The 130,610-nt window shown below is 61.5% G+C and overlaps 12 protein-coding genes, 2 long non-coding RNA genes and 2 other non-coding genes across 26 annotated transcripts; 8 read left to right on the forward strand and 8 right to left on the reverse strand.

The window, feature by feature from the left end:
* Positions 1-2,862: 2,862 nt before the first annotated feature.
* Positions 2,863-10,292, reverse strand: LOC135175821 (hemoglobin subunit epsilon). 8 transcript variants are annotated; one of them, XM_064144149.1, is made up of 4 exons: positions 10,269-10,292; positions 4,819-4,960; positions 4,048-4,270; positions 2,863-3,079 (listed from the first exon to the last, which is right to left on the reverse strand). In XM_064144149.1, exons 2-4 carry the CDS (start codon positions 4,908-4,910, stop codon positions 2,951-2,953), a joined length of 444 nt encoding a protein of 147 aa, XP_064000219.1. In that variant the 5' UTR covers positions 4,911-4,960; positions 10,269-10,292; the 3' UTR covers positions 2,863-2,950. The 8 variants fall into 8 exon arrangements, with proteins under 8 accessions (XP_064000219.1, XP_064000215.1, XP_064000218.1 ...); XM_064144145.1 differs by lacking the exon at positions 10,269-10,292 and adding an exon at positions 9,168-9,385; XM_064144148.1 differs by lacking the exon at positions 10,269-10,292 and adding an exon at positions 8,982-9,143.
* Positions 10,293-12,062: 1,770 nt separating this feature from the next.
* LOC135175819 (hemoglobin subunit beta) lies at positions 12,063-14,110 on the reverse strand. Its single transcript, XM_064144140.1, has 3 exons — positions 13,942-14,110; positions 13,550-13,772; positions 12,063-12,287 (listed from the first exon to the last, which is right to left on the reverse strand). The coding sequence occupies exons 1-3, from the start codon at positions 14,031-14,033 to the stop codon at positions 12,159-12,161; spliced, it is 444 nt and encodes a 147-aa protein (XP_064000210.1). The 5' UTR covers positions 14,034-14,110; the 3' UTR covers positions 12,063-12,158.
* Positions 14,111-16,398: 2,288 nt separating this feature from the next.
* Positions 16,399-23,690, reverse strand: LOC135175820 (hemoglobin subunit epsilon-like). 3 transcript variants are annotated; one of them, XM_064144144.1, is made up of 4 exons: positions 23,673-23,690; positions 18,728-18,869; positions 17,951-18,173; positions 16,399-16,583 (listed from the first exon to the last, which is right to left on the reverse strand). In XM_064144144.1, exons 2-4 carry the CDS (start codon positions 18,817-18,819, stop codon positions 16,455-16,457), a joined length of 444 nt encoding a protein of 147 aa, XP_064000214.1. In that variant the 5' UTR covers positions 18,820-18,869; positions 23,673-23,690; the 3' UTR covers positions 16,399-16,454. The 3 variants fall into 3 exon arrangements, with proteins under 3 accessions (XP_064000214.1, XP_064000213.1, XP_064000212.1); XM_064144143.1 differs by lacking the exon at positions 23,673-23,690 and adding an exon at positions 23,247-23,619; XM_064144142.1 differs by lacking the exon at positions 23,673-23,690 and adding an exon at positions 20,719-20,795.
* On the forward strand, positions 16,521-20,844 carry LOC135175822 (uncharacterized). Its single transcript, XR_010302474.1, has 3 exons — positions 16,521-16,604; positions 17,240-17,454; positions 20,759-20,844. It is a non-coding gene; the product is annotated as an uncharacterized LOC135175822 (long non-coding RNA).
* Positions 23,691-28,737: 5,047 nt separating the features above from the next.
* LOC135175814 (folate receptor gamma-like) lies at positions 28,738-34,317 on the forward strand. The gene is made up of 5 exons (XM_064144131.1): positions 28,738-28,882; positions 30,007-30,161; positions 31,348-31,536; positions 32,294-32,429; positions 33,504-34,317. The coding sequence occupies exons 2-5, from the start codon at positions 30,024-30,026 to the stop codon at positions 33,842-33,844; spliced, it is 804 nt and encodes a 267-aa protein (XP_064000201.1). The 5' UTR covers positions 28,738-28,882; positions 30,007-30,023; the 3' UTR covers positions 33,845-34,317.
* Positions 34,318-37,013: 2,696 nt separating this feature from the next.
* CCKBR (cholecystokinin B receptor) lies at positions 37,014-43,693 on the reverse strand. 2 transcript variants are annotated; one of them, XM_064144155.1, is made up of 5 exons: positions 43,083-43,689; positions 41,647-41,898; positions 40,212-40,461; positions 39,287-39,414; positions 37,014-38,496 (listed from the first exon to the last, which is right to left on the reverse strand). In XM_064144155.1, exons 1-5 carry the CDS (start codon positions 43,231-43,233, stop codon positions 37,994-37,996), a joined length of 1,284 nt encoding a protein of 427 aa, XP_064000225.1. In that variant the 5' UTR covers positions 43,234-43,689; the 3' UTR covers positions 37,014-37,993. The 2 variants fall into 2 exon arrangements, with proteins under 2 accessions (XP_064000225.1, XP_064000226.1); XM_064144156.1 differs by lacking the exon at positions 41,647-41,898 and having other exon boundaries at positions 43,083-43,693.
* LOC135175769 (cyclic nucleotide-gated cation channel alpha-4-like) lies at positions 43,256-49,579 on the reverse strand. Its single transcript, XM_064144061.1, has 6 exons — positions 49,413-49,579; positions 49,197-49,304; positions 49,005-49,111; positions 47,570-48,535; positions 46,486-46,839; positions 43,256-43,437 (listed from the first exon to the last, which is right to left on the reverse strand). The coding sequence occupies exons 1-6, from the start codon at positions 49,577-49,579 to the stop codon at positions 43,256-43,258; spliced, it is 1,884 nt and encodes a 627-aa protein (XP_064000131.1).
* A 2,013-nt stretch (positions 49,580-51,592) lies between these two features.
* FHIP1B (FHF complex subunit HOOK interacting protein 1B) lies at positions 51,593-64,300 on the forward strand. The gene is given in 14 exon segments (XM_064144154.1): positions 51,593-51,634; positions 53,636-53,881; positions 54,693-55,042; positions 55,631-55,928; positions 56,493-56,651; positions 57,214-57,300; positions 58,315-58,482; positions 58,871-58,950; positions 59,166-59,344; positions 59,825-60,916; positions 61,491-61,669; positions 62,123-62,282; positions 63,910-64,205; positions 64,207-64,300. Coding segments are annotated over 14 exon segments (3,366 nt in total). The 5' UTR covers positions 51,593-51,595; the 3' UTR covers positions 64,240-64,300.
* Positions 64,301-65,599: 1,299 nt separating this feature from the next.
* On the forward strand, positions 65,600-69,909 carry RPS11 (ribosomal protein S11). Its single transcript, XM_064144157.1, has 5 exons — positions 65,600-65,690; positions 66,490-66,621; positions 67,031-67,106; positions 68,528-68,657; positions 69,698-69,909. Exons 1-5 carry the CDS (start codon positions 65,676-65,678, stop codon positions 69,819-69,821), a joined length of 477 nt encoding a protein of 158 aa, XP_064000227.1. The 5' UTR covers positions 65,600-65,675; the 3' UTR covers positions 69,822-69,909.
* Positions 67,178-67,272, forward strand: LOC135176580 (small nucleolar RNA SNORD35). The gene has a single exon (XR_010302739.1). It is a non-coding gene; the product is annotated as a small nucleolar RNA SNORD35 (small nucleolar RNA).
* LOC135176579 (small nucleolar RNA SNORD35) lies at positions 68,800-68,887 on the forward strand. The gene has a single exon (XR_010302738.1). It is a non-coding gene; the product is annotated as a small nucleolar RNA SNORD35 (small nucleolar RNA).
* Positions 69,910-74,514: 4,605 nt separating the features above from the next.
* LOC135175770 (olfactory receptor 52D1-like) lies at positions 74,515-75,532 on the forward strand. Its single transcript, XM_064144062.1, has one exon. The coding sequence runs from the start codon at positions 74,555-74,557 to the stop codon at positions 75,530-75,532; it is 978 nt and encodes a 325-aa protein (XP_064000132.1). The 5' UTR covers positions 74,515-74,554.
* A 7,722-nt stretch (positions 75,533-83,254) lies between these two features.
* On the forward strand, positions 83,255-94,541 carry RNF169 (ring finger protein 169). The gene is made up of 6 exons (XM_064144158.1): positions 83,255-83,627; positions 85,561-85,637; positions 87,154-87,300; positions 88,724-88,842; positions 89,485-89,584; positions 90,588-94,541. Exons 1-6 carry the CDS (start codon positions 83,255-83,257, stop codon positions 91,821-91,823), a joined length of 2,052 nt encoding a protein of 683 aa, XP_064000228.1. The 3' UTR covers positions 91,824-94,541.
* LOC135175827 (uncharacterized) lies at positions 94,542-95,141 on the reverse strand. Its single transcript, XR_010302475.1, has 2 exons — positions 95,064-95,141; positions 94,542-94,667 (listed from the first exon to the last, which is right to left on the reverse strand). It is a non-coding gene; the product is annotated as an uncharacterized LOC135175827 (long non-coding RNA).
* Positions 95,142-99,244: 4,103 nt separating this feature from the next.
* Positions 99,245-114,660, reverse strand: XRRA1 (X-ray radiation resistance associated 1). Its single transcript, XM_064144159.1, has 17 exons — positions 114,581-114,660; positions 113,348-113,502; positions 111,925-111,996; positions 110,701-110,773; positions 109,523-109,620; positions 108,791-108,924; positions 107,537-107,635; positions 106,401-106,639; positions 105,634-105,674; positions 104,273-104,356; positions 104,089-104,182; positions 102,402-102,520; positions 101,931-102,167; positions 101,370-101,535; positions 100,406-100,512; positions 100,237-100,324; positions 99,245-99,520 (listed from the first exon to the last, which is right to left on the reverse strand). The coding sequence occupies exons 2-17, from the start codon at positions 113,447-113,449 to the stop codon at positions 99,261-99,263; spliced, it is 2,013 nt and encodes a 670-aa protein (XP_064000229.1). The 5' UTR covers positions 113,450-113,502; positions 114,581-114,660; the 3' UTR covers positions 99,245-99,260.
* A 2,624-nt stretch (positions 114,661-117,284) lies between these two features.
* On the reverse strand, positions 117,285-119,298 carry LOC135175771 (uncharacterized). The gene is made up of 4 exons (XM_064144063.1): positions 119,287-119,298; positions 119,077-119,206; positions 118,916-118,973; positions 117,285-118,765 (listed from the first exon to the last, which is right to left on the reverse strand). Exons 1-4 carry the CDS (start codon positions 119,296-119,298, stop codon positions 118,312-118,314), a joined length of 654 nt encoding a protein of 217 aa, XP_064000133.1. The 3' UTR covers positions 117,285-118,311.
* Positions 119,299-130,610: the final 11,312 nt, after the last annotated feature.

A 130,610-nucleotide genomic window follows, 5' to 3' on the forward strand; every position in this document is an offset into this window, starting at 1 on the left:
GCCAGGGCTGCCCACTGACCCCTGCTGCCCTCCTGCCCTGCCAGGGCTGCCCACTGACCCCTGCTGCCCACCCACCCTGCCAGGGCTGCCCACTGACCCCTGCCGGGCCAGCCCCTCCTGGCTCCTCTCACCACCTCCTCTGCTCTGACTTCTGGGCCCTTTGGTGCTTTGGGCTCCCTTTGGATGGCATCTCCAACGTGGCAGGAGGCTCTTGAGGTGCTACCGTGAAAAGCAAAGCAGTTGGAAGCTCCCTCTGAGAGTGTCCACCCTCAGCAGCCCTCAGGGGAACCTTCTGCAATGAGCTAAAGCCAGCCCTGGTCCATCAGACCTGAAGCCAGCCCAGAGGCAGAAGGCAGCACCAGAGGAGCTGGAGCTGTGCAGAAGGCAGCACCAGAGGAGCTGAAGCCAGCCCAGAGGCAGAAGGCAGCACCAGAGGAGCTGGAGCCAGCACCAGAGACAGAAGACAGCACCAGAGGAGCTGGAGCCAGCACCAGAGGCAGAAGGCAGCACCAGAGGAGCTGTAGCTGTGCAGAAGGCAGCACCAGAGGAGCTGGAGCCAGCCTAGAGGCAGAAGGCAGCACCAGAGGAGCTGTAGCTGTGCAGAAGGCAGCACTACAGGAGCTGGAGCCAGCCCTTGGGTGGTTGTCCTGTGAGGCTGGAGCCAGCAGGACCCTGGGCTGGCTGCACAGAGCTCTGGCAGTGGAGCCTGCAGCAGGTCAGGCAGGAGGAGACTCTCCCTGGAGCCCAACCAGAAGCTGCCTTTGGCCTCTCCTTGCCCACGCTGGTGGCCCTGGGGAGCTTGGGTGCTGCTGCTGGGGTCCTGCTGGTGAGTCCTGCCTGCTTCACCCTCCCCATCCTCCTCCTCCCTCTCCTCCTTCACCTTCTCTGGATCCAGCCCCTGGTCCCCTCGGACTCCTCTGCTGTCCCTCTCCCTCAGGAGCCTGCAGGCTGCTCACCCCCTGGCTCCTGTCCCCAGCAGCGCCGCTGAGGATGAGGCCACCTGCAGGTGAGCACCAGGAGCTCCTGTGCCCATCACGACCCCAGGGGAGAGGTCACCAACACCTGAAGTCCAACTCCTCCCCTTCCCAGCTCCGTCCCCACCAGAGCCCCCCAGCTCTGCTGATTAAAGCCTTCCCACCCTGAGCTCCAGTGTCTCCAGGAGGGCTTCTGCAGCAGCCGCCCCCAGCGGAGGAGACCTCCCCGGGGCTGCCCGGGGGGCTGCCGGGCTCGGGCTGCTGCTGCCTGGGCTCGCCGCGGGGCTGGGCTCGGCTCTGCCGTTCCCAAGCTGGGCAGGGCTGGTGCTGGGGGATGCGCTCTGCTGCTGGGGGATGCGCTCTGCTGCTGGGGGGTGCGCTCTGCTGCTGGGGGATGCGCTCTGCTGCTGGGGGGTGCGCTCTGCTGCTGGGGGGTGCGCTCTGCTGCTGGGGGATGCGCTCTGCTGCTGGGGGATGCGCTCTGCTGCTGGGGGATGCGCTCTGCTGCTGGGGGGTGCGCTCTGCTGCTGGGGGATGCGCTCTGCTGCTGGGGGATGCGCTCTGCTGCTGGGGGATGCGCTCTGCTGCTGGGGGATGCGCTCTGCTGCTGGGGGATGCGCTCTGCTGCTGGGGGGTGCGCTCTGCTGCTGGGGGGTGCGCTCTGCTGCTGGGGGGTGCGCTCTGCTGCTGGGGGATGCGCTCTGCTGCTGGGGGATGCGCTCTGCTGCTGACCTCCAGGGGTGGCGGAGGGCTGCGCTTGACGCCCTCCGAGGTCTCTTCCAGCCCAATGATCCTACGGGAAGCTGTCACCTCCTTTGCTCCCTGCTCCCCCTCCCCTCTTTCCTCTCTCCCCTGCTCCCCCTCCCCTCTTTCCTCTCTCCCCTGCTCCCCCTCCCCTCTTTCCTCTCTCCCCTGCTCCCCCTCCCCTCTTTCCTCTCTCCCCTGCTCCCCCTCCCCTCTTTCCTCTCTCCCCTGCTCCCCCTCCTCTTTCCTCTTTCCCCCTCTTTCCTCTCTCCCCTCCTCCCCCTCCCTCTTTCCTCTTTCCCCTCCTCCCCCTCCCTCTTTCCTCTCTCCCCTCCTCCCCCTCCCTCTTTCCTCTCTCCCCTCCTCCCCCTCCCTCTTTCCTCTCTCCCCTCCTCCCCCTCCCTCTTTCCTCTCTCCCCTCCTCCCCCTCCCTCTTTCCTCTCTCCCCTCCTCCCCCTCCCTCTTTCTTCTCTCCCCTGGAGGCAGCAGCAGCAGGGCAGGGCTTGTGCCCCTGGGCTGGGCACTGGGGAGGCCACAGCTGGCAGGCTGGGGGCAGGGCTGGGCACAGCAGTGTCTGGGGGGGCTGGGGCAGGGCACAGGGCCTGGAGCCAGCTGGGGCCAAGCTCTGTGCTGAGGGCTGTGCCCAGAGGAGATGGGCTCAGGCTGTGCCAGGGCAGGTGGAGGCTGTGCCTGAGGAGCACTTTGTGCCCCTGGAGGCTTGCCCAGGCCTGTGCCAGGCTGCCCAGGGCAGTGGTGCAGTGGGCATGGCTGGAGGGGCTGGCAAGGGGCAGAGCTGTGGTGCTGAGGCCATGGGTGGGTGGTGCTGGGGCAGGGCTGGGGCCGTGCTTGGCCTCCATCCCCTCCATCCTCCAGGCCAAAGGCTTCTGTGACTCTCAGCAACCCCTCGGGGGCTGAGAACCCTCAGAAGGTTTCCTCTTCTCTTGGTGCTCCCCCAGGGCTGCCCTGGCCAGGAGAGGACATGCAGGAGCCTCCCCCCTAGGCTTGAGGAAGCTTTTGAGAGCCACCAAGGCCACCCCCAGGGTGCTCATGGCCACGATGCCCTCCCGCAGTGCCAGCCCCAAACCCTCCATCCCCATCACCTCCCACCCCCTTCTCCAGCCCAGAGACAAGCCAAGGGCAGGGGTGGTGCTGGGAGCCCTTTATTGGCTGGACCCGAAGGAGCTCTCCCTGAGCCCCCAGGGGCTGTGCAGCAGGAGCAGCTCCTCTGGTGCTCAGTGGTACTTGCGTGCCAGGGCGTGTGCCACCACGCTGGCCAGCTTCTGCCAGGCAGCCTGGCAGGCAGGGCTGAAATCCTTGGTGAAGTGGGCAGCCAGGACAACGATCAGGATGTCCCCAAGGAGCTGGAGGAGGAGGAGGAGGAGAGGAGGAGAGAGGAGTTGGTGCTGCCTGAGTCTCTGAGCTGCACCAGACCCGAGGGTGGCCTGAGGGGGGGCTGAGCTGCTGCAAATCCTCCCGGAGCAGGATTTGGGCTCTTCCTGCACACAGCCTCCCCGGCCCCTCCACCCCCTCCAGCCTCCCCAGACCCTTCCACCCCCTCCAGCCTCCCCGACCCTTCCACCCCCTCCAGCCTCCCCACCCCCTCCAGCCTCCCCGACCCTTCCACCCCCTCCAGCCTCCCCACCCCCTCCAGCCTCCCCAGACCCTTCCACCCCCTCCAGCCTCCCCAGACCCTTCCATCCCCTCCAGCCTCCCCAACTCCTCCACCCCCTCCTCCCTCACCAAACCTCCCCCCCCAGCCTCCCCACCCTTGCCCCCCCTCCAACCTCCCCAGACCCTTCCACCTCCCTCTCCAGCCCCTCCACCCTCACCAATCCTTCCAGCCTCACCACCCTCACCGACCCTTTCACTCTCACCAACTCCTCCTCCTCCTCCTTCTCCCCCATTCCACCCACAGGCTGAGTTTCCCTGACCCTGACTTGTGCCCTCCTGGAGGGGCTTCATCCTTCCTCCTCCTTGTCATCCTCCCCCCTCCTCAAGTGGCTTCAGAGCTCCAGACCCCACTCCCTGGAGCTGCCTCCAAGGTGCTTCTCTGGCTGGAGGCTCCATGGTCCCCTCCACACCTCCCTCCCCACCCCTCTGCCTCCTCCAGCTCACAAAGGACCTTCCCCTGGGCTCCTTCCTTCTGTCCCCAGCCACATCTCCTCCCACCTCCTTCTCCCCTCCCTGCTGCACCCCTGAAGATGAGACCTTTCCCCTCCTCCAAACCATCCTCCCTCCACCCCCCACCAGCAGGCATCAGTGGAGGCGATGCCAGCAGTGCCAGGAGCTGCCCCCGAGGCAGGAGCTGAGCCTCCAGGCAGGGACTCACCCTGAAGTTCTCGGGGTCCACGTGGAGGTTGTCACAGTGCAGCTCAGACAGCTTGGAGTAGGTGGCCTTGATGTTGTCCAGGTTCTTGATGGCCTCCCCGAAGGAGGTCAGCACCTTCTTGCCATGGGCTCGCACCTTGGGGTTGCCAAGGATGGCAGTGGGGCTGGAGAGGTTGCCAAAGGAGGAGAAGAACCTCTGGGTCCAGGGGTAGACAATCAGCAGCCTGCAAGGAGGGGGAGAGGTGGTTGGAGGTGGAGGACAGAGGTGGAGATGGTCAAGGTCTCGGAGGTGATGGAGGCCAAGCACAGCACCAGCCCTGCCCCAGCACCACAGCTCCTAACCCCTCCTCCAGCCATGGCCACTGCACCACTGCCCTGGACAGCCTGGCACAGGCCTGGGCAAGCCTCCAGGGGCACAAAGTGCTCCTCAGGCACAAGCTCCACCTGCCCTGGCACAGCCTGAGCCCATCTCCTCTGGGCACAGCCCTCAGCACAGAGCTTGGCCCCAGCTGGCTCCAGGCTGCTGCCAGGCAGCAGAAGGCTGAGGCTGGTGCTGAGGAGCAGCAGAGGCAGCAGCAGGGCACTGCTTGGCCACAGCCAGGGGTGCCAGGGAGCTGCAGAGCCCCACAAGGGCTGCCCTCAGCCTCCTCTGCTGCAGCCTCAGCCCTGCCCCAGCTCCCTCAGCCGCTCCTGCTCAGGGCTGCCAAGCAGTGCTCCTGCCAAGCCCTGGCCGGGCTGGAGCTGAGGAGGTCCCCAGCAGCTTGGCACCCACCTGGCCAGGGCCTCAGCACCACATTCCTCCACGTTGACCTTGGCCCAGACGCTGCTGATGAGCTGCTTCTCCTCTGCTGTCCAATGCACCATGGTGCTGGCGGCGCTGGGGGGTGCTGGGGGCTGGAGCTGTGCTCAGGAGCCTGAGGGGGACCCAAAGCCTGGAGCTGAGCTGCAGCCCCTCAGGGGCTGGAGGCTTTTTATCCTCTGCTGCCAGCTCCTCCCCGCGCCCCAGGGGCACTGCCGAGGTGGGGGCCCTGGTGGAGGGTCCCCAGCAGAGGCGGATGGGGCTGGGGGAGGGGGAGCAGGAGGCGGTGGTCAGGGTGTGGCAGTTTGAGATGAGGCCTCTGGGTCCTCCTGAGGTCAGTAGATTGGTGCCAGCCCCTCCTGGGCAGGGTCACTTCTGCAGCTGACCCAGCAGATAGGGCAGCTCTGAGGGGACAGGCTTGCAGGAGGCACCAGGGGATGATCCCCAGCATGGCATGATCCCCACCATGGGATGGTCATCACCCAGGGGTCATCACCTCCACCACCATGGGATGGTCATCACCCAGGGGTCATCACCTCCACCACCATGGGATGGTCATCACCCAGGGGTCATCACCTCCACCACCGTGGGATGGTCCCCACCACTGTGGGATGGTCCCCACCAGAGGATGGTGTCCATGGAACGGTCCCCACCAGGGGATGGTCTCCACCACTGTGCCTCAAGCTGTGCCAGGGCAGGTCTGGGCTGGATGTTGTTAGGAAGTTGTTGGCAGAGAGTGATTGGCATTGGAATGGGCTGCCCAGGGAGGTGGTGGAGTGGCCGTGGCTGGAGGTGTTGCAGCCAAGCCTGGCTGGGGCACTTAGTGCCATGGTCTGGTTGGTTGGGCAGGGCTGGGTGCCAGGTTGGGCTGGCTGAGCCTGGAGCTCTCTGCCAGCCTGCTTGGTTCTGTGAGTGACTCTCTGCCATTGGCTCTGCTGCCCACCTGGGCACGCTGCTGCCTCAGCTTCAGCTCCTCTCTACCAGCACCCCCAGCCCTCAGCTCAGACCTTCCCCCCCAGGGCTGGCTCCAGGCTGCTCTCAGCACAGACCTTGCCCCCAGGGCTGGCTCCAGGCTGCTCTCAGCACAGACCTTCCCCCCAGAGCTGGCTCCAGGCTGCTCTCAGCACAGACCTTCCCCCCAGGGCTGGCTCCAGGCTGCTCTCAGCACAGACCTTTCCCCCAGGGCTGGCTCCAGGCTGCTCTCAGCACAGACCTTTCCCCCAGAGCTGGCTCCAGGCTGCTCTCAGCACAGACCTTTCCCCCAGGGCTGGCTCCAGGCTGCTCTCAGGGAGCTGCAGAGCCCCACAAGTTCTCCCTTCAGCCTCCTCTGCTCCAGCCTCAGCCCTCCCAGCTGCTGCTCTCCAGATGTGGGCTCTGGAGGCTCTGGGTCTGGTGGGAGCAGTGCTGAGGTAGAGCTGGAGGGTTGGGTTGAGCAGAGGTGATGGAGCTCCTGGCCCAGCAGCAGCTTGGATCCTTCCCCCACAGACCATGAGAGCAGGGAATGCAGCCTGGGGGAGGGCAGAACCAAGCAGCTGCCCTCCTGCCTGCTCCTGCCAGCCTGACCCTCGCCGCCTCCAGGGGCAGGGGGTTGGTGCCCATGGGCACACCTGACCGAGCCACCACCCTCCAGCCCTGCCCAGGCCTCCTGCAAACCACTCTGGGATCATCTAGGAGCCACCTTCTCAGGTGCCCACCTTGACATGGGACTCAAGAAGCCTCCTGGAGGACCATGGGTGAGAGCTGCTGGCTCATGGTGGAGGGTTGGTGACCACGGTGGAGGTTGGTGACCACGGTGGAGGTTGGTGACCATGGTGGGGGGGTTGGTGACCATGGTGGGGGGGTTGGTGACCATGGTGGGGGGTTGGTGACCGTGGGCACAACAGACCAAGCTCTTCCTCCAGTGCCCACCACCATGAGCCATCAACTCTCACCCCTGGTCCTCCAGCAGGAGGCTTCTTGAGCCCCTTGGACCTCCAGCAGGGGTGAGTGTGGAGGTGCCAGGGGTGGATGAGGCAGGGGTAGGACCCCCATGGGTGGTGGCATCTCAAATGAGGTCCTGCTCTTGGGCTCTTCCCAGCCAACCCTTGCCAGAAGGTGCCCAAGGTCCACCCTGCAGACCTGCTGGGAGACCCCCAGGTGGCCAAAGGACCATTGGTGGTCACCACCAGCAGCCACAGGCCAGGGTGTGGAGGAGGAGACCTTCAAAGAGCCCCTTCCAACCCAACCCATTCCATGGCTCCATGGCTTTTGCCACTGACACTAATTATTAGCATGATTATTAGCCCTAATCCTGATTATCAGCTCTATTATTTGCCTTATTCTTAGTTATTAGCAGGGTTATTATCCCTAATATTAATTATTCCCTCCATTATTGGCCCTAGTATTAATTATTAGCATGATTATTTGCCCTGTTATTAATTACCAGCTCTATTGCTGGCCCTGTTTTAATTATTAGCAGGATTATTGACCCTAATATTGATGATTAGCTCTGTTATTAACGCTAGTATTAATTATTACCATGATTATTGGCACTAATATTAATTATCAGCACGATTATTTGCCCTATTATTAATTACCAGCTCTATTGCTGGCCCTGTTCTTAATTATTAGCAGGATTATTAACCCTAATATTGATGATTAGCTCTGTTATTAACGCTAGTATTAATTATAACCATGATTATTAGCACTAATATTAATTATCAGCATGATTATTAGCACTAATATTAATGACCAGCTCTATTTCTAGCCCTGCTCTTAGTTATTAGTAGGATGATTGACCCTAATATTGATTATTAGCTCTATTGTTAGCTCTAGTATTAATTATTAGCAGGATTATTGGCCCTAATATCAATCACTATCAGGATTATTAACCCTATTATTAATTCTTAGCCCCAATAGTAATTATTACCATGATTATTGGCACTAATGGTAATCATTAGCTCTATTATTGGCCCCATTCTTAGTTATTAGCAGGACTGTCAGCCCTAATATTAATTATTAGCATGATTATTGGCACTGATATTGATTACTAGCTCTAGTATTCATTATTACCAGGATAATTAGCCCTAATATTAATTATTAGCATGATTAGTAGCCCTGTTATTAATTATTGTCCTCAATAGTAATTATTAGCCCTAATATCAATCACTGTCAGGATGATTAGCCTCAATATTAATTATTACCGCAGTTATTACCCCTAATATCAATCACTGTCAGGGTTATTAGCCCTGTTATTAATTACTAGCCTCGATATTAATTATTACCATGATTATTAGCCCTAATACAAATTATTAGTCCTATTATTTGCCTTATTCTTAGTTACTAGCAGGATTATTCATGCTATTATTAATTATTATCAGGATTATTAACCCAAATGTTAATTGATCGCTTTATTATTAGCTTTATTAATTACTATTGGCAGGAATATTGACCCTGATATTAATTGATAGCTCTATTATTTACTATTAAGAGCATTCTTAGCTACATCATTAATTATCAGGAGACTTATTAGCTCTATTATTTATTATTAAGAGCAGTTTTAGCTACCTCATTAATTATCAGGAGGCTTATTGGCCTTATTAATGATTATTAGCAGCACTATCAGTCCTATCATTTATCATTAGGAGGGCTCCTTAATCACCATCAGCTTCATTGGCCCCGTTATTAATTAGCATCAGCTTCATTGGCCCCGTTATTAATCAGCAGCAGCGTTATTAGCCCGGTTATTAATTGCCATCAGCGTTATTGGCCCCGTTATTAATTACCATCAGCTTTATTGGCCCCGTTATTAATTACCGGCAGTGTTATTGGCCCCGTTATTAATCAGCAGCAGCGTTATTAGCCTGGTTATTAATTGCCATCAGCTTCATTGGCCCCGTTATTAATTACCAGCAGCATTATTGGCCTCGTTATTAATTGCCATCAGCTTCATTGGCCCCGTTATTAATTACCGGCAGCGTTATTAGCCTGGTTATTAATTACCATCAGCTTTATTGGCCCCGTTATTAATCACCATCAGCTTTATTGGCCCCGTTATTAATCACCGGGAGCATTATTGGCCCCGTTATTAATCACCATCAGCTTTATTGGCCCCGTCATTAATCACTGGGAGCATTATTGGCCCCGTTATTAATTACCATCAGCTTTATTGGCCCCGTTATTAATCGCCGGGAGCATTATTGGCCCCGTTATTAATCACCATCAGCTTTATTGGCCCCGTCATTAATCACTGGGAGCATTATTGGCCCCGTTATTAATTACCATCAGCTTTATTGGCCCCGTTATTAATCGCCGGGAGCATTATTGGCCCCGTTATTAATTACCATCAGCTTTATTGGCCCCGTTATTAATCGCCGGCAGCGTTATTAGGCTCATTATTAGTGATTAGCTCCCTCCCTTATCGGGAAGCAGGACTCGTCCTGGCCGCGAGGAGCAGGTTGGGTCCTGGCAGGGTGCAGCAGGCGCTGACAAACAAGGTCTGGCCCGCGGCTGATAACCAAAGGTCCTTATCTGCAGCCTCCTCCGCCCCGCACCTGCTGGGGCACCGTGACTCAGCTGCTGCCGCCGGGGGCCAGCGCTTGGCTGCTCCCCCCCAGCACCCCGGAACCATCCCAAGCCTCCCCCAGACCCAGCTCAGTCCTCCCCAGAACCTCCCAAGTCAGCTCAATTCTCCCCCAAAACCTCCCCAAACCATCCCAATTCTCCCCCAAACCTCAAAATCACCTCAAGCCTCCCCCAAAACCTCCCCAAATCGGCTCAAGCCTCCCCCAAAATCATCTCAGTCCTCCCCCAAACCCCCAAACCATCCCAATTCTCCCCCAAAACCATCTCAGTCCTGCCCTAAACCCCCAAACCATCCCAATTCTCCCCCAAAACCATCCCAGTCCTCCCCAAAACCCCCAAACCATCTCAATTCTCCCCCAAAACCATCTCAGTCCTGCCCTAAACCCCCAAACCATCTCAATTCTCCCCCAAAACCATCTCAGTCCTCCCCAAAACCCCCAAACCATCTCAATTCTCCCCCAAAACCATCTCAGTCCTCCCCAAAACCCCCAAACCATCTCAATTCTCCCCCAAAACCATCTCAGTCCTCCCCCAAACCTCAAAATCACCTCAAGCCTCCCCCAAAACCCTCCCCAAATTGGCTCAAGCCTCCCCCAAAACCATCTCAGTCCTCCCCAAAACCCCCAAACCATCTCAATTCTCCCCCAAAACTGCCTCAGTTCTCCCCAAAACCATCTCAGTCCTCCCCCAAACCTCAAAATCACCTCAAGCCTCCCCCAAAATCTCCCCAAACCATCTCAATTCTCCCCCAAAACCATCTCAGTCCTCCCCCAAACCTCCCAAGTCAGCTCAGTTCTCCCCCCAAACCTCCAAATCATCTCAGTCCTCCCCCAAAACCCCAACATCATCTCAAGCCTCACCCCAAACCATCTCAGTCCTCCCCAAAAACCATCTTCATTCCCACCAAAGCCTCCTCAAACCATCTCAATGCTGCCCTAAAACCATCTCAGTCCTTCCTCCAAACTCCAACAGCATCTTGAATGTCCCCCAAAACCATCTCAGTCCTCCCCAAAACCTCCCAAGTCAGCTCAATTCTCCCCCCCAAACCACCTCAGCCCTCCCCTAAAACCCCCAAATCACCTCAAGCCTTACCTAAAACCATCTCAGTCCTCCCCCAAACCATCTTAATTCCCACCAAACGCTCCCCAAATCATCCCAGTCCCCCCTAAAACCTCCCCAAATCATCTCAGTTCTCCCCCAAAACCCCAAAATCACCTCAAGCCTCCCTCAAAACCCCCAAACCATCTCAAAGCCTCCCCCAAAACCACCTCAGTCTTCTCCCAAAACCCCAAACCCATCTCAGTCCTCCCCAAAACCTCCCAAGTCAGCTCAATTCTCCCCCAAAACCATTTCAGTCCTCCCTCAAAAACCCCAAACCATCCCAAGCCTCCCTCAAACCCATCTCAGTCCTCCCAGAAACCCCAAAATCATCTCAATTCTCCCCCAAAACCATCTCAGTCCTCCCCAAAACCTCCCCAAACCATCTCAGTTCTCCCCTAAAACCATCTCAGTCCTGCCCCAAATCATCTTAATTCCCACCTAAAGCTCCTCAAATCATCCCAGTCCTCCCCAAACCCTGAAAATCATCTCAGTTCTCCCCCAAAACCATCTCAGTCCTCCCCAAAACCTCCCCAAACCATCCCAATTCTCCCCCAAAACCATTTCAGTCCTCCCCAAAACCATCTCAGTTCTCCCCCAAACCCCAAAACCATCTCAAGCCTCCCCCAAAATCATCTCAGTCCTCCCCAAAACCTCCCAAGTCAGCTCAATTCTCCCCCAAACCCATCTCAGTCCTCCCCCAAACCTCAAAATCACCTCAAGCCTCCCCCAAAACCTCCCCAAACCATCTCAAGCCTCCCCCAAAACCACCTCAGTCCTCCCCAAAACCTTCCCAAATCAGCTCAATTCTCCCCCAAAACCTCCTCCAGCTTGAGGCCACCTCCAAAGGCAGATCCCACCCAAAAGGACCCCACAGGAGGACCCCAAAGGAGCTGCTGCTGGAGGGAAACCTCCTCCAGCTTGAGGCCACCTCCAGCCCTGCTTGAGGTGACCTCCAAAGGCAGATCCCACCCAAAAGGACCCCACAGGAGGGACCCCAAAGGAGCCTCTGCTGGAGGGAAACCTCCTCCAGCTTGAGGCCACCTCCAGCCCTCTCATGCTGACTACCCAAAGGCAGACCCCACCCAAAATGACCCCACAGGAGGACCCCAAAGGAGCCTCTGCTGGAAGGAAACCTCCTCCAGCTTGAGGCCACCTCCAAAAGCAGATCCCACCCAAAAGGACCCCACAGGAGGGACCCCAAAGGAGCTGCAAAAGCAGATCCCACCCAAAATGACCCCACAGGAGGACCCCAAAGGAGCTGCTACTGGAGGGAAACCTCCTCCAGCTTGAGGCCACCTCCAGCCCTCTCCTGCTGACCACCCAAAGGCAGACCCCACCCAAAAGGACCCCACAGGAGGACCCCAAAGGAGCCTCTGCTGGAGGGAAACCTCCTCCAGCTTGAGGCCACCTCCAGCCTGCTTGAGATGACCTCCAAAGGCAGAGCCCACCCAAAGCAACCTCCCCAGGAGGACCTCAGATGAGGCTGAGACCTTCCCACCCTTCACTCCCCCTCCCACTCCCACCCCTCCCCTGAAGGACACAGAGGCCTCGGCGGTGGTTCAGAGGCTGAGCTTTATTGGGCTGTTAGAGGCTGTTGGCTCCATCTGGAGGCAGCCTGCAGGAGCTCTGCCAGCTGCTCGGCTTGGCACTTAGTGGTATTTGCGGGCCAGGGAGTGGGCCACGGCGCGGACCAGCTTCTGCCAGGCAGCCTGGACGTCGGGGGTGAAGTCCTTGCCGAAGTGGGCAGCCAGGACGATGATGAGGATGTCACCCAGGAGCTGGAGGGGGGGAGGAAGAAGATGTGGGTGAGCAAGCAGGAGAAAGCTGTGGAGCTTGGCAGTGCCAGGCTGAGGGGTGCCCAGGCAGGAGGGGACTGTGATGCAGGTCCCTCTGAGTGCTGCCGTGGAGCTCAGCAGTGCCAGGCTGAGGGGTGCCCAGGCAGGAGGGAGCTGTAGTGGAGCTCGGCAGTGCCAGACTGAGGGGTGCCCAGGCAGGAGGGGACTGTGATGCAGGTCCCTCTGAGTGCTGCTGTGGAGCTCAGCAGTGCCAGGGTGAGGGATGCCCAGGCAGGAGGGAGCTGCTCTGCACCCCTAAAGCATCTCCTGTGCCACCTCTCCTGCCGCCTGGCCGCTGCCCTCCAGGTGCCCTCTCCCTCACCACCTCCCGGGAGCTCCCTTCCCCGGCTCCGTCGCCGCCTCCCCTCCAGCCTGGCTCTGTCCTCTCCCTCATCCCTCCGCCCTCTTTGGTGCTTCCCTCCCCCAGCTGCAGGTTGGGTTCTTTGGACCTCCTGAGCCTTCCTCTGTGTCCCAGCCATCAGCTCCTCTTCCTCTCCCAGACCTCTCCCTCACCTGCTCAGCTCCCAACCCCTCACTCTCCTTCTCCTTCGGCTCCTCTCCCACCCCTCTCCTTCACCTCCTCAGCTCCCCAAGCCCTCTTCCTCTCCTTCCTCCCGCACCACCACGTCCAAGCTGTGCCCCTCCCGCGGTGGCACACGGCGAGGGGTGAGGGGCAGTGGCTGCCCACCCGGCCCCTGGCAAAGGGCAGAGCTGCCCCTGGGCTCTTTCCTTCTGCCCCAACCACATCTCCCAACTCCTTCTCCCCTCCCTGCTGCTCCCCTAAAGGTGAGACCTTTCCCCTGCTCCAAACTATCCTCCCTCCACCCCCTGCCAGCTGGCATCAGCGGAGGCGATGCCAGCGGTGCCAGGAGCCGCTCCCCAAGGCAGCAGCGGAGCCTCCAGGCAGGGACTCCCCCTGAACTGCTCAGGCTCCACATGGAGCTTCCCGCAGCGCCTCCAAGGTGCTTCTCTGGCTGGAGCCGCCAAGGTCCCCTCCACACTTCCCTCCCTGCCAGACCCTCCCCTGGGCTCCTTCCTTCTGTCCCCAGCCACATCTCCTCCCACCTCCTTCTCCCTCCCTGCTGCCCCCTTAAAGATGAGACCTTTCCCCTCCACCCCCCACCAGCTGGCGTCGGTGGAGGCGATGCCAGCGGTGCCAGGAGCTGTCCCCGAGGCAGCAGCGCAGCCTCCAGGCGGGGACTCACCCTGAAGTTCTCGGGGTCCACGTGGAGCTTGTCGCAGTGCAGCTCCGAGAGCTGGGCGAAGGTACCCTTGATGTTGTCCAGGTTCTTGACAGCCTCCCCGAAGGAGGTCAGCACCTTCTTGCCGTGAGCCTGCACCTTGGGGTTGCCGCAGACGGCAGCGGCATTGGAGAGGTTGCCGAAGGAGGAGAAGAACCTCTGGGTCCAGGGGTAGACGATCAGCAGCCTGCAAGGAGGGGAGGAGAAGGTGGTTGGGAGAGGGGCAGAGGGAGGCGCGGGGCTGGGCGCTGCCGTCGGTGCCTGCCCCTGCCCGCGGCTGCCCTGCCCGCGGCTGCCCTGCCCGCGGCCGAAGGCTCGGCGGGAGCTGGCTCCTCCTCGGCAGCTGGGCGCTTTACCTGGCCAGGGCCTCGCCGCCGCATTCGGCCACGTTGACCTTGCCCCAGAGGCCGGTGATGGCCGCCTTCTCCTCGTTCGTCCAGTGCACCATGGTGGCAGGAGGGTGGTGGTGGCGGTGGGCAGAAGGAAGACTCTGAGCTGTTACTCCCCAGGAGATGGCAGCCAGGGCCCCCAGGGTCCTCCCTTTTTATCCTCTCCCTTGGGCTCCTCCTCTTCTTCATCCACCCCACCATTGGCTGGGACAACCCAAAGAAGGGGGGTGAGGGTGGAGGGGGGGGGGAAGGGTGGATGTGGCATCAGGGTGGGGCTGCAGGGCAAGGTGCCCAGAGCCTCCAGCTGCAGCAGCTGGACAGCTGCCCCCCCCCCACCCCCCTTCCTCATCCACCTCCTCCACCTCCTCGTCCTCCCTTACCTCCTCCACCTCCTCTTCCACCACCTCGTCCTCTTCCACCACCTAATCCTCCTCTTCCACCTCCTTCTCCTCCTCATTCTCCTCTTCCGCCTCCTTGTCCTCCTCTTCCACCTCCTTCACCTCCTTGTCCTCTTTTTCCACCTCCTTGTCCTCCTCTTCCACCTCCTTCACCTCCTTGTCCTCTTTTTCCACCTCCTTGTCCTCCTCTTCCACCTCCTTCACCTCCTTGTCCTCTTTTTCCACCTCCTTGACCTCCTCCACCACTTTGTCCTCCTTGACCTCCTCCACCTCCTCATCCTCCTCTTCCACCTCCTTCTCCTCCTCCACCTTCTTCACATCCTCGTCCCCCTCCACCTCTTCATCCTCCTCTGTCTTCATTCTCCTCGACCTCCTCAGCCTCCTCGACCTCCTCCTCCTGCCTGCACTTCTCAGCTGAAGGGTGCATTGATCTCCACCATGCTGCCCTCAGAGGAGGGTTTGGTGGCCCTGAGGTGGCTGCTGCCCAGTTGGTGGCTTGGACTTGGCAAGAAGGGGGTCTGGGAGGGGCAGAGCCCTGTTAGCTGTCTCCATGGGCGAGCTGGCAGTGGGCCCTGAGCCCAGCACCACCAAATCTGCAGGTGACACCAAGCTGGCAGCAAAGGTTGGAGCTGTCAGAGGGCAAGAGGGACCTGGGCAAGCTGGACAGGTGGGCACAGTCCAGTGCCAGGAGCCTGAAGCAAGTCCAAGTGGCCAGGTGCTGCCCTTTGGCCACAACAGCTGCAGGCTGTGGCCAGAGGGGCTGGAGAGCAGCCAGGCAGAGGCACCTGGGCTGGGTGCTGCTTGGCAGCAGCTGAGCACGACCCAGAAGTGTGTGCCCAGGTGTGCCCCAAGAAGGCCAATGGCATCCTGACCTGGACCTGGGACCTTCTGCCCCTGTGCTGGCACTGCTGAGGCCACATCTTGAGGGCTGTGCCCAGTGGGGGGGTCCCCTCCGTTGAAGAAGAGTGCTGAGGTGCTTGAAGGTGCCCAGAGGAGGGCACCAAAGCTGGCAAGGGGGCTGGCAGGAGAAGCTGAGGGGTGTGCAGCCTGCAGGGGAGGAGGCTCAGGGCAGACTTCGTTGCTCTCTACAGCTCCCTGAAGGGGAGGATGTGGCCAGGTAGGGGTTGGGTACCTCTGCCAGGCACCCAGGGGCACCACGGTCCCCTTGGGAGGTCACCCAAGCTGCTGCAGCTGCTGGCAGGAGGCATCTGAGGGAGGATCCCAGCAGCAGCAGAGCTTCTTGGCCACTCTGATTGCAGCTGTGGCCTCTGCCAAGCTTGAGTAGAGCCTTATCAGCAGAGCAGGCATCTGTGCCCAGCTCTGTGCCCAGCTCTGTGCCCTGCCCCAGCCTGCTGCTTCTCTCCTCCTGCACATCCCTGCTGCACTGGAGAGAGATGGAGCTGGTGGGGTCCCATCTGCAGTGCTGGGGGGGACATGGAGCTGGTGGGGTCCCATCTGCAGTGCTGGGGGGGACATGGAGCTGGTGGGGTCCCATCTGCAGTGCTGGGGGGGACATGGAGCTGGTGGGGTCCCATCTGCAGTGCTGGGGGGGACATGGAGCTCAGCATCTCTTCTCCCTGCCCACTGCCTTCCTCCTTCCACATGGCTCTGCCAGCCCTAGGGTGGATGCAGCCCAAAGGAGCAGGCTGAAGCTCATCAGTGCTTACTGCTCCATGCCAGGCTGCTGCTGCCCTTCCTTGCCCTCAGAGCACCCCCACGGTGCCATCTGAAGCTCAGAGGCTCTGGCTGTGCCCAGCACTGCTTTAGGAGCCACCACCCCCAAGGCTGTCCCAGGCTCTACTCCTGAGGACCAACCCCAGCAGCACTTCGTGCACGGAGGTCCAGGACCAACCCAACAGCTTGAAGCTCCTCTTGCCCCTTCCATGCCCTTTGGTCACACAAGCCCAGAACCCTTAGAGGCTGGAAGGGACCTCCAGAGGTCCTCAAGCCCAAGCAGGACCACGTTAGGGTCCCTCCTTCCCTCCACCCCACCGCTCGTGATGGGACAAAGAGGCAGACCAAGGAGTGGAGGAGATGTTTGGTTTATTGAGGGCTTCAGACCCTTGTGTGTCTCCAGGAGCTTCAGTGGTACCTGTGGGCCAGGGCATGTGCCACCACCCCTACCAGCTTCTGCCAGGTGGCCTGGCTGGCAGGGCCAAAGTCCTTGGGGAAGTGAGCAGCCAGGACGATGATGAGGATATCTCCCAGGATCTGGAGGGGGGAAGGAACCAGGTCAGTGTGGTGCTGAGGACAACTCCCTGCACAGGACCCCGGGGGACCAAGGGTTGGGTGGGAGCCCAGGGAGCTCTGCTGGCTGCTGGAGGATGAGAGCCAAGGGCAGGGGATGGAGGGAACCCAGAGCCAGGGAGGATGAGAGCCAAGGGCAGGGGATGGAGGGAACCTAGAGCCAGGGAGGATGAGAGCCAAGGGCAGGGGATGGAGGGAACCCAGAGCCAGGGAGGATGAGAGCCAAGGGCAGGGGATGGAGGGGACCCAGAGCCAGGGAGGATGAGAGCCAAAGGCAGGGGATGGAGGGGACCCAGAACCAGGGAGGATGAGAGCCAAAGGCAGGGGATGGAGGGGACCCAGAGCCAGGGAGGATGAGAGCCAAAGGCAGGGGATGGAGGGGACCCAGAACCAGGGAGGATGAGAGCCAAGGGGCAGGGGATGGAGGGGACCCAGAACCAGGGAGGATGAGAGCCAAGGGGCAGGGGATGGAGGGGACCCAGAGCCAGGGAGGGTGAGATCTAAGGGACAAAGGATGGAGGGGACCCAGAGCCAGGGAGGATGAGATCTAAGGGACAAAGGATGGAGGGAACCTCAACCCCAGCCACCACCTCAGCCTCCTCCTCCCACTTCTCTCCAAGCCTGCAGGAACCTCCAGGATCTCAGAAGCCTCTCCCTAGACGTTGGCCCTGACCCCTTCAGAACCTGAAGCTTGGCATCCCCTTGGTGCCACCAGAGGACCAAACCTCCTCCTCCTCTGCCCTAGCTTCCACCCAAGCCACCTCCTCTCTTGTCTGCTGCATTGATGCTGCTCATCTGGAACCCTCCAGGCACCAAGATGCACCTCAGGATGCAGGTAGAGGTCAAACCCCCACCCTGGAGCTCAGGGCTCCACGTGGAGCTTCTCACAGTGCCTCCAAGGTTCTCCTCTTGTTGGAGGCCCCAAAGGTCCCCTCAGCACCTCCCTCCCTACCCTTCTGCCTCTTCCAGCTCATGCAGGACCTTCCTCTGGGCTCCTTCCTTCTCTCCCCCACCAGATCTCCTCCCAACACCTTCCCCTCCCTGCTGCTCTCCTCAAGCTGAGACCTTTCCCCTCAGCAGTGCCCCCCCAAAGACTCCTCCAAACTCTTCTCGCTCCAGCACCCAAAAGGAGGACTCCACAACCTCCCTGGGCAGCTTGGGCCAGGCTTTGGGCACCCTCAAAGCCATGAAGTTCTTGCTCAGCTTCAGCTGGAAGCAATTCTGGTGCCATCATAAGGCCCCAGGAAGAGCCCAGGAGGTGTAGGTGCCCAGCTGGTGCTGGTGGTGCCAGGAGCACCCCCCCAGGGCTGAGCCTCCAGGCAGGGACTCACCCTGAAGTTCTCAGGGTCCACGTGGAGCTTGTCACAGTGCAGCTCAGACAGCTTGGAGTAGGTGGCCTTGATGTTGTCCAGGTTCTTGATGGCCTCCCCGAAGGAGGTCAGCACCTTCTTGCCATGGGCTCGCACCTTGGGGTTGCCAAGGATGGCAGTGGGGCTGGAGAGGTTGCCAAAGGAGGAGAAGAACCTCTGGGTCCAGGGGTAGACAATCAGCAGCCTGCAAGGAGGGGGAGAGGTGGTTGGAGATGGAGATGGTCAAAGTCTTGGAGGTGATGGAGGCCAAGCACGGCCCCAGCCCTGCCCCAGCACCACCCACCCACGGCCCCAGCACCACAGCTCCCAACCCCTCCAGCCATGGCCACTGCACCACTGCCCTGGGCAGCCTGGCACAGGCCTGGGCAAGCCTCCAGGGGCACAGAGTGCTCCTCAGGCACAAGCTCCACCTGCCCTGGCACAGCCTGAGCCCATCTCCTCTGGGCACAGCCCTCAGCACAGAGCTTGGCCCCAGCTGGCTCCAGGCTGCTGCCAGGCAGCAGAAGGCTGAGGCTGGTGCTGAGGAGCAGCAGAGGCAGCAGCAGGGCACTGCTTGGCCACAGCCAGGGGTGCCAGGGAGCTGCAGAGCCCCACAAGGGCTGCCCTCAGCCTCCTCTGCTGCAGCCTCAGCCCTGCCCCAGCTCCCTCAGCCGCTCCTGCTCAGGGCTGCCAAGCAGTGCTCCTGCCAAGCCCTGGCCGGGCTGGAGCTGAGGAGGTCCCCAGCAGCTTGGCACCCACCTGGCCAGGGCCTCAGCACCACATTCCTCCACGTTGACCTTGGCCCAGACGCTGCTGATGAGCTGCTTCTCCTCTGCTGTCCAATGCACCATGGTGCTGGCGGCGCTGGGGGGTGCTGGGGGCTGGAGCTGTGCTCAGGAGCCTGAGGGGGACCCAAAGCCTGGAGCTGAGCTGCAGCCCCTCAGGGGCTGGAGGCTTTTTATCCTCTGCTGCCAGCTCCTCCCCGCGCCCCAGGGGCACTGCCGAGGTGGGCAGGGGTCCCAGCAGCGGGGGGGGGTTGGTGTCTGCAGGCAGTGGTCAGCCTGCAGAGGTGTGGTCTGGCCAGAGAAGGTCCTTGCCAGGCAGGCTCAGGACACAATCAGCTTCTTATCTCCTGCTCCATCCCTGCCTTGAGGCCTCCTGCTTCAGGGGACAGCCTTGGGTGTCCCCCCCCAGCAGACACCCCCCGGGGGGGAGGCTCCTCCACACCAGCATCAGCCCAAGTGTGGAGCCCTCAGCCAGGGCCTCAAGGGATGCTCCTCTGGCTTAGGAGGGCTCCAGTGGGGACCTCCTGAGGGGGTTCAATGGAGACCTCCTGGAGGGGTTCAGTGGAGACCTCTTGGAGGGGTTCAATGATGACCTCCTGAAGGTGCTCAGTGGAGACCTCCTGGAGGGGTTCAGTGGAGACCTCCTGGAGGGGTTCAGTGGAGACCTCCTGAAGGTGCTCAGTGGAGACCTCCTGGAGGGGTTCAATTGTGATCTCCTGAAGGTGCTGAATGGAGACCTCCTGGAGTTCTTCATCCCTTTTTGAGGATCTCTGCCTGGCTTAGGAACTTCTCAGACCCTTCCCAGGATCCCCCCAACATGGTTGGGACCCAGGAGAGAGCTGGGGACAGAGTTTGGAGCAGCAGCTGCTGGGGCAGAGCAGAGCAGGGAGGGTTTGGACCTCAAAGAGGAGAGTTTGAGGGGCAGGATCCCCTTTGCCCCCCTCCAAGGCACCTCCAAGGTGAGGATGGCAGAGCCCAGAACCAGGCAGTGGGCAGAGGTGGTCCTCAGGTGGTGCCCACTGGGAGCCTCTCCTGTCTCACAGCAGTGGCACAGGGCTTGAACAGAGGCAACCTCTCGACCAGCTGGGAGCCTCCACGAGCTGAGAGCCCTCCAGGCCTGCAGCAGAGCCCAGGTGCCCAGGGGTCATTGTTCCACCCAGAGAAGGTCTCTCAGGGCCCTGGCAGCAGCATCAGGCTGGGCCCTGATAAGGAAATGTGGAGCAGAAGCTGCCTGGTGGAGATAAAAGCTTCATGGTGGTGGCCAAGCCCCAGCCCCAGCTCCTCATCATGGTCTACCTCCCTCCTCTCTCAAGGGATGAAGGACTTCAGGTGGTCTCCACTAAGCACCTTCAGGAGGTCTCCACTGAGCACCTCCAGGAGGTCTCCACTGAACCCCTCCAGGAGATCTCCACTGAGCACCTCCAGGAGGTCTCCACTGAGCACCTCCAGGAGGTCTCCATTGAACCCCTCCAGGAGGTCCTCACTGAGCACCTTCAGAGATGAGGTCCATGAGGAGGAACCTCAGCTCCAGGTCCCTCCACAGAGCCACCACAGATGAGGTCCACCAAGAGGAGGAACTTCAGCTCCTGGCACCAAGCTTTGACCCCCTTCAAGATCTGCACCTCAGCCTCAGCACCAGCCTCAGCCTTCTGCTGCCTGGCAGCAGCCTGGAGCCAGCTGGGGCCAAGCTCTGTGCTGAGGGCTGTGCCCAGAGGAGATGGGCTCAGGCTGTGCCAGGGCAGGTGGAGCTTGTGCCTGAGGAGCACTTTGTGCCCCTGGAGGCTTGCCCAGGCCTGTGCCAGGCTGCCCAGGGCAGTGGTGCAGTGGCCATGGCTGGAGGGGCTGGCAAGGGGCAGAGCTGTGGTGCTGAGGCCATGGGTGGGTGGTGCTGGGCAGGGCTGGGGCCATGTTTGACCTTCATCCCCTCCAAGCTCTCTTCCCACCCAGCCCATCCCATGCCCTCACCAGGTTGGCCAAGGTGAGTTTGGGATTTGTTTCTCTTCAGGAGGAAGAGGAAGGATGAGAGAGGCCACAGAGCATGGAGGAGCTGCAGAGCAGAGCTGGATGCTCCCAGCAGCAGCAGGAGGAGGAGGAGGAGGAGGAGGACCTCATTGTCCTGGGGCTCATCTCCCATGGCAACACCAAGGACGTTCTGAGCTGTTCCTCCTGCTCCAACAAACAGCCCAAAATAGCTCAGAGCTGCAGGGCAGGTGGAGGTCTCCTTGCCCCTGGGGCTGGACCTCTGCTTTCAAAGGCCATCTTTAACCCTTGGTAGCCTTCAGGCCTCACCCCCACCCACCCCCACCCACCCCCAGGAGGTGTGGAGAGGGCCTGGGAGCCTGCCCTGGGCTTTGCCTGCTGCCTTGGTTGGCTTTGGTTGGTCTTGAGGCTTTGGCTCTTGAGGCTTTGATGCTGCTGCCAGAGGTCTCCTGGGGGGGTCAGATTGGGGTCTTGAGTGGCATCAGCTGGGGGGGGCTGAGGGCAACAGAGGTGCCCAGAGGACCTCCAGGGCAGGGCAGGAGATGTGAGCTGAGCCTCCTGGAGCCCTGGGAGCACAGTTGGAGATGATCTTGGAGGGGTGATCGAGGCTAAACATGGACCTCAGCACCACCCACCCATGGCCTCAGCACCACAGCTCCCAACCCCTCCAGCCATGGCCACTGCACCACTGCCCTGGGCAGCCTGAGCCCATCTCCTCTGGGCACAGCCCTCAGCACAGAGCTTGGCCCCAGCTGGCTCCAGGCTGCTGCCAGGCAGCAGAAGGCTGAGGCTGGTGCTGAGGAGCAGCAGAGGCAGCAGCAGGGCACTGCTTGGCCACAGCCAGGGGTGCCAGGGAGCTGCAGAGCCCCACAAGGGCTGCCCTCAGCCTCCTCTGCTGCAGCCTCAGCCCTGCCCCAGCTCCCTCAGCTGCTCCTCACAGCTCCTGCACAGCCTCCTCCTGCTCCTCCACACCCTTGCCCAGCTCTGCTGCCCTGCTCTGTGCCCTGCCCCAGCCCCTCCAGCTGCTCCTGCCACTGCTGTGCCCAGCTCTGCTGCCAGCCTTTGAGATGCCTCCAAGTCTGCACCAGCTCTAGAGCAGGCTCAGCCTTGAGAGACCTTTCTGGGGCTCCCCAGCTGTGTCCTGAGTCTCCAGCACGTTGGAGCAGCTCCTCCAGGGCAGAAGTTGCCCATGGGGAAGGAGAAGGCTTCAGGAGCATCCCCAGGCCTCAGCACCCCAGACCCACACCCAACTATCAAACAGCTGAGGGGCTTGGTGGGACCTCAGCACCACCTGTATCAGCCCTGGGCAGGCTGTGCTGGCTCCACGCCCTGGCAGCCCAGCAGCAGATTAGCTCCACACCGCCCTGGCTGCAAGCAGAGATAAGCCCCACACCTCCACACCCCCTCCAGGCTGCCACAAGGGCTTTGCTGCCCGTGGGGTGAGGAGAAATAGGGCTGGGGATGGGGAGGGGGGGTCTGGTTCTGCTGCCTCCTGCTCCGTGGGCAGCTGCACCTCCATCCACTCCTCCATCCCTACCTCCATCCAACTCTCCATCCTCAACTCCATGCACACCTCCATCCTCTCCTCCATCCACACCTCCACCTACTCCTTCATTCATGCCTCCATGCCCACCTCCATCCACACCTTCACCTACTCCTTCATCCACACCTCCATCTACTCCTTCATCCACACCTCCATGCACACCTTCACCTACTCCTTCATCCACACCTCCAACTACTCCTTCATCCACACCTCCTTCCACACCTTCACCTTCTCCTCCTTCCACACCTTCACCTTCTCCTCCTTCCACACCTTCACCTTCTCCTCCTTCCACACCTTCACCTACTCCTCCTTCCACACCTTCACCTTCTCCTCCTTCCACACCTTCACCTTCTCCTCCTTCCACACCTTCACCTACTCCTCCTTCCACACCTTCACCTTCTCCTCCATCCACTCCTTCATCCACACCTCCATCTACTCCTCCATCCACACCTTCACCTGCTCCTCCATTCACCCCTTCATCCACACCTCCACCTACTCCTCCATCCCCACCTACAGCCATTCTTGTACCCAGCCTGAGATCAGGACTGGTTTGGGCTGGAGACACCTTCCATCCTCAGAGGCCATGGAAGGGGTTAGGTTGGGTTGAGTTGGGTTGGAGGCACCTTCCAAGGTGATGGAGTCATGGAATGGGTTGGAGGCAACCTCAGAGGTCATGGGATGGGTTGGGCTGAATGAACCTTCCAAGGTGATGGAGTCATGGAAGGGGTTGGGCTGAAGGCAGCTTCAGAGGTCATAGAAGGGGTTGAGTTGGGCTGTGTTGGAGACATCTTCTAAGGCCATGGCATGGGTTGGGCTGAAGGCACCTTCCAAGGTCATCTACTCCAACCCCCTGCAGCCCAAACCCCCTGCCCTGGGCTGCTGCCAGCCAGAGGGCAGCTGCCAACCTCTCTGGCTGCCCTGGCACAGGCTCTGCCCAGCCTTATACTGAAGAACTTCTCCCTTCACCTACCAAACCTCTCCATGTTGACTTCCAAAGCCTCCCCCTTGGCCTGCCCCAGCAGCTCCTGCTCCAACCTCTGTGCCCAGCTCTCTCCTGGGCCCCTTCCAGCCCTGCCAGGCCCCCACAAGGTGTCCCTGGAGCCTGCTCCGGGCTGGGCACCCCCAGCTGTGCCAGCCTGGCCTGCCAGCAGAGGGCTGCCAGCCCTGCCAGCATGGCTGTGGCCTGCTCTGGCCCTGCCCCAGCAGCTCCCTGCCTGTGCTGAGCCCCCAGAGCTACCCCAGCCCTGCAGCTGCCATCTCCTCCAGCCTGGCTGGACCCCAGAGGCTGTCCCTACCCTTAGCCTTGCTGCCCCTCCTGAGCCTGCCCTGCTCCCCCTCCTTGGGATGCTTCCTGCCCCTCAGCTGCCCCCAGCCCAGCACTCAGCCTTGGTGCCACCTCCCAGCTGGTCAAGAGGTTGCCTCTGTCCAAGCCCTGTGCCACTGCTGTGAGACAGGAGAGGCTCCCAGTGGGCACCACCTGAGGACCACCTCTGCCCACTGCCTGGTTCTGGGCTCTGCCACCCTCACCTTGGAGGTGCCTTGGAGGGGGGCAAAGCTGCTGAGTCACCCTGGGCTGTGCCAGCTCAGCTGCAGCAGGGGGGGCTGTGGTGGGCAGATAAGTTGAGGCAGGCAAACAGGAGCCTGCCTGGGCACAGATAAGGCCTCGGGGCCAAGGAGATGACTCCCAGCACTTTCTGCTGAGTCAGAGTCATGACGAGGCAAAAATAAAGGTCTTCAGCTGGAGCATGGCTTTGGGGGGGGGGGGGAGAGTGGGGGAGGTTAATTCTTGCTCAGCAGAACTTGTTTGCTGCTGCTGCTGCTGCTTCCTCCTCCACCCCCCAGGAGTCCACAGCTCCCAGCTCCTCCTCTCCATCCTCCTTCCTAGAGGAAGGTGCTCAGAGGACCAAAGTCTTCCTCAGCTCCCATACAGCAGGATCCACATGGGGGGCTTGGGTGCTGAGCAGCAGATGTGGTGCTGAGGGACATGGAGCAGGCTCCTCAGGGGGTGGTTGGATGCTGAGCAGCAGCTGTGGAGCTGAGGGACATGGAGCAGGCTCCTCGGGGGGTGGTTGGATGCTGAGCAGCAGATGTGGAGCTGAGGGACATGGAGCAGGCTCCTGGGGGGTGGTTGGATGCTGAGCAGCAGATGTGGTGCTGAGGGACATGGAGCAGGCTCCTGGGGGGTGGTTGGATGCTGAGCAGCAGATGTGGTGCTGAGGGACATGGAGCAGGCTCCTCAGGGGGTGGTTGGATGCTGAGCAGCAGCTGTGGAGCTGAGGGACATGGAGCAGGCTCCTCGGGGGGTGGTTGGATGCTGAGCAGCAGATGTGGTGCTGAGGGACATGGTTCAGCACCAGGCAAGCAGAACTGCAGGCAGGGAGCAAGGTGCTGGCAGCCAAAGTGGCAGCAGAGGATATGTGCCCCTGTGCCTGAGGGGTGATGGAGGCCAAGCACGGCCCCAGCCCTGCCCCAGCACCACCACCCATGGCCTCAGCACCACAGCTCAGCCCCTTGCCAGCCCCTCCAGCCATGGCCACTGCACCACTGCCCTGGGCAACCTGGCACAGGCCTGGGCAAGCCTCCAGGGGCACAAACAGCTTCTCCACAGCCTTCTCCTGCTCCTCCACACCCTTGCCCAGCTCTGCTGCCCTGCTCTGTGCCCTGCCCCAGCCCCTCCAGCTGCTCCTGCCACTGCTGTGCCCAGCCCTGCCCCCAGCCTGCCAGCTGTGGCCTCCCCAGTGCCCAGCCCAGGGGCACCATCCCTGCCCTGCTCCTGCTGCCCACACCACTGCTGCTCCATGCCAGGCTGCTGCTGCCCTCCTTGCCCACCTGGGCACCCCCTGGCTCCTCTCCAGCTGCTGCCACCAACCCCCCCAGAGTCATGGAAGGCTTTGGGCTGAAGGCATCTTCAGAGATGATGGAGCCATGGGATGGGTTGGGCTGAAGGCACCTTCCAAGGCGATGGAGCCATGGGATGGGTTGGGCTGAAGGCACCTTCCAAGGTGATGGAGCCATGGGATGGGTTGGGTTGGAAGCCACTTCCACGCAGCACTGCAGGTGTGCTTCTCCCTCCAGCTGCTGCTCCCCCTCCGGAGATGCCACCCGGGAGTTGCCTGCTCCTGGCCCGGTGGTCCTGGCAGCCCGGCAGGTCCAGCAGGGCGAGCCCCAGGCAGCCTCTCCCCCATCCCGCAGCACCCAAGGTCCTTGCAGCTCTGCCCCACTCCTGCCAGGTGCCCCGCGGGGGCTGCGGAGCGCGGCTGGAGCCTGCCCCCTGCTGGGCGCTGCCGGTGCCAGCTGCTGCAGCCTCTGCCCCCCGCGGGCGGCGTGGGCAGCTCCTGCTCCACGCCAGGAGGTGCTGCGCCTTGGGGGGGCTCTTTGGAGGCCACGAAGCGAATCCGTGCGGGCTGCGCAGGTTGCTCCCCGCCCGCTGCAACCTGCTGCGCAGGGGCTGCGTGGGGAGGTTGCTGCTCCTTTGCTCCTCCTTCTCCCCTTCTCCTCTCCTCCTCTTCTTCACCTTCTCCTTCTTCTCCTCCTCTTCTCCTTCTCCTTCTTCTCCTCCTCTTCTCCTTCTCCCCTTCTGCCTCTCCTTCTGCCTCTCCTCTGCTTCTTCTCCTTCTCCCCTTCTCCATATCCTCCTCTTCTCCTCCTCTCCTCCTTCTCCCCTTCTGCTCCTCCTTCTGCTTCTTCTCCTCTTCTTCTTCTGCTTCTTCTCTTCTCCTTCTCCATCTCCTCCCCTCCTCCTTCTCCTCTCCCCTTCTCCTCTTCTTCTTCTCTTTTTCTCCTCTTCTTCTCCTTCTCCCCTTCTCCTTCTGCCCCTCCCCTTCTCTTCTTCTCTTCTTTGTCTCCTCATTTCCTCCTCCTCTTTTCCTTCTCTTTCTCCTCTTCTCCTCCTCCTCCAGGAGTCCAGGAGCAAAGTCTCCATGAGAAGGTCCTCACCTCAGTGCCTTACAGGCAGGTGGCTGTGGTTGGAGTTGGAGGCTTGAGGAGCTTCAGCTCCATGTCTGCTCCTCAGGGCTGAGCTGTGGGACAGCAGAGAGGCAGCCATGGGAGATGTCCATCCTTAGGGGGCTTTAGAGGTGCCACCAGGGTGGGACAGCAGAGAGGCAGCCATGGGAGATGTCCATCCTTGGGGGCCTGTACAGGTCCTGGGGCCAGGTTGGGAGGCAGAATGGGGGTGAGAGAAGTCATCCAGCTTGAGACCTCTTGGGGATTTGGGTACCACCAACTGATGCACAGGGAGGGGCACCTGAGGTGTGGGATGTGGTTGTTGATGTGTGCAGAATGGAGAGGACATGGCCAGGATGGAGAGCACCTGGCCAGGATGGAGAGGAGACCTGGATAGGATGGAGAGAACCAGGCCAGGATGGATAGGACCTGGAGAGGACAGAGAAGATCTGGAGCCCAGATCAACCCAACCCACTCCATGACCATGGAAGCTGCCTCCAACCCATTCCATGCTTCCTCCCTGGGTCTCCATCAGCAGCCACTGGGGAGGTGCTCCTGAGCCTTCTTCTTCCCCTGGGTCTCCATCAGCAGCTGCTGGGGAGGTGCTCCTGAGCCTTCTTCTTCCCCTGGGTCTCCATCAGCAGCTGCTGGGGAGGTGCTCCTGAGCCTTCTACTTCCCTGGGCCAGGTTCTCACCACCCTCGACCCCAGATCTAGTCCAAATCCATCCCATTCCCACCCAGCCCCACCCCTGGGCCTGCCCCTCCAGGCCCTGCTCTGAGTCCTTCCCCAGCTTTCCTCTCAGCCCCTTGAAGTCCCCCAAGGCCACCAGAAGGTCTCTCTGCAGTCTCCTCCAGGTTGGACAACCTCAAACTCTCTCAGCCTGGCCTCACCCCAGAGGTGAAGTCTCCACCTGAGGATGACTCCTCCAACATGTAGCCCACGGGGAGGGGTTGGTGGCAGCAGCTGGAGAGGAGCCAGGGGGTGCCCAGGTGGGCAAGGAGGGCAGCAGCAGCCTGGCAGGGAGCAGCAGTGGTGTGGGCAGCAGGAGCAGGGCAGGGATGGTGCCCCTGGGCTGGGCACTGGGGAGGCCACAGCTGGCAGGCTGGGGGCAGGACTGGGCACAGCAGTGGCAGGAGGCGCTGGAGGGGCTGGGGCAGGGCACAGAGCCTGGAGCCAGCTGGGGCCAAGCTCTGTGCTGAGGGCTGTGCCCAGAGGAGATGGGCTCAGGCTGTGCCAGGGCAGGTGGAGCTTGTGCCTGAGGAGCACTTTGTGCCCCTGGAGGCTTGCCCAGGCCTGTGCCAGGCTGCCCAGGGCAGTGGTGCAGTGGCCATGGCTGGAGGGGCTGGCAAGGGGCAGAGCTGTGGTGCTGAGGCCATGGGTGGGTGGTGCTGGGGCAGGGCTGGGGCCATGCTTGGCCTCCACCTCCATGGAGGTCTTCTCCAGCCCAGCCCCAGAGCATCCCAAAGGTCTCCACAGCTGCCCAGCAAGGTCCTCTCCTGGGCTCCTGCTCCTCAACCATTGCTGCCTGGGAGCAGAGGGAGGCAGCCAAGGTGCTGCTGATGCCTCCAGGCCCTGCTGTGCCAAGCAGCAGAAGACCTCACCCCAGAGCTGAGTCACTTGAGCAGCACAACCCAACTTGAGGGACACCCAAGAGCTGAGACCAACCTCCCCAGGAGGTGCTCCTGAGGGGCAGCAAAAGCCCCAGCAGGTGGCAAGTGCCAGGCTGGGTGGTGCCTGAGGACCCAGCCCAGCTGTGCCCACCAGGGGTGGTGCCACCACCCAGCAGCTCCAGAGACCCAACTGGGAGGGCAGAGATCCCTCAGCAAGGTTCTTCTCCTTGGCTTTGAGGTTGGGCTGGAAGTGATGGAGAGATGTGAGGTGGACAAGGCTGGAGGGGGAGCAGGAGAAGGTCTGGACAAGGCTTTGGGGGTGAGCAAGAGCAGGTCTGGACAAGGCTTTGGGGGTGAGCAGGAGCAGATCTGGAGAAGGCTTTGGGGGTGAGCAGGAGAAGGTCTGGACAAGGCTTTGGGGGTGAGCAGGAGAAGGTCTGGACAAGGCTTTGGGGGTGAGCAGGAGCAGGTCTGGACAAGGCTTTGGGGGTGAGCAGGAGCAGATCTGGACAAGGCTCTGAGGGGGAGCAGGAGAAGGTCTGGAGAAGGCTTTGGGGGGTGAGCAGGAGAAGGTCTGGAGAAGGCTTTGGGGGGTGAGCAGGAGAAGGTCTGGACAAGGCTTTAGGGGGTGAGCAGGAGCAGGTCTGGAGAAGGCTCTGAGGGGGAGCAGGAGAAGGTCTGGACCTTGGCACCTCCAAGCAGAATCCTGTTCAGAAGCAACCTCCAGAGGGGCTTTGGTGCCCCCAGTGTGCTATCAGAGCATGGATGCCACCAAAGAAAGCTCTTCTGGACCTCACCTGGACTTCTCCTGAAGGTCTATGTCCAACCAGAGACCTCCCTGGAGGAGACCACCCCCAGGTGCTGCTCGTGGAGGACCTGGTTGCAAGGCTGGCAGAAGTTCAACCTCGTTAGAGACCCCAGGGAAGGGCTCTCAAGTGGCTCCACCTGCTCCAGAAGCTTCTCCTTATAAGGCTGAGCCCAGGAAACTGCTTCCAGGAGTGGTCCTGAGGTCCTGGAGAAGGTCTGGAGCTGCTCTTTTTGGAGGCCTGGTAAGGGACATCTCTGGAGGGAGGTTTGGTGTGGGCCTTGGGGGGCTTCTGCTCAGCCCTCAGGTTGAGATGTCCTCTCCAGCTCCTCAACTGCTGCTTTGGGGGCTTGGTTTGGAGGCTGGGGAGAGCTTCTCCTGCTCCTGGGTGGCTGTGGTGGACCTCAGTGGGTGTTGGGAGGAAGGAGCTCATGGTTAGGTTGGGGGCTTAGGGGCTGCTCTTGGCTGATAGGACCTCCAAAGCACCTCTTGGTGGCCAGAAGAGGCTGAGCTGTGACCATGGGAAGGGTTCCTCAGGTGGGACCTTTGAGGGAGACCTCAGCTGTAGGCTGAGATGTCCTCTCCAGCTCCTCAACTGCTTTTGGAGCTTGGCTTGGGTGGTTTGGAGGCTGGGGAGAGCTTCTCCTGCTCCTGGGTGGCTGTGGTGGACCTCAGTGGGTGTTGATAGGAAGGAACTTGTGGTTGGGTTGGGGGCTTGGAGGCTCTTGTTGGTGTTTTGGGGTTGTGGCTTTGGGAGTAGACCCCTCCTGAGGTCCTGTCAGCCAGAAGAGGTTGAGATGTGACCATGGGAAGGGTTCCTCAGGTGAGACCTTCAAAGGAGACCTCAGCTGTAGGTTGAGATGTCCTCTCCAGCTCTAAGAAGAGGCTTCCATGTACAAGTAGATGACCTCAGAAGGTCCCTTCCAGCTAAGGAGACCTCCAAGCAGAGGTCCTGCTCAGAAACACCCTCCAGGGGGGCTTTGGTGCCCCCAGGGTGCCATCAGACCATGGATGCCACCAAAGAAAGCTCTCCTGGACCTCACCATGAGGGTGTTGAGACCCTGGCTGAGGTTGCTCCATCCCTGGAACCCTTCCTGCTCAGCTTGGTGGAGGCTTTGAGATGGTCCCTGGAGGAGATGACCTCAGAAGGTCCTTTCCAACCCATTCCAGAGGCTGGGAAGGTCCTCAGGAGACATTTGGCTCCTGCTGCTGCCCAACCACCTCCATCCTCTTCCAACCTGGGCTTTGGGAAGTGACCTCCAGACCTCAGCAAGGGCTTGGCCAACCTCAGCTCTTGCCCATCCTGCTTGTGACCTCCCCCAGACCTCCCCCACCCAGCTCCCTGCCCTCCTGGCGCTGTCTCCACAGCTCCTCCAGCCCTGCCCATGGCGCTGCTGCAGCTGCTGCTGGTGCTGGCTGCTGCCAGCCTGGCAGTGCCCACCAGGGACTCCCTGCTCAACGTCTGCATGGATGCCAAGCACCACAAAACCCAGCCCGGCCCCGAGGGGGAGCTCCATCGCCAGGTAGGGCTCTGGGGGCACTGCCTGGGCGGGTCCTGTCCCTCTCCCCCATGGCTCCTCCTGCTCCCTCCTCTTGGTCCCCTTCCCTCCCTCCCTCCTCTTGATGGTCTCCACCGGGGACCTCCCTGGGTCTCCTCCTCCCCCCTCCCGTCGGGGGACCCCTCCATATCTCCTGCCTGCCATCGGGACCCCCCCATCGGGGACCCTCCTCCCATATCTCCTCCTCCTGCCCGGCCCTCTCCCTCCCCCACCCGGGACCTCTCCCACATCTCCTCCTGGCCCGACCCCCCCCTCATATCTCCTGGCACCCCCCTCGAGGGACACCCCCCCCCCCCATATTTCCTCCTCCTCCTGTCCTCCTTTCAGGACCTCTCCATATCTCCTTCTCTTGCTTCCCCCACCCAGGGACCCCCTCCCATATAGTCTCCTCCTCCTGGCTTCTCCCACCCCGCGAGGGAGGAGATGGATCCCAGCCTGGCCTCGGGGCGGGTGGGAGCGGGAATGGATCCCTGCTGCTGGTCCTGGCTGATGCTCCCGGGGGGGTGGGAATGGATCCCTGCTGCTGGTCCTGGCTGATGCTCCCGGGGGGGTGGGAATGGATCCCTGCTGCTGGTCCTGGCTGATGCTCCCGGGGGGGTGGGAATGGATCCCTGCTGCTGGTCCTGGCTGATGCTCCCGGGGGGGTGGGAATGGATCCCTGCTGCTGGTCCTGGCTGATGCTCCCGGGGGGGTGGGAATGGATCCCTGCTGCTGGTCCTGGCTGATGCTCCCGGGGGGGTGGGAATGGATCCCTGCTGCTGGTCCTGGCTGATGCTCCCGGGGGGGTGGGAATGGATCCCTGCTGCTGGTCCTGGCTGATGCTCCCGGGGGGGTGGGAATGGATCCCTGCTGCTGGTCCTGGCTGATGCTCCCGGGGGGGTGGGAATGGATCCCTGCTGCTGGTCCTGGCTGCCTCCTGCCCTCGGGGTGAGAGCATCCAACCACTGCTCCTCTCCACCCTCCCAGGGGGGTCTCTGACCTCCTCCTGCTGCCCTCAACTTTTTGACCCCCCAAGAGTTTGCTGGGGGAGGGGGGGATCAAACCACCTCCTTGCCCCTCGAGGGTCCACCTTAGGCTGGTGGCATCCACAGCACCGTGTCCTGCTGCGTGCCCCCCCTGAGCCGGTCCCTGCCTGCCCTCCCTGCTGCAGTGCTCCCCGTGGAAGGACAATGCCTGCTGCACTGCCAACACCACTGCAGAGGCTCACAAGGACCAGTCCAACCTCTACCACTTCAACTGGAACCACTGTGGGGTGATGCCCCCCAAGTGCAAGCGCCACTTCATCCAGGACACCTGCCTCTATGAGTGCTCCCCCAACCTGGGGCCCTGGATTGACCAGGTAGGACCTGAGGGAGACCCCCCCCCGGGGTGATGTGGGGCACCAGGACCCCCCATTTATAGCTTGGTCCTCCAGGTGGGAGACCTGGGATGAGCTTTCCCTGCGTGGGAATGGGTCCAGGGGCTGGCAACTTGAGGAGCTCTGAGGTCTAAGCTACGACTCTGGGTCGGGAGGGAGAGTTTGGGGGTGGGGAAGCTCCTGAAGGGCAAGGAGAGAGCAAAGGGGGGAGGGGATCCTGACCCCGGGGGGAGGGACAAGCTCCTGCAGCAGCACAGCTGATACTGGGGAGCAGCTGCCAGCAGAAGGTGCTGGGGGGGCACAAGGAGGTGCCCAAGAGCCAGCAAGGTGGCCCTAGGGGGCATGGAGGAGCTCCTCCTGGCACTGCTGTGCCCAGCCCTGCCCTCAGCCTACCAGCTGTGGCCTGCCCAGGGGCACAAGCCCTGCCCTGCTCCTGCTGCCCTCCTTGCCCACCTGGGCATCCCCTGGCTCCTCTCCAGCTGGCAGAGAGGCCTGGCACAGGCTGCTCAGAAGTTGTGGCATCTCCTTCTGTGCAGAGCTTCCACCCCCCTTGGCCATAGTGCCCCTGGGCAAAGCTGCTGTGGGTACCCCAGGACTGGCTGAGCTCCAGAGCTCCCTTCCCACCAGCACCACCAGGCTGGCACCCTATGGTGCCCCCATGGAAGGCACCAAGAGAGGCTTCTTGGCCAAGGAGGTCGGAGTTTGCTCCTCATGGGTCCTGGTCCCTGTTGCTTGCCAGGCTGACAGCAGCTGGCGCCGGGAGAGGATCCTCCATGTGCCACTCTGCCAGGAGGACTGCCACGAGTGGTGGGAGGACTGCAAGGACTTTGTCACCTGCAAGGAGGACTGGCACAAGGGCTGGAACTGGGCCACAGGTAGGTGGCACAGCGTGGGGCATCTCCTCAGCCTGCCTGGAGAGGCTGCTGCCAGGGTGGTGGCTCTGCCAGGGCGGCCAAGCCACCAGCCCAGCAGCTGGTGGGTGCCAGGGCATGGGTGAGATGCCCCAGAGCCAGCACCCAGCAGTGGTGGTGAGCAGTGGGCTGGTGGCTGTGGCCCTGGTGGGTGCCCAGCTCCAGGTGGGTGCTTTTGTGTGGGGGTGGTGCCAGGCTCCAAGTGGGTGCTTCTAAGGGGCGGGAGTGCCCAGCTCCAGGTTGGCTCTTCTGGCAGGGGGGAGGGGGCCCTAGCTCTGAGTGGGTGCTTCTGGTTGGGGGTGAGAGGATGCCCGACTCTGGGTTGGCACTTCTGGGCATGGAGGGTGTCCTGCTCTGAGTTGGCATCCTGGGGGGAGTGGTGCCTGGCTCCAAGTGGTGCCCAGCCCCTGGTTGGGAGTGCCTCTGGTTGGGGGTGCCTGGCTCCCAGAGGTGCCCATTCCTTGGTTGGGGTGCTCCTGGTTAGGGATGCCTGGCTCTGGGTTGGTGCCCCTGGTTAGGGATGCCTGGCTCTGGGTTGGTGCCCCTGGTTAGGGATGCCTGGCTCTGGGTTGTGCCCGGCTCTGGGTTGGTGCCCCTGGTTAGGGATGCCTGGCTCTGGGTTGTGCCCAGCTCTGGGTTGCTGCCCCTGGTTAGGGATGCCTGGCTCTGGGTTGCTGCCCCTGGTGAGGGAGGGGTGCCTGGCTCTGGGTTGTGCCCAGCTCTGGGTTGGTGCCCCTGGTTAGGGATGCCTGGCTCTGGGTTGTGCCCAGCTCTGGGTTGCTGCCCCTGGTTAGGGATGCCTGGCTCTGGGTTGCTGCCCCTGGTGAGGGAGGGGTGCCCGGTTCTGGGTTGTGCCCAGCTCTGGGTTGGTGCCCCTGGCTGTGGATGCCTGGCTCTAGGTTGTGCCCAGCTCCGGGTGGGCACTCCTGGGGCGGGGAGTTGCCAGCTCTGAGCGGTGCTTGGGTGCCACAAGCATTCAGCTGTAGGTGAGCCTATGGGTGCGGTGCTCCCGGCTGACGATGCCCTTCCCCGTGCCAGGCACCAACCGCTGCCCCTGGGGCACCACCTGCAGACCCTTCAGCGTGGTGTTCCCGCGGCCGCAGGACCTGTGCGAGAAGATCTGGTCCCACTCGTACCGCTACAGCCGTGCCCGCAGGGGCAGCGGGCGCTGCATCCAGCTCTGGTTCGACCCTGCCCGGGGCAACCCCAACGCCCTGGTGGCCAAGTACTACGCCTGGCAGCGCAGGGGCAGCGGGGGGAGGGCAGCTCCTGCCCCCGGCGGGGACGAGCAGCCGCCGCAGCCGGGCAGTGCCAGCGCTGCCCTCCCGCAGCCTTGGCTGCTCCTCTGGCAGCTCCTGCGCCTCGTGGGCAGCTTTTGAGAGCGGGGGGAGGGTCTGGGGGGGCAGAGATGCTCCCCCTGAAGGGATGCTGGGCTCGGGTTGAGCACTTTGGGGTCTCCCCTTCCCCCCCTCTAGTCGGGGCTCCTCTTCTTCCTCCCTCCTCTGGCCACGGCTTATGTTTGGGGTCTCTCTCCCTCCCTTCTCTGCTGGGGGCTCCCTCCCCTCCCTCTCCCCCTCCTCGTTCTGTTGGGGGTGTCCCTCCCTTCCCCCTCCCCCCCGTTCTGTTGGGGGTCTCCCTCCCCTCCCTTCCCCCTGTGGTTCCCCTTTAGACTTTCCCCCCTCTGGCCATGGCTCACTTCAGGTCTCCCTCCCTGCCTGTGACTCCCCCGTTTGGGGGTCTCCTCCTCCCCCTTCTGGCCATGGCTGCCCCTTTTGGGGGTGTCCCCCTCCCTCCCAGCAGCTTTTGAGGCCCCGAAGGGTGCAGGTGACAATAAAATCCTCTTCTGAGCCAACCCTGCCCTGGTGGAGGTCAATGGAGGAGGCAAAGCTCCTCCAAGGGCGGGGCTGGGCTAGGTGGGGTTGGGGTCCCCAGGGATGGCTCCTGGAGGGGGTGGTCCTCATTGTTGGGGGGTGGGGAGTGGCTCCTGGAGGTGGCAGTGGTCTTTTGGGGGTGGAAGGGTGGATGTTGGTGGGGGTGGTCCTAGTTTGGGAGTGGGAGAGTGGTGTCCCCCCCTTTTCCCCTCCTCTGATGGGGACCTTCCCCCCCCTTCTTTTTCTGGGGACCTCCTTCCCCTTTTTCTCCTCTGCTGGGGACCTGACCCTCCCCTTCCTCCTCCTCTTCCTCCTCCCTGCCCATGACTCTGCATCTTCTCCCCCCCCCCCTCATTTCCTGATGACCCAAACCCAATTAGCAGCGATTTGGCTTCTTCCCCCACCCCTGGGCCCCCTCCCCCCACCGGCTGGAGGCTCCACCTCAGCCTCCAACCCATCTCCTCCTGCTGCCCTTCAGGGGCTGGGCAGGTGCCCATGGAGAGCAACCACAGGGGCTGAGATCTTCCACCCCCCAGCCCCGAGGCTTAATTAGGTCATTAATTAAGGCCCTGCTCTCTCTGCAGGGTTATGGATCAGGTCTCAGGTTGCCAGAGCTGATGGGCTGGGCTGGAGCTGCTGATGGCAGCTCTGGAGCTGGGCTCAAGTTTCTGCCTCAAATCTCATTTCCAGCTCCAACCTTGACCAGAAATGGTCCTTTGGTGGAGGCCCAGAGGAGCCTCCTCTGGGCTTTGGGGGTTTCTTCCAAGCAGGAATGGGTTGGAAGCATCTTCCAAGGTCATGGAATGGTGGAAAGGGTTGGGTTGGGGACACCTTCAGAGGGCATGGAATAAGGGTTGGGTAGAAGGCACCTTCCAAGGTCATGGAATGGTGGAAAGGGTTGGGTTGGAGGCACCTTCAGAGGGCATGGAATGGTGGAAAGGGTTGGGTTGGAGACACCTTCAGAGGGCATGGAATCAGGGTTGGGTGGAAGGCATCTTCCAAGGTCATGGAATGGTGGAAAGGGTTGGGTTGGAGGCAGCTCCCAATGTCATGGAAGGGGTTGGAGGCAGCTCCAGAGGTCATAGGGTTATGGTTTGGGTTGGAGACACCTTCCAAGGTCATGGAATTATGGAGGGCATTGGGTTGGAGGCACCTTCTGAGGTCGTGGAAGGGGTTGGGTTGGAGGCACCTTCAGGGGCATGGAAGGGGTTGGGTGGGAGGCACCTTCAGGGGGCATGGAAGGGGTTGGGTGGGAGGCACCTTCAGGGGGCATGGAAGGGGTTGGGTGGGAGGCACCTTCAGGGGGCATGGAAGGGGTTGGGTGGGAGGCACCTTCAGAGGTCATGGAAGGGGTTGGGTGGGAGGCACCTTCAGGGGGCATGGAAGGGGTTGGGTGGGAGGCACCTTCAGGGGGCATGGAAGGGGTTGGGTGGGAGGCACCTTCAGGGGGCATGGAAGGGGTTGGGTGGGAGGCACCTTCAGGGGGCATGGAAGGGGTTGGGTGGGAGGCACCTTCAGGGGGCATGGAAGGGGTTGGGTGGGAGGCACCTTCAGGGGGCATGGAAGGAGTTGGGGCTGTGGGACCCTGAGCAGGTGGTGCCCTCCTGTCCCTCTGTGTGCCCATCTCTGTGCCCTCCTGTCCCTGTGTCCCCATGTCCTTGTCCCACTGAGTCTTCATCTCCTCACCTCTGTGTGTCTGTGTGCTGGTGCCAGGTTGGTGCCATGCAGTGCCCTGCGCCCATCCCTCTTCTGCTCTGGTGCCCACTGCTTCCCTCCCCCCCTCCCCGACCCTGGGCACATGGCACCCACTGCCCTGGTTGGCACCAGCCACTGCCCAGCGTCTGGAGCCACCCAAACCTCCTTGTACCCACTGATGCCCATGTGGGGTGAGCAGGGTGCCACTGGCACAGGGTGGCAGTGTTGCCACTGGTGGGCACTGGGCCAGTTTGTTGTGGTTTGAGCTGGGCAGTGGCACAAGGAGGGTAAACACTCCTACAGTGGTGCCCATGCCCAGATGGGCACCCTCTGTCCTCTGAGCCCCCAGCATGGGTGTGGCAAGCAGTACTGAGGGTGCCAGGGCTGTGAGGTGGTGGTGTGGGGCACAGGGTGGGCAAAAAGTAGGCACAGCAGGGGCCTGGGGCGGACATAGGTTGGGCATATTTAGGGCACAGGATGAGCTCAGGGTGGGCACATTTGGGGCATGAGGTTGGCAGAGGAGGGACAAGTCTTGGGCACACTCTGGGTATGAGGTGGGCACATTTGGGCACAAAATGTGCTTAGGTTTGTCATGGGGTGGGCAAAGTCTGGGCATGTTTTGACATGTGGGCACAAAGTGGGCAATTCTGGGCACACTTGGGGCATGGTTTCCATAGGATGGGCAAGAAATGGGCACAGGGCAGGTACACTTTGGGCACAGAATGGGCTCAGGGTTGTCATTGCATAGGTAAATAAAGGGCACAAGGTGGGCATATTCTGGGCATATTTTGGGGCACAGTCTGGGCACAGAATAGGCTCATGGTAGTCATAGGGTAGGCCAAGGATGGGCACATGGTAAGTACATCTTGGGGCACAAAGTGGGCACTTTGAGGCAGATGGTAGGCAGAAAGTGGGCACATTCTGGGCACAGGAGATGCATCTCGGGGCACAAAGTGAGCAGATTCTGGGCTCAAGGTGGGCACAGGATTAGTACATTGTTGGTATATTCTGGGCACGTGGTTGGTAAGTTTTGGGCACAGGCTAGGCCCAGAGTGGGCACATTCTGAGCACAGGGCAGGCACAGTGGGTACAGGGTAGACAAACTCTGGACACAAGGTGGGCACATTCTGGATGTGAAGTGGGCACAGGGCAGGCACATCCTGGACACAAGGTGAGCATGTTCTGGATGCCAGCTGGGCAGAGGGTGAGTATAGAGCAGATAACTTCTGGCTACAAGGTGGGCACATCCTGGGCACATTCTGGCTGCCAGCTGGGCAGAGGGTGAGTACAGAGCAGATAACTTCTGACCACGCGGTGGGCACATCCTGGCTATGGAGCGGGCACAGGGCAGGTGCATCCTGGGCGCATTCTGGGTGCCAGCTGGGCAGAGGGTGGGTACAGAGCAGGCAACTTCTGGCCACATCCTGGCTATGAAATGGGCACAGGGCAGGCGCATCCTGGGCACATTCTGGGTGCCAGCTGGGCAGAGGGTGGGTACAGAGCAGACAAATTCTGGCCACATCCTGGCTATGAAATGGGCACAGGGCAGGTGCATCCTGGGCATGTTCTGGATGCCAACTGGGCAGAGGGTGAGCATAGAGCAGACAACTTCTGGCCACAAGGTCGGCACATCCGGGGCACACTCTGGCTGCCAGCTGGGCAGAGGATGAGTACAGAGCAGACAACTTCTGGCCACGAGGTGGGCACATCCTGGGCACACTCTGGCTGCCAGCTGGGCAGAGGGTGAATATAGAGCAGACAACTTCCGACCACGAGGTGGGCACATCCTGGGCACACTCTGGCTGCCAGCTGGGCAGAGGGTGAGTACAGAGCAGACAACTTCTGGCCGCATCCTGGCTATGGAGTGGGCAGAGGGCAGGCGCGTCCCGGGCACAGAGCGGGCACAGGGCAGCCGAGCTCCGGGGGCTGGCGCTGGCTGTGCCCGGGGCGTGCCCGGCGCCCTCAGGGCGCAGCGAGGCTGCTGACCGTGGCGCAGCTGCCCCTGGAGAGCGAGGCGCTGGCGGTTGGCAGCTCCGCGGCGGGCGGCAGCGCTGGGCGCGGGCGGGCGCGGGGCTGGCAGGGGCTGGCACAGGCGGTGGCCAGGAGCGCCTGGCGGAAGCGGCGGTTCATGAAGCAGTAGATGAGGGGGTTGGCACAGGCCGAGGTGTAGGAGAGCAGGTGGATGAAGGAGATGGGGGTGCCAGCCAGCGCCCGCTGCGCCGCCCGCGGCGAGAAGGCTCGCCAGGTGTTGGCGGCGAAGACTGGCAGCCAGCAGAGGAAGAAGAGCGCCACGATGACGGCCAGCATGCGGATCACCCTGCGCTTGGCAGCCAGCTTGGCATCCGAGCTGTTCGCCCGCGCCCGCCCCGGGCCGGCCCCCGCCAGCGCCCGCAGCTCCAGCGTGCTGCCAGCCCCTGCCAGCTGCACGTAGCAGCCGTCGCCGTCGTCGCCAGGGGGCGCTGGAGCTGCGGGGACAGGAGCGAGGGGTGGGGGTGGTGCCATGGGGAGGGGAGCATGGGTGGGGGAGGGGGTGTGGGCATAGGGGAGGGGTAGTGCCATGGGTAGGTTGGCACTGATAGGGGCCTGGGTATGTCTGGGAAGGGCTATGGTGGCACTGTGGGAAGGTGGGCACGGATAGGGAGCTGGGTGTGGGCATGGGGTGGTGCCCTGGGTGGGTGGGCACGGGTAGGGAGCTGGGTGTGAGTATGGGGGTGGATGGGCATGGGCAGGGAGCTGGGTGTAGGCATGGGGTGGTGCCCTGGGTGGGTGGGCACGGGTAGGGAGCTGGGTGTGGGTATGGGGGAGGGTGGTGCCATGGGTGGGCACAGACAGGCAGTTGGGTGTGGGTATAGGGGAGGGTGGTACCCTGGGTGGGTGGGCATGGATAGAGTGCTCGGTGATGGTTGTGGCACACAGCTGGTGGCACCACAGGGATGTGATTATAGTCATGGCACCTTCAGGAGCAGCCAGGGATGGATGTGGCACTACAGGGGCATGGGTGTGGACATGGCACCCTGAGAAACTGGATCATGGCTGGTGGCACCACGGGGATATGGGCATGGCTGGTGGCACTATAGGAGTATGATCGTGAGTGGTGGCAGCACAAGGAGCAGCCAGTGCTGCATGTGGCTCTTTGGGGGCATGCCCATGGTTGGTGGCACCATGGGAGCATGGCCATGGCTGATGGCAACAGGGGGGCACGGCGCTGGGTGGTGGCACCTTGGTGCCACAGGTGCCAGGCGGCGATATGCTCACCTGGCATCTGCCCCTTGAGGTGCAGCTGGAAGCGCAGCCCCCGGCAGAGCTCCCTGGAGATGAGGCTGTAGGACACTGCCAGCACCAGGCCTGGCACGAAGAACAGCAGCAGCAGCAGCAGCAGGTACCTGGCACAGTGTGGGCACAGCTGGCACCGGGGAAGGGGGCAATGGTGGAAGGGTGGAGCCATGGTGGAGCCAAGGTGGAACCATGGAGGAATGGTGGAGCCATGGAATGGTGAAGCCAAGGTGGAGCTATGGAGGAATGGTGGAGCAATAATGGAGCCATGGAATGATGGAACCAAGGAATGGTGGAGCTGTGGAATAGTGGAGCCAAAGTGGAACCATGGAGGAATGGTGAGGGAATGGTGGAGCCAAGGAACGGTGGAACAATGATGGAGCCATGGTGGAATGATGGAGCTGTGGTGGGACCAAGGAACCGTAGAGGAATGATGGGACCAGAGTGGAACCAAGGAACCATGGAATGCTGGAACCATGGAATGCTGGAACTGTGGTGGGATCAAGGAACTGTGGAATGATGAAACCATGGTGGAGTGATGGAACTGCGGAATGGTGGAGCCATGGAATGGTAGAACAGTGATGGAACAGTGGAATGATAGAGCTGTGGTGGGAACAAGGAACCATGGAATGCTGGAACCAGAGTGGAACCATGGAGGAATGATGGATTGATGCTGGAACCATGGAATGCTGGAACCAGAGTGGACCCAAGGAGGAATGATGGATTGATGCTGGAACCCTGGAATGGTGGCACCATGGCACCACAGAACGATGGAACCAGGGAGCCATGGAATGGTGCAACCATAGGATGCTGGCACCATCCAATCCTGGACGCCTGGCACCGCGGGGACTGCTGCCACCAAACCACTTCCCAACCTCCCCCCTCCCTCCCTCCGCCCCCGACTCACCATCCCTGGCGCACCTCCTGGCTGGGCCAGGCGTGCAGGCAGCGGGTGGCGCCGGCGGGCGCGGCGCGGGTGGTGCTGTAGACGGCGTAGGGCACCATGAGCAGCAGCGAGAGCAGCCAGGTGGCAGCGATCACCCTGCAGGCGTGGGAGCGGGTCTGCCAGGCGCGCGCCTGCAGCGGGTGGCAGATGGCACTGTGCCGCTCGATGGCGATGGCCACCAGGCTGAAGGTCGACACCGAGACCGACACCCCTGGCGGGGAGGACACGCAGGTGGTGCCAGCTCCTCCGCCGGGTACCAGGCTGTCTTCCTGTGCCAAGGTACTAGCAGTGTGATACTGAGGTGGGCAGCTCCTTGCCTACCTTACCCAGGGTGCCACCTGTGGTGGCATCTCCTTGGCCAAGGTGGCAGCAGAGCGCCACCAGGCTTCCCTCCTGTGCCAAGGTACCAGTAGGGTGACACTGGGATGGGCATCTCCTTGCCCACATTACCCAGGGTGCCATCTGTGGTGGCATCTCCTTGGCTATGTTGCCACCAGAGTGCCACCAGGCTTCCCTCCTGTGCCAAGGTACCAGTAGGGTGACACTGGGATGGGCATCTCCTTGCCCACATTACCCAGGGTGCCATCTGTGGTGGCATCTCCTTGGCTATGTTGCCACCAGAGTGCCACCAGGCTTCCCTCCTGTGCCAAGGTACCAGTAAGGCGACATTGGGGTGGGTAGCTCCTTGCCTATGTTACCCAGGGTGCCACTGGGGTGGGCATCACCTTGGCCAAGGTGCCACCTAAGTGCCACCAGGATGGTAAATTGCTGTACCAGGCTTCCTTCCTGTGCCAAGGTACCCGTAGTGTGATACTGAGGTGGGCATCTCCTTGCCCACATTACCCAGGGTGTCATCTGTGGTGGCATCTCCTTGGCTGTGTTGCCACCAGAGTGCCACCAGGTTTCCTTCCCATGCCAAGGTGCCAGCAGAGTGCTACCAGGATGGTCAACTCCTCTACCAGGCTTCCTTCCTATGCCTAGGTACCAGTGGGGTGTCATTTGGCACCTTGGTCAGGGTGCCCATCCTGCTGGCACCTCAGCCAAGGAGAAGTCCATCCTGATGACACCTTGGTCAAAGAAATGCCCACCCTGGTGTCACCCCTGTGGCACCCCAGCCTAGGAGATGCCCACCCTGATGATACCTCAGCCACAGTGATGCCCATCCTGGTGGTACCTTAGTCAAGGAGATACCCATCCTGGTGCCACCCTGGGCAAGATGCTGCCCACCCTGCTGATACCCCAGCCCCAGAGATGCTCTCCTTAGAACCACCCCACAGAAGATACCCACCCTGGCAGCACCCAGACCAAGGCAATGCTCACCTTGGTGCCACCCCGGCTGGCATCCCCTCAGCCCCCAAAAACCAATGCCCACCCAAACCTTTGCCCCTCCACCTACCCATCAGGTAGGCCATGAGCTTGCAGATGACCTCTCCGAAGATGAAGGTGCCCATCAGGTTGGGCAGGAGGGTGAAGGGCATGCAGCAGATTGCCAGCAGCAGGTCGCTCAGTGCCAGGGACATGAGGAAGAGGTTGGTGACAGTCCTCAGGCGCCGGTTGAGTGCCAACACTGCCACCACCAGGGCGTTGCCCACCACGCTCAGCCCGAAGATCAGTCCGTAGAGCAGGACCCGTGCCCACAGCTCCAGCTCTGTGCCCACCGATCCGGGTGCCAAGGGTGTGGGTAGACCCAGGGCACCCCGGCAAGGGGAGGAAGGGAAGGAAGAGAAGGGTTGAGGAGCTGCTCGGCACCTTGGTGCCAGCCCGGGACTAGAAGGTGCCACCTCCTCAGCACCCTGGACCACCTGCCTGGCTCAGGAGATGTCAGTCCAGCCAAAGAGGTGCCAGCCTCACGGAGGAGGTGCCAAGCCCACTGAGGAGGTGCCACCTCCTTAGCACCCTGGTGGCAGCCCGGTTCAGGAGGTGTCAGCCAAGCCAAAGAGGTGCCAACCCACCAAGGAGGTGCCACCTCAGCACCCTGATAGCAGCCTGGCTGAGGAGGTGCCACTTTAGCACCCTAGTGGCACCCCAAGGAGCTGCCACTCTGCTGACAGCCTGGCATAGGTGGGGAGCGTGGACAAGCAGATGCCCACCCAGCCCCCTGGTGGCACCCTGGGCAGTGTGACCAAGGAGCTGCCCATCCTAGTGGCACCCAGGCTGGAGAGATGCCCACCCCAGCACCCTGGTAAGGCACTCTGGCTAACGACATGCCCACCCTGGTGCCACCCTGGGCAGTGTGGCTGAAGAGATGCCACCCCACTGCCATGGTGGCACCCTGGGCAGCCTGCAAGGGGCACTGGGAGGCACTGGGGTGTACTGAGAGGCACCGGGAGGAGAGGGGGGAGGCACCGGGAGGAGAGGGGGCAGGCACCGGGGGGCACCAGGCAGGAGGATCAGGGGCACTGAGAGGCACCGGCGGGCAGCAGGGGGGAGGAGCAGGGACACTTGGTGGCACCGGGAGGCAGCGGGTGGGAGGATCGGGGGTGCTGGGAGGCACCGAGGGGGAACGGGGGGCACCGAGCGGGAGGATCAGCGGCAACAGGAGCCAGCGGGCAGGAGGATCGGGAGCACCGGCAGGCTCCGGGGGGCATCGGGCAGGAGGATCAGGGGCACTGGAAGGCTCCGGGGGGCATCGGGGAGAGGGTCAGGGGCACCGGCAGGCAACCAAGGGCACCGGGCAGGAGAAACAGGAGCACTGGGAGGCACCGGGAGGGAACGGGAGGCACCGGGCGGGAGGATCACAGGCTCCGGGAGGCACCGGGATGAAGCGCGGGAGGGCACCGCGGGGGGGAGTCACCGGTGGCGCCGACCCCGTTCCCTCCGCCCCGGTCTCACCTGTGGGTGCCGGCGGCCCGCGGAAGCCCCTCCTCAGGAGGTCGCAGGCGGAGCCGTTCCCGGTGCTGCCGGTCCCGGTCCCGTTGATGGAGCCGTTCCCGGGGAGGCAGAGAAGCTCCCGCAATGACTCGTTGAAGCTCGAGGGGTCCATGGCACCGGCAGGTGCCCGCCGCCTACCGGCACCTCACATACCCCGCCCCCCCTCCCGCCCCCACCCTCTCCGGTGGCACCGGGAGGAGCCCCGGGAAGCCCCCGGGATGCTCCTTTCGGCTCCGGAGCCACCGGGAGAGTGAACGGGAGGCGGCTCCCGGCGGAGGCGGCACCGGGAGGCGGAGGGAGCCCCGAGGAGGAGCCACTGGGTAGGAGGAGGTGGCAGCGGGCACCGGGGCATAGGGAAGGGAGGTGGCAAGGACCGAGTGTCCCCGGGGGGGTGTCCCCAGGGGGGTCTCCGGGGGTCCCGAGTTGCGTCACTACCACCACCCACGCACGTTCCCCGTGCCCGTTTAGCCCGAGAGCCTCCTGGCACATGCCGGTGCCAGCCTCTGCCACCCCCGGACCTTCCCCTGTCCCCATCCCTGTCCCACCTTGGTCCTGCCTTGTCCCCATCCCTGTCCCACCTCATCCCAGTTCCTGTCCCACCTTGGTCCTGTCTTGTCCCCATCCTTGTCCCACCTCAGCCCAGTTCCTGTCCCACCTTGGTCCTGCCTTGTCCCCATCCCTGTCCCACCTCATCCCAGTTCCTGTCCCACCTTGGTCCTGCCTTGTCCCCATCCCTGTCCCACCTCATCCCAGTTCCTGTCCTACCCTGGTCCTGCCTTGCCCCCTTGTCCCCATCTCTCCCCATCCCTGTCCCACCTTGGTCTCCACATTGTCCCCCACTCGTGTCCCGTCCCCATCCTGGTCTAAATCCCTTTCCCTATCCCTGACTCTTCCTGTCCTGTCTCATTCATGTCCCATGCCTGTCCTCAACCCTGACCCTGTCCTCGTCCCTGTCCCCATCTTGATCCTGATCCTGGTCCCAATCCCTGTCCCCATTCCTATCCCTGTCCCTTCTTGCCCTATCTCATTCCCATCCCCGTCCCTGTCCCAAACTTGTCCCTGTCCCAAACTCGATCCCAGTTCTAGATCCCATCCATGTCCCCATCCCTGTCCCTATCTTTGTCCCTACCCCCTCCCTGTCCCCATCTTCATCTCAGTTCTGACTCTTATCCCTATCCCTACCCTTGTCCCTGTTCCAGTCCTTGTCCCCACCCCTGTCCCCATGCCCATGTCCCCTCTGCCCCTCTCTGCCCCTGTCCCACTTTCACTTTGCCCTAGTACCATCCCTGTCCCCATCCCTGTCCCTCTCCCACTTTTGCCCCAGTGTCATTCCTGGGTCACTCCCCAGCTGTCCCACCCCTATCCCCTTTGCTCCACCTCATCCCTGTCCCCATCCCTGTGTCCCCACTGTCCCATCCCTGTCCTTCTCCCTCCTTGTTCCACCTCACCCCGTCCCCATCCCCGTCCCTTCTTGCTCTATCTCACCCCTGTCCCCATTTCTGTCCTTGTCCCTGCCCTATCCCCGTTCCTGTCCCTCATGCTCCGTCTCACCTCTGCCCCTCTTCCTGTCCCTGCCCTATCTCTGTCCTTGTCCTTTCCTGCTCTATCTCATCCCTGTCCCCACTGCCCCATCCTTGTCCTTCTCCCTCCTTGCTCCATCTCACCCTGTCCCCATCCCTGTGCCCCTACTGTCCCACCCCTGTTCTTCTCCCTTCTTTCCCATCTCACCCTGTCCCTATCCCTGTCCCATCCTTGTCCCTGCCCTCTTCCTGGCCCACTTTGCCCAGTGTCATCCCTGTCCCCATCCTGCTCTCGATTCTGATCACAATCCCTGTCCCCATCCTGCTCCATCTCATACCTGTCCCTATCCCTGTCCCTGCTCCCGATTCTGGTCACAATCCCTGTCCCCATCCCTGTCCCTGTTCCTATCCTGCTCCCGATTCTGGTCACAATCCCTGTCCCCATCCCTGTCCCTGTTCCTATCCTGCTCCCGATTCTGGTCACAATCCCTGTCCCCATCCCTGTCCCTGTTCCTATCCTGCTCCCGATTCTGGTCACAATCCCTGTCCCCATCCCTGTCCCTGTTCCTATCCTGCTCCCGATTCTGGTCACAATCCCTGTCTCCATCCCTGTCTCTGTTCAGACCCAATCGGAGGTTACTCAGCAGCAGCAGCTCCTGGTTGCCAGGACACCGTTGCCATGGCCACCGCCAATCGTCACCGTGCCCACCCCCCTCACACGTCACCCTGACCACCCCCACCCGTTGCCATTGCTACCACCAATCGTCACCGTGGTCACCTCTCAGCTGTCACCATGGTCACCTCCTGCTGTCACCCCCCTGCTGCCACCCCCTCAGCTGTCACCATGGTCAAGTCCTGCTGTCACCCCTCCTGCTGTCACCATGGTCACTCCCCAGCTGTCACCATGGTGACCCCCTGCTGTCACTCCCCTGCTGTCACTCCCCTGCTGTCACTCCCCTGCTGTCACTCCCCTGCTGTCACTCCCCTGCTGTCACTCCCCTGCTGTCACTCCCCTGCTGTCGCCATGGTCACCTCCTGCTGTCACCCCCCTGTTGCCACCATGCTCACCCCCACCTGCTGCCATGGTGACCCTCAGCGCCGGGGGCCTGTCCCCACCCCATGGGGACGCCCAGGTTTGGAAGGGTCTTGAGCCCCAGGGGGACCTCGAGCCCTGGGGGGACCTCGAATTCCAACAGGACGCTGGACCATGGTGGGACCTTGAGCCCTGGGGGGACCTTGAACCCCAGCAGAACCTTGAGCCCTAGGAGGACCCAGGACCCTGGAAGGACCTTGTGCCCTCCTGGGACCCTGAGCTCTGATGGGACCCTGCACCCTGGTGGGACCCTGAGCTCTGATGGGACCCTGCACCCTGGTGGGACCCTGATCTCTGGTGGGACCCTGAGCTCTGATGGGATCCTGCACCCTGATGGGACCCTGATCTCTGGTGGGACCCTGAGCTCTGATGGGATCCTGCATCCTGATGGGACCCTGATCTCTGATGGGACCCTCCACCCTGGTAGGACCCTGAGCTCTGATGGGACCCTGCACCCTGGTGGGACCCTGATCTCTGATGGGACCCTCCACCCTGGTAGGACCCTGAGCTCTGATGGGACCCTGCACCCTGGTGGGACCCTGAGCTCTGATGGGATCCTGCACCCTGATGGGACCCTGATCTCTGATGGGACCCTCCACCCTGGTAGGATCCTGAGCTCTGATGGGATCCTGCATCCTGATGGGACCCTGATCTCTGATGGGACCCTCCACCCTAGTAGGACCCTGTCCCCTGGTGGCACCTGCCACCCCACCACGACCTTGCCCCCCCCCAGGACCCCCTCTCCAGCCACGCCACCGCCGCCTGCCGCCCGCCTCGAGGCGCTGCACCCTGAGTGCCATCCTGAGGCCGTTGGCCTCCAGCTGTGCCACCAACCTGGCCGCTCGCACCTGCAGCCCCTCCAGGGCCACCTCCAGCTCCCGCAGCCACCTCTCGGCCTCCTCCTGGGCTGCCACCTCTCTGGCTTCTGCCTGAAGGTCCAACTTGCCCATGGCCAGCAGCAGCTGCCTGCCCTTAGCCTCCAGCGCGGCCCTGGCGCTGGGGAACTCGGTCAGGACCTCGGTCAGGTCCTCCTTGGAGAGGCAGAAGAGGTCTGAGTAGCCCAGGCTCAGGATGTTGGCCGTGCGCCGGTTCCCGGAGGTGTTCCCTGCGGAAGCAGAGGTGGAGCTGGGATCAAGGAGGAGCAAGGGACATGTGGTGGAGCTCGGGAGGTTGTGGTGGGGTCAAGGAGGACCAAGGGGTTGAGGTGGAGTTGGGACCAAGGAGGAGCAAGGGAGATGTGGTGGAGCTTGGGAGGTTGTGGTGGGGTCAAGGAGGACCAAGGGGTTGAGGTGGAGTTGGGACCAAGGAGGAGCAAGGGGGATGTGGTGGAGATCGAGAGCTTGAGGTGAGGTGAAGGAGGACCAAGGGGTTGAGATGGGGTCAAGAGGTTGAGGTGGGGTCAAAGAGGACCAAGGGGATGCAGTGGGGTCAAGGAGCTGAGATGGAGACAAAGAGGACCAAAGGGTTGTGGAGGAGGTCAAGAGGTTGAAGTGGGCTCAAGGAAGGCCAAAGGGATGTGGTGGGGTTAAGAGAGACCAAGAGGCTGTGGTGGGGTTGAGGAGATCCAAAGGGTTATGGTGGGACCATGAGGTCAGGGTGAGGCCAAGGAAGCCCAAAGGGTGATGGTGGCACCGTGGGGCTGTGGCAATGCCAAGGGTGACCGAAGAGTCATGGTGGCACCATGGTGCTGTGCTGATGCCAAGGCCTAAAGGGTCATGATCAGGTCAAGGAGGCCCAAAGGCTCCTGGTGGCACCATGGTACTGTGGCACTGCCACGGATGCCCAAGGGGAGGCACAGGAGAACCCCTGGCAGCGGTGCCCAGCGTGGCCCTCACCTTTGATGTGGATGAGGCTGATCTCCCCGAAGTAGAGGCCCTGCCCCAGCACTGCCAGCTGGGTGATGCCATCCTCTGCCACCACTGCCAGGCGCCCCTCCCTGATGAAGAACATCTCCCTGCCCACGTCCCCTCGGCGGCAAACGAACTCCCCTGGCCCAAACACCTGCGGGCGCAGCCTCAGCACCAGCTGCCTCAGCACCCCCTCCTGCCAACCTTGGAAGATGCCCACCCGTGCCAAGGCGGGCAGGTGGACCTCTGCCACCACCTCTGCCATCAGGCTGCGGGGCAGGAACTTCAGCACCTGGAGCTCGGACGGCAGCTTGCGCTCCGCCCGCAGGTGCTGGTGCCAGGCTGCCACCTTCCTCGCCAAGCCTTTGCCCGCCCCTTGTGCCCGCAGGTAACGCTTGGCCGGCGCTGGGTCCGGGTAGAAGATGGCATCGGCTGCCAGCAGGTTGGTGATGACGGAGCTGATGCTGCCAGTGACGGTGGCAAAGCCCAGGACTGCCAAGAGGAAGCCGAGGGTGAAGAAGAGCAGCTCCTCCTGGCGCCCTGGCACCGGCGTGTCCCCGACGGTGGCAAGGACCAGGGTGGAGATGTAGAAGCTGTGGAGGTAGCGGCGCAGCGGGCGGCTGGCGTTGGGGCACACCCAAGGGTCGGTGCCAAGCCCCAGATGGGCAGAGAGGGCGTAGTAGAGGCAGGAGTGCCAATGGATGGCCACCAGGAGGTAAAGCAGGAGCTTGCCCACCCGGAAGGCATGAGGGTGCCCGGTGCGGGTCTCCCAGCGCTCAAAGGCTTCCCAGAGGCGAGGTGCCCGCAGGCAGCGGTTGGCACGGGCCAGCGGCGAGGAGTGCAGCAGGCCGGTGGGCAGCAGAGAGGCCAGGTCCCAGGGCAGGGAGGAGGAGCGGAGGTAGCGGTGCCCGATGCGCCCGCGGGCACGCACCAGCAGCCCTGCCTCCAGGAACGCTGCGGCGGGGGTGGGCACAGCCTCAGTGCCCGCTGCGGGCCCTGGGGGTGGGGCAGGGGAAAGAGCTGGGAAGGTGCCCAAGCGGGTGGGTGGGTGGAGAGGGGCCAAGGGGGTGCCCAGGAAGTAGGTGGGTGAAGGGGGAAGCAGTTGGTGAAGAGACCTGGTGGGTGCCCAGGAGGTGGGTAAGGAAGAACTTGGTGGGTGCCCAGTTGGTGAGGAAGGGGTCAGTGGGTGCCCATGAAGTGGGTGAGGAAGGACCTGGTGGGTGCCAAGGGCCAGGAGGTCAGAGGGTGGTTGGGTGAGGACCCAGTGGGTGCCAGGAGGTGGACAAGGAAGGACCCAGCGGGTACCCAGTGCCAGGAGGTCAGAGGGTGGATGGGTGAGGATCCAGTGGGTGCCAGGAGGTGGGCAAGGACACATGCAGGGTCAGGGTGGTGCCAGGGCATGGTGCCAGAGGTGGGCACTGACCGGTGTGGAGGTGGATGCCAATGTCCAGCAGGTACAAGGTGTCGCTGATGCCATCGAGGCAGCGCCACAGCCCTGCATGTGCCACCTGCACCTCGGAGAAGCAGGCCCTGGGAATGAGGTGAGTGGCACAGCTGGCACCACCTTTGTGGTGCCACTCCACCCTGAGAACCCACCCTGGGCACGCCCTGGCACCTGCAGATGAGGATGATCCAGTTGTAGAGGATGGGCAGTGCCATCAGGCTGAGCCACCAGTAGTACCAGTCCCCTGACGGGTCCAGGGTCCAGTTGCCAGTGCTGGCACTGCCAAAGGTGGGGGGCATGGGCACCTCAGGGGCACCCTGTCCCCAGCCAAGTACCCCTCAGCCTGGCACCAGGCCTGTGGGACCCCACCCCATGCTCCCTGCTCACCACCAGTGATGGCCGGTGCCAGTCCCAGGGTCAGTGCCGCTGCCAGCACCAGTCTCAGCACTGGTGCTTGTGCCAGGCTTGGTGACAGTCCCGATGCCTGTCCTGCTGCCAGGCTCCGTGCCAGTGCTGGTGACATTCCTGCTGCCACTGCCTGTGCCAGGTTCCATACCAGTCCCAGTGCCAGTCCTGATGCCAGTCATAGTTTGAGGCTTGGTGCTAGGCTCGGTGCCAGGCTCAGTGCCAGTCCCAGTGCCAACCCTGCTGCTAGTGCTGGTGCCAGGTTCAGTGGCAGGCTCAGTGGTGCTGACGACCCCAGTGGTGCCACGCACCTGGCACCAGTCCCAGCAGTGGGACAGTTGGGCACTGATCCTGTGCATCCTGTGCTGTGGGCACCAAGGAGCATCTCTGGCACCCAAGTGCCACTGCCCAACCCTGGGCAGGACCCAACCACGTGGCACTGCCAGTGCTGGGTGCATCCTGGCAACGGGAGCTCCCTGAAGTGCCAACTGAGGGCCTCCTGGGATGCCAGGGTGGCACAGCTGCATCATGCCGAGGTGGCACAGCCATGTCACTTGGCATACTGGGCATGCTGGATGATGCCCAGTGCCAGGGGTCTCCAGTGCATGGCACAGCCAGGTGCCCAGTGCAGTTGGGCTGAGTGGGTCACAGTGCCAGCTGCCAGTGCCCAGGGTGGTGCCCAGTGCCTAATCTGGCATCTAGGGGCAGTACCTGTTTTGGGAGGGCGCCCAGTTTGGGGGGTGCCTAGTCTGAGGGGGTTCTCTTTCAGGGGATGCCCAACTCAGTTGGTGTCTGGTTCAGGAGGTGCCCAGTTTGGGGGGGGTTCCTAGTTCAGGCTGTGCCCAGTTTAAGAGTTGCCCAGTTCAGAGGGGTGCCCAGTTTGGGAGTGTCTGAGTCAGCCTGTGCCCAGTTCAGAGGGGTGCCCAGTTTGGGAGTGTCTGAGTCAGCCTGTGCCCAGTTCAGAGGGGTGCCCAGTTTGGGAGTGTCTGAGTCAGCCTGTGCCCAGTTCAGAGGGGTGCCCAGTTTGGGAGTGTCTGAGTCAGCCTGTGCCCAGTTCAGAGGGGTGCCCAGTTTGGGAGTGTCTGAGTCAGCCTGTGCCCAGTTCAGAGAGGTGCCCAGTTTGGGAGTGTCTGAGTCAGCCTGTGCCCAGTTCAGAGGGGTGCCCAGTTTGGGAGTGTCTGAGTCAGCCTGTGCCCAGTTCAGAGGGGTGCCCAGTTTGGGAGTGTCTGAGTCAGCCTGTGCCCAGTTCAGAGGGGTGCCCAGTTTGGGAGTGTCTGAGTCAGCCTGTGCCCAGTTCAGAGGGGTGCCCAGTTTGGGAGTGTCTGAGTCAGCCTGTGCCCAGTTCAGAGAGGTGCCCGGTTTGGGAGTGTCTGAGTCAGCCTGTGCCCAGTTCAGAGGGGTGCCCAGTTTGGGAGTGTCTGAGTCAGCCTGTGCCCAGTTCAGAGGGGTGCCCAGTTGGGGAGTGTCTGCTTCAGCCTGTGCCCAGTTCAGAGGTGCCCAGTTTGGGGGTGCCTACTTCAGGGGATTCACAGGTCAAGCTGTGCCCAGTTTGAGGGTTCCCAGTATGAGAGTATCTGGTTCAGGGGGTGCCCAGTTCAGGGAGTGCCCAGTCCAGGGGGTGCCCAGTCCAGGGGGTGCCCGGTTTGGGTCACTGTGGGCGGGACATAGGCGCTGGTGGGGCGGGGATTGGGTCCCTGGGCGGGGTCTGCGGGCAGTGGGAGGGGTTTGGATGGATGTGGGCAGGGTTTGGGGTCAGGGGTGGGGCTTGGGGGGTCTCTGCGGGCGGGGGCGGGGCCGAGGGCAGGGGCTGGGTGGATGTGGGTGTGGTTTCCGTGCGGGGGGCGGGGCTTGGACGTCTGTGGGCGGGGTTGGGCTGAGGGGCAGAGGTTGGGTGGCTGTGGGAGGGGTCTGAAGGCGGTGGGCGGGTCCTGCGCGTACGTGGGCGGGGCCGGGGTCCGGGGGAGGCAGTTGTGTGTCTGGGGGCAGGGTGCGGGGGTGAGGCTGGGCGGGTTGTGGGCGGGGCCTGGGGGCGGTGGGCGGGACTCGGGCGTATGTGGGCGGGAGTCGAGGCCGGAGGGGGAGGTTGGTTGGTGGTGGGCGGAGCGGGGGGCGGGGCCGTGGGCGGGGCCATCGAGCGCTCTGCGTCGGGCGGCGGCGGCGGGAAGATGGCGGCGGGCGAGGGGGGCCCGCGGCGGGGGCGGGCGGTGAGCGGGGGACCGGGACCCCGGGAACGGGAATCGGGGGGGAGGGGAGGGAGAGGATAATCCGAACCGGGGCTGGGAATGGCAGCAGGGAACGGGGCGGGGGAGGCGGATTTAGGGAGGGGACACCGGAACCTGGACACCGGGAAGAGGAAACCGGGAACGGAACGGGGGTGGGAAACCGGGAGCGGGAATTGGAGGGGAGTCGGAACAGGAACCGGGACACCGGGAATGGGAGAGGTGAGGGCGCATTGGGAGCGGAGGGAAACCTGACCTGGGAACTGGGGGGAAAGGAACCGGGACACCGGAACCGGGACACCGGGAACGGGAGCTGGCGGGAGGAGGTGGGAACCAAAGCGGGGACCGAGGGGCTTCGGGTCCGGGGGAGCGGGAGGCGAGGCCTGCTGGGGGGAGCCGAGGGGCTGTAGCGGCGCTGCCGTTCCCGGCCGGCCCGGGCCCGGGGGTGTCCTCATGGAGGGGGCGGGGAGGGAGGAGGTGGCACCGGGCGGGGCCTCCCCGAGGCTGTCCCGGTTGGGGGGGGGAGGGGGAAGAGTTGGGCCTGACCTGGAGCAGTGACAGCGGGAGGGGCCCCGGGAGGGCATGGCAGGGGGTACCGAGGGGCACCGGGCGGCACGATGGGAGGGCACCGTTGAGGGGGGGCGGAGGGAAGGCAGCGGAGATGGCATCGGGACGACACCAGGGGGGTACCGGGAGACCCACGGGGCGGGTCCTAAGGGGTACCGGGGGGGCACCAGGCGGGCACCGGAGGGGTCCGAGCGCCGCGCCCAATGCCAACCCCTCCCTCCCCCCTCCCCAGGCCCGGTACTGACGGGACGGGACCCGCCGTGACCTTCACCCCGGGTAGGTGGCACTGGGGGCAGGACTGGGGGGGGGGGGGGGGGGGTCCCGGTGGCACAGGGGTGGGCACCAGTGTGGGCACCGGGGAGTGTGTGTGGGGGGGAGGGATGTCAGTGAGGGGCAGGGGAGGGGGACGGTGCCCAGCGGGCACGGAGGGGGCAGGAATGGAGCCCTGGGGTCGGTGTCAGTCCCTGCTCGGTGCCACCCACGCTGCCCACTGTCACCCCCACCTCCGGTGCCATTCCAGTGCCACCCCCATGCCTGCTGCTACCTGGCCCTGTGGGTGCCACCCCAGTGTCACTGCCATGCCCGTTGTCACACCTGTGCCAACTCAGTGCCCAGTGCCAATCCCTGCCCTTCCTGTCTGGTGCCAACTCTCTGCCTGCTGTCATTCCCATGCCCAGTGCCACCCTCTGCCCGCTGCCACCTCTGTGCCTGGCCTCTCTCTGCTCAAGTTTCACTCCCATGCCCAGTGCCACCTACTCCCAGGAGCCTCTTGACCTGTGCCAGCTTCTGTGTCTGTTAGGACCTGGCACTGGGCATGAGGATGGCACTGAGGTGGCAGCAGCTGTGTCCTATGCCAGTCTATGCCTAGGGCTGCCCCCTGCTGTGTGGCACTCAGTGCCCAAGGCCCTGGGCACGTCCCAGTGTCACTTGAGCAGCCACTTCCCAGCTGGCACTGCTCTGACAACCTATAAATACCCCTGGGCCCAGTGCCAGGGCTGGTGCCAGGTGCCACAGTGACATCACTGTGTAAGGGTCACCAGGGCCAGCACCTGCCCCTGGGCACCCCAGTCCCTGCTGTGGGTGCCAGTGGCTGGCTTCCAGGGTAGCACCAGCGCCTCTTGTGGTGCCACTGGGGACAGTTGGGTGCCAGGTTCAAAGTGCAGAGCTGGGTGTGGTGGCAGTGCCACTCCACCTGTGCCACCTCCCCTGTGCCACCCCCCTCTGTGCCATCCTGGTGTCCCAGGTGCCACCTCAGTCTGCTTGGTGTCATCTTGCTGCCATGCCAGTGTGCCATGATGCTCTCCCAATGCCACCTTGGTGTCCCAAGTACCATCCTGATGCCACCTCAGCATCTCAGGCACCTTCCTGGTGCCATCCAAGCTCTGAGCCACTCCCACCCCCACCCCCTTGTCCCCACAGCATGGAGAGAAGGTCCCCGCGGTGCCCCCCGTGACCACGCCGTGGTGGCAGCTGGCAGCATCCCCAGGTGCCACCCATGCCTGTGACCATCCCCAGGTGCCAGCAGCTGCGCAGAGGATGAGCTGGTTGACCAAGCTGCACCCACGGGCAGGTGGGCACCGTGCCCCCCGCAGTGCCACCCTGCAGAGCCCTGTCACTGCCGACCCCGAGACCTGCCTCATGGTCTTCAAGAACCACTGGGCACAGGTGGGGACCTGCCTGGAGGGGGTGGAGGTCAGGGAAGGGGGGAGGTGATGGAGGTCATGGGTGGAGGTGGTGGAGGCTGTGGAAGGGTAGGGATGATGGAGGCCATGGAGGTGGTGGAGGCCATGGAGATGATGGAAGGTTGGAGGTGTTGGAAGGGTGAAGATGATGGAGGTGGTGGAGGTCATGGAGGTCATGGAGCTGGTGGAAGGTTGGAGGTGATGGAAGGATGAGGTAGTGGAGATCATGGAGGTGGTGGAGATAGTGGCGAGTTTGAGCTGGTGGTGGAGAAGGTGGAAGGGTGGAGAGTTGGAGATGACAGAAGGTTGGAGATGACAGAAGGTTGGAGGTGGTGGAGGGTTGGAGCTGGTGGAGGGTTGGAGCTGGTGGAGGGGTGGAGCTGGTGGAGGGGTGGAGGTGGTGGAGGGGTGAAGGTGGTGGAGGTGGTGGAGCGTTGGAGATGATGGAAGGTTGGAGGTGGTGGTGAGTTGGGGCTGGTGGTGGAAGGGTGGAGCTGGTGGAGGCTTGGATCTTCTCGAGTGCTCCTAAGAGGGCCAGAGAAGCTGCCCTGTCCCCTTGGCAAGCAAAGGCTGCCGCTGGCATGAGCCTGGCAGTGCCAATCCCTTGAGGCCAAGCAGCCAGGCAGTGCCCGCCCAAGCCCTGAGCTGGAGCACGGTGTGGGTGGCACAGATAACCCTGCCTGGGCAGAGCCCTGTTGGCTACCACCCGGGCAGTGTGCCAGGCGATGCCAGTCAGGTGCCAACCCCCGGTGGCATTGTCTGTGTGCCCCTGCCCCCTCCCCCTACCTTGGCAGGTGCTGCGGGTGCTGGAGCGCAGCGGTGCCAGCGGCGGTGCCAGCGGCGGTGCCGGCGGCTGCAGGCCTGCCCCCGACGACCTGAGCGCCGTCAGGAACAACACCTACCAGATGTTCAACCTCCTGGCACAGGACAGGCCGCCTCGGGGGGCACCGGAGGGCACCTCCCGGGGTCCCATCCTGGACTTCGTGGCCGCCGAGAACCTGCTGGAGAGGTTGCTCTGCTGGCACCTGCAGGGCGACTTCGGCGAGGAGCGCAAGGTGGAGCAGCTGAAGCTCTATGAGATGCTGCTCAGCCAGGCTCACCAGCCCCTCCTCTGCCACAGGCCTGTCCTCAGCCCCCTCCTCAGGTAGCCAGGGGGGCTGGGAGAGGTGGGGGAGCGGGGAGAGAGGTTAAGGAGGGGAGGGAGAGGTTAGGGAGGGGAGAGAGAGGTTAAAGAGCGGGGGGAGAGGTCGGGGAGGTATCAGGTGGGGTTGGGAGGTGTCAGATTGGGGAGGGGTTGAGAGGTGTCAGGATAAGTTGGGGAGGTATCAGGATAGGTTGGGGAGGGGTTGGGAGGTGTCAGGAGAGGTTGGGTAGGGGCTGGGAGGTGTCAGGAGAGGTGGGGGAGGTATCAGGCCAGCTGCAGGTGATGCCCGGTGCCAGGCCAAGGGGCACTGTAGAGGAGGCTGCGAGGTGACCTTGTCCATGCTAATCAGTGTGCTGGCTGAGTGGCAGGAGGCTGGAGCCAGGCTGCAGGTGGTGCCCCGTGCCAGGCCAAGGGGCACTGGGTGGCAGCTGAGGCAGAGGAGGGTTTTTTTGCCCCAAGAAGGTGGCAGAGCCCTGGGCCAGGCTGCCCAAGGAGGGGGCTGTGGAGGCTCCCCCTCTGGAGGCACTCCAGACCTGCTCCAGGCACTTTGGAGCTCCCTGCCAGCCCCTCTCACTCTGTGCCTCTCAGGCTCCTCAGCCTCTGCTCTGAGCCCACCTCAGCCTCCCTGGAGAACAGCCTGGTCCTGCTCCTCAACCAGCTCTGCGTCAACGTGGCCAAAGAGCCCAGCATCCTGGAGCTCTTCTTCCACAGCCAGGCCGACCAAGGCCCTGCCAACCTCATCATCTTCTCCCTCCTCATCCCCTTCATCCACCACGAGGGGGTCCTGGGGCAGCAGGCCAGGGATGCTCTGCTCCTCATCATGGCCATGTCTGCAAGCAACCAGGCTGTAGCCAAGTCCATCACTGACAACTCCTACTTCTGCCCGGTAGGCCAGGCCAGGGCCAGGGCTTGGGACATCAGAGGGGGGTTGGAGATGGGGGAGGGTTGGAAGGGGTGGGGGAGAAGGGAGAGGGTTGGAGGTGGTGGGGGAGAAGGGAGAGGGTTGGAGGTGGTGGTGGAGATGGGGGAGAATTGGAGGTGGTGGTGGAGATGGGGGAGAGTTGGAGGTGGTGGTGGAGATGAGGGAAGGTTGGAGGTGGTGGAGATGAAGGAGGGTTGGAGGTAGTAGAGAAGGTGAAGGGTTGGAGGTGGTAGTGGAGAAGGTGGAGGCTTGGAGATGATGGAGGGCTTGGAGGTGAGTGAACTGCTGGAGATGACTGAGCTTGGAGATGACAGAGGCCTGGAGGTGATGGTGGACCTGGAGGTGAAGGACCTCCCTGTGCAGGTGCTGGGAATCCAGGGCTGGAGGCACCTACCCCAGCTTCGCTCTCCTGGCTCTGGCCCCTGCCACCATCCCACCTGCTTTGGTGGCTGCTGCCTGGGCAGCTCTGCTGGGCTGGCTCTGGGGGCTGGAGAAGGAAGGTCCATGGCTCGGTTGTCCACCCTGCAGGTGCTGGCCACAGGGCTCAGTGCCCTCTACTCCTCTCTGCCGCGCAAGCTGGAGGCCCGAGGGGACGATTGGCACTGCCTGCGCCGCGAGGACTGGTTGGGAGTCTCCTCCTTGGTCCTCTTCATGAACTCCTTGGACTTCTGCAACGCTGTCATCCAGGTGGGGACGTGGGGTGGGGTCCCACTGTCACCACCACCAACCTCAGGCCTGCAGCAGGGAGATGGTGGAGAAGGTTGGGAGGGTGGAGGGCTTGGAGGAGGTGGAGGAGGGTTGGAGATGGTGGAGAAGGGAGAGGAGTGGAGGTCTCTTGGAGGTGATGGAGGTGGTGGAGAAAGAGGGAGGGTTGGAGGTGGTGGAGAAGGGAAGGAGTTGGAGGTCATGGAGGTCTTGGAGGTGATGGAGATGGTGGAGAAGGGGGAGGGTTGGAGATGGTGGAGAAGGGGAGGGCTGGAAATGGTGGAGAAGGGGGAGGGCTGGAGGTCATGGAGGGCTTGGAAATGATGGAGATGATGCGGGAGGTGGAGGGTTGGAGATGGTGGAGAAGAGGGAGGGTTGGAGATGGTGATGGAGGGGGAGGGCTGGAGGTGATGGAGATGATGCAGGGGATGGAGAGTTTGAGATGGTGGAGAAGGGAGAAGATTGGGGGTCATGGAGGGCTTGGAGGTGATGGAGATGGTGGAGAAGGGGGAGGGTGCTGAGCTGCAGGGCTGCTCCTCGGCAGGTGGCTCACCCACTGGTGCAGAAGCAGCTGGTGGATTACGTCCACAATGGCTTCCTGGTGCCCGTCATGGGACCTGCCCTGCACAAGGTGAGGGGGGCATGGGGTGGAGGTGGTCGAGATGAGGGAGGTGCTGAAAGGTTGGAGGTGATGGAGGATTGGAGGTGATGGACAGTTGGAGATGATGGAAGGTTGAAGATGCTGGAGTTGAAGAGTTGGAGATGCTGGAAGGATGAAGGTGATGGAGATGATGGAGAGTTGGAGATGCTGGAAGGTTGGAGATGATGGAGGGTTGAAGGTGTTGGAGATGCTGGAAGGTTGGAGATGATGGAGAGTTGGAGATGATAAAATATTGAAGGTGATGGAGAGTTGGATGTGATGGGAAGGTGGAGGTGGTGGAGATGAATGAAGATTGGAGCTGATGGAGAGATGGAGACGCTGAAAGGTTGGAGATGATTGAGATGGTGGAGGGTTGAAGGTGTTGGAGATGCTGGAAGGTTGGAGATCATGGAGAGTTAGAGATGATAAAAGATTAAAGATGATGGAGATGGTGAAGAGTTGGATGTGATGGAAAGTTGGAGGCGATGGAGATGAATGAAGATTGGAGCTGATGGAGAGATGGAGATGCTGAAAGGTTGGAGATGGTGGAGAGATGGAGATGTTGAAAGGTTGGAGATGATGGAGGGATGGAGATGTTGAAAGGTTGGAGATGATGGAGGGATGGAGATGTTGAAAGGTTGGAGATGATGGAGGGATGGAGATGATGGAAGGCTGGAGCTGAGAGAGAGTTGGAGATGCTGGAAGATTGGAGCTGATGAAGCTGATGGAAGATTGGAGGTGATGGAAGGTTGGAGATGATGGAAGATTGGAGATGCTGAAGAGATGGAGGTGCTGGAAGGCTGGAGCTGATGGAAGGCTGGAGGTGATGGAAGGCTGGAGGTGCTGGAGAGGTGGAGGTGCTGGAGCTGATAGCTGGAGCTGCTGGGAGGTTGGAGCTGCCGGAGGCTGCGGCGAGCCGGGCAGCGGCCGTGCGCGGTGCTGGGGTGGTGCCGGCGGCAGAGGTGGCGTTGGCACTGTTGGCACTGGTGCCCCCCCCCCGTGCAGACGTCGCCCGAGGAGCTGGTGGCCAGCACGGCCTACCTGGAGCTGTTCCTGCGCAGCGTCTCCGAGCCTGCCCTGCTCAAGACCTTCCTGCGCTTCCTGCTGCTGCACCGCCACGACGGAGCCACCATCCTCGACACGCTGGTCACGCGCATCGCCGGCTCCTCCAGGGTCAGTGCCACCCCGCGCCCGCCCCGTGCCCCCTCCCGCTGCCCACGGGCTCCAGCTGCTGCCCAGGCTGCCCCTCAGCCCCCTCCCGCTGCCCACGGGCTCCAGCTGCTGCCCACGCTGCCCCTCAGCCACCTCAAGGTGCCCTACAAGCTCTAGCTGGTGCCCCTCAGCCACTCCAAGGTGCCCCTCAGCCACCTCAAGGTGCTCCTGAATCTCTAGATAATGCCCCACAAGCTCTAGGTGGTGCCCCAAGGTGCCCCTCAGCCACCCCATGGCTCCCCACAGCCTCTGACAGTGCCAGCTGTGGCTGCCCCACGTCCCTGTCCCATGGTGAGTGCCCCCTGGCAGTGCCAGCTCTGCCCCCCTGATGTGCCTTTGCTGTCCCCAGCTCTGTATGGTGTCCCTGGGCCTCTTCAGGACCCTGCTCAGCCTCAACTGCGAGGATGTCATGCTGCAGCTGGTGCTCAGGTAGTGCCACCCTGCCACCTTGCCACCCTGCCACCCTGGCTCCCTCCCATCCCTGTCTCTCAGCTCCTCCCCTTATCCATGTCCCTGCCCCCATCCCTGTCCCCTCTGTGTCCTCTGTCCCCATCCCTGTCCCCTCTATCCCCTACCCTGCCCCTCCCCGTGCCCGCCGTGCCCCTGCTGTGCCCCAGTGTGCCCTCTGGTGCCCCCCACCCCAGGTACCTGCTGCCCTGCAGCCACCTGATGCTGAGCCAGCGCCGAGCCGTCAGGGACTTGGACATCTATGGGCGGGCAGCTGCCAAGTTCCTCTCCCTCACCCCCCGCTGCTGCCACCCCCGAGGGCACCCCCCGGTGCCACCCCCGGAGCGTCGCGACCAGCAGGCAGCCTGGCACAAGGGTAGGGCACTGGGCAAGGTGTGGGGGGTGGGAGGGCAGACACTGGCACTGGAAAAGGGGCACCAGGAGGATGCTGTGGGGCTTGGAAGGGGCACCAGGGTGATGCCAGGTGGCCAGGGTAGGGCAATGGGGGGGGCACCGTGGTGATGCCACGCGGGATGGGGCAAGGGTAGGCAATGGGATGTCACTGGGGAGGGGAGTCAATATGGTGATGCCAGGTGGGCTGGTGCCAGGGTATGGTACTGGGAGGTCACTGGAAGGCTTTACCATGGTGATGCCACTGGGTCTGGTGCCAGGGTATGGCACTGGGGGGCCACTGGAAGGGTTCACCATGGGGATGCCAGGTGGGGTAGTGCCAGGGTATGGCTCTGGAAGGCCACTGGAAGGCTTCGCCCTGGCAATGCCAAGCAGCACTGAGGAGGTCGGTCAGGGGGGCAGACTTCACCACACTGATGCCACCTCCCTCCCCTCCTTCCTCTAGGTCCAGGCAGCCCTACCGTGGACCCCTCCTCTTCCTCCTCCTCCACCTCCTCTTCCTCCTCCTCCTCAGCGATGCCAGCTGCTGCCAAACCTTCCACCCCTTCTCGCCTCTCCTTCTTCAGCCGCCAACCCAGCGCTGCCCACGATGCCACCACCACCACCCCGAGATCTCCTGCTACCCCTTCGGGCAGTCCTTGGCATCGAGGAGTTGGCAGCAGTGGGCACTGGGAAGAAAGCTCCTGGGAACTAGAGGGCAACTACTTGGAGTACCTGCGGGATGCCCGCCGGAGCGTGGAGCGCTGCGCCTGGGCGTGCCGAGTCTGGTCCGCCCCTTACGACGGCGACCAACCCACCCCCCCCGCTGCCAGCCTGCCTGCCAACCCCTCTGCCAGCCCTCCTGTGGATGCCCCTCACCCACCTGCTCCCCCCACCCCCCGGACTAAGAAACGAGGCTTGCCCGAGGGAGGGCCGTGCCAAGGTTACTCCGAGGTTAAAGCAGAGCTCCCGCCCGAAGCGGTGCCCAATGGAGTGGTGCCCTCTGTGGGGTGGCAGGAGGAGGAGGAAGAGGAAGAAGAAGAAGAGGAGGATGTGGTGGTGAAGAAGGTCCGGAGGTGCCCACGAGGTGGGGAGGGGGAGAAGGAGGAGGAAGAAAGGAGGGATGGCACTCCCAGGGGGGCGGTGCCAGCCCAGAAAGGAGCGGCGGCGCCTGAGGGCAAAGCCGGCTGGGAGGCGATGCCCTCGGTGGACTCTTTGCTGGAGGAGATGCTGGCACAAGCCCCTGGCGATGCCAACGGCGGCGCCGGAGTCACCATCGAGGCCTTCACCCAGGAGCTGAAGGAGATCGAGGCCGAGCTGAAGAATGGTGCCAGCCCCACGGGGCTTGGCTGTGAGGTGCCAGCAGCTGCCCAGCTGCAGGAGCTGCCAGAGCACCATCCCCTGAGCCGGGAGGAAGAGGAGGCCTTCGCCAGCTTCTCTACCCTGCCCGACGGGGAGGCGCTGGCACGGGCGGCGCCCAAGGCGCAGGATCCCCTGGCACAGCTGGTGGCAAGCCCGCCGAGGGCGCTGGGGGCACCTCCCAGCCAGCCCTTCACAGGTAGGGGGCACGGGGCTGGCACTTTGGGGGTGGGGTGGGAGCGTGGGGATGAGCTGTGCCCACATCCCTCAGCTGTGCCCACATCCCTCAGCTTTGCCTGTGGTGTTGAGCTGTGCCCACAGCACTGAGCTCTGCCCATATCCCTAAGCTGTGCCCACAGTGCTGAGCTGTGCCCACATCCTAGAGCTGTGCCCACAGTACTGAGCTGAGCCCACAGTCTTGAGCTGTGCCCATGTCCCTGAGCTGTGCCCACATCCTAGAGCTACGCCCACAGCACTGAGCTCTGCCCACATCCTTGAGCTGTGCCCACAGTGTTGAGCTGTAACCATGGCATTGAGCTGTGCCCATGTCCTTGAGCTGTGCCCACAGTGTTGAGCTGTACCCATATCCCCAAGCTGTGCCCACATCCCTGAGCTGTGCCCACAGTGTTGAGCTGTACCCAGATCCCCAAGCTATGCCCACATCCCTGAGCTGTGCCCACGTAGCCCAGGCAGGGTGGGGGTGGTGTTGAGGGTGGTGTTGTTGGCGGGCAGGCTTGGTGGTGGTTGCCCAGCTGGCACCCTCCCCCTGGCAGGTCCCTTCGTGGCAGTGCTGTTTGGCAAGCTGGAGAACATGCCCCACAACTCCCTCTACGTCAACTGCCTGCTGACAGGGCTGTTGGCACAGCTGGCATCCTACCCACAGCCCCTGCTGCGCTCCTTCCTGCTCAACACCAACATGGTCTTCCAGCCCAGCGTCAAGTCCCTGCTGCAGGTAACCAGCCTGGCACTGCCACAACCCACCCCAGGACCCCCCACCCACTGCTGGGATTGTCACAACCCAGCCTGGCACCGCCACAACCCACCCCAGAACCCCCCACCCTGTTGCTGAGATCACCACAACCCAGCCTGGCACCGCCACAACCCAACCTGGCGCCACCCCAGAACCCCCCACCCACTTCTGGGATCATCACAACCCAGCTTGGCACTGCCACAACCCAGCCTGGCACCACCATCATCCACCCTGGTGCTACCAAGCCCCATCCTCAGGCCACCATGACCCAAACTGAAGCCCTGAGACCCTCACCCACCCCAGAACACCCACCCTGAGACCCTCACCCACCCTGAGACCCTCACCCACCCTGAGACCCTCACCCACCGCAGAACCTTGCCCCTGTGCCCCCAGCCCGTGGGGGGTGCCCTGCCCACGTCTCCCTTGCCCCCGCAGGTGCTGGGCTCGGTGAAGGCCAAGCTGGAGACCTTTGCAGCCAGCCAGGAGGACTTCCCGGGGCTGCTGCTCAGGGCCAGACGCTTCCTGGTGGCCAGGGGCAGGCTGGAGGGGGCAGAAGGTCCCAGCGCGGGGGGCAGCCTGCGGAGGGACACTCCTGGTGAGAGGGGGAGGGGCTGGGCTGGGAGGGAGCCCTGGGGGGGGTTGGAGAGAGGATCTGAGAGGCTCTGGGAGGGAGGAGCTGGGGTCTGGGGAGGGTTGCAAAGAGGTTTGGGGGGAAAAAGTGAGGCTGGGGGAGACAGAGAGAGGAGTTGGGGGTCTGGGTGGCTCTGGGAGGGAGGGTTTGGGGAACTGGGGGGGCTGGAAAGAGGTTTTGGGGAGCTGGGGGGTGTCAGAGGGAGGCTTTGAGGGTCTGGGGAAGGGCTGGGAGGGAGGTGACATCACTCTCCCCTATCGCGATATAACCTCCCCTTTGGCAACATAAACCCTCCTTATCACGACATGACCCACTCCCTATCGCGACATAACCCTCCCCCTATCGTGACATAACTCTCCCCTATCGCAACGTAAACACCCTCCTATCGTGACATAACCCACTCCCTATCGCAACGCAACCTCCCCCACAACACATCCCTACCTCTCACGACATAACCCTCCTCCTGTCGCGACATAACCTCCCCCTGTCGCGACATAACCTCCCCCTGTCGCGACATAACCCTCCCCCTGTCGCGACATAACCTCCCCCTCTTGCGACATAACCTCCCCCTGTCGCGACATAACCTCCCCTCTCACGACATACCCTCCCCGTCACGACATAACCCTCCCCCTGTCGCGACACAACCTCCTCCTCTCGCGACATAACCTCCCCCTCTCGCGACATAACCCTCCCCCTCTTGCGACATAACCTCCTCCTCTCACGACATAACCTTCCCCCTCTCGCGACATAACCTCCCCCTGTCGCGACATAACCCTCCCCCTCTCGCGACACAACCTCCCCCTCTTGCGACATAACCTCCTCCTCTCGCGACATAACCTTCCCCCTCTCACAACATAACCTCCCCCTGTTGCGACATAACCTCCCCCTCTCGCGACATAACCTCCCCCTGTCGCGACATAACCCTCCCCCTCTTGCGACATAACCTCCCCTACTATCGTGACATAACCTCCCCCACTATCGCGACATAACCTCCCCTACTATCGCGACATAACCTCCCCCTCTCGCGACATAACCTCCCCCTGTTGCGACATAACCTCCTCCTCTCACGACATAACCCTCCCCCTGTCGCGACATAACCCTCCCCCTCTTGCGACATAACCTCCTCCTCTCACGACATAACCCTCCCCCTCTCGCGACACAACCTCCCCCTCTTGCGACATAACCTCCTCCTCTCACGACATAACCTTCCCCCTCTCACAACATAACCTCCCCCTGTTGCGACATAACCTCCCCCTCTCGCGACATAACCTCCCCCTGTCGCGACATAACCCTCCCCCTCTCACGACATAACCTCCCCCACTATCGCGACATAACCTCCCCTATCGCGACATAACCTCCCCCACTATCGCGACATAACCTCCCCCACTATCGCGATATAACCTCCCCTATCGCGACACAACCTCCCCCTGTCATGACATAACCCTCCCCCTCTCGCGACATAACCCTCCTCCTCTCGCGACATAACCTCCCCCTGTCACGACATAACCCTCCCCCTCTCGCGACATAACCCTCCCCCTGTCGCGACATAGCCTCCCCCTATCGCGACATAACCATCCGCGCCTCCCCGCAGGGCGCAGCCGGAAGCCGTCGCTGGGGGAGCTGCTGCTGCGCCACGCCAACAGCCCGACCCGCGCCCGCCACGCCGCGCAGCTGGCCCTGCAGCACGCCCGCGGCGCCAGCGGCAGCGCCCCGCCGCCGCCCGCCGGCCCCGCCACCCCTCCGGGCCCCCCGGGCGAGGAGGGCAGCGGCGGCGGCGCCGAGGCGCCGGGCGCCCCCCCGCGGGTGAAGAACGCAGTGTACTGCGCCGTCATCTTCAGCGAGTTCCTGAAGGAGCTGGCGGCCATCGCCCAGGCGCACGCCGTCACCCCCCCCCTTCCTCACCGAGCCCCCCGAGGAGTGACCCCCCCGACCATACCCACCCCCCCAACCGGACCCAGGCACCCCAAAAAGCACCCACCCCCCCCTCTGTTTTTTCTGTCCCCCCTACCCTTCTCCTTGTAATTTATTGGGGGGGGGAAGCTGCAGCAATGACCCAGGCAGGACCTTGGGGGGGGGTGGGAGGGGCGGGGGGGTGGAGGGGGGGGCGGTTTGGATAGGGGAGGGGCTTAGGGGGTGGGGGTTGGGGTGGGCTGGTTCTGCCCCTCCCCCCCTTTCCTTCCCCTCCCTCCCTTTCCTTCCTCCCCCCCTCTTTTGCCCCTTCCCCACCCCGCATGGCGCAATGGGAGGGGGATGGGCAGCAGCTCCGGGGGGGGAGGCTGCGTGAGGAGGAGGAGGAGGAGGAGGATGGAGGTGAAGAGGAGGAAGAGGAAGATGTCCAAACCCTTAAGGGGAATAAAAATGGTCAAAGGCATCACCCAAGAGGCTCTTGCCAGGGCTTGCGTTGGACCTTTAGGGGTCACCTCCTAAGGCCTTGGGGATGTCCCCCATGGCTTGGGGTCACCTCCCTATGGCTTGGGGTCACCTCCCAGCACCTTGGGGATGTCCCCCATGGCTTGGGGTCACCTCCCTATGGCTTGGGGTCACCTCCTAACCCCTTGAGGTCACCTCCCTATGGCTCAGGGTCAACTCCCAACACCTCAGGGTCACCTCCCTATGGCTTGGGGTCACCTCCCAAAGCCTTGGGGACCTTGTTTGGGGTAACTGGGCCAGACTGGGTCCCTGTTTGGGGGTATCTGGGACTAACTGGGCCAAGTTTTGGTGTTAACTGGGCCAGGCTGGCCCCAGGTTCGATGTTAACTGGGCCAGGCTGGGTCTGGGTCTGGGTCTGGACTGGGCCAGGCTGGGCCTGGGTTCGGATCCAGGCTCGGTGTGAACTGAGCCAAACCAGCTCTGGGTCCAGTGTAAATTGGGCCAAGCTGGGCCCAGGTCCAGTGTGAACTGGGCTAAACTGGGCCTGGGTCTGGCATCGGCTGGGCCAGACTGGGCCCAGTGTCAGTGTGAACGGGGCCAGGCCAGGCCAGGTCTGGTGTGAAATGGACCAGACTGGGCCCTGGTTCAGATCTGCTTTCGCTGTGAACTGGGCCACACTGGGGCCTGGTTCCAGTGTTAATTGGTACGAACCGGGCCCGGGTCCGGTCCCGGCGTTAGCTGTGCCAAGCTGGGCCCCGGCCCCGGCCCCGGTCCCGGTGTTAACGGGGCCGAACCGAGGCCCGGTGCCGGCGTCAGCTGGGCCGAACCGGCGCCGCCCTTAGCCCGGACTCGCCTTGGCCCCGCCCAGGCCCTCCTGGCCCCGCCCCCCCCCCGCCGCCCCCGCCCCCTCCCGTGCGTCACTTCCGGCGCGGCGCCATAAGCGGCGCGCACGCGGCGCGGGGGCCCTTTTCCGGCAGGCGGCCCAAGATGGCGGACACGCAGGTGAGGCCTCCGCGGCAGGCCCCGGGCCCGGCCCCCCCCGGCGGCTGCTGAGGGGGGCCTGGGGGCGCTGCGAGCGTCCTAAGGGGTAAAGGAAGGGATATTGGGGGGGGGAGGCAGCGGGGGGTCGGTAGCGGCGAAAGGGAAGAGAAGAGGGTACTGGGAAACGGGGGGGGGGGAGAGGGGTACTGGGGATGGGATCCTGGGAACTGGGATACTGGGGGGGTACTGGGATGGGATAGCGGGGAGGGGATACTGGGGCCGGGAGGGGACTGGGAATGGGGTACTGGAGGGGAGGTGCTGGGAGGGGGATACTGGGGGGGATACTGGGGCCAGGAGGGGACTGGGAATGGGATACTGCGGCTGGGGTGCTGGGGGTGCGGGACTGGAAGGGGGAGAGTACTGGGAATGGGAAACTGGAGTGGGAGGGCATTGGGAGCGGCATACGGGGGGTGAGAGGGTACTGGGAATGGAAGGAGAGCAGGGGTTGGGGTCACTGGGAAGGGAGGATTAGTGGGAATGGAGCTGGGAACAAGGATGGAGGCTGCTGGGGCTGGGAGTTACTGGGAATGGGGTGAGGGAGAGCAGGAATTTGAGGTAACTGGGAAGTGAAGATTAGTGGGAATGGAGCTGGGACCAGGGAGGGAGGCTGCTGGGGCTGGGAGTTACTGGGAATGGGGAGTTACTGGGAGTTGCTGGGATGCAGATCTGGGGGGCACTGGTGGCTGGCTGGAGGTTAGCAGGAGTGGGCTGTGGGGTGCTGCCAGTACTGATGCCTGTGCCTGTGTGCCCTCCCCTCCAGACAGAGAGAGCCTACCAGAAGCAGCCAACCATCTTCCAGAACAAGAAGAGGGTGCTGCTGGGCGAGGGGGGCAAGGAGAAGCTGCCAAGGTACTACAAGAACATTGGCTTGGGCTTCAAGACCCCCAAGGAGGTGAGGAGACTACGTGGGGGCAGCCAGCGACCAGCCTTGCCCTGCCCTGCTGCCAGCTGTGAGGCAGCTGGGCCCAGCTTGCCCCAGGATAAGGTCTCAGGCAGTCCCAGGTTGTCCTAGGAAAAGAAGGCCACGAAGGTGCCAGCTGGTCCCAGTTTGCCCCAGGGTAAGGTCTCAGACAGTTCCAGGTTGCTGTAGGAAAAGAAGGTCCCAGTCTGGCTAAGGACAAGGTCCCAGCTGCTTCCAGTTTGGTCCAGGATCAGAAGGTCCCAGCTGGTCCCAGTCTGGCCCAGGACCAGGTGGTCCCAGCTGGTCCCAGTTTGCCCCCCCTTTAGACAGCCTCTTCCCTCGCACTGGGGCTGGCCTCTCCCGGGGACTGGCCTCACCCCGCTGGTGTCGCCCCCTGCAGGCCATCGAGGGCACCTACATCGACAAGAAGTGTCCCTTCACCGGCAACGTCTCCATCCGCGGCCGCATCCTCTCGGGTGAGTGCCCCGGGGGGGGGTCCATGCCCTGGGGCAGGAGGTGCTGAGCAGCTCCCTGCAGGTCCTCAGGCTGCAGATGATGGCTGTGTTCTCACGATGGTCTGCTGAGCCTCACGGTGAGGAGGCCTTGAGGACCACGCCCCAAGGGCTCTGCTGATGCCTGGCCAGAGGACAGGGGATGGAGCTTGGCCCCTGCCAGGGCTTGGTGTGGGTCCCCCTAGGTTCTTCTGGGCTTGGGTCCTACTAGGTTCTGGGCTTGGATCCCTCTTGCTTGGGTCCCCCTAGGTTCTGGGCTTGGGTCCCTCATGCTTAGATCCCCCTGGATTCTTCTAGGCTTGGGTCCCCCTAGATCCTGGGCTTGAGTCCCCTTAGATTCTAGGCTTGGATCATTCTAGGCTTGGGTCCCTATTGCTTGGGTCCCCTTAGATCCTGGGCTTGGGTCCTTCTTGCTTGGGTCCCCCTAGATCCTGGTCTTGGGTCCCCTTAGATTCTAGGCTTGGGCCCCTCTTGCTTGGGTGTCCTTAGATCCTGGGTTTGGGTCCCCTTAGATTCTAGGCTTGGATCCCTCTTGCTTGGGTCCTGCTAGGTTCTGGGCTTGGGTCCTGCTAGGTTCTAGGCTTGGATTCCTCTTGCTTGGGTCCTCCTAGGTTCTGGGCTTGGGTCCCTCATGCTTAGATCCCCCTGGATTCTTCTAGGCTTGGGTCCCTCTTGCTTGGGTCCCCTTAGATCCTGGGCTTGGGTCCCCCTAGATCCTGGGCTTGGATCCCCTTAGATTCTAGGCTTGGGTCATTCTAGGCTTGGGTCCCTCTTGCTTGGGTCCCCTTAGATTCTAGGCTTGGGTCCCTATTGCTTGGGTCCCCCTAGATCCTGGGCTTGGATCCCCTTAGATTCTAGGCTTGGGTCATTCTAGGCTTGGGTCCCTATTGCTTGGGTCCCCCTAGATCCTGGGCTTGGGTCCCCTTAGATTCTAGGCTTGGGTCATTCTAGGCTTGGGTCCCTATTGCTTGGGTCCCCCTAGATCCTGGGCTTGGGTCCCTCTTGCTTGGGTCCCCCTAGATCCTGTGCTTGGGTCCCCTTAGATTCTAGGCTTGGGTCCCCTTAGATCCTGGGCTTGGGTCCCTCTTGCTTGGGTCCCCTTAGATCCTGGGCTTGGGTCCCTCTTGCTTGGGTCCCCTTAGATCCTGGGCTTGGGTCCCTCTTGCTTGGGTCCCCTTAGATCCTGGGCTTGGGTCCCTCTCGCTTGGGTCCCCTTAGGTTCCAGGCTTGGGACTCTCTCACTTGGGTCCTTCTGGGTGCAGCTCCTTCTCAAAGGCTCCAGCCCCAAACTCCAGCTTGCTCATCTTGTGGGGGGTGGTGGAGCAGGCTCTGATGGCCTTCCCCTTCCTCCCGTGCTCCCCTTTGTGGCCCTCCCTGCCGTGCAGGGGTGGTGACGAAGATGAAGATGCAGCGAACCATCGTCATCCGCCGCGACTACCTGCACTACATCCGCAAGTACAACCGCTTCGAGAAGCGCCACAAGAACATGTCTGTGCACCTCTCCCCCTGCTTCAGGTGGGCACCAACCCCCTCCTGCCCCCCCTTCCCCAGCTGCTCCTTTGGGAGGGGGTTTGGAAGCAGTGATCTCGAGAGGGGTTGGGGCTCAGGCTGCTTTGGGGGGGTTTGAGAAGCTGCTGCTGACCCAGGACCTGCTCGCCGGTGATGATGTTCTCAATCTCACGATGGTCTTCAGAGCTCCCCTGGGGGCTGCTGACAATGCCAGTGGCAGTGACTGAACCGTGAGTGGGTGTGGGTCCAAGCTTCTGGAGGTAGAAGCTCCCAAGAGGAGAGAAAGTGGAAAAATGGGGAGGGGGTTCTGAAGGAGAACGTGGGACAGGCTCCAAGGATCTGAGGGGAGGCGGCCCTCAGGAGCCCAGGGCCCAGGGGAGGTGGTCCTCTGGAGCTGAAGGGCAAAGGGAGGTGGCCCTCAGGATCTCAGGTCTGGGGGAAGGTGGCCCAAGGGACTCAATGGTGGCATTTTGTCCCTTCCCATGTCTCCACACTGGGTCTCTGGAGCTCAGTGTTGGCCTGGACTAGAAGAACCCGACCAGCAGTTGTGCCCTGGCACAGCCCGAGCCCATCTCCTCTTGGCACAGCCCTCAGCACAGAGCTTGGCCCCAGCTGGCTCCAGGCTGCTGCCAGGCAGCAGAAGGCTGAGGTTGGTGCTGAGGAGCAGCAGAGGCAGCAGCAGGGCACTGCTTGGCCACAGCCAGGGGTGCCAGGGAGCTGCAGAGCCCCACAAGGGCTGCCCTCAGCCTCCTCTGCTGCAGCCTCAGCCCTGCCCCAGCTCCCTCAGCTGCTCCTCACAGCTCCTGCACAGCCTCCTCCTGCTCCTCCACACCTTTGCCCAGCTCTGCTGCCCTGCTCTGTGCCCTGCCCCAGCCCCTCAATATCTTGGCACGGATTCACCCAGCCCTGCAGGGGGCGGATGCCCAATCCCTGCCCTGCTCCTCCTTGCCCACACCATGGCTGCTGCACGCTGAGGCTGCTGCTCTTTGGCAGAGGGCACCCAGCAGGCCTGCAGAGGGGTCCTAATGGTTTGGTTGTGCCCACAGGGACGTGCAGATCGGGGACATTGTGACCGTGGGGGAGTGTCGCCCGCTCAGCAAGACTGTGCGCTTCAACGTCCTCAAGGTCACCAAGGCTGCTGGCACCAAGAAGCAGTTCCAGAAGTTCTAAAGCCACCCCCACCCCCCCCCCAACCCCCTGCTGGGGGAAACTCTCAGCAGAGGAATAAAAGAAGCCCTCAAAAAAAAACCCCAAACCTTGACCTTCTCTGCAGAGGTGGTTTTGGTGCCAGTCATAGAACGGTCTGGGTGGGAAGGGACCTCTGGAGTTCATCTAACTCAGCCCTGCTGCAGCCAGCAGGGACATCCTCAGCAGCCCAGGTCTGGAGTCATAGACTAGAATCAAAGAATTAAATAGGATCAAAGAATAGAATTAAATAGGATCAAATAATAGAATTAAATAGGATCAAAGAAAAATCAAAGAATCAGAGCCAAAGAATCAATGGAATCAAATAGAATCAATCAGTGAATTAAAGAGTAGAATCAAAGAATCAATAGAATCAGAGATGTAATAGAATCAATGAATCAAAGAATAGAGTCAAATTGAATCAATGGATCAATAAATCAATTGAAGAATCAGACTCAATAGAATCAAAGCAAAGAATTGAATCACAGAGTCGTAGAATCAGGATCAATCAGCATCAACAGAATCAGAATCAATCAGAATCAGAATCAAAGAATGAAAGAATCCAAGAATTGGAGTCAAAGAATGAAAGCATCAAAGAATCAGAGTCAGAGAATCAATCAGAGTCAGAATCAATCAGAATCAGAGAGAATCAATCAGAATCACAGGCTCAGTCAGAATGCAGGGATCAAAGAGCAGTTCAGGCCAGCAGAGTCCTCCAGAGCTCATCCAGCCCAGCCCCCTGCACTCGGCAGGGACCTCCTCACCAGCCCAGGTCTGGAATCGTCAAAGGATTTGGTGAAGGTGACCCCAAAAAGGCTTTTCCTGGGGGGATTTGGGTGGAGGTGACACCAAAACTCTTCCTGATGGACTCAAGATGGTGTCTGAAGGTCCATCAGGATGCTCCCTGCATCTCCTGGGGGTTCAGGGTGGTGCCTGAAGGCCATCAGGATGCTCCCCACAAGACCAAGGCATTTGAGGGCTCCACAAGGCCAAGTGCCAGGTCCTGTCTGTGGCTCCATGACACTTTGGAAGCCAACTTGAGGGCAAGCAGAGTCCAGAAGCTGCTGTTTGGTTCCCATGAAAATGGTTTCTTGAGGAGGTTAAAGGAGGGAGAAGAGGGAGATCCCCAGGAGGTCCTACCTCCAAGCCAGCCTCCAGCCTCAGCCCCCTCTGGAGGCCTCAGGGTCAGGTTTGCTCTGCAGGAGAACTTCTTCTCCCCTGCCAGCCCCAGGGGCCCTGTGCCCCTCTGCTGGCAGCAGGGCAGGGCAGGCTCTGCCACCCCTTCGGCCCCCTCGTGCCCTGCCCAGGGCTGCTGCTGGCCTCGATGCTCCTTGCCAGGAGCTTTCTCCAGGGAGGTGGAGTCTCAGCTCCCTCCCTGCCCACCTGGGCGACTCCTGAGCCCTCCTGGCTGCAGCCTACTGCAGGGGCAGCAACCAGAGCTGGCACCTGGCAGTGCCACGACGAGAGCCACGGGGGGCAGTGGACAACTCAACCTCTGCAGGCTGGGACCACCTCCCCTCAAGCTTCTCCTGCTGGATGCGGTGGGCACAGCTGGGCTGGGTCCTCAGGCACCACCCAGCCTGGCACTTGCCACCTGCTGGGGCTTTTGCTGCCCCTCAGGAGCACCTCCTGGGGAGGTTGGTCTCAGCTCTTGGGTGTCCCTCAAGTTGGGTTGTGCTGCTCAAGTGACTCAGCTCTGGGGTGAGGTCTTCTGCTGCTTGGCACAGCAGGGCCTGGAGGCATCAGCAGCACCTTGGCTGCCTCCCTCTGCTCCCAGGCAGCAATGGTTGAGGAGCAGGAGCCCAGGAGAGGACCTTGCTGGGCAGCTGTGGAGACCTTTGGGATGCTCTGGGGCTGGGCTGGAGAAGACCTCCATGGAGATGGAGGCCAAGCATGGCCCCAGCCCTGCCCCAGCACCACCCACCCCTGGCCTCAGCACCACAGCTCTGCCCCTTGCCAACCCCTCCAGCCATGGCCACTGCACCACTGCCCTGGGCAGCCTGGCACAGGCCTGGGCAAGCCTCCAGGGGCACAAAGTGCTCCTCAGGCACAAGCTCCACCTGCCCTGGCACAGCCTGAGCCCATCTCCTCTGGGCACAGCCCTCAGCACAGAGCTTGGCCCCAGCTGGCTCCAGGCTGCTGTCAGGGAGCTGCAGAGCCCCACAAGGGCTGCTCTCAGCCTCCTCTGCTCCAGCCTCAACCCTCCTCCAGCTCCCCCAGCTGCTCCTCACAACTTCTCCACAGCCTTCTGCTTCTCCAGACCCTTCACCACCTCAGGAAGCTCCCCAGGCATCAACTCCTGCTGCCACCACAGCTCAGCAGGCTCTCAGACCTCTACCCCTCCATGGCCTTCAGCCATCCTCCTCTCCATGCTGTTCTCCAACCTTCCCTTGGAGCAACCTGAGCAGGTTCCTCCTGGTCTTTGGGAGAAGAACCCAACCCCCACTTGGCTGCAAGCTCCCCTCAGGTGAGTGAGGTCCTGGTCATGGTCAGGAGAGGCAGGTGGTGGCCATGTGGGGCTGGAGCTGTCCCCACTTGCAATGCAAATGTTGGAGCAGCAGGAAATGGTCACCCCTGGGGCTGTCCTCTGCTGTTAATCTTTAATCAGCTCCAGGCTCCTGCAGTTGATGTTCTCAAGGGGCCTGGGATGGAGGAGGATTAACTCCAGCACCAACCCTCTGTGGGGATTTGTGCTCTCCTGAGGGGTGTCCTGCAGCTCCCTCCTGGTGCAGGCTGAGCTTCCTCCTTCCCCTTGGGTGAGTCCTCAGCAGATGCTTTGAGGGTTGGGGTTTGGTGGCTTTGGGTTGGAGAAGGCCAAAAGAGTGGGGAGAGGAGGATGGAGAGAGGAGCATGGAGAGAGGGCGTGGGGGAGAGGAGCTGAGAGGAGCTTGGGGAAAAGAGCATGGAGAGAGGAGCTTGAAGCACATGTGGAGAGGAGCACTGAGAGGAACTTTGAGAGTGGAGCATGGGGGAGAGGAGCATGAGAGAGGAGCTGGAGACAAGAGCTTGGGGAGAAGACCTTAGAGGAATGTGGAGAGAAGAGCTTGGAGAGAGGAGAGTGGGGAGAGGAGCACGGAGAGAGGACCTTAGAGGAGCTGGAGAGAAGACCTTGGAGAGAGGAGCATGAGGGAAAGAGCAGTTTGGACAGAAGAGCTTGGGGAGAGGACCTTAGAGGAATGTGGAGAGAGGAGCATGAGGGAAAGAGGAGCTTGGACAGAAGAGCTTGGGGAGAGGACCTGAGAGGAGCATGGAGAGAGGAGCTTGGTTGCCTCCCATGGAGATGTGGAGGTCTAAAGTCCTGCTGGAGTGTGGTGGCATCAGGAGTTGGTGCCTGAGAACCTTCCCAAGCAGGAGGAGGCTGTGGAGAAGTTGTGAGGAGCAGCTCCTGCTCCTCAACCCATTGCTGCCTGGGAGCAGAGGGAGGCAGCCAAGGTGCTGCTGATGCCTCCAGGCCCTGCTGTGCCAAGCAGCAGCAGACCTCACCCCAGAGCTGAGTCACTTGAGCAGCACAACCCAACTTGAGGGACACTCAAGAGGGCTGTGACCCTCTGCTTCTGTGATTCTTGATTCCATGGCTCTGTGGCTCTTACTCTGGCTCTGATTCTGTGACTCCACGAGTCTGTGGCTATGACTCTGTGGCTCCATGATTCTGTGGCTATGACTCTGGCTCTGTGACTCTGTGGCTATGACTGTGACTTTGTGGCTATGGCTCTGTGACTCTGTGGCTGTGACTGGCTCTGTGACTCTGATTCTGTGACTTCATGACTCTGTGGCTGTGACTCTGTGGCTGTGACTCTGATTCTGTGACTCCATGACTCTGTGGCTGTGACTCTGGCTCTGTGACTCTGATTCTGTGACTCCATGACTCTGGCTCTGTGACTCTGACTCTGTGACTCCATGACTCTGTGGCTGTGACTCTGTGGCTGTGACTCTGATTCTGTGACTCCATGACTCTGTGGCTGTGACTCTGGCTCTGTGACTCTGACTCTGTGACTCTGACTCTGTGACTCCGTGACTCTGTGGCTGTGACTCTGGCTCTGTGACTCCATGACTCTGTGACTCCATGACTCTGTGGCTGTGACTCTGTGGCTGTGACTCTGTGGCTGTGACTCTGTGGCTGTGACTCTATGACTCTGTGACTCCATGACTCTGTGGCTGTGACTCTGTGGCTGTGACTCTGTGGCTGTGACTCTGGCTCTGTGACTCCATGACTCTGTGGCTGTGACTCTGTGGCTGTGACTCTGTGGCTGTGACTCTGTGGCTGTGACTCTGGCTCTGTGACTCCATGACTCTGTGGCTGTGACTCTGTGGCTGTGACTCTGTGGCTGTGACTCTGGCTCTGTGACTCCATGACTCTGTGGCTGTGACTCTGTGGCTGTGACTCTGTGGCTGTGACTCTGTGGCTGTGACTCTGGCTCTGTGACTCCATGACTCTGTGGCTGTGACTCTGTGGCTGTGACTCTGTGGCTGTGACTCTGTGGCTGTGACTCTGGCTCTGTGACTCCATGACTCTGTGGCTGTGACTCTGTGGCTGTGACTCTGGCTCTGTGACTCCATGACTCTGTGGCTGTGACTCTGTGGCTGTGACTCTGTGGCTGTGACTCTGTAGATCTCAGTTCCATGTCTCTGTGACTGAAGGTGCAGCCGTTTGCCCTTTCCCTTTGCCCCACCACCCCCCGCTCAGGCCAGCCTCTGCCCCCTGCCCTTTCCAGGCCACCATGCAGGAGCTGAACGAGAGCAGCTCCGACGCCATCACCTTCGTCCTGACTGGCATCCCGGGCCTGGAGCAGTGCCAGGGCTGGCTCTCCGTGCCCTTCTGCCTCATGTACCTCACGGCCCTCCTGGCCAACGCCTTCCTCCTCGCCGCCATCGCCACCCAGAGCAGCCTGCACCAGCCCATGTACCTCCTGCTGGCCATGCTGGCGCTCTCCGACCTGCTGCTCTCCACCGCCACCGTGCCCCAGGCCTTGGCCATCTTCTGGCTGGGCGCCCGCGAGACCTCCTTCGCCGCCTGCGTCACGCAGATGTTCTTCGCCCACTTCGGCTTCCTCCTGGAGTCCTCTGCGCTGCTGGCCATGGCCTGGGACCGCTACGTGGCCGTCTGCCACCCGCTGCGCTACTCCGCCATCCTCACCGGCCCCGTCGTGGCCAAGCTGGCTCTCAGCGCCGTGCTCAGGGCCTTCTGCATCATGTTCCCCCCCATCTTCCTCCTCAAGAGGCTGCCCTACTGCGGGCACAGGGTGATGCCCCACACCTACTGCGAGCACATGGGCATCGCCCGCCTGGCCTGCGCCGACATCCGCGCCAACGTCTGGTACGGGCTGGCCACGGCGCTGCTCACCTCCGGCCTCGACGCGCTCCTCATCGCCGCCTCCTACGCCCTCATCCTCAGGGCTGTCTTCGGGCTGCCTTCCCCCGAGGCTCGCCGCAAGAGCCTGAGCACCTGCGGCTCGCACCTCTGCGCCATCCTCCTCTTCTACCTCCCTGCCTTCTTCTCCTTCCTGGCTCACCGCTTCGGCCGCCGCAGCGTCCCCGCCCGGGCGCACATCCTCCTGGCCAACCTCTACGTGCTGGTGCCCCCCGCGCTCAACCCCATCGTCTACGGGGTGAGGACCAAGCAGATCCGGGAGACAGCCCTCAGGCTCCTCTGCCCCGCTGGGGGCTGGGGCTGGCCGGTTTGGAGGAGGAGAGGGTGAGGGGGGTGGGGGGAAGATTAGTGGGGAGGAGGGAGGGAGGAGGAGCTGAGGGATGGGGGAAAGTGAGTGGGAGGAGAGGGCGCTGAGGGAGGGAGGGAGAAGGTGGCGGGGCATAGAGGAAGATGAGTGGGAGGAGAAGGTGGTGTGGGATGGAGGAAGATGAGTGGGAGGAGAAGGTGGTGTGGGATGGAGGAAGATGAGTGGGAGGAGAAGGTGGTGTGGGATGGAGGGAGATGAGTGGGAGGAGAAGGTACTGAGGGATGGAGGAAGATGAGTGGGAGGAGGAGGTGTTGAGGGATGAAGGGAGAAAGTGTTGAGGGATGGAGGGAGAAGGTGTTGAGGGGTGGAGGAAGATGAGTGGGGGAGAAGGTGCTGAGGGATGGAGGAAGATGAGTGGGGGGAAAAGGAGCTGAGGAATGGAGGAAGAAAGCACTAAGGGAAGGAAGAAGATGAGTAGAAGGCTAAGGTACTGAGGGATGGAGGAAGATGAGGGGGAGGAGGAGGTGTTGAGGGATGAAGGGAGAAAGTGTTGAGGGATGGAGGGAGAAGGTGTTGAGGGATGGAGGAAGATGAGTGGGGGAGAAGGTGCTGAGGGATGGAGGAAGATGAGTGGGGGAGAAGGTGCTGAGGGATGGAGGGAGAGCTCAGCTGACCACCCCACCAAGGCTCTGATTGTCCTTCACCTCCTGCTGCTCCTCTTCCTCCTGCCCCTGCTTTCTGCTGCTTCCTTCCCTCCTCCTCTCAAGGCTTGGCCCTTGGGCACCTCCTTTGGCACCACACCAGAGGTTGGGGTGGCTGCTGTGGGCCCAGCTGATGCCCATGGGCTGCCCTCCTGCCTCCATTGGCAGAGCTTGCCCTGCTGTGGGTCCTTGGCACCTCCTGGTGCTGCAGATGAAGAACCTCCTGGCCTCATAGATGACTTCCTCTGGTCTGTGCTTCGAGGGCAACCAGGATGGCCAAGGCTGAGACCCCCTGGAGATGCTCTGGAATGGCTCTTCAGAGTTCCAGGCTCCATCCCCTGTCCCACCAGGGCTGGGTGGGCTCCATCCCCTGTCCCACCAGGGCTGGGTGGGCTCCATCCCCTGTCCCACCAGGGCTGGGTGGGCTCCATCCCCTGTCCCACCAGGGCTGGGTGGGCTCCATCCCATGTCCCATCAGGGCAGGAGCCGCAGACTCCTCCTGTGCCCAGCTGGGTGCCAGTGGAGAGGGCAACCCCAGCCCAAGCCTGCCCAAAGCATCTTCACCTCTCAGGCTCCTGCAGTGGGTTTTGGGGTCCTTCTGCTTCCTGCTGGGGCTGGAGACCCTAGGGGTGATTTTGGGCACCTCAGAGGTGTGTGGGGACTCTGAAGCTGTGGTGTGAGACCCCAGAGGTGTTTTGGGGACCCCAGACCTGTGGTGAGGGACCCCAGAGGTGTGGTGTGGGACCCTAAGTGTGTTTTGGGACCCCAAAGCTGTGGTGTGGGACCCCAGAGGTGTTTTGGGGACCCCAGAGGTGTAGTTTGGGACCCCAAAGGTGTTTTGGGTACCCCAGAGGTGTGGTATGGGACCCTAAATGTGTTTTGGGACCCCAAAGCTTTGGTGTAGGACCCCAGAGGTGTTTTGGGACCCCAAAGGTGCTTTGGGCCCCCAGAGGTGTGGTGGGAAGCCAAAGTCTGCTGCTGAGGAGATGTTTGCTCAGCTTTGGAGGTCCCAAAAGCTCCTCACCAGGCTTGGCTGCTTGCCACCACCTCAGCAGGTTGACTGTTTGCTTTGGTGGGCTCCAAAAGCAGGGGGAGATGTTTGCCTGGAGGAGGGAAATGTGCCAGGGAGAAGAGAGGGCCCCAGGGGCAGGAACAGGGCTCCATGGAAACCAAAACAGGAGCTGGGAAGGTCTTCGTGGTGGGGCTGGGGTGGGAGGGAGGTGTGGAGGAGCTGGAGAGCAGCTGGAGGAGCTTTGGAGGTGAGATAAGGGACAAAGGGACTTTGTTTGTCGGGTCAGGAGCGTGGGATGGGGATGGGGTGGAGAAGAGCTCTGGAGGGGATGGAGTTCAAGCAGGGAGCCAGCACTGCCCCAGGGCAACGCCAAACCCTGGCCCTCAGCACCGGGGCAGGAGGGGAGGGGCGAGGAGAGGAGGAGGAGGAGAGAGGAGAGGGAGAAGGAGAGGGGGAGGAGAAGTTAGGAAGAAGAGGAGAGAGGAGAGGTGAGGAGGGAGAGGAGAGGGAGAAGAGAAGGATAGGGAGAGGGGAGGTTAGGAGCAGAAGAGAGAGGAGAGGGGGAGAGGCAGAGGTGAGGAGAGGGAGGGGAGAGGAGGGAGAGAGGGAGGGATGAGGAGGAGAGGGAGGGGAGAGGAGAGGAGGGAAAGAGGAGGAGGAGAGGGAGAGGAGAAGTCTAAGCTGCTGCCTCCTCGGGCACTCCAGCCCTGGCCTGGCTGCCTCCACGGTGAGAGGAGGAAGCCAGCGACTGGAGCTGACAACCTGGCGGTGCCTGTGCCAGGGCAGCCAGAGAGGTTGGCAGCTGCCCCCTGGCTGGCAGCAGCCCAGGGCAGGGGGTTTGGGCTCTCAGCTGCCTGCTCTGCCTGGGGCTGGCCCTGCTGGCTGCAGGGCTGGGATGGGTGAGCCTGGGAGGTGCCTCCAGCCCAGCCCCTTCCATGAAGCAGTTGCAGATGCCCTTGCTGAGTGCAGGGAAGAAGTTAGGTCAGATGACCTCTGCAGGTACCTCCAAGTCCACTTTTCCTCCCCCCCCAGGAGGCCATTTGCAGCTCTGCAGCCTCTGCTCTGCTCCCCAGCTGCTTATGGTGACCACATCCAGGAGCAGCCTGGCAACAGTCAGTGAGTCACCAGCCCTGAGGGACACCATGGGTGGGACATTCTCCACCTGCTGCAGGAGTTTGTGTTCCTAATGGGGTTAAAGTGTCACCTAATGACCCCCCAGGGGGACCTGGAAGCAGAGCTCCTGCTGGTTCTGCTTCCTTTCCCACGCTCCACAGAGGTCTCCTTGTTTGCTTAGTTGCCTTGGAGAGAAGGGTTGGGTGGGGAGGACCTCTGCTGAGGAGCAGGGAAGGAGGTTGGAGCTGAGGAGCTTTCAGGGTGTCCATCTAGAGAAGATTAAAGAGGGGACTGAGAGCTGGCCCCAGAACCTTTGGAGATAAAGAGAAGCTCTTTGGAGATGCTGCAGGAACCTTGGGATGGGTTGGGTTGGAGGCACCTTCAAAGGTCATGGAGGGGTTTGGGTTTGAAGTGACCTACAATGGCCATGGAATGGGCTGGGCTGAAGGCACCTTAAAGGTCATGGAGTCATGGAAGGGGTTGGGCTGAAGGCACCTTAAAGGTCATGGAGTCATGGAAGGGGTTGGGCTGAAGGCACCTTAAAGGTCATGGAGTCATAGAAGGGGTTGGGCTGAAGGCACCTTAAAGGTCATGGAGTCATGGAAGGGGTTGGGCTGAAGGCACCTTAAAGGTCATGGAGTCATGGAAGGGGTTGGGTTGGAGGCACCTTAAAGGTCATGGAGCCATGGAAGGGGCTGGGCTGAAGGCACCTTAAAGGTCATGGAGTCATGGAGTGGGTTGGGCTGAAGGCACCTTAAAGGTCATGGAGTCATGAAGTGGTTGGGTTGGAGGCACCTTAAAGGTTATGGAGTCATGGAAGGGGTTGGGTTGGAGGCACCTTAAAGGTCATGGAGTCATGGAATGGGTTGGGCTGAAGGCACCTTAAAGGTCATGGAGCCATGGAAGGGGTTGGGTTTCTAACTTCCAAACTCATGGAATAGGTTGAGATGAAGGCAACTTCCAAGGTCATGGAGTCATGGAGTAGTCAGGGCTGAAGGCCACAGCCATGCTGGCAGGCCTGGCAGCCCAGGCTGGCACAGCTGTGGGTGCCCAGGCTGGAGAAGGCTCCAGGGACACCTTCTGGTGGCCTTACAGGGCTTGAAGGGGCTGAGAAGCAAGCTGGGGACAGAGTCTTGAGCAGGAACTGCCAGGACACCACATGGCACCAGTACAGCACTGGTGTGACATCAGATGGCACCAGTATGGCACCAGAGGGATGTCAGATGGCACCAGGTATGACACAGCACGACAGGGACAGGCTAAGAAGGACTGGACAGGGACAGACTGGGACAGGCAGAGGGGAACCAGCAGGGCCTGGGCTGGGAATGGGGACAGGGCTGGGGACAGGGACAGAACAGGCCTGGGGATGGAGTCAGAGCAGGGAGAGGGACAAGGGCAGGGAGGGTGTCAGGAGTGGGATAGGGCAGGGCTGGGACCTTATGGCTTGGGACAGGGATGGGGACAAAGCAGGAGCTGGGATAGGCAGAGCAGGACCAGCAGGGATGGGACAGGGGATGAAGATGGTGACAGGACAGGGACAGGTGGGAAAGGATCTCGAGAGCTTAGCAGGTGCTCTTCAAAGCCCTCACCCCAAGATCCCCCACCCCAGCTCCACTCCTGCCTGCCGTGAAGCTGAGCTGGTGCTGAGGGGAAGGATGTCCTGGAGGGGAAGGTCCTGCAGGTCAGGACACAGCTGCCAGGGAGCCTCCTGCTTCCCCAGGAGCTGCCCAGCTGGAATGAGGCATGGGAGAGGCTCCTAGAGAAAGCTCCTGCACCTGGAGAAGATCCATGGGGAAAGCTGCATGGAGCAAGGCCAGAAAAGCAGCTCCAAGCCATGAGTACAGGAGGCTGCAGAGGAGGGGAGGGGACAGAAACCTCTGGCACAACATCTGCAGCCAGCCCAAAGCTCAGCAGAGGCTTTTGGAAGCCTGAAAGTCAACCAAGCAACGCCCAAAGCTCCTCCTGCCAAAGGCTCTCCAGCAGGAGCAGGAGAACCTCAGCTCCCCAGGGGCTCCACAGCCACCACATCCTCCTCCAGGACTCGGCCTCAGACCCAGGAGGTGCCCACGAAGCCCTCCTCTGGCCCTGCCCCAACCCCTCAATGCCCTCCTGGCACTCAGGGGCCCAAAACCTGCCTCCCCCAGCACCCCCCAGCCCCTCTCTGCAGGGCTGCTCCCAGCCTCCATCCCACAGGCTGCAAGCTTCACCCTCTGCAGTCTGTGCCCCTTGCCCTGTCCCTGGGCAGCACTCAGCAGATGCCAGCCCCAGCCCCTTGCCCCCCACAGCCCCTTCAGCTCTTGCTGAGCACTGCTCAGCTGCCCTCTGGGGCTGCTCTGCTGCAGGCTCCCAGCCCCAGGGCTCTCAGCCTTTGCTGCTGCCAGAGCTGCTGCAGGCTCCCAGCCTCTGCCCAGCCTGCCCTGGCCTCTCTGCAGCCCTTGCCAGGCTCTCTGGCACTGGGCAGCCCAGAGCTGGCCCCAGCACTGCAGCTGTGGCCTCAGCAGGGCAGGGCAGAGGGCAGCAGAGCCTCCCTCCTCCTGCTGGCCTCCTCCTGTGTACAGTCACTCCAATTTGGGTTTTTTTCCCCTCAAAATGAGCTCTGTTCTGCTCCTGCAGCACTTTGTGGAGGCTCAGAACTGAGATCTCTTTCTGTCATGTGAGAGCTAAATCTGGAGGCAGCCAAAGGCAGCAGCGTGGGCAGGGGAGACAGCAGCAGCAGCAGGACCCTGAGCCTGGCCCTGGCAGCCACTCTGGAGGCTGTGTCTTGGCCATGGAGCTCAGGGAATGGCTGAGGATGGAGCTCAGAGCTCCTCTCCTCCACCTTCCCCACCGTGCCCAGGGACACCTCTCAGCCAGCCTGGCCTGCAGCACCCCCACAGAGGAGGCAGCCACAGCCTCCCTGGGCAGCCTGTGCCAGAGGCTCAGCAGCCTCCTCCTCAGCAACTTCTGCCTCAGCTCCACTCTGAGCCTGCTCTGCCTCAGCTCCCAACCCTTCCCCCTTGGCCTGTCCCTAGGACAGCCTTAGCCAAAGTCCCTCTGCAGCCTTCCTGCAGGATGCCTTCAGCTCCTGGCAGCAGCTCTGAGGTGCCCCTGGAGCCTTCTCTTCTGCAGCCTGCACCCCCCCAGCTCCCTCAGCCTGTGCTCACAGCAGAGCTGCCCCAGCCCTGGGCTGCTCCTTGTGGCCTCCTCTGTGCTGCCTGCAGCAGCTCTGTGCCCTCCTGCTGCTGGGGCCAGCAGCCCTGGAGGCAGCACTGGAGGTGAGGAGTGAGCAGAGCAGAGCCCAGGGGCAGGGTCCCCTCTCTTGCCCACCTGGGCACCCCCTGGCTCCTCTCCAGCTGCTGCCACCAACCCCCCAGGCCCTTTCCAGCCTCTCTGCCCCCAGCCTGGAGCCTTCCTGCTTGCTGTGCCCCAGGGCCAGGTGCCAGCCCTTGCCCTCGGTGCCCTCATCCCATTGCCCTCCCCCATGGCTGCAGCCTGCCCAGAGCCCTCTGCAGCTCCCTCCTGACCCTCCAGCAGGTCACTTCCCTCCCCCAGCTTGGTGCCAGCTGCCTGAGGGAGCCTCCAGCCCTCACCCAGCTCAGTGCTGAAGACAGTCAAGAGCAGTGTCCCCACCCTGAGCCCCTGGGGACACCCCTGGGCAGCTGCCACCCCCTGGGCACATCTCCACACCCCTCTCATTGCTCTTGGTCCTTCTGGTGAGTCCTTTTCAGTTCTTGTTTGGGCTTTCTAGGTTCCAGGAGGCTCCTTCCCAGATCTTGATGGATCCCTCTAGATTCCAGGTGAGTCCTTCTCAGTGCTTAGTAGATCCCTCTAAGGCTACAGATGGATCCTTGTCAGATCTTGGTCCTTCTCAGTTCTTCCTGGAACCCTCTAGGTTCCAAGAGGGTCTTTGTCAGTTCTTGGTGGATCCCTCTAGATTCCAGGAGGGTCCTTCTCAGATCTTGGTTGGTCCTTCCAGGAGGGTCCTTGTTAGTTCCTGATGGATCCCTCTAGATCCCAAGTGAGTCCTTCTCAGTTCTTGGTGGAGCCTTCTAGATTCCATCAGGATCCTTCTCAGATCATGGTCAGTTCTTCCAGCAGGATCCTTCTCAGATCATGGTCGGTTCTTCCAGCAGGATCCTTCTCAGATCTTGGTTGGTCCTTCCAGGAGAGTCCTCCTCAGCTCCTGGTGGATCCCTCTAGATTCCAGGAGGATCCTTCTTCAGCTCTTGGTTGGTCCTTCCAGCAAGGTCCTTCTCAGGTCTTGGTTGCTCCTTCCAGGAGAGTCCTCCTCAGCTCCTGGTGGATCCCTCTAGATTCCAGCAGGGTCCTTGTCAGTTCTTGGTCGATCCTTCCAGGAGGATCCCTCTCAGCTCTTCCTGCACCCCTTCCAGATTCCAGCAGAGTCCCTCCCTGCCTCCCTCTCAAGCCGCTCCTATCTCAGCATCTCCCTTGGGGAGACCTCCCTTAGACCCTCCCCAGCCCAGACTCCCCCCTCCCCCCTTTCCCCCTTCTCCCTCCTCCCTCTCCTCCTGCCTCTTCCCACCTCTCTCCCCTGAGCCTTCCTTCTCTCCCCTGCCCTCTCCCCTCTCCCCTCCGTGCCGCCGGCAGCGCAGAGCGGAGCCGAGGGGCGGAGCCGCGGGGCGGAGCCGGGGGCGGGGCCGCAGTGCCGCCGGCAGCGCAGAGCGGAGCCGAGGGGCGGAGCCGCGGGGCGGAGCCGGGGGCGGGGCCGCAGTGCCGCCGGCAGCGCAGAGCGGAGCCGAGGGGCGGAGCCGCGGGGCGGGGCGGAGCCGCGGGGCGGGGCGGAGCCGGGGCCGCAGTGCCGCCGGCAGCGCAGAGCTGATCCGAGGGGCGGGGCCGGGGGCGGGGCCGGAGTGCCGCCGGGCAGCGCAGAGCGGAGCCGCAGGGCCGCGGCGCTGCCGCTGGGGGGCGCCGGCAAAGATGGCGGCGGCGGCGGCGGGCGCGGGCGGCAGGGCCGCGCTGCAGCGGGGGCGGCGGCGCCGCAGGCGGGAACGGCCCCGGGCGGCCGCCGGGACGGAGGGAGCGGAAGAAGAGGAAGATGAGGAGGAGGAGGAAGGCGAAGCGGCGGCGGAGTGCCCGCTGTGCCGGCAGGCTCTGCGGGAGGCGGTGACGCCGCCCTGCCGCCACTCGCTGTGCCCTGCCTGCTTCCAGCGCTGCCTGCAGGGCCCCGGGCTCTGCTGCCCGCTCTGCCGCGGCCGCTTCTCCGCCAGGGCCCGGCGGCAGCAGGCCACCGGCGACACCGCGGACGCCACGGCGGGAGGAGGAGGAGGAGAGCAGCGGCAGCCGGAGCAAGGTGCGGCGGCGTCGGGCCCCGGAGGCCCTCCCCCGTTCCACCTCCCGCTTGGGCGCGAAAAGGGGAGGGAGGAGGAGGAGGAGGAGGAGGAGGAGGAGGGCAGGGCCGAGGTGAGCTGAGGCCGTGAGGGGCTCAGCGCTGAGGGCTCCGCAGAGAGGGAGCTGAGATGTGCTCAGCCTAGGGCAGGGCTTGTGTCCCTGGGCTGGCACTGGGGAGGCCACAGCTGGCAGGCTGGGGGCAGGGCTGGGCACAGCAGGGGCAGGAGGAGCTGCAGGGGCTGGGGCAGGGCACAGAGCAGGGCAGCAGAGCTGGGCAAGGGTGTGGAGGAGCAGGAGGAGGCTGTGCAGGAGCTGTGAGGAGCAGCTGAGGGAGCTGGGGCAGGGCTGAGGCTGCAGCAGAGGAGGCTGAGGGCAGCCCTTGTGGGGCTCTGCAGCTCCCTGGCACCCCTGGCTGTGGCCAAGCAGTGCCCTGCTGCTGCCTCTGCTGCTCCTCAGCACCAGCCTCAGCCTTCTGCTGCCTGGCAGCAGCCTGGAGCCAGCTGGGGCCAAGCTCTGTGCTGAGGGCTGTGCCCAGAGGAGATGGGCTCAGGCTGTGCCAGGGCAGGTGGAGCTTGTGCCTGAGGAGCACTTTGTGCCCCTGGAGGGTTGTGCCAGGCCTGTGCCAGGCTGCCCAGGGCAGTGGTGCAGTGGCCATGGCTGGAGGGGCTGGCAAGGGGCAGAGCTGTGGTGCTGAGGCCGTGGGTGGGTGGTGCTGGGGCAGGGCTGGGGCCATGCTTGGCCTCCATCCCCTCCCAGCTCTCTCCCTGCCCTGCTGCGGTCCCTGGCTGCAGGGTGCAGCTTGCCCAGACTTGCTCTGCCCCGCAGCAGGAAGGAGCTCAGCTGCTGGCACCGAGGGCAGAGCCAGCTGGGCACTGCCAGGCTCAGCCACAGCCTGCTGCCCGCATCCGTTGGGTTTCCTCCTTTCCCCGGGGAGGGCAGGGCAGGAAGCTGGAGCGGGATGGGGAATTCCTGCCGGGTGGAGCAGGCCTGAGCTTGGCTGGCAGTGAAATCCGAGCTTGGGTTAGCTCCAGAGCAGTGAAACCGCAGCCGTGAGGGTGAGGAGGAGAAAACCTCCCCCCCGGAGGGGCTGGGACTGGCTGAAGGCCACGGGTGGGAATTTGTGGCCTCTTGGAGTCTTTCTACCACTCCACAGCCCCAGAGCCACCCAGAGGTAGGCTGGGAAGGAGCCCTGAGGGCTCCGATGCCGCAGGGACACATCCAGGCAGGGCTGCAGGAGCCTCCAGAGATGGAGACTTCATCGCCACCCCTCTGGGCAGCCTCCTCCGGGGCTCTGCTGCCCCTCAAAGCCAAGGAGCTTCCTCCTGGCCTTCAGGTGCAGCTTCTCAGCTTCCAGTTGCTGCTCAGCACCTCTTGGCCTGCCGCTGGGGGACTGCTGAGCCTGGCACCACCCTCCTGGCCCCCGCCCCCTTAGACCCTCCTCCTCCTCCCCCCCTCCCCCCTCCTCCCTCCTCCCTCCTCCCCTTCTCCTCTCCCCTCCTCCCTCCCCCCTCCTCCCCCCTCCTCCCCTCCTCCTTCCCTCCTCCCTCCTCCTCCCTCCCTCCTTTTCCCCCCTCCTCCTCTCTTCTTCCTTCCCTCCTCCTTCCACCCTCCTTTCCTCCTCCTTCCACCCTCCTTCCACCCTCCTTCCCTCCTCCCTCCCTTCTCCTCCTCCCTTCCTCCATCCTCCCTCCCTCCATCCCTCCTCCTCGACGGGTAGAACGTAGCCTTCAGCCTGCCACAGTGCTGAGGAGAGAGCAGGAGATGCTGGGGAGCAAAAAGCCCAACGATGCTGTGGAAGTCCTCAGGAGCTTTGTTCTCCTTGGGATGAGCTCAGGAAGCAGGCACTGATCAAAACTTCTTCGATGCCTTTTCCCCCTCCCCCTTCTCTGTTGCAGACTTTGTGTTCAGAGCCCCCATTAAGCTGAGGAGGCCTGGGGAGCTCCGGGAGGAGCATGAGAGCCACCTGAGGAAGGTATGGAGCTGAGCCTGCCTCTGGGCCTGGGAGGGGTCTCCAAAGGTCTGAAGTCATCCAGGGCAACCCCCCCCTGCACTCACCAGGGATGTTCTCCACCAGAGCAGGTTGCTGACAGCTCCATCGAGCCTGTCCCAGCCCTCAGCAGGGCCAGCTCCAGCCAGAGCAGCTGCCCTGGGCCAGCTCCAGCCTGCCCTTGCCTGCCTCCAGCAGCTCCCTGTGGCCTGTGCCAGCCTCTCCCCAGCCTCCCTGTGCAGAGCTTCTCCTCGTGGCCAACCTGAGCCTGCCCTGCTCCAGCTCCAGAGCCTTGTCCCTGCTCCTGCCAGCCCAGGCCCTTCTGGACAGTCCCTCCCCAGCCTGCCTGCAGCTGCCCTGCAGCTCTCCAGGTGCAGCTCTCAGCTCTGCCTGCAGCCTGCACAGCCCCAACTCTGCCAGCCTGGCCCCACAGCAGAGCTGCTCCAGCCCCTCTCAGCACCTTGCTGCCTCCTCTGCAGCAGCTCCAGGCTCACCCACGGCTGCACACAGCACTGCAGTCACCTTCTGAGGGCAGCATGATCAGGCTGAACCCTTCCTGAGCCCTCCAGCTCCTCCTGGCACTGCTGTGCCCAGCCCTGCCCCCAGCCTGCCAGCTGTGCCCTCCCCAGTGCCCAGCCCAGGGGCACAAGCCCTGCCCTGCCCCTGCTGCCCACACCACTGCTGCTCCATGCCAGGCTGCTGCTGCCCTCCTTGCCCACCTGGGCACCCCCTGGCTTCTCTCCATCCGCTGCCACCAACCCCTCCCAGCCGTTCTGGTGGGCACTTCTTAGCTCTTCTGCCCCAAGAGGCTGAGGATGGCATCTCCTGAGTGGTGCCCAGGCTCAGCAGGCTGCAGTGGGGAAGAGGCTGAGGCTGGCAGTGGGTGGAGGAGGCTGAGGGTGGGTGGAGAGAGACTGGAGTGGGTGGAAGGAGGCTTGGGGTGAGGGGAAGGAACATTGAGGTGGGTGGGTAGAAGGCTTGGGATGGGCAGAAGGAGTCTTGGGGTGGGTAGAGAGACTTGGGTGTGAAGGAGCCTTGGGGTGGATGGAGAGACTTGAGGTGGGTGGAAGGAGCCTTGGGGGGGTGAAGGAGCCTCGGGATGGGTGGAAGGAGCCCTGGAGCAGGCTGCCCAGAGATGTTGTGGAGCCTCTTCTGGAGAGTTTCCAAGCCCACCTTGGGCATGGTGCCCCTAGGCAAGCTGCTGTGAGTGCTTTAGGAAGCTCCAGATGGAAGTTGGAAGCTCTCCAGAGAAGAAGTCCACAACACTCCTGTGGGCAGCCTGCTCCAGGCCTCCAGCACACAAAGTTCCTCCTCAGCTCCAGCTGGGCACCTCCTGGCTTCCAGCTGGTGCCTCTTCTGCCCATCAACCACGAAGGAGGAGAGCAGTGAAGACCCCAAATGAAATGCTGTGGCCAAGCTCCTGGCAGGTCCTTTGGTGGCAGCCAGGTGCAGAGCTTCCAGCTGAGCCTTTCCTTTTTCTTTCCCCCATCCTTGTTTGCAGCTGAGAGAAGAAAAACTCCAAGAAGAAAAATCTTCTGAGGACCTGCTCCACAAATTGGTTCTGGATGAGCTGGAAGGTGGCAAAAGGAAAATGGAGGAGCAGCAGAAGAAGGAGGAAGCTCTGGGGCTGAGGGTCAACCAGGAGGCTGTAAGTTAAGGTTCTGCTTCTCCTTCTCCATCCTCATCCTCCTGGGGACACTCCTCATGGCTTAGGGCAAAGGGTGAAGGGAGGAGGATGCAGACTGATCTGAGAAGGACCAAGCAAGATCTGGGAAGGAGCCTCCTGGGACCTAGAAAGCCCAAACAAGAACTGAAAAAGGACTCACCCAGAAGGACCAAGAGCTATGGGGGGGGATGGAGATGTGCCCAGGGGGTGGCAGCTGCCCAGGGGTGTCCCCAGGGGCTCAGGGTGGGGACACTGCTCTTGAATGCCTTCAGCACTGAGCTGGGTGAGGGCTGGAGCTGTCTCCATGTCCCCCTGTCCCTGTGCTGTCCCAGCTCTGCCCCATCCCCTCTGCCCCTTTCCCACCTGTCCCTGTCCTGTCACCATCCTGACACCATCTTCATCCCCTGTCCCATCCCTGCTGGTCCTGCTCTGCCTATCCCAGCTCCTGCCTTGTCCCCATCCCTGTCACAAGCCAAGACCTGTCCCAGCTCATCCCATCCCTGTCCCCACCTTGCCACTGTCCTCTCCCCATCTCTGTCCCTGTCCCCATCCCATCCCTGTCCCCACCTTACCACTGTCCTCTCCCCATCTCTGTCCCTGTCCCCACCCCATCCCTGTCCCCACCTTGCCACTGTCCTCTCCCCATTCCTATCCCTGTCCCCATTCTGACTCTGCCACTCCTGTGCCTGTCCCTGTCCCCATCTTCCCATCTCTATCCCTGTCCCCATTCTGACCCTGCCACTGTCCTGTTCCCATCCCTGTCTCCATCTCTCCATCCTGTCCCTCTCCCTATCTTGCTATTGTCCTCTCCCTATCCCTGCCCCCATCCCTGTCCCTACCTTGCCACTGTCCTTTCCCCATCCCTATCCTAACCCTGCCCCAAGCCAGATGTGTCCCAGCCTGTCCCTGTCCCCATCCCTGTCCCAAGCCACACAAGGTCCCAGTCACAAGGGACAGTGGTTTAGGAGTGGAGCAGGGCAGAGTTAGGTTGGATGTGAGGAACAAGTCCTGCACCAGGAGGGTTGCCCAGGGAGGTGCTTGTGGCCTCAGCCCTGGAGAGGAGAAGGCTCCAGGGAGACCTTTGAGCAGCCTGCCAGGATCTGGAAGGGGCTAGAGGCTGCAGGGGGACTGCTCCCAGAGGCCTGCAGGGACTGGGCCAATGGTTTGGGATGAGAGCAGAAGCAGATTGAGGTTGGTTGTGAGGAGCAAGTCCTGCACCAGGAGGGTCGCTCAGGGAGGTGCCTGTGGGCCCCAGCTGAGGCCCAGTGAGGCTCTGAGCAACCTGCTCTAGCTGGGGGTGTCCCTGCTGAGTGCTGGCTTGGACTGGACCAGCTTTGGAGGTCCCTTCCAGCCCATTCCACGAGTCTGATTCTGGATTGCTCCAACTGGATCCTGCCCTCCACAGCTCCCTGAGCGCCTCTCGGACTCGGAGAACGAGGAACCCCCCCAGGGCAGGCACAGCCACGGCCACCGCTCGGCTTTCGTCTCCAAGAGCACTGCCTACTCCTTGGCCTTCCTCTCAGGGTGAGCTCTTCAGCCTCCTCATCCTCACTGATGTCCTTCCTCTCACTGGTGTCCCCCCCTCGGGGCTGCTCTTCTCCTCTAAACCTACCTGAGCCTCTTGGAGTTCGCGATGGGGCCAGGTGGAGGCCTGGAGCTTGGGGCTGGTTCCCCAGGGGTCAGGACCTGGGTCCTGGTTTGCTCCCAAGTCTTCATCATCAGCTTTGATGAAGGCACAGAGTGGAGCCCTCTGCTGGCACCAGGCTGTAGTTGCTCAGAGGAGTAGCTCCACCTGGTAGGAGCTGTTTCTCCTGCTGGCACCAGGCTGTGGTGGCTCAGAGGAGCAGCTCCACGTGGGAGGAGCTCCTCAACCTCAAGGGGGGATGGTTTGGAGCTCCGAGGGGGAGCCTCAGAGCAGAGAGGAGGGAGAAGTTGTGCAGCAGGAGGCTGGGCAGAGCCTGGCCAGAGCACAGAAGCTTCCCTGCCCTCACCACCAGCTTCAGCCTCCATTACCTACAAGCCCAAGGTGGAGTTGTCCATGAGTTAAGCCTGTTCCAAACGTCGATGCCCTCTGCTGCCAGAGCTGTTGCCAGGCCTGGTGGCTTTGCCAAGGTCACCAAGATAATCTCCTGCTTCCCCTCCCCCTCCTCCTCTTTGTTTTCCCAGGAACCTGAGCTCCAAGGTGGAAAGGAGTCGGAGCTGCACCGACACCGTTCAGGAGAGGTCAAAGAGCAGGCAGAGATCAGCCCCAGCCAACAAGAGCAAGGTAGCAGCAACACCTCCAGCCACAGCCACTCCACCACCTCCCTGGGCAGCCCATTCCAGTGCCAATCACTCTCTCTGACAACAACTTCCTCCTCACAGCCAGCCCAGACCTGCCCTGGCACAGCTTCAGACTCTGGCCCCTTCTGCTCTTGCTGCTTGCCTGGCAGCAGAGCCCAACCCCACCTGGCTACAGCCTCCCTGCAGGCAGCTGCAGGCAGCAATCAGCTCTGCCCTGAGCCTCCTCTGCTGCAGGCTGCACCCCCCCAGCTCCCTCAGCCTCTCCTCACAGGGCTCTGCTCCAGGCCCCTCCCCAGCCTTGCTGCCCTTCTCCAAACACTTTCCAGCACCTCAGCAGCTCTGTGCAATTCAGGAGCCCACAGCTGGACACAGCACTGCAGGGGTGGCCTGAGCAGTGCTGAGCACAGGGGCACAAGAACCTCCCTTGTCCTGCTGCCCACACTGCTCCTGAGCCAGCCCAGGATGCCATTGGCTCTGCTGCCCACCTGGGCACTGCTGCCTCAGCTTCAGCTCCTCTCTGCCAGCACCCCCAGCCCCCTCTCTGCCTGCCTGCTCTCAGCCACTCTGGCCCCAGCCTGCAGTGCTGCTTGGGGTTGTTGTGGCCAAAGTGCAGAACCTGCCCTTGGCCTTGTTCAGTCTCATCCCCTTGGCCTCTGCCCACCCATGCAGCCTGGCCAGGTCCCTCTGCAGGGCTCTCCTACCCTCCAGCAGCTCCACAGCTGCTCCTAGCTTGCTCCCATCTGCAAACTCACTGCTCCTGGACTCAATGCCCTGCTCCAGAGCATCAATAAAGACACTGAACAGGCCTGTGCCCAGCACTGATCCCTGGGGCACACTACTGGTGCCAGCTGCCAGCTGGCTGTGGCACCATTCACCACCCTCTGGGCCTGGCCCTCCAGCCAGTTGCTGACCATACTAGAGTGGAGAGAGACTCCTTGCCCCGTGCCAACCTTTCTGAGCTGTGCCTCTCGTTCTGTGCTTTGCAGGTGCCAGGTGTCAGCAGCACCTCAGCCCCCCTGCTGGGGGTCCTCTCCTCCACGCAGAACCATCGCTGCCTCTCTGCTCCGGACCTGAGCGGGGCTGAGAAGCGTCAAGTCCTCAACCCTGTGTCCTCCTTCTCTGCCCTCCAGAGGGGGCCCGAGAGGTCGATCAGCCCCGAAAGCAACGACAGCATCTCGGAGGAGCTCAACCACTTCAAACCTATCGTCTGTTCCCCTTGCACCCCTCCCAAAAGGCTTCCTGATGGGAGGGTTTTGAGCCCTCTCATCATCAAATCCACGCCCAGGAACCTCAACCGGAGCCTCCAGAAGGCGACCACCTACGAGGCCAGCCCCAGGATCCTGAAGAAGTGGGAACAGATCTTCCAGGAGCGGCAGATCAAAAAGACTCTTTGCAAAGCCACCCTCACCTCCTCGGCCTCGGAGCCAGGAGAAGACATTCCCGAGGTCACCAACTCCAGTGGTGGCACTAAAGAGCAGCCCCAAGTTCGGGCTGATCACCACCACCACCTCCTCCTTCCACCTGACCCTCGCCCCGAGCTGGAGTCGTCTGCTCCTTCCATCAGTGCAAGCAGGCTGGGAGGAGGGAGCGAGGAGAAGAAAGCTGCCCCAGCCTTGCCAGCAGAGGACATGGCCGAGGAGCCAGGCAGCAGGTCCAGTGTCACCACCCAAAACCCACCAGAGGTCCCAGGCCTCAAAGTCAGCCCTTTGCTGGACAAACCTTGCCTTGGCCTTGGCCCCAAAGCGCTCAGCAGGAGGCTGCTGGGGGTCACCTCCTCGCTACCTGACGGCGGCACCCTGGGGATGCCTCTGAAGGCAGCAGGCAAGAAGCAGCTGAAGTTCCTGCACAGCAGTGAGGTGCTCAATGTGCAGACCACCACCAGCAGCAGCAGCAGCACCTGCAGCTCCGTGGAGAACATCGTGGGGGACCAAGGCCCTGCCCTGCGCCGGGGCCGCAAGAGGCGCTGCAAGACCAAGCACCTGGAGCACGCTGCCAACGGCGCCATCAAGAGGCTGAGGCAGGGTGGGGAGGTGACCTCCTTAGCTCCTGAGGAGCGCTTGGTCCTGGAGATGGAGCAGAAGGTGCAGCAGGAGGAGGAGGACAGGAGGTTAGCCCTGCAGCTGCAGAGGATTTTCGACAGCGAGAACAGGACGCTGGAGAGGAGGAAAGTCAGGGTGGAGCGGTACCTGCTGAGGTCCAAGAGCACTCTGGGGGCTAAGTAGCACTTGGGGGACCATGTTGCCTTGCTAGGGGACAGGGAGGTGGCCTTCTGGAGGACAGGGAGGTGGCCTCTCTAGGGGACAGTGAGGATGCCTCTCTAGGGGATGATGAGGTTGCCTTTTAGAGGATGATGAAGTTGCCTTCTAGAAGACAAAGTCACCTCATCAGCTTCTAGAAGGTGGCCCTCTAGAGGACAGTGAAGTGGCCCTCTAGAGGACAGTGAAGTGGCCTTCTAGAAGTTGAAGTTGCCTTCTGGAAGATGCTGAAGTTGCCTTCAAGAGGACAAGGAGGTTACCTCTAGAGGAGGATGAGGCTGCCTCCAGTGGACAGTGAAGTTGCCTTCTGGAAGAGAAGTCACCTGCTAGAGGACAAAGAGGTTGCCTTTCTAGAAGAGGATGAAGTTGCCTTCTAGAGGAGGATGAGGTTGCCTCTCTAGAGGACAAGGAGGTTGCCTTCTAGAAGAGAACTCACCTTCTAGAAGAAGATGAAGTTGCCTTTTAGAAGATGAAGTTGCCTTCTAGAGGACAAGGAGGTTGCCTCTAGTGGACACTGAGGCTGCCTTCCAGAAGAGAAGTCACCTCCTAGAGGATAAGGAGGTTGCCTTTCTAGAAGAGGATGAGGTTGCCTTCTAGAGGTCAAGATTGCCTCTCTAGTGGACAGTGAAGTTGCCTTCTAGAAGACAAGTCACCTTCTAGAGGACAAGAAAGTTGCCTTTCTGGAGGACACTGAGGTTGCCTTCTAGAAGATGAAGAAGTTGCCTTCTAGAGGACAGTGAGGTTGCCTTTCTCAAAGGTGATGAAGTTGCCTTCTGGAGGACAACGAAGTTGCCTCTAGAAGACCTTGAGGTTGCCTTTATAGAGGTTGATAGAGATGATCTGAGAGGAACACTTCTGTCTGTGCTGCCACCCAGCCCAAAGTCTTGGTTGCTTTGGGGTCCTTTGGGTTTGGTGGGGAGATCTTGGCTGGGCCCAGCTGAGAGAGGAGCCAAGATCCTGTCAGATCAAGGCAGAGGAGAGAAAAGAGGCCTCCAACTTCTGGGCCATAGGTCTGGGAGAAGGCTCTGTTCTCCCCATGGCTCTGGGAGAAGGCTCTGTTGTCCCCTTGGGTCCAGGATTGTCCCCATGGCTCTGGGAGAAGGCTCTGTTGTCCCCATCAATACTCTGCAAGGCTTCTACAGGCACTTGGTGACATTTGGTTGCCCACATCAAGGCCAGGTTGGATGAGGTCTGGAGCAGCCTGGGCTCAGTTGGTTGCCCACATCAAGGCCAGGTTGGATGAGGCCTGGAGCAGCCTGGGTTAGTGGAAGGTGTCCCTGTCCATGGCAGGCTGGTTGGAACTGGATGATCTTCAAGGTCCCATCCTTGCCTTGCTGCTTCAACCCACCCAAAGGCATCAGAGGGTCCACTCATGCCCGAAAGGGCTTTTTGCTGGCCTGGGAAATCTTCTCTCTGCCAGCCCCCAGCAGCCTCAGGTCCCACTGAAGGGCTGCTGAGGTTGGGCCATGCTAGGGAGCATCAGGCAGGGCTGGCAGCTGGATGTATCCCACCAGCTCCACTGGCAGGGGAGGTCTTGGTCTGCTGCCCTCATGGAGGAAAGCCAAAAGCTGTGGAAGGAAGACAAGAGAATGGAGGTCAACCATGCTGGGAGGGCTGGAGGACCTGAGCTGGGTGAGGCCAGGTTGGGAGAGGAGCCTGGAGAGGAACCTGGAGAAGGCTCCAGGGACACCTTCTGGTGGCCTTGCAGGACTGGAAGGGGCCCAGAAGAAGGCTGGGGACAGAGTTTCTGAGCAGGGTCTGTTGGACCAGGCCAAGGAGAAGCTTTGCAGTTAGAGCTGAGGAAGTTCTTCAGCGTGAGGGTGCTGAGAGCCTGTGCCAGGCTGCCCAGACAGGCAGTGGGAGATGCCCCCTGGCTGGCACCAGCCCAGGGCAGGTTGGTTTGGGGCTCTGAGCTCCCTGCTCTGCTTGGTGCTGCAGGGAGGGGGTTGGACCAGATGGCCTTGGAGGTCACTTCCAACCATGGCATGAGCCCAGGTGGCCTTCAGTAGCTGCTCCCTCTCTGGACTTTCTCTCTTCCTCCTCCTCCTCCTTTGGCCATTCCCAGGCAAAAGAACTCAACCCAACTTGGTCCTTCAGAGCTGCCCAGCAGAGTATTCATTGGGGACTCTTGGTGGCCACAGAGGCCTTCATCCATGGTGGAGGCCGTGGAGGTTGGCCACCTCCAACTCACAGGTGACCCTTGGTGGCCACAAGGACCTTTATCCAAGGTGGTGACCCCAGGGGTTGGCCATCTCCAACTCGTTGAAGACCCTTGGTGGCCACAGGGACCTTCATCCAAGGTGGAGGTCATGGAGGTTGACCATCTCCAACTCACTGAGGACCCCTCGTGACCACAGTGACCTTCACCCAAGGTGGAGGCCACGAAGGTTGACCCATGAGGACTCTTGTGAGGACAAAGCAACCAAAGGAGGCCCAAGGGGAGGCCAAGCCTCACGAATCTCCTCCAGGAGAAGGCTTTGGAGTGCCCAAAGCTCTTTTCCTGCTGTTTGAATGTTTCTCCTTGAAGGAAAACAAAACCCAACCAAGTGAGGACCTCTTTTCTGCCAGGGCTTTGGTGGAGCTCTGAGAGGACCTCTCTGGAGCTTCACTTCTGCTTCCAAGAAGATTTTTTTTTTTTACTTTAAGAAAAAGAAGGAAAAAAAAAAAAGAGAGAGAAAAAATCTATTTTATGGCTACAAATTTCTATATTTGCAAAGTTTTATCTTCTCCTGCCAGGAAGCAGCTCCACAACCTTCAGCTTCTCCACCACACAACCCAGCAAGGTCCTCCTGAAGGCCACCACGCTTGGACCTTCCTCTCCTCACCTTCTGCAGCCTCCTGCAGGTTGATTCAGGAGGGTTTGAGGACCCAAATTGAAGTCTTTCTGTGCTTGAGACTTTAGGAGGAGCTGAAGAAGTTCTTCACCTTGAGGTTGGTGGAACATTGGAAGGGGTTGTCCAGAGGTGTGGTGGAGACCTTAGCCCTGAAACTGCTCTAGAAGCAATCACAACATGAGTTGGGCTGGAAGAGGTCAAGTTCAACCTTCAACCCAACCTCACCACTGTGGGCATCAAACCATGGCCCCAAGTGACAGGGCTACAGCTCCAGGGGTGGTGACTCCACCACCTCCCTGGGGCAGCCTCTGCCAACACACAACCCAGCAAGGTCCTCCTGAAGGCCACCACGCTTGGACCTTCCTCTCCTCACCTTCTGCAGCCTCCTGCAGGTTGACTCAGGAGGGTTTGGGGACCCAAACTGAAATCTTCCTGTGCTTGAGACTTTAGGAGGGGCTGAAGAAGTTCTTCACCTTGAGGGTATTGGAAGAGGTTGTGGTGGAGACTTCAGCCCTGGAGATCAGTGATGGTCAGACCTGAGCAAGCTGCTCTAGAAGCTATCACAGCATGGGATGGGTTGGGTTGAAAGAGGTCAAGTCCAACCCTCAGCCCAACCCCACCACTGTGGGCATCAGACCATGGCCACAGCTCCAGGGCTGGTGACTCCACCACCTCCCTGGGCAGCCTCTGCCAAGCCTTTATCTTCTCCAACACACAACCCAGCAGGGTCCACCTGAAAGCCACCACACTTGGACCTTCCTCTCCTCGCCTACTGCAACCTCCTTCAGGTTGACTCAGGAGGCTTTGAGGACCCAAACTGAAATCTTTCTGTACTTGAGACCTCAGGAGGAGCTGAAGAAGTTCTTCACCTTGAGGTTGTTGGAAGACTGGAAAAGGTTGCCCAGAGGTGTGGTGGAGACCTCAGCCCTGAAGATCAGTCATGGCCAGACCTGAGTAAGCTGCTGTAGAAGTAATCACAGCATGAGTTGGGTTGGAAGAGGTCAAGTCCAACCTTCAACCCAACCCCACCACTGTGGGCATCAAATCATTGCCCCAAGTGCCAGGGCCACAGCTCCAGGGCTGGTGACTCCACCACCTCCCTGGGGCAGCCTCTGCCAAGCCCTGACCACTCTTGGCAGCAGAGAAATTGTTCCTTGTGGCCAACCTAAAGCTCTCCTGATGCAGCTTGACGTCATCTCCTCTTGTTCTGTCACCCAAGGAGCACAGAAGGGACCCCCTGAAGGTCATCCTGGACCAACCTCCTGCAGTGAGCAACTGCAGGTGGCTCAGAGTCTCATCCACTTGGACTTTGAAGGTCTCCAAGGTTGGACTCCAAAGATGGAGTCCCAAAGATGCACTTCCAACTTCCAAGGTTGGACTCCCAGGGATGGATTTCCAAGGTTGAATTCCCAGGGATGGACTTCCAAGGTTGGACTCCCAGGAATGGACTTCCAAGGTTGGACTCCCAGGAATGGACTTCCAAGGTTGGACTTCCAAGGGATGGACTCCCAAGGTTGGACTTCCAAGATTGGACTCTAAAGTTGGGCTCTCAGGGATGGACTTCCAAAGTTGGACTCCCAAGGCTGTAGCCTGGTCCACATCTCTGGGCAACCTTTTCCAGTCTTCCACCAGCTGCATGGTGAAGAACCTCCTCCTGAACTCCTTACTCCATGACTCACTGAAAACCTGAAGCTGTCTTCTGCTGTGAGGACCAAAAACCCCACCCAAGGCTGGAGGGGGCTGGGGTTGGGTTGATGCCTGAAGGTCCAAGGTCTGCTCAGCGATGCCAGCAGCTCCAGCTGGTTGCTTTGTCACCTTCTGGAGCTTCCAGGCCGGGGTGGGATGGAGGTGACTGAAGGCCAAGTGCCTAAGGAAGGCTGGAGCTGATTGGATCTTCTTGTGGATGTCAGCACAAGCTCTTCACAGCCTCTTGGCCACCCAGCAGGGCACCAGGTGGAGCTTCAGCCTTGGCTTCTCCACGAAAGCCAAGTGAGGAGCTTGAGGCCTTCAAGACTCTTCACTGAATTTCTAGTCCCAGCCTTTAGAAGCACTCCAAGGTTGGACTTCCAAGGATGATCTCCAAGGTTGGACTCTAAGGGATGGGCTTTAAAGTTGGACCTCCAATGTTTGACTCCAAAGGATGGACTCCCAGGGTTGGACTCCTAGGGAAGGACTCCCAAGGTTGGACTCCATGGATAGACTCCCAGGGATGGACTCTAAAGTTGGACTCCTAGGGTTGGACTTCAGGGGATGGACTCCCAAGGGGTGGACTCCCAAGGTTGGACTCCAAGGTTGGACTTCCTAGGGATGGACTCTAAAGTTGGACTCCCAATGTTGGACCCTCAAGTTGGACTCCACGGTTGGACTTCAGGGATGGACTTCCTAGGGATGGACTCCCAAGGACAGACTCCTAGGGATAGACTTCCAAGGTTGAACTCCCAGGGATGGACTCCCAAGGTTGGACTCCAGAGATAGACTTCCAAGGTTGGACTGCAGGAATGGACTCCCAGGGATGGACTTCCAAGGTTGGACTCCTAGGGTTGAACTTCCAAGGTTGGACTCCTAGAGATGGACTTCCAAGGCTGGACTCCAATATTGGACTTCCAAGGTTGGACTGCAGGGATGGACTCCTAGGGATGGACTCCCAAGGGTGAACTCCAAGGTTGGACTGCAGGGATGGACTCCCAAGGTTGGCCTCCCAGGGATGAACTTCCCAGGTTGGTTTCCTAGGGATGGACTCCCAGGGCTGACCTCCAAGCTTGGCCTCCCAGGATGCCCTCCCAAGGTCCCACCTTGGCCTTGCCCTGGCACCACCTTCGCTCATCCAGCAGCAAGCTCCAGGCTGTGCCGAGGGGAAGCTTCCTCCAACCCCTGCCCCCAGGCAGGAGTCTGAACAACTCAGCTGAGATCTCCTCCCCCTGGCACCCCCCTGGTGCCCTCTGGCTGGCAGCTGCCTGGCCCTGGGCCTGTGCCAGCTGCATGCACCCAACCCACCCCTGAGCCTCTGCCTCACCTCCGCCACAACAGCTCTGAGACTTCAAAGCTCTTCACTATGCAAAGAGGAGAACCTGAGCTGCACCCCGGGGCTGGGTCTGGTCTTCTGCTCCACCCTCCTGGCTGCCAAAGCTGCTTCAAGCACAGGTTGCTTCACCTTCCTTCTGTGTCCTTCATCTTCCTCCTCCTCACCTTCCACTTCCAACGCTGCTTGAAATGGTTCTTGCTTGGATCTTCTCCTCCAGCTTCCACCAGCAGAGCACTTGGGGCAGCTGAAGCTCAACCATGGTCACCTTTGGGGCTCACCTTGAGCTCTGCCGACTTCAGCTGAAGGTTCTCCAGGAAGGGAGTGAAGTTCCCCAAGGACTCTTTCTGTCACCTGCATGTTGGGGGGGACCAAACAGGTGAGGGTGGGGGAGGGGGTGGGGACAGTTGTGTTGTGGCCAACCACGGGGGGGAGGTGGCAAGAGCAGAGAGGACTTCTTGCAGGGAGAGAATAAAACCAAGACCTGAGACTCTGCTGCCTGCTGCTGGACTTCTCTTGGGAGGGTTTGGGGCCAGCAGGTTCCTCTTGGGTCTTCTGGGCCCCAGCAGGTTCCTCTTGGGTCTTCTGGAGCCTCAGCAAGTTCCTCTTGGGTCTTCTGGGGCCACCAGGGCCAGCCCCAGGCAGAGCAGGGAGCTCAGAGCCCCCAAGCAACCTGCCCTGGGATGGTGCCAGCCAGGGGGCAGCTGCCACCTCTCTGGGTGCCCTCAGCCAGGCTCTCACCACCCTCCTGCTGCACAACTTCTCCCTTCTCTCTGCTCTGAGGCTCCCTCTTGGAGCTCCAAACCATCTCCCCTTGGCCTGGCCCAACAACTCCTGCTCCAAACTCTGCCCCCAGCTTTCTCCTCAGCCCCTTCCAGCCCACCAGAAGGTACCCCTGGAGCCTGCTCCGGGCTGGGCACCCCCAGCTGTGCCAGCCTGGCCTGCCAGCAGAGGGCTGCCAGCCCTGCCAGCAGGGCAGCCCTGCCCCAGCAGCTCCCTGCCTGTGCTGAGCCTCCAGAGCTGCCCCAGCCCTGCAGGGGAGGTCTGCCCAGAGCCTGGATGGACCCCAGGGGTTGTCCCCAAGCCAAAGGCAGGATCTGGCCCTTGGCCTCGTTGCAGCTCCTGAGGTTCCTCTGCTCCCTCTCCTCCAGCTTCTCCTGGTCCCTCTGGCTGGATCCCAGCCCTCAGCCAGCCTGGGCTCAGCAATGTCCTGGGATCAGCTGGAGCTGAGCTGGACAATTCCTGGCCCCTTCCCCTCCGACCCCAGCGTTGGGATTTGCTCTTCCAGGCTGGCACAGCTCCATGCCAGCCTCCTGCCCAGCCTCACCACTCACCCCCTGCCCACTGCTGTGTGGCACTGCCCTGCCTGCACAGCTCCATGCCAGCCTCCTGCCCAGCCTCACCACTCACCCCCTGCCTTCACCCTGCCCTCCAGCAGTGCCACCTGCCCCACACAGCTCGGTGCCAGCTGCAGAGCTCCCGAGGGTGAGTGGCTCCAAACCCCTCCTACCCCTGAGGAAGTTCTCCAGGAGGCCCAAGGTGTGGGAAGCTTTATTGAAGCTCTCTCTGTGCTCTGGACAAGACTTTGGGCCCTTTCCTGGCACCTCCTTTGCCTGGAAGCTGCTGGAGGCTTTGCTTGGCTCTTGTCTCTCCAGGGAGGCCTGTCCCCAGCTGGGTCTTCTCCAGGGGTTTAGGCATCTCCTCCTGGAGGAGTTTGGAGAGGACCTCAAAGACCTCCTGGAATTCCTTCCTGAGCCTCTGAACCTCCAGGCAGGGCCTGGGGCTGGCTTTGCTCTGCTGCAGGAGAGAGGCTGGAGGAGAGCAGAGCAGTGGGGACAGGGCCTGGGCTGCAGGCTTGGAGCTTCCCTCCCAATGCCTCTGCCCAGAGAGGCTGTGGAGCCTCCTTGTGTGCAGAGCTGCCAACCCCACCCTGGGCACTGTGCCCCTGGGCAAGCTGCTGTGGGTGCCCTGCTGGAGCAGGGGGGTTGGGCCTGTCTGAGCTCCAGAGCTGCCTTCCCACCTTCCCCTGTGTGCTGCTGTGGCCTTGCCAGGGCTTGGGCACCCTCACAGCCAAAGCAGTTCCCCCTGCTGGCACCTCCTGGCTTGCAGATTGTGCCCCTTGCCCTTTGTGCTGGCCCTGGACACCCCTCAGCAGATGCCAGCCCCAGCCCCTTGCCCCCCACAGCCCCTTCAGCTCTTGCTGAGCACTGCTCAGCTGCTCCTCTCCAGGGCCTCCTAAGTTACCCCTAAAGAAGACCATGGAGGAGAGGAGGTTGCCCCATGGCAGGTTGAGGTTGGCCCTGAGGAGCAGTTTGTGCCCCTGGAGGCTTGCCCAGGCCTGTGCCAGGCTGCCCAGGGCAGTGGTGGAGTGGCCATGGCTGGAGAGGCTCCCAAGCCCTGGGTCTGTGGTGCTGAGGGCCAGGGGCTGGTGGTGCCCAGGGGCACTGCTTGGACTCCTGCACCTGAAAGGTCTTCTCCAAGCCAAAGGACTCTGCAGTGCCCTCAAGAAAGGGCACCAGGACCATACCCAGAGGGACCTGAGTGATGCTGGAGGTGTTCCTCATGGCCAGCAGGATTCCATCCAGGACCTCAGCTCTTCTGGGCACCCTCCCCTGCTGCAGGGCAAAGCAGGAGGCTGCAGTGGGACCCTTTCCACCCCCTCCCCACATGCCCTCTGGAGCTTCATCTTCTCTTACCTTCCTCTTGCTCTCCTGCTGGCTGCCCAGACCTGCTCTGGCAGCCTGGTGCCGTGCCCAGGGGTACCTCAGGAGGTGGTGCAGAGCCTGCACCTTCTGCTGCAGGCCTGTGAGCAGAGGGCACAGGCAGAGCCTGCCCAGGCTGCAGCCTCCTGCCCAGGCTGCAGAGCTGGCTGAGGCCTTGGCTGGCTGCAGCCCAAGGCTGGTGCCCAGCAGCAGCTGCAGGCCCTCAGGGCTGTGTCCTGGGGCCACTGCTGCTCGTGGGACACAAGCAGGGAGCTGCAGGCAGCCTCAGCAGCTCTGCAGGGAGCCCAAGCTGAGGGGGGAGGTTGGCAAGGTGCTGAGAGGGGCTGGAGCAGCTCTGCTGTGGGGCCAGGCTGGCAGAGTTGGGGCTGTGCAGGCTGCAGGCAGAGCTGAGAGCTGCACCTGGAGAGCTGCAGGGCAGCTGCAGGCAGGCTGGGGAGGGACTGTCCAGAAGGGCCTGGGCTGGCAGGAGCAGGGACAAGGCTCTGGAGCTGGAGCAGGGCAGGCTCAGGTTGGCCACGAGGAGAAGCTCTGCACAGGGAGGCTGGGGAGAGGCTGGCACAGGCCACAGGGAGCTGCTGGAGGCAGGCAAGGGCAGGCTGGAGCTGGCCCAGGGCAGCTGCTCTGGCTGGAGCTGGCCCTGCTGAGGGCAGGGGAGCTGGGCAAGGTGGCCTTGGAGGGACCCTTGGAGGACAAGGAGGCCTTGGAGGGTCCCTTCCAACGGAATCTGGGACTCTGTGTCCAGGCTGCTTTGGCCCTGCCAAGGCTTTTCCCAGCAGCAGCTCTCTGCTCTCTCAAGTTGTGGCCATCTCCTCCCTGGAGCTGTTCCAGGCCAGGCTTAGATGAGGTCTGGAGCACCCTGGGCTGGTGGCAATGTCCTTGCCCATGGCTGAGCCTTGAGGTCCCTTCCAGCACAAACCATTCTCTGCTCTTCACTCACCAAGTGGCTGAGGAAAACCTGGGTCTGAGTCTCCCCCAAGCAGCTCCTCATAGCCTTTGTAGCACTCTGGAACCTCCTGGGAGCTTCCTTCCTCCCTCTCCTCACTCCTCTTCTCCAGCCTGCCCTCTGCTGAGGCTCTCAGCTGGGCTTTGGAGACATCTTCCACCTGAAAGCAGGAGAAGAAAGGAATCCAGAGGCGCTGGAGTCACTCAGGGCTTGTCCTGCTGTGCCCAGAGGCCTCTCCACAGGCACAGAGGAGGGAGGAACCAACCCCAGCCCAGACCTCTTCCTGCCCTCCTCATATGCAACAGGAGCAGGAAGAGGAGCAGGAGCAGGAACAGAAACAGGAGCAGGAACAGGAGCAGGACAGGAGCAGCAGAGGAGGAGGCAGCAGAGCAGGGGGCAGCAGAGCAGGGGGCAGCAGAGCAGGGGGCAGCAGAGCAGGGGGCAGCAGAGCAGGGGGCAGCAGAGCAGGCAGCAGCCTGTCAAAGAGCAGCAGAGCAGAGGCAGCCCAGGAGGGAGCAGCCCAGCAGAGTGGCATCAGTCCTGGCCAAGCCTCACCTGGGTAATGAAGAAGGCTCCTGAGTCCTCCTCAGCAGGCCTGGGCTCAGCCTCCCTGGGCTGCTGGCTGCTGGCTGTGGCCGTGGAGGTGACCTGGGGCAGAGGCTGGGAGAGACTTGGAGGTGCAGGATGGCTCAGAGCCCCGGGGGCAGCTGGGGGCTGTGCCCAGCGGGGAGCCTCAGCAGGAGCCTCCAGCACCTTCGGCAGCCTCTGGACCCTGGGCAGCTGGGATGGCACCTGGGGGGCACAGAAGGGGCATTCATGCCTGAGAGGGGCTTGGTGGGACCTGGGGGGACACTCAACCAGCAACCCAAAGGTGGTTGGGACTCATCTTCAGCTTCATCCTGACCGCCTGCACCCCACAGGTCCCCACCAGCTCTGCCCAGCAGGTTGCTTCCTGCCCAGAGGGTGGCACCAAGAGTTTCATGCCCACCTCTGGGGGCAGGGGGAAGGCTGGGGGGGAGTCCCTACCTTGTAGGTGGCTTTGAGAGGGCTGCAGCAGTGCCACCTCCCCAGGCCCAGGCTCTTCTGGTGAACAAGTTTGATGCCCAGATGGTGCTGAAGGAGTTGAGTGAGCAGAGGTGGGAGGCCTGGAAGAGAAGGGCACCAAAAGCTGCAGGTAGGACACTGCCAACTCCAGGAGACCACAGGAGATGCCACCTGGCCCCTGCAGGGTGGCATCCTGCAACCCTAAGGCCACACAGACAAGCCAGGGGGAGATGCCAATTGCCAAATGTCACCTGCCCAAGCTTTGTCCTCCCTGCCAGAGGAGGAGCTCAGGACCAGCTTCAGGCTGATGGGGCTGGGAGCAGCAGCACAGAGCAGAGCCCTGCTGCTGGCCACACTCTACCTCTTGTGCCACAGGAGACATTCCTGGGCCTGAGGTCACAGCTCCACCACTTGCCAGAGACATCCTCTGGCAAGAGGAGAGCAGCATTGGGGCTGGGAGGTGCTGAGGGCAGCAGCATTGGGGCTGGGAGGAGCTGAGGGCAGCAGCATTGGGGCTGGGAGGTGCTGAGGGCAGCAGCATTGGGGCTGGGAAGAGCTGAAGGGAGCAGCATTGGGGCTGGGGGTGCTGAGGGCAGCAGCATTGGGGCTGGGAGGTGCTGAGGGCAGCAGCATTGGGGCTGGGAGGAGCTGAGGGCAGCAGCATTGGGGCTGGGAGGTGCTGAGGGCAGCAGCATTGGGGCTGGGAAGAGCTGAAGGGAGCAGCATTGGGGCTGGGGGTGCTGAGGGCAGCAGCATTGGGGCTGGGAGGTGCTGAGGGCAGCAGCATTTGGGCTGAGAGGAGCTGAAGGGAGCAGCATTGGGGCTGGAGGTGCTGAGGGCAGCAGCATTGGGGCTGGAGGTGCTGAGGGCAGCAGCATTGGGGCTGGGAGGGGCTGAGGGCAGCAGCATTGGGGCTGGGAGGGGCTGAGGGCAGCAGCATTGGGGCTGGGAGGGGCTGAGGGCAGCAGCATTGGGGCTGGAGGTGCTGAGGGCAGCAGCATTGGGGCTGGGAGGGGCTGAGGGCAGCAGCATTGGGGCTGGGAGGGGCTGAGGGCAGCAGCATTGGGGCTGGGGGTGATGAGGAGAGCAGCATTGGGGCTGGGGGGTGCTGAGGGCAGCAGCATTGGGGCTGGGAGGGGCTGAGGGCAGCAGCATTGGGGCTGGGAGGGGCTGAGGGCAGCAGCATTGGGGCTGGGAGGGGCTGAGGGCAGCAGCATTGGGGCTGGGAGGAGCTGAGGGCAGCAGCATTGGGGCTGGGAGGTGCTGAGGGCAGCAGCATTGGGGCTGGGAGGGGCTGAGGGCAGCAGCATTGGGGCTGGGGGTGCTGAGGGCAGCAGCATTGGGGCTGGGAGGAGCTGAGGGCAGCAGCATTGGGGCTGGGAGGGGCTGAGGGCAGCAGAACCTCCCTGAGGTCCCCTCAGGCCCTGGCTGCCATTCAGAGCAATGACCAAAACCACCTCCCAGGGGGGACTGAGTCAGGGTGGCAGGAGGGTGGCAGAAGTGTGGCCAGGGTGAGAGTGGCAGGAGGGTGGCAGAATTGTGGCCAGGGTGAGGGTGGCAGAATTGTGGCCAGGGTGAGGGTGGCAGAAGTGTGGCCAGGGTGAGGGTGGCAGAATTGTGGCCAGGGTGAGGGTGGCAGGAGGGTGGCAGGGCCTGGCCCCTGCTGTACCTCTGCTGCTGCTGCTCAGAGGGTTGCTGTGAAAAGTTAACTGCTGCAGGCAGGGAAAGAAAGCCACAGGCAGGAGAGCTTTGGCCTCTGTCACCTGCCAGGGACAAAAGGGTGCCCAGGTCAGGCAGGAGGCTGCTGAGCTCCAACCCAACCTCCTGCCAGGGGAGAGGTGCCCAAAATCCACCTTGTTGAAGGCCAAGCTGAGATGTTGCAGGCGAGGAAAGGGAGGTTGAGAAGCCCTGGGCAGGGTCCTGGAGTAGAGGGAGGCCTCGAGGAGAAGACAAAAGGAGTCCAAACAACCTGCTCTGGGATGGTGCCAGCCAGGGGGCAGCTGCCACCTCTCTGGGCAGTCTGGCACAGGCTCTGCCCATCCTCAGTGCCAAACATTTCTCCCTTCCCTCTGCTCTGAATCTTCCTCTTGGAGCTCCAAACCTTCTCCCCTTGGCCTGCCCCAGCAGCTCCTGCTCAAAACTCTGCCCCCAGCTCTCTCCTGGGCCCCTTCCAGCCCTGCAAGGCCACCAGAAGGTGTCCCTGGAGCCTGCTCCAGGCTGGGCACCCCCAGCTGTGCCAGCCGGGCCTGCCAGCAGAGGGCTGCCAGCCCTGCCAGCATGGCTGTGGCCTCCTCTGGCCCTGCCCCAGCACCACCCACCCACGGCCTCAGCACCACAGCTCTGCCCCATGCCAACCCCTCCAGCCATGGCCACTGCACCACTGCCCTGGGCAGCCTGGCACAGGCCTGGCACAACCCTCCAGGGGCACAAAGTGCTCCTCAGGCACAAGCTCCACCTGCCCTGGCACAGCCTGAGCCCATCTCCTCTGGGCACAGCCCTCAGCACAGAGCTTGGCCCCAGCTGGCTCCAGGCTGCTGCCAGGCAGCAGAAGGCTGAGGCTGGTGCTGAGGAGCAGCAGAGGCAGCAGCAGGGCACTGCTTGGCCACAGCCAGGGGTGCCAGGGAGCTGCAGAGCCCCACAAGGGCTGCCCTCAGCCTCCTCTGCTGCAGCCTCAGCCCTGCCCCAGCTCCCTCAGCTGCTCCTCACAGCTCCTGCACAGCCTCCTCCTGCTCCTCCACACCCTTGCCCAGCTCTGCTGCCCTGCTCTGTGCCCTGCCCCAGCCCCTGCAGCTGCTCCTGCCACTGCTGTGCCCAGCCCTGCCCCCAGCCTGCCAGCTGTGGCCTCCCCAGTGCCCAGCCCAGGGGCACCATCCCTGCCCTGCCCCTGTGCCCACACCACTGCTGCTCCATGCCAGGCTGCTGCTGCCCTCCTTGCCCACCTGGGCACCCCCTGGCTCCTCTCCAGCTGCTGCCACCAATTCCCCCAGAGCCTTTCCCCCCCAGGCCCTTTCCAGCCTGGAGCCTTCCTGGGCTTGCTGTGCCTCAGGGGCAGGTGCCAGCCCTTGCCTTCGGTGCCCTCACCCCCCTGCAGCTATTCCTTGCTGGCACCACAGCCCTGCTGCCCCTCTGGGTTCCTGCAGCTCCCCCGAGGGGCTTGGAGAAGGGAATGTTTGGAGCTCACAGCCCAAGGCAGGGCTCAGCCAAAGGTCCTCACCTGGCCTGGAGGGTCCTGAGAGCCAGGATGAGAAGAGAACTCTGCAAGGGAACAGAAGCAAAGGGAAGGTTCTTCCACCCAGCCCAAGGTGCTGAGGGGAGCAGCATTGGGGCTGGGGGTGCTGAGGGCAGCAGCATTGGGGCTGGGGGTGCTGAGGGCAGCAGCATTGGGGCTGGGAGGGGCTGAGGGCAGCAGCATTGGGGCTGGGAGGAGCTGAGGGCAGCAGCATTGGGGCTGGGAGGGGCTGAGGGCAGCAGCATTGGGGCTGGGAGGGGCTGAGGGCAGCAGCATTGGGGCTGGGAGGGGCTGAGGGCAGCAGCATTGGGGCTGGGAGGGGCTGAGGGCAGCAGCATTGGGGCTGGGGGTGCTGAGGGCAGCAGCATTGGGGCTGGGAGGGGCTGAGGGCAGCAGCATTGGGGCTGGGGGTGCTGAGGGCAGCAGCATTGGGGCTGGGAGGGGCTGAGGGCAGCAGCATTGGGGCTGGGAGGGGCTGAGGGCAGCAGCATTGGGGCTGGGGGTGCTGAGGGCAGCAGCATTGGGGCTGGGAGGGGCTGAGGGCAGCAGCACTGGGGCTGGGAGGGGCTGAGGGCAGCAGCATTGGGGCTGGGAGGGGCTGAGGGCAGCAGCATTGGGGCTGGGAGGGGCTGAGGGCAGCAGCATTGGGGCTGGGAGGGGCTGAGGGCAGCAGCATTGGGGCTGGGAGGGGCTGAGGGGGGCAGAACCTCCCCAAGATGCCTCCAGTGCCACCCTGGGTGGGTGCTGCTCACCTCTCCCCTCCAGCTCCTCCTTGCCCTTCAGCCTGGCACCTTCCAGCTGCCCTCTCTTGGGTGCCACCTCTGGCACCTCCCTGTCCTGCTGCCCTGGTGGCTGCCAGAGGCACTTGAACCACTGTGCCCTGAAGGTGCCCCCTGGCAGGGTGGGTTGGAGGAAGAGCTCTTTGCCCTCTGCCTGCTGCAGGTAGGGCACAGCTGAGATCCTGTTCCTGTCCAGGTTCAGCTCCTGCAGCCTAGGGGAGAGGGCAGTGCCAATCTGTGCCCACCTGGAAGGGCAAACACCTGGCACTCAGCCTGCCTCAGCTGCCCAGCAGCACGATGGAGCCAACCAGGATGCCCAAACCTTGTGCCCTGCCTCACCTCTTCTCCAAAGCCCTGCCAGAGGGATTGGCACTGCCCAGTGTCAGCCTTTAGTGCCCAGAGCTGGCCCCAAAACTTAGGGTGGCAAAGAGCTTCGACGTGATGGAGGCCAAGCATGGCACCAGCAGTGCCCCTGGGCACCACCAGCCCATGGGCCTCAGCACCACAGCTTCAGTGCCCTGCTCTGTGCCCTGCCCCAGCCCCTCCAGCTCCTCCTGCCACTGCTGTGCCCAGCCCTGCCCCCAGCCTGCCAGCTGTGGCCTCCCCAGTGCCCAGCCCAGGGGCACAAGCCCTGCCCTGCTCCTGATGCCCACACCACTGCTGCTCCATGCTAGGCTGCTGCTGCCCTCCTTGCCCACCTGGGCACCCCCTGGCTCCTCTCCAGCCACTGCCACCAACCCCCCAGGGCCTTACTGGGCTCTTCTTAGCCACTCTGCCCCAAGAGGCTGGGGCTGGCATCTGCTGAGTGGTGCCCAGGGGCAGCACAAGGGGCAAGGGGCACAAACTGCATCCCAGGAGGTGCCAGCAGGAGCTGTGAGGGTGCCCAAACCCTGGCACAGGCTGCCCAGAGAGACTGTGGAAACTCCTTGTGTGCAGAACTTCCAAGCTGGGCATGGTGCCCCTGGGCAGGCTGCTGTGGGTGCCCTGCTGGAGCAGGGGGGTTGAGTTCCAGAGGTCTCTTCCATTCCAAGCCTGCTGCTGTGCCAACAGCTGCCAGGCCCCAGACCCCAAAGCCAGCTGCTGCCAGCTGCTGCCAGCTGCCTGCTTACCTGCAGAGGTGTGCCAGGCTCAGGAAGACCTCAGGGTCTGCCAGGAGGTTGTCATCTAGGGACAGGACCTCCAGAGCTGGGAACCTCAGCTGGGCACAGCTGTGGGTGCAGAGGCTCATTCAGGACACCCCCCAAAGCCAACAGCACCCTTAGGTGGCACTGCCAGGGCAGGGATCCCCTCAGGAGCTTGGCCTTGAGCTGCCTCCTTCCTTCTGCTGCCCAACCTCAAGGAGCTCAGCTGGGTCAGCCCAAAGCACCACCAAGCTCTGGCACCTTGGCACCTTGAGACCTTGGGGTGGCACTTCCTAGCACCACCAACCCATGGCAGAGCTGCCCCCAGCCCTGCCTCAGCACCACTGCTCCCAACTCCTCCAGCCATGGCCACTCCACCACTGCCCTGGGCAGCCTGGCACAGGCCTGGCACAACCCTCCAGGGGCACAAAGTGCTCCTCAGGCACAACCTCCACCTGCCCTGGCACAGCCTGAGCCCATCTCCTCTGGGCACAGCCCTCAGCACAGAGCTTGGCCCCAGCTGGCTCCAGGCTGCTGCCAGGCAGCAGAAGGCTGAGGCTGGTGCTGAGGAGCAGCAGAGGCAGCAGCAGGGCACTGCTTGGCCACAGCCAGGGGTGCCAGGGAGCTGCAGAGCCCCACAAGGGCTGCCCTCAGCCTCCTCTGCTGCAGCCTCAGCCCTGCCCCAGCTCCCTCAGCTGCTCCTCACAGCTCCTGCACAGCCTCCTCCTGCTCCTCCACACCCTTGCCCAGCTCTGCTGCCCTGCTCTGTGCCCTGCCCCAGCCCCTCCAGCTCCCCCTGGCAGGATCTGGCCCTTGGCCTCGTTGCAGCTCCTGAGGTTCCTCTGCTCCCTCTCCTCCAGCTTCTCCTGGTCCCTCTGGCTGGATCCCAGCCCTCAGCCAGCCTGGGCTCAGCAATGTCCTGGGATCAGCTGGAGCTGAGCTGGACAATTCCTGGCCCCTTCCCCTCCGACCCCAGCGTTGGGATTTGCTCTTCCAGGCTGGCACAGCTCCATGCCAGCCTCCTGCCCAGCCTCATCACTCACCCCCTGCCTGCACCCTGCCCCTCAGCTGTGTGGCACTGCCCTGCCTGCACCGCTCCATGCCAGCCTCCTGCCCAGCCTCACCACTCATCCCCTGCCTGCACCCTGCCCACTGCTGTGTGGCACTGCCCTGCCTGCACAGCTCCATGCCAGCACCCTGCCCACCTTCCTGCCCACTCCCTTGCCAGCTGTGCCCACTCACTGCCAGGAGCCTGCCAGGTCTGTGGGCAGAGAGCTAAGGCCGTTAGCTGTCAGGTGAAGCACTCGGAGCTGGGAGAGGCTCCCCAAGCTCCAAACGTCCTGGGGGGACAAACGATTGTAGGAGAGGTCCAAACGCTGCAGGAGAGAGGAGAAGAGAAGCCCCTAGAGGAAGGCAGCCTGAACCCTGCTGCCTCCTGCCCGCAGGCACGCTGGGAGCAGAGGCTCTGCACCAATGCTGCTGCCCTCAGCACCCCCAGCTTCAATGCTGCTCCCCTCAGCACCCCCAGCCCCAATGCTGCTGCCCTCAGCACCTCCCAGCCCCAATGCTGCTGCCCTCAGCCCCTCCCAGCCCCAATGCTGCTGCCCTCAGCACCTCCAGCCCCAATGCTGCTCCCTTCAGCTCCTCTCAGCCCCAATGCTGCTGCCCTCAGCCCCTCCCAGCCCCAATGCTGCTGCCCTCAGCACCCCCAGCCCCAATGCTGCTGCCCTCAGCACCTCCAGCCCCAATGCTGCTGCCCTCAGCCCCTCCCAGCCCCAATGCTGCTCCCTTCAGCTCCTCTCAGCCCAAATTCTTCTCATCCAAGGACCTCTGCTTGGGAAGGGAGGGAAGTGGGGATGGAGGTGGGGAGGGAGGGAGGGAGGGAGGGAGGGAGGGAGGGAGGGAGGGAGGGAGGGAGGGAGGGAGGGAGGGAGGGGGGGAGGGAGGGGAATTCTGAGAGCTCCATCACCTTACCTCCAAACGCAGGAAGTCCCCAGGGCTGAGGCTGAGGTTCCTCAGTCCATTCAAGGACAGGTTCAGCTCCCTCAGGGCTGGAAACTTCCTAAAGGTCTCTGAGAAGGAGGAGAAGAAACCAACTCCAGGAACAGGAGAAGGAACAGAAGAAACCATCGCTGCTTTGGCCCTAGAATGGACCAACAGCAGCAAGGAGAGAGGAAAGAGCAGCTGAGGGCACTGGGGGCTGCTGCTCCAAGCCTTGATGGCACAGAGTGGGCACAGGGATGGTGACCCCAAGCCAAAAGCTCCACCTGCAAAGGCCTCTGCTCAGACCTCAGCTTCCCCAGGCTGGGAAGCAGCAGCTCCTGCTTGGGGAGGCACAGAAACATCAGAGAAGCTTGGATGGGACAGAGCTTGAAGGTGATGGAGGCCAAAGCATAGCCCCAGCCCTGCCCAGCACCACCAACCCATGGCCTCAGCACCACAGCTCTGCCCCTTGCCAGCCCCTCCAGCCATGGCCACTGCACCACTGCCCTGGGCAGCCTGGCACAGGCCTGGCACAACCCTCCAGGGCCACAAAGTGCTCCTCAGGCACAAGCTCCACCTGCCCTGGCACAGCCTGAGCCCATCTCCTCTGGGCACAGCCCTCAGCACAGAGCTTGGCCCCAGCTGGCTCCAGGCTGCTGCCAGGCAGCAGAAGGCTGAGGCTGGTGCTGAGGAGCAGCAGAGGCAGCAGCAGGGCACTGCTTGGCCACAGCCAGGGGTGCCAGGGAGCTGCAGAGCCCCACAAGGGCTGCCCTCAGCCTCCTCTGCTGCAGCCTCAGCCCTGCCCCAGCTCCCTCAGCTGCTCCTCACAGCTCCTGCACAGCCTCCTCCTGCTCCTCCACACCCTTGCCCAGCTCTGCTGCCCTGCTCTGTGCCCTGCCCCAGCCCCTCCAGCTCCTCCTGCCACTGCTGTGCCCAGCCCTGCCCCCAGCCTGCCAGCTGTGCCCTCCCCAGTGCCCAGCCCAGGGGCACAAGCCCTACCCTGCTCCTGCTGCCCACACCACTGCTGCTCCATGCCAGGCTGCTGCTGCCTTCAGCTGCTCCTCCCAACTTCTCCACAGCCTTCTCCTGCTTCCCCAGACCCTTCCCCAGCTTTGTTGCCCTCCCTTGCTCATGCTCCAGCCCCTCCACCTCCCTTGGCTGACCCTCACCAAGCTTCAGCAGGTTCTCAGCAGCATTTATCAAAGCAACACAATCAAATTTCTCCAAATCATCTTCTTTAGCCTGAAGGAAACAAATGCAGAGAAGCTCTTTGATGCAGACCTGGATGGGCCAAGCCCCAGAGCAAAGCCTTCTCTGTGGCCTCACTGCTGACCTTGCTCCCAACTCAGTCAGGAACCCAAAGAAAGCTTTAGTTGGACTCCTACCATAGCTGGGTTCAAGGAACAAACCTTCCCCTGCTCCAGCAGGGCACCCACAGCAGCCTGCCCAGGGGCACAGTGCCCAGGGTGGGGTTGGAAGCTCTGCACACAAGGAGGCTCCACAGCCTCTCTGGGCAGCCTGCTCCAGGCCTCCACCACCCTCACACCAAACAACCTCCTCCTCCTGGTCAGTTGGCACCTCCTGGCTTGCAGTTTGTGCCCCTTGCCCTGTCCCTGGGCAGCACTCAGCAGATGCCAGCCCCAGCCCCTTGCCCCCCACAGCCCCTTCAGCTCTTGCTGAGCACTGCTCAGCTGCCCTCTGGGGCTGCTCTGCTGCAGGCTCCCAGCCCCAGGGCTCTCAGCCTTTGCTGCTGCCAGAGCTGCTGCAGGCTCTCAGCCTCTGCCCAGCCTGCCCTGGCCTCTCTGCAGCCCTTGCCAGGCTCTCTGGCACTGGGCAGCCCAGAGCTGGCCCCAGCACCACAGCTGTGGCCTCAGCAGGGCAGAGCAGAAAAGGAGACCCTCTCTTGACCTCCTGCTGGCCACACTCTACCTCATCTCCCCCAGGAGATCTTCCTGACCCTGAGGTCACATCACTACCACTTGCCAGAGCTGTCCTCTGTCAATAAGAGAGCAGAATTGGGGCTAAGAGGTGCTGAGGGGAGCAGAATTGGGGCCCAGACCTGGCCCCAGCACTGCAGCTGTGACCTTCCCAGGGCAGAGCAGAGGAGCAGCAGAACCTCCCTCGACCTCCTGCTGCTCTCCCAGGAGCCTTTTTTTGCCTCCTTGGTCCCAAGGGCTCCTTGCTGGCTCCTGGGCAAGTTGTTGCCCACCCAGAGCCTTCTCTCCAGAGATGCTTTCCAGCTGGACAGGCTCTGTGAAGGTCACTTTGGTTCTCAGCTGGTTCAGCCTCCTCAGAAGGATCAGTGCCTGATTCTGGGGGGTTTGGCTTCTCTCATCTCTGCTCACTCACATCCTAGCCTGCTCCTGGATGCTTCTGCAGTCCCTGCTACTCACAGAGCCCAGCTTTTGGCTGCTGATGTCGACAGAGGTGAGGTCAGAAGGATTCCTCCAGGAGTGGAGCTGCAGCTGGAACAAAGAAGAGCCCTCACCAATGGTTGATTCCCAGAGAAATCCTGGCAGCTGAGCCCCCACACCAGCCCTCAGCTGCCCCTGAGGGTCAGGAGGGCACTTGGCTTGCAGGACTGACCCTGAGGGTAAGGCTCTGGAGGTGTCCCACAGCATCCCCCAGGAGACATTGGCTGCTGGTGGCTTGGAGTGGGGGATGAGGGAGCTCAAGGGGTGGTGGAGGGGATGGAGATGGCTGCAGGTGGTGAGCAGGCACCAGAAGTGTCCCCAGGGGCTCAGGGTGGGGACACTTCTCTTGACTGTCTTCAGCACTGAGCTGGGTGAGGGCTGGAGGCTCCCTCAGGCAGCTGGCACCAAGCTGGGGGGGGGAAGTGACCTGCTGGAGAGTCAGGAGGGAGCTGCAGAGGGCTCTGGGCAGGCTCCAGCCATGGGGGAGGGCAATGGGATGAGGGCACCGAGGGCAAAGGCTGGCACCTGGCCCTGGGGCACAGCAAGCAGGAAGGCTCCAGGCTGGGGGCAGAGAGGCTGGAAAGAGCCTGGGGGGTTGGTGGCAGCAGCTGGAGAGGAGCCAGGGGGTGCCCAGGTGGGCAAGGAGGGCAGCAGCAGCCTGGCATGGAGCAGCAGTGGTGTGGGCACAGGGGCAGGGCAGGGCTTGTGCCCCTGGGCTGGGCACTGGGGAGGCCACAGCTGGCAGGCTGGGGGCAGGGCTGGGCACAGCAGTGGCAGGAGGAGCTGGAGGGGCTGGGGCAGGGCACAGAGCAGGGCAGCAGAGCTGGGCAAGGGTGTGGAGGAGCAGGAGGAGGCTGTGCAGGAGCTGTGAGAAGCAGCTGAGGGAGCTGGGGCAGGGTTGAGGCTGCAGCAGAGGAGGCTGAGGGCAGCCCTTGTGGGGCTCTGCAGCTGAGTGGAGGCTGCAGTCAGGTTGGGGTTGGTCTCTTCTCCCAAGGAACAAGCAACAGGACAGAGAGCAAAGAGCCCCAGGTTGCCCCAGGGGAGGTTTAGGTTGGACCTTAGAAGAAGCTTCTCCACTGGAAGGCTTCTCAGAGCCTGGCACAGGCTGCCCAGGGAGGTGGTTGAGTGCCCACCCCTGGAGCTGTTTCCCAGAGGCAGAACTGTGGTGCTGAGGGCTCAGCCCCAGCCCTGGCAGAGCCAGAGAATGGTTGGGCTGGAGGAGCTTTAAGGTCTTCTCCACCCAAAGCAACTTCTGTGGGCTTCTGTGGCAAGCAGGGAGAAGGTGAGAGGCAGAGGGGGAGCCAGAGGAGGCAGAGGGGGAGCCAGGGGGGGCTGTGGAGCTCTCCAGCAGCTCCACAAGCTGCTGCCAGCAGGTTTAGAGTGAGGTGGGAGCTGCACTCACCAGCAGTGGCTCATCCAAGACCTTGTCCCCATCCTCCTTTCCCATGGACACACACTTTGGGGGCTTTCTCCTCTGCTCTGCTGGCTTCTTGCTGGTCTCCATCTCAGCCCAAGGCCTCAAAGCAGCTCTGTGTGCCTGCAGCCAAGGCCTAGAGCCTGGCACAAGGATGGACCAAGGCAGAGGAGATGCAGTGAGGCTGTGCCCCTGAGGGGGTCTCACCTGCTGATGTTCTCCAGACCCCTCCCAGCAGGGATTCTCCCCCCACCTGCCTGCCTGAAGCTTCCCTCCTGCCAGCACCACTTCAGCTGTGGGCCAGAGGAGGGCAACCAAAACGATCAGGGGGTTGGGGCAGCTCTGCTGTGGGGACAGGCTGAGGGAGCTGAGGGTGTTCAGCAGCTGTCCTGTCCCCATCACAGCCCTGTCACTGTCCTGTCCCCACCTCCCCATCCTGCCCCTGCCCCCATCCCCACCCCAGGGTGAGGCTCAGTGAGGCTCTGGGCCACCTGCTCTAGCTGAGGGTGGCCCTGCTGAGTGCTGGCTGGGACTGGAGCAGCTCTGGAGGTCCCTTCTAGCCCAGCCCCACTCTAGGAGCCTGTGACTGCAAGGGTGAGCTGCAGCCAGTGGAGAGAGGTGCCTGCAGCCTGCGGAACGGGGTGAAGGAAGGGGCAGCCTCTTCCTCCTCAGCCACCATCCCCCTGCCCTCTGAACCCCCCGGGAGAGGCAGGACTGAGGAGCTGCACATCAGGCACAGCAGTGGGGACTCAGGTGCCTGGGAGCCAGGGCTGGGCACACTGAGCCCTAGAGTGGGCTGGGTCGGAGGGGACCTCCAGAACTCACCCAGTCCCACCCCACGAACCCCTCACACCCCCAGCTGCCCCCACACAGCCCCTGCAAACCCTCTCACACCTCCCCGAACCCCCTCACACCCCCAGCTGCCCCCACACAGCCCCTGCAAACCCTCTCACACCTCCCCGAACCCCCTCACACCCCCAGCTGCCCCCACACAGCCCCTGCAAACCCTCTCACACCTCCCCGAACCCACTCACACCCCCAGCTGCCCCCACCCCACGCAGGCCCCCCAGGCCCCCTCCCACACCCCACCTCCGAGCCCCCTGCCGTGTCCCCCCTCTCACCCACGCAGTTCAGGCTCCTCCACAGCCCACCGAGGTCTCGCAGCTCCTCCCACACCACTTCCCTCCACCCGCCACGGCCTGGTGCCTCCGCGGCCCTCACCTGCCGAGCGCCAGGCGTCGCCATGGCAACGAGCACATAGCCCAGCGTGCACCGCGGCCAGAGGGACGGGCAGGGGGGATAGATCCCAGCGTGCACCGCGGCCAGAGGGACGGGCAGGGGGGATAGATCCCAGCGTGCACCGCGGCCAGAGGGACGGGCAGGGGGGATAGATCCCAGCGTGCACCGCGGCCAGAGGGACGGGCAGGGGGGATAGATCCCAGCGTGCACCGCGGCTGGACTCAGATGCTAATGGACCTGATGGACCTGCATGAACCTGCAAGGACCTGATGGTGCTAATGGACCTGATGGACCTGCATGGACCTAGTGGCCCTAATGGACCTGCTGGACCTGCAAGGACCTGATGGTGCCAAGGGATCTAATGGACCTGCATGCACCTGATGGTGCCAATGGACCTGATGGACCTGCAAGGACCTGATGGTGCCTGTGGCTCTCATGGACCTGCAAGGACCTGATGGTGCCAGTGGCTCTAATGGACCTGCAAGGACCTGATGGTGCCAATGGCTCTAATGGACCTGCAAGGACCTGATGGTGCCAGCGGATCTAATGGACCTGCAAGGACCTGATGGTGCCAGTGGCTCTAATGGACCTGCAAGGACCTGATGGTGCCAGTGGATCTAATGGACCTGCATGGACCTGATGGTGCCAATGGATCTAATGGACCTGCAAGGACCTGATGGTGCCAGTGGCTCTAATGGACCTGCAAGGACCTGATGGTGCCAATGGATCTAATGGACCTGCATGGACCTGATGGTGCCAATGCACCTGATGGACCTGCAAGGACCTGATGGTGCCAATGGACCTGCTGGACCTGCATGGACCTGATGGTGCCAATGGATCTAATGGACCTGCAAGGACCTGATGGTGCCAATGCACCTGATGGACCTGCATGGGCCTGATGGTGCCAAGGGACCTGCATGGCCCCAGTGGCCACACAGATCGTCCAGAGGAAGCCAGGAGACCAAGGTCAGAGACTGTCTGCCTCTTTCCCCTGAAGCCAGCAAGATTCAAGTCTCAGCGTCCCACAAGACAAAGTCCCCTGAAGGCATTTGGGCACTGTCTGGACTGTGGCTAAGCCCCACGGGTGGGCAATAATCACCTGTGAGTAAATGCTCAAATGCCTCTTTGTAATTCTCCATTGCCTCCTACCACAGAGCAGAAAGAGCAACTTGAGCTTGAAGGCAGCACCCAGAGTGGCTGCCAGAGGCTCCACGGCCAAGGGGAGTCCCTCAGGGAGCAGTCCTGGCACCAGTCCTGTTCAGCATCTCTGGGGGTGCCCTGGGCAGAGGCACTGGGTGCAGCCTCAGCAGGTTTGCTGCCCACACCAAGCAGCAGCCAGGCTGGGGGGCAGGGATGGCAGCCAGAGGCACCTGGGCAGGCTGCAGAGCTGGGCACAAGCCAAGCTCAGGAGGGGCAACAAGAGCAAGGGCAAGGTCCTGCAGCTGGGTGGAAGCAATGCCAAGCACCACTGCAGGCTGGGCAGTGCCAGGCTGGAGAGCAGCCCTGAGCAGAGGGACTTGGGGGTGCTGCTGGAGGAGAAGCTCAGCAGGAGCCAGCAGTGTGCACTTGCAGCCCAGAGAGCCAAGCAGAGCCTGGGCTGCAGCAGCAGCAGTGTGGGCAGCAGGGCCAGGGAGGGGATTCTGCCCCTCTGCTGTGCTCTGCTGAGACCCCACCTGGAGTCCTGCATCCAGCTCTGGAGCCCCTGGGACAAGAGGGCTGTGGAGATGCTGGAGAGTGTCCAGAGCAGGGCCAGGAGGATGCTGAGAGGCTGCAGCAGCTCTGCTGTGAGCACAGCCTGAAATAGTTGGGGCTGTGCAGGCTGGAGCAGAGGAGGCTCCCAGGGGACCTTCTTGTGGCCTGCCAGGATCTGAAGGGGCTACAAAAAAGCTGGGGAGGGACTTTTGAGGCTGTGAGGGAGTGGCAGGAGTGGGGGGACTGGAGCAGAGGTGGAGGTGGGGAGAGTGAGGCTGGAGGTGAGGAGGAAGTTGTTGAGCAGGAGAGTGGTGAGAGGCTGGACTGGGTTGCCCAGGGAGGGGGTTGAGGCCCCATGGCTGGAGGTGTTTGAGGCCAGGCTGGCTGAGGCTGTGTGCAGCCTGCTCTAGGGTAGGGTGTCCCTGGGCATGGCAGGGGTTGGCACTGGCTGCTCCCTGTGCTCCCTTCCATGACCTACTGGCCAAGAGGCACTTTGACCGCCAGCGGCACTTGACCGCCGGAACCTTCTCTGCCAGTCCCACTGATGTGTGTCTGCATTTTGCTGCTTATTACTAGATCCAGATTGTATCCACAGAAAGTTTCCATGACCTTGCAAGAACCTAAATGTCATTAACACGAGTGGGCAGGGGTGGCAAGAGCTCTGAACAGCAATAAACCATCTTCGTGTTGGCAAAGGATCTCGCAGCAATGAACTTGCCCTCTGCCACACAGGGTCAGCAGCCCTACAGCGACTCAGCTCCTGCTCCCTGCTGGCTTAGAGTCACAGAATCAGGCAGGGTTGGAAGGGACCAACCACAAGGATCATCTAGTGCCAACCCCCCTGCGTGGGCAGGCACAGCCTACCCTGGATCAGGTTGGCTCTGTTACTGCTCCTCAACAAGCATCCCTTTGTCTTTGCACGCTTCCTGCGCAGCCTTTCTGCTGCCTGCAAACAGCTCTCAGCGAGTCCCTGCAGAGGCATCTCACAAGGCTCTGCACTCACAGCACTTGGGCTTTCTCAGTGCCCTTTATTTCCTCACTGATACAATCTAGTCCCACTTTACCACCCCCCCAGATCCCCGCCCACACCTCCCCCCACCCCCCCCCAGTCCCCCTCCGACGACTGTCCTCTGGGAGCCTTCTTGCTTCTACTCCACCTAAAGAACCTAAAGGAACCTCACGGACCTAAGGGAACTAAAGGTGAGTGCCCTGCGGGAGCGGCAGGAAAAGGCTTTTGCCTGTCCCTGACCGAGCCTGCAGGGGAGGGAAAGGCAACTCCTTGCCTTGTCTCTTCCCATTCAGCACTCGGCAGACGCAGGGAGAAAGGAGTTTGGAGCAGGGGGGAGCCCGAACAAACGAAGAAAAGGGGACTTTGGAGCGGGGGGGGGAAAGGGGAGCCCGGAGCGGGAGGGAAAAGGGGAGCCCGGAGCTGGGGGAGGGGAAGGGGAGCCCGGAGCTGGGGGAGGGGAAGGGGAGCCCGGAGCTGGGGGAGGGGAAGGGGAGCCCGGAGCTGGGGGAGGGGAAGGGGAGCCCGGAGCTGGGGGAGGGGAAGGGGAGCCCGGAGCTGGGGGGAAAGGGGACTTTGGAGCAGGGGGGAAAGGGGACTTTGGAGCAGGGGGGGAAGGGGACTTTGGAGCAGGGGGGAAAGGGGACTTTGGAGCAGGGGGGAAAGGGGACTTTGGAGCAGGGGGGGAAGGGGACTTTGGAGCAGGGGGGAAAGGGGAGCCCGCAGCGCCCTACCGCACTTTCCAGTTTCCACCGCTGCTGTTCCAGGAGGGGAAGGGGAACTGGGTGAGACGATTACGGAGCCCTCCTTCCTTTCGGTTGAAATCTCTCCACTGGACACTTCTCCACGTTCCGGCACTGAGCAGCTGAGCAGGTGGTGGGAGGCAGCAGGGCAGCCTCCTGCTCCCTGACTTGCAGAGCAAAGCCTCTGCAGGGACAGGGCTTTGCCTGTCTTGAAGAGCTGAAGCCCATTTCTGCACCCCACCAGTCCCCGTCCCCCCACCGTGGGCTGTCCCCTAGGGGACCCCCTGCTTCTTCCGGGCCCAGATCTGCAAACAGGGGCAGCAGCTGTAGAGGCAGAGCCAGAGGCAGATCCGAGCCAGTCGCCTCCGTAGCTTCTGCCCCACGCTTCTCAGTCGCTGTGCCCTGGCCTGTGGCCCGGGTTGACGAGCTGAGGGGGCTACAGGCACAGCCTGGGGCTGCTTGCTCCTGTCCTGGCTCTGCTCTTTGCCAGGCTCTTTCCATTCCTGAGAGGACTGGAAGGGCTTCTTGGCGTCGCAGCCCATGGAGGGTGCAGATCTCACACCCCTCACAGGGAACACAGCAGCTGAGCTCTCCTGCACAGCTGTGAGGTCCTGGCTGCTCGCCTTCACTAGACTGTTCTTGGCTACCTGCTCCCAAATAGAAGAGCTGCTGCTTGAGCTGACAGCCTTCAGGCTGGTCGTGTTCTGTGCTCCCTCCTTTTGTGCCCTGCAGAGGAGACAGAGGAGACCTCGCTGAACCCTGGCCCCTCTGCTAGGAGCCAGGGGCAGCAGCAGCTGCTTCCTGAGCTGGAGCTAGGGGGCAGAGCGAAGGGCTGAGGGTGAGAGGTAGCATCTGGGGGACCTGCCCAGCACTCACCCTTGCACCTCTGGGGTCGGCCTCGGCTCCTGCTCTTGTTCAGCCACCTGCTCAGAAGCTAAAGAGAGAAGGCATGGAGTGAGCAGCGGGTTCGGGTTGCTGTGGCTGTCAGCCATTAGCATCAGTGCAGGCTGCTGGGGACACATCCCTCTGCTCCTCACCTCTCTGCTCCCGCAGGCGACCTCTCACTGAGTCCTTTCGCTGCCTTAATTCTTTCTCAGCCTTTCGCTGAGCTTTGGCTGCAGCTTTCTCCTCCTTTCTCTTACGCCTCAGCTTCCTTCCCCACCAGTTCTGCAAGAAGCCCCAGGAGCTGGGTGAGTCTGGAGCACCTCCAGCACCAGCCCACCCCAGAGTGCAGCTGTGACACTTACCAAGGCGTTCATCGTGAGGGAGACCAAGAGAATTGGCAATAGAACAGACATGGGGTCCATGGTTGGGACTAAGAGAGTGCTGCACAGCACAGCTCTGCTCTGCCTGAGGCACTCTCAAGTCGTCACCACCACAAGCCCTCGGTGAAGATCCTCAGGGACCTTCTGGCTCTGCACACGCAGATGCCCCAACACCGCTGGGGGTGGCAGAGGCTGAGGCTGCAGTCTGCTGAGAGAACACCAGACCGCGGCACCAACCGGCCACTGCCTGCTGCCACTGCGCCCTGCCGGCCTTTTATAGCCCAGGCCCCGCCCCCGCCCGCTGTGACGTCACGGGGAGGACACGCCCCCGCTCGTTGTGACGTCACGGGCCGGGGACGCCCTCGGAGCGCAGGCTGCCAGAGCCTGGCAGCGCTGCAGGGAGCAGGGGGCAGAGGGTGGAGGGGCGCTCGGAGCCCCTCGCTGCTGCTGCTCGCTCAGGAGCGCTGCAGGAAGCCCTCAGGGCTGTGGCTGGAGCCAGCAGCGCTGCACTGCCGCTCCAGGCCGCCCTGCGCCGCTCCGCAGCTGGCGGCTCGGACGCGGTGTCCATAGCAACGCGGCCGCCATGGGCCGGGATCACTACGCGGTGCTGGGGCTGGGCCGCGGCGCCTCGCTCGCCGACATCAGAGCGGCGTGAGGGGCCCGGGCCGTGTTTGGAGGGGGGCCTGGGCCTCGGGGGGCGCCGGGGAGGTGATGCTGCGGCTGGGGGAGGCTGCCCTCGGCCTGCCTCCGGTTGGGCTTGTCATAAAGAACAGACACAAACTGGCGTTCATGCAAGTTAAGGCTTTAATAGAGTTGCAGGAACCAAGCAATGTACAGGCCTGGGTGCGAGGAGAGACTCTGCTCTACCCCAACGCACCCCCTTTGCCTTCAGCTTTCTCCTTTTATCCCCTATTCTATTACATATTTACTAAGTTCTAAGAAAAGGTTGGGATTTCTTTATCAGTTCTTAGGAATGGGAGGTGTCTCTTCCACACAGGCCTCCTTTTATCCGGTGGTCCCTCTGGTAATCTTTGATGAAGTAAGGGGTCTTGCTTAAGTGTCTTCCTCATGAACTTCGAAGTCCTGGTTCTTCTATTTGCTCATACAGGAAAGGTGGCACCAGGAGGAATGCATTGCCATTTAAATATGCAAAAGACAATCTCTTCCACATGCCTCCCTCCTTCGCCAATCTAATTACTCTTATCTTTAAGCTTATTGAGATGGTGGTGCAAGCAGGAATGCAGTTCCATTCAACCCCCCCTTCCTCCTTGTCTGTGACCTCTTGCCACGAATTGATCAGATCAGACATATGATTCTATATATTTCTCACAATCCCCCATTTGCTTTTTGATCAGATTGATTCGTGTTTTAGCTTCAAATCAGGCAATTCCTTGCTCTAGAGAGTTTAACTCTCCATCTTTCATCCTTTCTTTTATCACCTGAACAATCATTATAGGTTGGGGTTTGGGTCTCTCTTCTGGCTTATGGGGTACAAGGGTCACTTGCATTCCTTGCACAACCATCGTGATCAGTCTTACAAACCATGGAATGAGACAAGGTACAATTAATATCACAATCAGCACTCCCCCTCCCTCTAAAGCCAATTTAGTCTAATTATGGGGGTACTGATAGATAGTAATGGGGGTACTGATAGATAGTAAGCTGAAGATGAGCCAGCAGTGTGCCCAGGTGGCCAAGAGAGCCAATGGCATCCTGGCCTGCATCAGGAACAGTGTGGCCAGTAGGACAAGGGAGGTTATTCTTCCCCTGTACTCAGTACTGGTCAGGCCACACCTTGAGTACTGTGTCCAGTTCTGGGCCCCTCAATTCAAGAAAGATGTTGAGGTACTGGAACATGTCCAGAGAAGGGCAACAAAGCTGGTGAGGGGCCTGGAACACAAATCCTATGAGGAGAGGTTGAGGGAACTGGGCCTGTTTAGCCTGGAGAAGAGGAGGCTCAGGGGTGATCTTATTACTGTCTACAACTACCTGAAGGGACATTGTAGCCAGGTGGGGGTTGGCCTCTTCTCCCAGGTAACCAGCAATAGAACAAGGGGACACAGTCTCAAGTTGTGCCAGGGTAGGTATAGGCTGGATGTTAGGAAGAAGTTTTTCACAGAGAGAGTGATTTCCCATTGGAATGGGCTGCCCAGGGAGGTGGTGGAGGCACCGTCCCTGGGGGTCTTCAAGAAAAGACTGGATGAGGCACTTAGTGCCATGGTCTAGTTGACTGGCTAGGGCTGGGTGCTAGGTTGGACTGGATGATCTTGGAGGTCTCTTCCAACCTGGTTGATTCTATGATTCTATGATTCTATTCTATTAAGCATATACATTGGGGTTCCATATCCCCAAGATCCATCTTCTGCCCACGTTGCAGGGTCATAATAGGCAATGATCTTTTCAGAAGGCCACTCGTTGTCTTTCCAATTTCCTATTTGGAGATCTCTCCTGGCCCTTCTTGGCTCGTCAGTCTCAGCGTACAGCTGTTTGCCTAATCTTACTCCCTTGGAGACAGGCAACAGGAAGAAGCTGGGTCTCATTGTTCCCAATCCAATAATACCCACCCAGGGCTGGCCACCCATTTATGATTTTGCTACCATTTTACCATGTAACCCCCTTCACATTCCAAATTCCCTATAAATTGACCATCACCCAGTCTCTGCCAGCAACTTCTTCCAATTATATTGGTTTGTAGGACCCCCTGGTGCTTTCTGTTACCTCTCTCCACTTTCCAGGATGTTTGCTCCCATTGATTTCCAGGGCCATCGATCTCCTTGATTGGTACCTCCACAGACATAACAATTGGTTACATTCAAGGATTTTGCAATATTCTCAGATAAATTTACAAACAATATTTTTAGCAACTGTTGGAATTTCATACTTAACTCCTGATTCTATTTCATGATAAGATGAATGAAATACCAAATGTTGTGATTTTCTCTACAATACTGGCAGCATTGGCCAGGATCCTCTGGGCAAATGTATTTTTCTTGCACACCATAATAACATCTCCACCCCATATTCCCACAATTTGAAGCACTGTTGTTGTCAGTAGCCTGGCAAGCAGCAAAAGTGACCCAAAGGGGTTGGCTGCGGTCAGTAGCCATTTGGCTTCTCCCTAACAACTTTCCATTCTCATCATTTGCACTTGCTTCTACCCACCATGGATAGGGGTTCTTCCTTTGGATCATAACAAGTGATTTTTAACGTCTCATTACCCCTGGTTTTTATAACAGGGATCTAACTTTCACCCTTTGCACTCATATATTGTATGGTACACCAGTGTTTGAGACACAGTTTTGCCCCTCCGAGTCGCAGCAATGCAGTCACTGCAATTCTGGGCTTGTTCCAGGGCAGGAGGCTTAACCCAAATATGCACAGCAGAGGTCCGGTCAGGGCCATGTCACTCGGCGGTCACAGCCCAGAGGGGTTGCAGCCCTCGGCAGACCTTCTTCAGCCGCAGCACTGGGTCCCACTCCGGTCTTGCCCTCTTTTGTTTCCTTGGGTGCCTCTCACTGCCCTTTTTGCTTTCCTTGAAATATGTGTCACAAGTTAAATTAAAACACAAACAAAACAAACAAAACCAACTAACAGGCAAAACAACAACAACAACAAAAACCTCTTCCCCACTACACAATCCCTCCTGCCTGTAACAATTTCAACACCTTCGGTCGGTTTGAGTATTGGTTATGAAGTCTCAATTAGTGCCCCCCAGGAGTGATAAGTGTTTAGAAGTTGCAGCAGTGCTTAGCCTCAGTGTCACTTGGTTTCTCCTGGGTCCCAAGTCACCTGTCCCTCCCGCACAGGTGCTTTTACTCGTGAGGCTGTGTCCGTCTTTTCTCTGCTGTTCTGAGCGCCCTTCCTGTGGTGAGCAGCACAAGAAAAGAGCCTTCCCACAGAGTTAACCAAGTTTGTTCTTTCCAAGTCTTTATCCGTAAGGTATCAGTGCAGGACACCCCCCACCCAACGAGAGACTCCCTGAGCCTCCCCAGGTGAAGCTCTTAACAGAGTTGCTTAATTACTTTGAATGGGCCTGTAAGTGCCTTTGATTGCTTCAGCTTAAGCCAAGCTAAGCACAAACCCGAATGCACCTCCCAAACCCGGTACAATTTCACTACTGACTGGTGAGCTCACAGATCTCCAGGCTTCACCCCCCCCACTCACCACAGAGGGGTGAAGCCTCAGTTCCTATGAGGCACACCTGTCCTCTTATCGAGGGTGGGCTCAGGCCAGTGCTTCACAGCCATTTCTAACTGCCTCGTGAATGACCCGGCAATCACTTCTTTTGGGATCCCTTTCTTTCGGCCTGCCCACCACCAGTACTGTCTAGTGTTCAGGTGCTCCCTTCCCCCAGTCGAGTGTCGCCTGGGGATTCGAAGCATCTGGCTCCGGGGGTCTGGACTCGGAGGTGGGCGATTAATTTTCACCCGCCTCAAGCCTCTAGGCTCAGGCTTATGAACTTCCTCAGGCACCCCATACTGCCTGGCATAATCTAATAGCTCTCTGGCCACCTCCTCCCACGTCCCTTGTCTGCAATCAGGCTGCCTCCTCCCAGGTGTTAAGTTCTCCCTCAGAGCAGCTTGTATTCGGGAGGTAAGTGGGGTGTCAGCTATCTCCTTTCGAAGCTGAATGCCTTTCATCTTAAGGGAGTCAGGAAGCCCCCGACCAAAGGAGTCATTCGCTTTGGGTCCACCAAGAGAGAAAGGGGTGATTCAAAATGATGTTGCAGTTCTCGATCACAGACCATTTGCAAACAAGCTGCCTTCTGCACATTTTCCATCATCTGATTCATGCCTCCCCTCAGAACTAGAGGCTCTCCTCTCTTTTGAATCAAAGCCCCCTGCCCAGAAAGCTGCTCGCTGAGTAAGGCTCCAGGGACCACTCCTATTGCCCGTAGTTAGGAACACATTAGCACCCCAATAGCCTGTGGCTTCAGCCTCTGTCAACCTAATTTGATCCCCTCCAGTTTCAGAAACAGGCCATACATATCCCACCTCAGACTCCCCAGCAGAACGTGTGAACTCTTTACGCAGTTTGGCCAGCTCAGTGGAAGAAAAGGGTGTCTCTTTGGTTGTGACGGCAGGGGTGCCATCCTCATCCTCATCCAGCATCTCGGTTTTAATGAGAGGACGCATGTGAGCCGCAGCTTCCTCTGCTGCTGCCAGCTCTGCCTGGGGGGATATGGAGGCAGGCTCTGCCTGCCGTTCTTCCTTCTTCAAAACCCAATTGTGCCGCTTCTGCTCTGTTTTTAATCTGTCCTTAGGGTCTGCCACTTCGTCCTTTAAAGTTACTATATGCCCTTGCAGGGAATCTACCAGCTCCTGCAAGGAGGAAATGAGTTTATTCTCTCTCGTTTTGGCTTTGCTTTTCGTCTCTCGAAGCGGCCAAACACGCACCCAAAACTGCACAGATGAAAGCTTTGCCCTTTCCGACTTGGCCCTGCCTCTGTCTGCAGGGCCACAATCTGCTCCTCACACTCTGGCAGTCACTCAGTGCTCTCGGGCCCAGCCCAGCCCTGCTACAGACGGGCGGGCACCCTGAGCTTCCAACAGACACAAAAGCCTCTCCACCTGGCCATTGCCTTGAAGGTGAAAGCTTCGCGGGGAGGTCACAACCACACAAAGGCCTCAGACCTCAAACATCTTCCCTACAAAAACCACTCACCGAAAGCTCACTCAAAACCCCTGCTCCCTAGGCAAACGCACAGTAAATTCCTCCCGGGATCACCAAGTTCTGGCTTCTCGGAGAGGACAGTCACTCTGTTTCCCCAACTTTGCAACAAAGAAGCTTCTCAGGTTTAGTTTCCTGGAGTTCTTGGGGGGAACCTTTCCCCAAGAGGACTCACTTTACACAACAGTCTCAATTTTACTAGACTTCTTGTGGAGGTTACTCTCCTCAAGAGGACACACCTTTGCAAAAGGTCAGGCTGGGAGAGCCGGGGGTGTGCAGCCTGGAGAGGAGAAGGCTCCAGGGAGAGCTTCTGGTGGCCCTGCAGGGCTGGAAGGGGCCAAGAAGAAAGCTGGGGACAGAGTTCTGTGCAGGGCCTGTTAGCACAGCCCAAGGGGGGATGGTTCAGAACTCAAAGAGGGAGATTCAGGCTGCAGAGAGGAGATGTTGGTGAGAGCCGGTCCCAGGTTCCCCAGAGAGATGTAGATGCCCATCCCTGGAGCCAGAAGGAAGGAGAACCACAAATGGCTCTTCCCAGAGCAATCCTGCATCCCGGGATCTGAGCTCAGGCTCTGGGGATGCAGCGAGCAGCTCCTGCTGTGACTAAAGCCCGAGGCAAAGAAGGTTTGGAGTCCCTCAGACTCTCCCTCATCCCTCCCCACGACACTGCCCCCGAATGCAGCAAGGGCCAGAGATTCTCCAGAGATCTGCTTTATTTGTTCAACTGTGCCCAGAGGCTGCCTCTTCCTTTTGGGAAGGGCAACGTGGGGCCCACGGGCACCACAGGGCATCTCCCTGGCTGCTCCAAGGAAAAGCTGCTGCTGCTGCTGCCCAGCAGAGAGCTGCAGGAGGATGGGATGCACATGGGGCTGGGAGTCCAACTTCTCTGCAGGGTCGTGGCTGCCACCTTGTTCCCTCCTCTGCTTTGCACCTGGGAAGCCACCACTGCCTTCTCCTCATCGCTGGCTGTAGCATGAAGTGAAGCTGTCCTCAAGGGGCAAGGAGCAGAGAGCTTTCTCTGGGGTTGGGTGCAGGGCAGTGAGGTCTGCTTCGGTCTGGCTGATGCTGGCTGCCAGTTTGGGCCTGGAGCAGCCTGGAGCTGGCAAACTGGCTTGGGAGCTACGGCACTCAGGTGTGGGGGGATGCAGAGGGGAACTGGGCGAGAGGATTAAGGAGCCTCCTTCCTTCTGCTTGGCATCTCTCCACTGGGCACCTCTCCAAGGCAGGCATGTTCTCCAGCATCTCCCAGACACTCATCCTGGCCATGATGGCCTCGTTCTCTGGGGCCCACCACTCCACTATGTCCTTCTCTGCCTCCTTTTTTCGCTTCTCCCAGGAAGAGAAGCCGCTGGAGGAGCTCCTGTGCTCCAAGCCTGGCATGTTCTCCAGCATCTCCCGGACACTCATCCTGGCCATGATGGCCTTGTTCCCTGGGACCCACCACTTTGCTATCTTCTTCCCTGCCTGGTTCTTTCTCTCCTCTGAGGAAGAGGAGCTGCTGGAGCTCCAGGGGTCCAAGGCAGGCATGTCCTCCAGCATCTCCCGTGGTGTCATCTTGGCCATGATGGCCTTGTTCTCTGGGGCCCACCACTCCTTCTGCTGCTGCTTCTGCAGCTCTTCTGTGGCCTTCCTGGCCGCACAATAAACTCCTGACACTCACAGAAGCGTTTGGTGGCTCAGCTGTGACACACAGGTTCCTGCGCAGCCTTTCTGCTGCCTGCAAACAGCTCTCAGCGAGTCCCTGCAGAGGCATCTCACAAGGCTCTGCACTCACAGCACTTGGGCTTTCTCAGTGCCCTTTATTTCCTCATGATACAATCTAGTCCCACTTTACCACCCCCCCAGATCCCCGCCCACACCTCCCCCCACCCCCCCCAGTCCCCCTCCAACGACTGTCCTCTGGGAGCCTTCTTGCTTCTACTCCACCTAAAGAACCTAAAGGAACCTCACGGACCTAAGGGAACTAAAGGTGAGTGCCCTGCGGGAGCGGCAGGAAAAGGCTTTTGCCTGTCCCTGACCGAGCCTGCAGGGGAGGGAAAGGCAACTCCTTGCCTTGTCTCTTCCCATTCAGCACTCGGCAGACGCAGGGAGAAAGGAGTTTGGAGCAGGGGGAAAGGGCAGTCCGGAGCCCGGAGCAAGGCGGGGAAAGGGAGTTCGCCGTTGCAGCGTCCTACCGCACTTGGAGTTTCCACAGCTGCTGTTGCAGACACGCAGGGAGCCCAGAGGCTGCACACGGGGCAGGGAGTCCAGGAGCTCCTGTAGGGGGACAGTGGCTTCCTCCTTGTTCCCTCCTCTGCCCAGCAGCCCCCCGCAGCCTTCCCCGTCTGGTAGGGAAGCTGTGAGGCGCTGAGGAGGTGCTGAGCTGCTCCCTTTGACCTCAGGCGTGGAAGCCCTGCACGGACTGACGGTGATGGGAACCCCTGGCCTGCAGGATCGGAGTGGAAGGGGAACTGGGTGAGAGGGTTCAGGAGCCCTCACACCTCCTTCCTTCTGCTTGGCATCTCTCCACTGGGCACCTCTCAGCAGCAGCAGCTCAGCAGGTGGTGGGAGGCAGCAGAGCTGAAGCCCATTTCTGCACCCCACCAGTCCCCGTCCCTCCCCCCCGGGCTGTCCCCTAGGGGACCTTCTGCTTCTTCCGCTGCAAACAGGGGCAGCGGCGCTGCAAGCAGGTGCAGCGGCGCTTCAAACAGAGGCAGCGGCGCTTCAAACAGGGGAAGCATCTGCAGAGCCAGCAGCGAATGCAGCAGCTCTTCAGGTGGCTCCAGAGTCCAGCTTGCTGCGTGCTCGGCTTCCTCCCTGCACTGCTGGGCTCCTCTGCGCTGCTCTGTGCCCCGGCGTCACTCGCCCGGGCGGCTGCAGGCGCAGGCTGCTGCGGCTGCTGGCTACTGTCCTGGCTCTGCTCCGTGCCAGGCTCTGGGACTTGGACCCCGCCTGGGCTCGGCTCTTTGCCAGGCTCCTTCTGCTGCTCCGAAGGCTGGAGAGGCTGTTGGACATTGGAGCCCGAGGGAGATGCAGAGCTCTGAGGGGACTTGGCAGCGGAGACCCCCGGCATAGTCCTGGGCCCCTGGCTCCTCCTCTTTGCTGCCCTGTTCTTGGCTGTCTCTGCCCTAGAGGAGCTGCTGGAGGACCTCCAGGGCGCCGCGCCTGGCGAGTTCTCCAGCATCTCCCGGACACTCATCCTGGCCATGATGGCCTCGTTCCCTGGGGCCCACCACTTCTCTATCTTCTTCCCTGCCTCGTTCTTTATCTCCTCCTCCTCAGAGTCGCTGCTGGAGCTCCAGGGGTCCAAGGCAGGCATGTTCTCCAGCATCTCCCGTGTTGTCATCTTGGCCATGATGGCCTCGTTCCCTGGGGCCCACCACTTCTCTATCTTCTTCCCTGCCTGGTTCTTTAGCTCAGGCTCCTCAGAGTCGCTGCTGGAGCTCCAGGGGTCCAAGGCAGGCATGTTCTCCAGCATCTCCCGTGTTGTCATCTTGGCCATGATGGCCTCGTTCCCTGGGGCCCACCACTTCTCTATCTTCTTCCCTGCCCTGTTCTTTATCTCCTCCTCCTCAGAGTCACTGCTGGAGCTCCAGGGGTCCAAGGCAGGCATGTTCTCCAGCATCTCCCGTGTTGTCATCCTGGCCATGATGGCCTCATTCCCTGGGGCCCACCACTTCTCTATCTTCTTCCCTGCCTGGTTCTTTAGCTCAGGCTCCTCAGAGTCGCTGCTGGAGCTCCAGGGGTCCAAGGCAGGCATGTTCTCCAGCATCTCCCGTGTTGTCATCTTGGCCATGATGGCCTCGTTCCCTGGGGCCCACCACTTCTCTATCTTCTTCCCTGCCCTGTTCTTTATCTCCTCCTCCTCAGAGTCACTGCTGGAGCTCCAGGGGTCCAAGGCAGGCATGTTCTCCAGCATCTCCCGTGTTGTCATCCTGGCCATGATGGCCTCGTTCCCTGGGGCCCACCACTTCTCTATCTTCTTCCCTGCCTGGTTCTTTAGCTCAGGCTCCTCAGAGTCGCTGCTGGAGCTCCAGGGGTCCAAGGCAGGCATGTTCTCCAGCATCTCCCGTGTTGTCATCTTGGCCATGATGGCCTCGTTCCCTGGGGCCCACCACTTCTCTATCTTCTTCCCTGCCCTGTTCTTTATCTCCTCCTCCTCAGAGTCACTGCTGGAGCTCCAGGGGTCCAAGGCAGGCATGTTCTCCAGCATCTCCCGTGTTGTCATCCTGGCCATGATGGCCTCGTTCCCTGGGGCCCACCACTTCTCTATCTTCTTCCCTGCCTGGTTCTTTAGCTCAGGCTCCTCAGAGTCGCTGCTGGAGCTCCAGGGGTCCAAGGCAGGCATGTTCTCCAGCATCTCCCGTGTTGTCATCTTGGCCATGATGGCCTCGTTCCCTGGGGCCCACCACTTCTCTATCTTCTTCCCTGCCTCGTTCTTTAGCTCAGGCTCCTCAGAGTCACTGCTGGAGCTCCAAGGGTCCAAGGCAGGCATGTTCTCCAGCATCTCCCGTGTTGTCATCTTGGCCATGATGGCCTCGTTCCCTGGAGCCCACCACTCCACTATCTTCTTCCCTGCCTTGTTCTTTATCTCCTTCACCCCAGAGCAGCTGCTGGAGGAGCTCCTGTGCTCCAAGCGTGGCATGTCCTCCAGCATCTCCCCTGGTGTCATCTTGGCCATGATAGCCTTGTTCTCTGGGGCCCACCACTCCTTCTGCTGCTGCTTCTGCAGCTCTTCTGTGGCCCTGGGGTCCCTCCGTGCTGCCTCCTTTTGTGCCCTGCAGAGGGGACAGAGGAGACCTCGCTGAACCCTGGCACCTCTGCTAGGAGCCAGGGGCAGCAGCAGCTGCTTCCTGAGCTGGAGCTAGGGGGCAGAGCAAAGGGCTGAGGGTGAGAGGTAGCATCTGGGGGACCTGCCCAGCACTCACCCTTGCACCTCTGGGGTCGGCCTCGGCTCCTGTGCTCGTCCACGCACCTGCTCAGGATCTAAAGAGAGAAGGCATGGAGTGAGCAGGCAGCAGCCCCCAGCACAGCAGCAGGGGCTGGGTTGCTGTGAGGTTTCAGCCATCACTGCAGGCTGCTGGGGACACTCATCCCTCTGCTCCTCACCTCTCTGCTCCTGCAGGCGACCTCTCACTGAGTCCTTTCGCTGCCTTAATTCTTGCTCAGCCTTTCGCTGAGCTTTGGCTGCAGCTTTCTGCTCCTTTCTCTTACGTCTCAGCTTCCTTCCCCACCAGTTCTGCAAGAAGCCCCAGGAGCTGGGTGAGTCTGGAGCACCTCCAGCACCAGCCCACCCCAGAGTGCAGCTGTGACACTTACCAAGGCGTTCATCGTGAGGGAGACCAAGAGAATTGGCAAGAGAACAGACATGGGGTCCATGGCTGGGACTAAGAGAGTGCTGCACAGCACAGCTCTGCTCTGCTCTGCCTGAGGCACTCTCAAGTCGTCACCACCACAAGCCCTCGGTGAAGATCCTCAGGGACCTTCTGGCTCTGCACACGCAGATGCCCCAACACCGCTGGGGGTGGCAGAGGCTGAGGCTGCAGTCTGCTGAGAGAACACCAGACCGCGGCACCAACCGGCCACTGCCTGCTGCCACTGCGCCCTGCCGGCCTTTTATAGCCCAGGCCCCGCCCCCGCCCGCTGTGACGTCACGGGGA

This window comes from Pogoniulus pusillus, chromosome 6 (assembly GCF_015220805.1).
Source record: "Pogoniulus pusillus isolate bPogPus1 chromosome 6, bPogPus1.pri, whole genome shotgun sequence".
Classification (NCBI taxonomy): domain Eukaryota; kingdom Metazoa; phylum Chordata; class Aves; order Piciformes; family Lybiidae; genus Pogoniulus; species Pogoniulus pusillus.

Coding starts and splice junctions, on each gene's coding strand:
- LOC135175821 (XM_064144149.1), bottom strand. CDS start 4,910: ATGGTGCATTGGACAGCAGAGGAGAAGCAGCTCATCAGCAGCGTCTGG. Junction 4,271..4,818: donor GGTGCTGAGGCCCTGGCCAG/GTGGGTGCCAAG, acceptor CCCTCCTTGCAG/GCTGCTGATTGTCTACCCCT. Junction 3,080..4,047: donor TGGACCCCGAGAACTTCAGG/GTGAGTCCCTGC, acceptor CTCCTCCTCCAG/CTCCTTGGGGACATCCTGAT.
- LOC135175819 (XM_064144140.1), bottom strand. CDS start 14,033: ATGGTGCACTGGACGAACGAGGAGAAGGCGGCCATCACCGGCCTCTGG. Junction 13,773..13,941: donor GGCGGCGAGGCCCTGGCCAG/GTAAAGCGCCCA, acceptor CCCTCCTTGCAG/GCTGCTGATCGTCTACCCCT. Junction 12,288..13,549: donor TGGACCCCGAGAACTTCAGG/GTGAGTCCCCGC, acceptor CCCCCCCTCCAG/CTCCTGGGTGACATCCTCAT.
- LOC135175820 (XM_064144144.1), bottom strand. CDS start 18,819: ATGGTGCATTGGACAGCAGAGGAGAAGCAGCTCATCAGCAGCGTCTGG. Junction 18,174..18,727: donor GGTGCTGAGGCCCTGGCCAG/GTGGGTGCCAAG, acceptor CCCTCCTTGCAG/GCTGCTGATTGTCTACCCCT. Junction 16,584..17,950: donor TGGACCCTGAGAACTTCAGG/GTGAGTCCCTGC, acceptor TCCCCCCTCCAG/ATCCTGGGAGATATCCTCAT.
- LOC135175814 (XM_064144131.1), top strand. CDS start 30,024: ATGGCGCTGCTGCAGCTGCTGCTGGTGCTGGCTGCTGCCAGCCTGGCA. Junction 30,162..31,347: donor AGGGGGAGCTCCATCGCCAG/GTAGGGCTCTGG, acceptor TCCCTGCTGCAG/TGCTCCCCGTGGAAGGACAA. Junction 31,537..32,293: donor TGGGGCCCTGGATTGACCAG/GTAGGACCTGAG, acceptor GTTGCTTGCCAG/GCTGACAGCAGCTGGCGCCG.
- CCKBR (XM_064144155.1), bottom strand. CDS start 43,233: ATGGACCCCTCGAGCTTCAACGAGTCATTGCGGGAGCTTCTCTGCCTC. Junction 40,462..41,646: donor GCTCATGGCCTACCTGATGG/GTAGGTGGAGGG, acceptor CCTCCCCGCCAG/GGGTGTCGGTCTCGGTGTCG. Junction 39,415..40,211: donor CAGGAGGTGCGCCAGGGATG/GTGAGTCGGGGG, acceptor ACACTGTGCCAG/GTACCTGCTGCTGCTGCTGC.
- LOC135175769 (XM_064144061.1), bottom strand. CDS start 49,579: ATGGAACCTGGCACAGGCAGTGGCAGCAGGAATGTCACCAGCACTGGC. Junction 48,536..49,004: donor TGGCATCCACCTCCACACCG/GTCAGTGCCCAC, acceptor CCCCCGCCGCAG/CGTTCCTGGAGGCAGGGCTG. Junction 43,438..46,485: donor GGGCGGCAGGCGGCGGTGGC/GTGGCTGGAGAG, acceptor CCTCCTACCCAG/TGGCTCCTCCTCGGGGCTCC.
- RPS11 (XM_064144157.1), top strand. Junction 66,622..67,030: donor GCTTCAAGACCCCCAAGGAG/GTGAGGAGACTA, acceptor CGCCCCCTGCAG/GCCATCGAGGGCACCTACAT. Junction 68,658..69,697: donor CACCTCTCCCCCTGCTTCAG/GTGGGCACCAAC, acceptor TTGTGCCCACAG/GGACGTGCAGATCGGGGACA.
- LOC135175770 (XM_064144062.1), top strand. CDS start 74,555: ATGCAGGAGCTGAACGAGAGCAGCTCCGACGCCATCACCTTCGTCCTG.
- RNF169 (XM_064144158.1), top strand. CDS start 83,255: ATGGCGGCGGCGGCGGCGGGCGCGGGCGGCAGGGCCGCGCTGCAGCGG. Junction 85,638..87,153: donor ATGAGAGCCACCTGAGGAAG/GTATGGAGCTGA, acceptor CCTTGTTTGCAG/CTGAGAGAAGAAAAACTCCA. Junction 89,585..90,587: donor CCCCAGCCAACAAGAGCAAG/GTAGCAGCAACA, acceptor TGTGCTTTGCAG/GTGCCAGGTGTCAGCAGCAC.
- XRRA1 (XM_064144159.1), bottom strand. CDS start 113,449: ATGGAGACCAGCAAGAAGCCAGCAGAGCAGAGGAGAAAGCCCCCAAAG. Junction 104,183..104,272: donor TCAGCTTGGCCTTCAACAAG/GTGGATTTTGGG, acceptor TGTCCCTGGCAG/GTGACAGAGGCCAAAGCTCT. Junction 100,325..100,405: donor AGCAGGAGAGCAAGAGGAAG/GTAAGAGAAGAT, acceptor TTTGCCCTGCAG/CAGGGGAGGGTGCCCAGAAG.
- LOC135175771 (XM_064144063.1), bottom strand. Junction 118,974..119,076: donor TCGCCTGCGGGAGCAGAGAG/GTGAGGAGCAGA, acceptor TTCTCTCTTTAG/CTTCTGAGCAGGTGGCTGAA. Junction 118,766..118,915: donor CCGACCCCAGAGGTGCAAGG/GTGAGTGCTGGG, acceptor TCTCCTCTGCAG/GGCACAAAAGGAGGGAGCAC.